Source organism: Hypanus sabinus, chromosome 1 (genome assembly GCF_030144855.1).
Source record: "Hypanus sabinus isolate sHypSab1 chromosome 1, sHypSab1.hap1, whole genome shotgun sequence".
Taxonomy (NCBI): domain Eukaryota; kingdom Metazoa; phylum Chordata; class Chondrichthyes; order Myliobatiformes; family Dasyatidae; genus Hypanus; species Hypanus sabinus.
This window is the reverse complement of record NC_082706.1, coordinates 5,913,956-6,035,851: the sequence shown is the minus strand read 5'-3', so window position 1 is coordinate 6,035,851 and position 121,896 is coordinate 5,913,956. Positions and strand designations below refer to the sequence as shown.

General features: G+C 44.8%; 2 protein-coding genes across 4 annotated transcripts; both read left to right on the top strand.

The window, feature by feature from the left end:
• The first annotated feature begins 300 nt into the window (after window positions 1–300).
• Window positions 301–59,566, top strand: LOC132390701 (metal transporter CNNM4-like). Its single transcript, XM_059963261.1, has 7 exons — window positions 301–1,756; window positions 29,240–29,383; window positions 30,467–30,604; window positions 40,199–40,368; window positions 43,744–43,840; window positions 49,079–49,245; window positions 55,547–59,566. The coding sequence occupies exons 1-7, from the start codon at window positions 316–318 to the stop codon at window positions 55,748–55,750; spliced, it is 2,361 nt and encodes a 786-aa protein (XP_059819244.1). The 5' UTR covers window positions 301–315; the 3' UTR covers window positions 55,751–59,566.
• A 6,700-nt stretch (window positions 59,567–66,266) lies between these two features.
• Window positions 66,267–102,592, top strand: LOC132390682 (metal transporter CNNM3). 3 transcript variants are annotated; one of them, XM_059963248.1, is made up of 8 exons: window positions 66,269–67,597; window positions 70,165–70,305; window positions 75,063–75,142; window positions 75,977–76,159; window positions 84,557–84,653; window positions 87,608–87,753; window positions 93,309–93,444; window positions 95,798–102,591. In XM_059963248.1, exons 1-8 carry the CDS (start codon window positions 66,304–66,306, stop codon window positions 95,860–95,862), a joined length of 2,142 nt encoding a protein of 713 aa, XP_059819231.1. In that variant the 5' UTR covers window positions 66,269–66,303; the 3' UTR covers window positions 95,863–102,591. The 3 variants fall into 3 exon arrangements, 2 of the variants coding, with proteins under 2 accessions (XP_059819231.1, XP_059819225.1); XM_059963242.1 differs by having other exon boundaries at window positions 66,270–67,597; window positions 75,063–75,215; window positions 75,990–76,159; XR_009510983.1 differs by lacking the exon at window positions 87,608–87,753 and having other exon boundaries at window positions 66,267–67,597; window positions 75,063–75,215; window positions 75,990–76,159; window positions 95,798–102,592.
• The last annotated feature ends 19,304 nt before the right edge of the window (window positions 102,593–121,896 follow it).

Genomic DNA, 121,896 nt, shown 5'->3' with positions numbered 1-121,896 from the left:
GCTGGAGCTTGGAGGCGCATATTATCAGAAAGGTCGGGCAGGGATTTGTCGCAGTCTTATTTACCGCCAGTGCCCCGCCTCACGACTGACGGCAGCTTGGACCAATAAACAGAGGAGTTGGCGGGTCTCAGGGCCTCAGTTGGTCAATACTGGAGGAGGGCGGGAACACGGGTGGGGGCGGGAACCTATCGAGTGACGGAGAAGTAAACCGATAAATGAGGAGGCATTGAGGGGGACTTGTGATGGACAATAGGTAGGACTAATAAAAAGAGGACGTGGGCGGGGCCGGCGTTGCGATTGGCCGAGCGGCGGGAGATGGGCGGGCGGCTTGCCATTGGGTGGCAGCGCGATGCTGGCGAATGTTACAACATGGCGAGGCTGAGGCGCGGCTGCTGCGGCTGCATCCTGACGGCGCTGTTACTGCAGTCGGCGGTGCCCGGGGCCGGGGCCGGCGCCGGCGCCTTTCTCATCTCGGGGCTGCGGCTGGAGGACGCGGCCGAGATGCCCGAGGCGCGGCCGTCTCTGGTGGCGGCGCTGGCCGCCTCTCAACCTGACGCGCTGCAGGTGACCGAGGACAGCACGGTGAGGCTGCGCGTCTTTGGCACCAACTTGGGTCGCGACGCGTGGAGACTGCTGGCGTTCGCCGAGGCGGAGGGCAACGCCAGCCAGGCCGGCGGCGGGCTGTGCCCGCACCACTCCAAAGACATCGAGGTGCAGCGGCAGGTGGAGGTGAGCCGCGACTCCTCGGCTGTGCTCAGACTGAAAGTCAGACCACTCCGCAAGAACGAAGAGTTCCGGTTGTTCATGCTGTGCACTTGGAACGGATCGGCGTGGATGCTCCACCCGGGCAACGACACTCGCATCGTGGTGCTGGAGCTGCGGGAGCCGCTGATGCCGCTCTGGCTGCACATCGTCCTCACCTTGTTCCTGCTGGCTCTGTCGGGAATCTTCAGCGGCCTCAACCTGGGCCTCATGGCGCTGGACCCCATGGAGCTCCGGATCGTACAGAACTGCGGCACTGACTCGGAGCGCCGCCACGCTAAGAGCATCGAGCCGGTGCGCCGCCAGGGCAACTACCTGCTGTGCTCCCTGTTGTTGGGCAACGTCCTGGTCAACAGCACCCTCACCGTGCTCCTGGACGAGCTGCTGGGCTCCGGCTGGGTCACCGTGGTGACTTCCACCATCGGCATCGTCATCCTGGGCGAGATCGTGCCTCAGGCGCTCTGCTCCAGACACGGCCTGGCCGTGGGTGCCAGAACCATCGTCCTGACCAAGCTCTTCATGCTCCTCACCTTCCCCCTGTCCTTCCCAATCAGCAAGTTCCTGGACCTTATCCTGGGCCAGGAGATCGGCAAGGTGTACAGCCGCGAGAAGATCATGGAGATGCTGAAGGTGACGGGGCCGTATAATGGGCTGGACAAGGGAGAGCTGAACATGATCCAGGGTGCTCTGGAGCTGAGGAGCAAAACGGTGGAGGATGTCATGACCCCCATCCACGACTGCTACATGGTGAACAAGGACACTATTCTGGATTTTAGTACAATGTCTGAGATCATGGAGACGGGTTACACTCGGATTCCTGTGTACGAGCAGGAAAAGTCCAATATTGTTGATATACTCTACGTGAAGGACCTGGCTTTTGTCGACCCTGATGACTGCGTCCCCCTTAAGACCATAACCAAATTCTACAACCACTCTTTGCACTTTGTCTTCTATGACACCAGATTGGATACAATGTTGGAAGAGTTCAAAAAAGGTTAGTTTCTTATCTTATTTAAGAAAATTTTGTATTTCTTTATTTTCCTGTAAATGCTTGCAAGTAAATTAATATTAATGTAAAAACACCCTGTGGCATCTTTATTAGGTACACCTGCTCATTCAGGCAAATTTCTAATCAACCAATCACTTGACAGCAACTTAATGCATAGAAGCATGCAGACATGGTCGAGAAGTTCAGTTATTGTTCAGACCAGACACCAGAATGAGGAAGAAATGTGATCTAAGTGACTTTGACTGTGGCATGATTGTTGGTGCCAGACGGGGTGGTTTGAGTATCTCAGAAAGTGCTGATCTCCTGGGCTTTTCGCACATAACAGTCTCCAGAGTTCACAGGGAATGGTACGAAAGACAAAAGAAAAATCGGGTGAACAGCAATTCTGTGGGCAAAGCCACCCTGTTGATGAGAGAGGTGTGAGGGGAATGGCCAGGCTGGTCGAAGCTGACAGGAAGGTGGCAGTAATTCAATAATCCCGTGTTACAACAGCGTGCAGAAGAGCATCTGAATGCACAAGATGTTGAAGTGCATGTGCTACAGCAGCAGAAGACCACGAACATTCTCTCAGTGACACCACCTTGTAGTAAATAAAGTGGTCTCTGGGTATAAGGTGGCGTGTATATACTTGGGTCTGTTTTGACTTTTGATGTTGCCTCTGACTGCAGATTCTTGGCTGAGCATTGTGCTACACCTTTGTACTCCTGTCCCATGATTACTCTCTTGTGGTTTGCCGTAAGTCATCGGAGTCTGCTCCGCCATTCATTCACAGCTGATTTATTATCCCCTTCCACCCCATTTTCCTGCCTCTCGCCCCCCCACCCCACCCCACCCCACCCATACCGCCATAAGCTTTCCCACCATTAGTAATCAAGAACCTATCAACTTTGGCTACCGTGGGGCTGTGAGGAGTTGGTACATTCTCCCTGTGATCGCACGAGTTTCTTCCAGATGCTCCAGTACCACAGTCCAGTGATGTACCGATTAGTAGCGTAGTTGGTCATTGGTCGCTGCCTGATGCGGCAAATTGGCGGGGAGGAACGTTTAATTGAATCGTGGTCATAATTAGGCTTGGATTAAATTGCGGAATTGTCGGGTGACGTGGCCCAGAGGGCCTGTTCCACACTGTATCTCAATAAATAAAAATCACCCAATGACTTGCCAACTGTGGCAATGAATTGCACAGATTCCAACCTTGGTTAAAGAAATTCCTCCTCATCTCTGTACTAACGATGTCCCATTCTGAGGACTGCTACCTCTGATCCTAGACTCTCCCACTGTTGGAAAAGCCTTTCCATGTCCACTCTATTCAATATTTGCTTGGTGTCAATGAGGAGCCCACCCCCTTCTAAACTCCAGCAAGTACAGGCATGAAACCACCAAATGCTGCTCGTTGTTAACACTTTATAATTCCCTGTGCCATTCTTGTGAACCCCCTGTAGAACCTCCCCAATGCCAGCATATGCTTCCTTCGATGAAGGGTCAAAAGCACTCACAGTACTCGAGTGCAGTCTGACCAATGCCGTGCATCCTTGTTCTTTTCTAGTTCAAGCTCCTTGTAAATACAGGCCCAGAGTGGGTGGGCTTCCTCGCTGGTTGGTACAAGGTCTGATGAGTGTTGGCCTGGGCTGTTCTTGGTCACCAGATAATGAAGGCATCACTGGCTGAAAGCTGAGAGCTAGGTTGCACTATGCATGCTAATAACATTCTGGTACTGATTAATGGCAGTTGCACCAGATTTCAGGGTGAGGGGTCCTGGGTTTGTATCTGGCTAGCTCCTTGCAAGAGTTCTACTTGTCCTGAGCAAGCAACTTGGCCTTGTCAATACTAAATAAATGGCAAATTGGTGGGGAGGATTTTTTAACTGAGTAGCGCTAACCAAATAAACGTGAGGTACCAGGGAGTTGGTACTGGTGGTAGGTGTGAGACTGTGTTCATTGGCACGTCTTGGACAAGAGTGAAATTGGGCTGGTTTAATCAGTAATTAATCAGTCGTGATAGAAACTGAGTTTTCTCAATTGCTGGTCAGGTAGCATCTCCGGAGAGGAATAAACAATCGATGTTTTGGGCCGAGGCCCTTCATCAGGACAGAAACGTGTCTGCTTGAAGGCCTCTGCCTGAAACGTACAATATTTGTTGCCACTTGGGGGCCAAGTCATCGAGTGTATTTAAAGCAGAGGGTGATAGGTTCATAATTAGGGCATCAAAGGTTATGTGGAGACGACAGCAGAATAGGACTCTATTCTGAATAGAGTGTAGAAGTGAATGGGACATGAGAGGGATGATAAATGGAATGGTGGAGCAGACTGTGTCAATTGGCCTAATTATACTCAGACAGACAGACATACTTTAATGATCCCGAGGGAAATTGGGTTTCGTTACAGACGCACCAACCAAGAATAGTGTAGAAATACAGCAATATAAAACCACAAATAATTAAATAATAATAAGTAAATTATTCCAAGTGGAATTATGTCCAGGACCAGCCTATTGGCTCAGGGTGTCTGACACTCCGAGGGAGGAGTTGTAAAGTTTGAAGGCCACAGGCAGGAAATACTTCCTATGACGCTCAGTGTTACATCTCGGTGGAATGAGTCTCTGGCTGAATGTACTCCTGTGCCTAACCAGTACATTATGGAGTGGATGGGAGTCATTGTCCAAGATGGCATGCAACTTGGACAGCATCCTCTTTTCAGACACCACCGTCAGAGGGTCCAGTTCCACCCCCACAACATCACTGGCCTTACAAATTAGTTTGTTGATTCTGTTGGTGTCTGCTCCTGTGTCTGTATAGTCTTGTGTCATGAACCCTTGAGTTTCCTGGGTAAGTCTGGGTGCCTTCTGTCTCTGCACCATTGTGTGATGACCCTTTCCTCTGCTCAGTTGTGCTAACACATTCAACCCGTGCTCTCCTACCATTCTCCATCGATTTGAGCAGAGGTGTTTGGATACCCTCGAATGAGATACCAAGACCCATCCGCTAGTGTTTCCTATATTTGTTGGCCTCTCTTGGTTTCAATCCAGAAACAAAGCTGTTTTTAGAAAAAGACACACATGAGGTCTTGTCTCTCTCAGCTGCACATGCCCTCTGCCATCTCCTTCAGTGGTCAAGCTTTCTGAAAACGACACGTTCCTCCAATGGTGAGTTTCGCTGGTCTTAATCGCACCGTTATTGAAAGCTGTGCATTCGGCTGGCCTGGCTGTGAGCCAGGGATGCATCCGACCCGCCAGATCTTTTTGCCTGGCCCTGGACTCTCAGCCAGTCCGAATGAGTGGGCCCTTCTCGTCTACAACAGGAAGTTTACAATTTTGCAACTTGTAAGATTCAGTGAGTAAAGCTGCTGTCTCTAATTGTAGTTTGTTAACCTGGCAGTGCACAAGAAACTGCTTGTACTTGGAGTATGGAGCAGAGGTCAGGCTGCCAGAAGAACTCAGCCGATGCTGCTAAGAATTAAAATATTTTAGAATTGAGATAGCGTGGAATTGGCCCTTCTGGCCCTTTGAGCCAGGCTGCCCAAGATCCCCGGGTTTAATCCTCACCTAATCACGGGACAATTTACAACGGCCAATCAACCTACCAACCGGTCTGTCTTAGGACAGTGGGAGGAAACCGGAGCACCTGGAGGAAATCTGCGAGGTTTCAGGGAAAGCCTACAAATGGCAGGAATTGAACCCAGGTCGCGAGTGCTATAAAGTTTTGTGCTAACCCCTATGCTACCTCGCCAATGTGAAAAGTGCTGCTCGAGCACTGAGTTCCTCCTGCAGGTGTTTGCTTCCATTTGTAAACCTGCCTGCAGTCGACAGAACTGTGGCATGTGCTGAGATTATGTACACAGAAACTTCGCAAAAATTACTGTTTTCACATTAACTGGAATTGGAAGCCTGTCAGCTGGATATTTATTTGCTATTTTTGTAGTCACATGGCAAACTTTTTCAGAAGAAAATCAATTAACATAGTACCAAGTGAGCTTGGGAGTTGAAGCATTGTTTGATTAATTAGCTTATTAAAAGCTTAAATGCACATTTGGGTGGTGGGATGGAGATGTCTCTCCCAAGGAAGTTGAGGTGCTCCGCTAGCCTGCAGGTCATCCCTGGGCAAGGCGTAGCACCTGCTTCGCCCCCTATCAGGGTCATGTGAAGTCATGGGAGCAGGTGGTGGATGGTCGTACGAGCAGCCGGTGCAGATCACAAGTCGTCAAGTCACTTTTATTGTCATTTCAACCATAACTGCTGGTACAGTACACAGTAAAAATGAGACAACGTTTTTCAGGACCATGGTTTACATGACAGTACAAAAAACTAGACTGAACTACGTAATTAAAAAAAAACACAGAGAAAGCTACATTAGTCTACAGACCTACACTGGACTGCATAAAGTGCATAAAAACAGTGCAGGCATTACAATAAATAATAAACAGGACAACAGGGCAAGGTGTCAGTCCAGGCTTCGGGTATTGAGGAGTCTGATAGCTTGGGAGAAGAAACTGTTACATAGTCTGGTCGTGAGAGCCTGAATGCTTCGGTGCCTTTTCCCAGATGGCAGGAGGGAGAAGAGACTGTATGAGGAGTGCATGGGGTCCTTCATAATGCTGTTTCCTTTGCGGATGCAGTGTGTAGTGTAAATGTCCGTGATGGCGGGAAGAGAGACCCCAATGATCTTCTCAGCTGACCTCACTATCCGCTGCGATCCGAGATGGTGCAATTTCCGAACCAGGCAGTGATGCAGCTGCTCAGGATGCTCTCAATGCAACCCCTGTCGAATGTGATGAGGATGGGGGGTGGGAGATGGACTTTCCTCAGCCTTCGCAAAAAGTAGAGACGCTGCTGGGCTTTCTTTGCTATGGAGCTGGTGTTGAGGGACCAGGTGAGATTCTCCGTCAGGTGAACACCAAGAAATTTGGTGTTCTTTACGATCTCTACCGAGGAGCCGTCGATGTTCAGCGGGGAGTGGTTGCTCCGTGCCCTCCTGAAGTCAACAAACATCTGTTTTGTTTTGTTCACATTAAGAGACAGGTTGTTGGCTCTGCACCAGTCCGTTAGCCGCTGCACCTCCTCTCTGTAAGCTGACTTGTCGTTCTTGCTGATGAGACCCACTATGGTGGTTTCATTGGTGAACTTGATGATGTGGTTCGAGCTGTGTGTTGCAGCACAGTCATGGGTCAGCAGAGTGAACAGCAGTGGACTGAGCACATGGCCCTGGGGATGCCACCACTAATGCCAGGCAGAAAATCTCTGAAGACTATTGGTAATGGCTGGGGTCACTCATCTTGTAAAGACACTGCCCAGAAGAAGGCAATGACAAACCAGTCCTGTAGAAAAAATATATATACACACACACACACACACACACACACACACACATACATATACTTTGTTAATAATTTAACTTAAAAAAGGGCTTTAAGAATAAGCCAGGATATTATAGACTGGTGTCAATAGTGGGAATGTTATTGGAAGGTATCCTAAGGGATAGGATAAAGGGTACTGTGCAGAAGTCATAGGCATGTATATATAATTGCATACAAATTTTACACAGTACTGTATTTCTCAATGTAGAGTGGAGAGTGAGTTTGTGAATCTGGCCGAAGCAAAGGATGTTGGGAATGGGTGGAGTGCCGTGGGAGAAATGTAAAATAGGTGGCAGAGTGGGAGTGGTGCGGGTACAGACACACCCAGTCCTGTGTCACCAGACAAGGTCATTTGATTCTAAACAATTGGTTTATTTATCATTACAGAATGTCTCTCTGGGTGCTTCCCGCTCCCTCCCCTCTCCCTTCCCCTTACCATTCTCAGTCCCCAGTAGAGACTCATATCAGAATCAGGTTTATCATTACACACACATCTGGTAGCAGAACAGTGCAATACATAAAAATACTACAGTACTGGGCAAAAGTCTTGGTAAGTCATAGCTAACCAATCTTAGAGTTTTTTTGAGAAGCTACCAGGAAAGTTGATGAAGGTAAGACGGTGGATGGTGTGTGCGTAGATGTTAGCAAAGCTTTGACAATATCGCTGATGGGAGATTGGCTTTGTGGGAGAAGCCGGGGGGTGGTCAAAGAGAGTTGCCAGCGATCTGGATGATTGTGTAGTTAACTGGATCAGTAAATTTGTGGATGACACCAAAATTCAGGGTGTAGTGGACAGCGAAGAGGACTATCAAAGCTTGCAGCAGGATCTGGAACAACTGGAAAAATGGGCTGAAACATGGCAGATGGAACTTAATGCAGACAAGTGTGAGTGCACTTTGGGAGGACCCACCAGGCTAGAACTTGCACAGTGAACAGTGGGGTACTGAAGAGTGTGGTAGAGCTGAAGGATCTGGGAATACAGATCCATAATTCCTTGAAAGTGGTATTAGAGGTTGTAAAAAAAAAAGCTTTTGCCACGTTTAGTAGTCATTGACGGAGGAATTCATCCAGTGTATGCTGCCGTGTGCTTTTGACTGTAAATGGACAAATTCAACGCAGATTTGGACTGCCCTTATTGTCTTCCAGCATGAAGCAGTGTCAAAAATCACTTTTTTAGTTCGGTGTCGGTCAGCCCAAATGAATAACACAAAATCATGCAGCTGACACTATTTTAAAAACTGTTTGCTTTAAGAATAGAGTCGTGTTTAACGGTCACGTAAGTGTACTCGACTGTCACTAGTTAGAAACTGTTGCATCCTCCAAGCCTTCATTTTCATTGTAACATCAAGCTGATTGTCGATACCTTCAAATTCCTCATTGTGCCTAACTTGTTGAAGTAGTGAAATTGTTACCTCTTCACTCCTGGGCTTTTCTTTCATCCCCAAGCCTGAATGCAGGTCAGTTCTGAATTGGCTTTCTGTTTATTTCTCGTGAGCTATCATGACAAAAATCACTGCTTTTTGAACACAAACGCATGCAACTGATGCTGATTTTAAAAACTGTTTGCCCTAAGCATGCTGTAGTACCCTAACAGGCACACAAGTGCACGTGACTAATGCTGGTTAGAAACTATTCGGCAAGAGTGAGCAGCTTCAAGTTCCTGGGTGTCAAGATCTCTGAGGATATAACCTGGTCCCAACATATCGATGTAGTTATAAAGAAGGCAGGACTGCGGCTTTGCTTTATTAGTTTGAAAAGATTTGGCATGTCAACAAATAAACTCAAAAACTTCAGGATAATAAACCTGATTCTGAATCTTCTGTCCCAATTAAGTAACATATTGTCCCAAATAAATGAAGGAAATAAGACCATAAGACTTAGGAGTAGAATTAAGACAGTTCAGCCCATCAGGTCTGCTCTGCCATTCTGTCATGCTGATCCTGGGACCCACTCAACCCCATAACTTGCCTTCTTGCCTTTGATGCCCTGACTGGTCGGGAAATGATCAACTTTCTCCTTAAATATACCCACAGATCCCAGCTACTTTCTCAGTTAGTGTTTATCTTTTAACAGTTGTCCCAAAAAAAAGCTGCTGTGCTGTTAACCGATGGCCCAGTTAGCTGGAATTTTAGAAATTGCAATGAGAAATGTATGTAGGTATTGTAAAAAGAGAGCAGAATAGTGGGGCTGTTTTTCGTGGGTTTGTGGACCTGTTGATTGTCTTCAGTACTCGAGCGTAAAGGAGAGCAAAATGTTTGTTACTCTGGATCTCCTGCAGCATAAAGAACACAACACAATAAAACAAACACCAATATAAAAGATGTATAGAACAGGGTGGAAAAGTAACTGTTAAAGTGATAGTATGTACATTATGATGTGAGCCTAACAGTGGTGGGGCACGTAAATCGGTGGAGATATTGATCAGTCTGATGGCTTGGGGATAGTAACTGTTAATCCTGCATGAATGCTGGAACTAAGGGTCCATAATGAGGGTGGGTGGGATCCTTCATGATTATTATACCTATAAAACATTTCACAACATGCAAATCCCATACTGGTTCCAACTGAAATGAAATTGAGAAATTTCTGTCACTGGGCTTTGCAACCGGTTCATATCAACTTTTTTGAAAAACAGTATTTGTTTATAGTCAGTGGACGTTCTATTAGGTACGGTATTGGGCCCCAGTATGGCCTTCTGCTGCTGCAACCCATCCACTTCAAGGTTCAACGTGTTGTGTGTGTAGAGGTGCTCTTCTGCACATCACTTGTAACACCTGGTCACTTGAGTTACTGTCAGCTTAAACCAATCTGACCACTCTCCTCTGACCTCTCTCATTAACAAGGTGCTATCGCCCACAGAGCTGCCTCTCAAGTCAAGTCAAGTGGCTTTTTATTGTCATTTCAGCCATAAACTGCTGGTACAGTCCGCAGTAAAAATGGAACAACATTCCTCCAGGATCACAGTTTTACATGAAACAACACAAACCTACACTAGACTACAGACCTATGCAGGACTACGTAAAGTGCCCAAAACAGTGCAGGGTAGTACAGTAATTAATAAGACAATAGGCACGGTAGAGGACAAATTTCAACATAATAAGTCATGTAGATGTCAGTCTAGACTCTGGATATTGAGGAGTCTGATAGCTTGGGGGAAGGAACTGTTGCACGGTCTGATCGTGGGAGCCCGAATGCTTCGGTACCTTTTGTCAGATGGCAGGAGGGAGAAGAGTTTGTGTGAGGGGTGTGTGGGGTCCTTCACAATGCTGTTAACTTTGTGGGTGCAGCGTGTGGTGTAAATGTGTGTAGTGGCAGGAAGAGAGACCCCGATGATCTTCTCAGCTGACCTCACTATCCGCTGCAGGGTCTTGCGCTCTGAGATGGTGCAATTCCCGAACCAGGCAGTGATGCAGCTGCTCAGGATGCTCTCAACACTCATTGGGTGTTTTGTTTGTTTTTCGCACCATTCTCTGTAAACTCTGGAGACTGTTGTGCATGAAAACCCCCAGAGTTCAGCAGTTTGAGATACTCAAACCACCCCATCTGGCACTAACAATCATTCCACAGTCAAAGTCACTTAGATCACATCTCTTTCCCTTTATGATGTTTGATCTGAACAACAACTGAACCTCTTGACTGTGCTTACAAACTTTAATGCATTGAGTTGCTGCCACATTTTGGCTGGTTAGATATTTGTATTAACCAGCATGTGGACCCAAGGAAGTGGCCACTGAGTGTGTATTGATCACATTGTTTGAGAGAAAGTTGATCCTATCTCTGATATTGAACTAGATGAATTTGGGCCTTTGGCTAGGTAAATATAACTTAGATTTGAGGAGAGAAAACTTGAGTAAGTTGTAAATAATTAAACCAAACAAACCCAGCTTCATGGATATGCTTTGCCAAGGAGTGTTAAATGTTAAGTTGGAGGATCCTTAAAAATCCTCTATGAAGTACTGGTATGATTTAAAAATTTGGACTGTTCTTGAGTGTGCAAAACTTTGAATATGATTTCAGATGAATTATGTTGTCAAACTCTGAAAAGGAGTTTATTTATAATGCAGCCCATGTCTGATTAATTGTCTGGTTGAAATTTGAACATGGTTCTTAATCCATTTTACCAATTTGGGCTTCATGCTCATGACTAAAAATATCTGCATTTGCTTATGCAAAGTTTAAAGTTATGCCCAACTTGGCAGGGCAGGCAGGATCGGTGGAAAGAGAGATAAACAGTCAGAAACGATTGGGAATGTTGTCATCTGTGGGGTTTCTTCCATAAATGTTCCTGCAATATTACTATCTTTCAAAAGCTGTTTTTTGACCAAATTATTACTCTAAATCAGCAGAGAATGGACAGCCCAGCACTTTCTTCCAAGGCAGAAGTGGAGAATACAAGGGGGCATGATTTTAGGGTGTTTGGAGGGAAGTATAGGGTGGATGTGAATTGTGGGTGGTTTTTTACACTAAGTGGTGGGTGCAGTGAAGTCCTGGTGGGGTGGTGGTGGAGGCAGATACACTGAAGGGACTCTCAGATGGGTACATGGATGAAAGAGAAATGGAAATCTGTCAGGGAAAGCATTAGATCAAGGGTTCCCAACCTGGTGTCCACTAACACCTTTGTTAATGGTAGAGGTTCATACAGGTAAAAAAATCCCTGAGTTAGGTTGACCTTGGAGAAGCTAAAGGGTCATCACGGCATTGTGGGCTGAAGGGCCTGTACTGTTTTGTTTTATGTAACAGTTCTCTTATTCTAAGAAAGATGTTTGATGCAATGGGGCATAATTTTAAGGTGATTGGAGGCAAGTATAGGGAATCTTCAGAGACAGTTTATTTTACACAGAATGGCGGGTGTATGGAATGTGTTTTTAAGGGTCAGGATTCGTCAGGGACATTTAAGATGAGCACATGGGCAAAATTGGGTGGCGGGTGGAGAGACGTCTCTATGAAAGGAGGTGAAAGGTGCTCCTTCCCTCTGCTAGCCTGCAGGTCACCCCTGGGCAAGGTGTAGCACCTGCTTAGCCCCCAATCAAGGTCACGTGAAGCCACGGAAGCAGGTGGTGGATGGTCGTACGAGCAGCCGGTGCAGATCACAAGTCCTGGTTATGTGACCACTGACACCAGGCAGACAATCTCTGAAGAGTATTGATAATGGCTGGGGTCACCCGTCTTGTAAAGACACTGCCCAGAAGAAGGCAATGGCAAACCACTTCTGTAGAAGAATGAGCCAAGAACAGTCATGGTTTTGAGACCACAACTGCCCATGTCATACGACATGGCACGTCCTGAATGAACGTGGGTGGAAGAAGAATGAAGGGCTATGTGGGTTGGATTGATCTTGGAGTATATTGAATGGTCAGCACAGAATTGTGGGCTGAAGGGCCTGTGTTCTATGTTAGCAGTTCTCTGATTCTAAGATGTTTGCTGAGACCAAAGTAATTACGAAGAGGTGGCACAGACCTGATGGGCTGAATGGCCTCCTGTTCTATAACAGTTCTCCAAGCTCCTGACGTGGAACTCTCCAAGTTGGTTCAGTGCCAGTTTCTTACTCACTGCGTCCTCGTGCTGCACCTTAGGGTGTTGCCCTGAGTTAAATGTAGTTTGTAAACGCACCTTGCTTCAGCTTCCAGCCTACTTTATCCACACAGGTTATGTGGCACAAGTACAGCTTTGTTTTCTTTCCTTTAGATTGCTTTTTCCACTCAGTTGATTTTTACCACAGTTACTGGTTTGAGTTTGGGCTATGACCTGCTGATTCTCGTGACTGTCCCCTTGATTTGATGACTTGCAGGGGGAGCTTAGCAGGTCAGGCAGCATCTACGGAACAGAATAAAACTTCTCAGGCCGAGATTCTTCATGAGTTCTGATGAAAGGTCTCAGCCCAAAACGTTGTCTGTATTCATTTCCGTAGATGCTGCTTGACCTGCTGAGTTCCTCCAGCATTTTGTGTGTGCATGTTGCTCTGGATTTCCAGCATCTGCAGAATCTCTTGTACTTGATTACTTGTAGTCATTAGGGAAAAGAGTTAAATTCTGATAATCTGTCACTTAGAACATAGAACAGTGTAACACTGCAGGCCATTCGGCCCACAGTGTTGTGCTGATTTTGATACCAATGTATGCGCATCATCAATATCTTCTATCCCCTTCCTATTGATGTGTCTGTCTTAAAAACCTCTTAACCCTGCTTCCACTGCTACCCCTGGTAAGCCTTTGCAGGCCCCTACCTTTTCCTGCTTAATTTTAATCTCTTCCCCCCCCCCCCCCCCCCCGCTGAAAAACAATCAGAATCAGGTTTGATATAACTGGCATATGTTGTGAAATTTGACTTTGTGGCAGCAGTATGGTGCAATACTTAATGGAGAAAAGCTGAATTGTAGCAACTTACACGTATCTATGCAAGGTAGTGCAAAAATGGGAATTAAAAAAAGTAATGAGGTAGTGTTCATGGGTCTAAAGTCCATTCAGATATCTCATGAGAGAGGGGAAGAAGCCATTCCTGAATCGTTGAGTCTGTGCCTTCAGGCTTCTGTACCTCCTCCTTGATGGTAGCAATGAGGAAAGGGATGCCCTGGGTGATGGCGGTCCTTAGTGATGGATGCTGCCTTTTTGAGTTGTCGCTCCTTGAAGAGTCCTGGATGCTGGGGAGGCTGGTGCTCATGATGGGGCTGACCGAGTTTACAACTCTGCAGTTTATTCCAATCCTGTGCAGTGCCAAACCTCAGCATACCAGATAGTGATGTTTGACATTCTATGTAGATGCGCCATATCAGTGTCATCTGCCCATCCATCAAGAAACATTGATTTTATTTACTTTTTTTTTGCACATTCAGTGAGAATAAACTTTATTCCACTTCTGAAATTTATGGTGGTTTGTAAAATCTGTAAGGGTGGATTTCTGTAGCCTGAGTGGTCGTAATGCAGGGGTTGAAATCGTTCTTTCTCCTGCGTTATTGGTCTTGTTTCTCTAACGACAGAATGGTCTACTTCTGCACCTATTGTCTATTGACACTCCTTCGCGATTCTCAGATTTTAGAGACACTTCCTCGTTTGAATTGCAACTGCATCCTGTGTTCGAGGTAAGTGGAGATGGAAAGCTCCGCTGGCAGAAGATGCTGGTGAAAAGCTTTGCTGCTGCCAGGAGGCTGAATAATTCATGCCACGGTCGGCATGGGCTGTCTGTGTGCTGTAAACATTCTCGGATTTCTCCTGGGTCTTTTTCCAGCCTGCAACTGAGACACAAGCAGGGATATTAACTTCTTGCCAACTCGGTTTCTTCCTTGTGTGCTGGGCTCATTCAGTCACTGTGTTATCTTCCTTGTACCATTCACTGGTTCCTGAGGTCATCTCCACATTCAAAACTATTTAATGTTGTTTCCAATTCACATGAGTAAAGAAGTAATTGTTACTCTGGATCTGATGCAGCACAAAAAAAAATCAATACCATAAAGGACTCACTATTTTAAAAATTACATTAGCTATAAATGCATAACTTACATTGATTGTATAGCCATAGGCACAGGAGTATCTGTATGTAAGCTGACTGACAGGAAAGTAATGGTGGTTGGGATGTGGAGGGGTGGGATGGTGGGTGAAGTTGTTAATCAGTCTCACCACTTAAGCAAAGTAACAGTTTTTTGAGTCTGCTGGTCCTGGTGTGGATGCTACAAAGCCCCATTCTTAAGGGCGACACGGTAGCCTAGTGGTGAGCACAAAGCTGTACAATACAGATGACCTGGGTTCAATTCCCGCTGCGACCTGTAAGTAGTCTGTACGTTTTCCCCATGACCATGTGGGTTTCCTCCGGGTGTCCCAGTTTCCTCCCACAGGAGGAAACTGTTCCTGAACCCGCTGGTGTGAGTACTGAGGCTGCTGTACCATCTTCCTGATGGCAGCAGTGAAATGGGAGCATGTCCTGAGTGGTGGGTGTCCCTGATGACGGATGCTGCTTTCCTGCGACAGGACAGTTTTCTATAGATGTCCTCAGTTGTGGGAAGGGCTTTGCACAATAGGGAATGGGCCATATCCACTACTTTTTGTAGGATTTTCTGTTCAAGGGCATTGGTATTTCCATACCAGGCTGTGATGCAGCCAGTCAATATACTCTCCACATCCTTAGAAGTTATAGGAGTTTGAAAAGGTTTGGCATGACATCTAAGGAAATAGAAAGTGCTGTTGTGTTTTCTGTGGTAGAGATCGTGGAGGCATTAGTAATGATCTTTTCAAAAATCATTGGATCTAGCATGGTACCAGAGGACTGGAAAATTGCAAATGTTACTCCACTCCTTAAGAAAGGAGGAAGGCAGCAGAAAGGAAATTATAGACCTGTTGGCCTGACCTCAGTGGTTGGGAAGATGCTGGGGTCAATTGTTAAGGATGAGGTTATATAATACTTGGTGACAAGATAGGACAAAGTCAGCATGGTTTCCTTAAGGGAAAATCTTGCCTGGCAAACCTGTTGGAATTCTTTGAGGAGATTACAGTAGGATAGATAAGGGGGACGCAGTGGATGTTTTATATCTGGACTTTCAGAAGGCCCTTGACAAGGTGCCACTCATGAGGCTGCTTACCAAGTTAAGAGCCCATGAAATTACAGGAAACTTCCAATCGTTGGTTGATTGGAAGAAGGCAGCGAGTGGGAATAAAAGGATCCTTTTCTGGTTGCCTGCCAGTGACTCGTGTTCCACAAGGGATTGGTGTTGGGACTGCTTTTTATTCTGTATATTAATGATATAAATGATGGAATAGATGGGTTTGTTGTCAAGTTTGCAGATGATACAAAAATTGGTGGAGGGGAAGAAAGTATTGATGAAACAGGTAGGATGCAGAAGGACTTAGACAGATTAAGAGAATAGGCAAGAAAGTGGCGAATGAAATACAGTGGTCATGCACTTTGGTAGAAGAAATAAATGTGCAGACTATTTTCTAAACAGGGAGAAAATCCAGGAATCTAAGATGCCAAGGGACTTGGGAGTCCTTGTGCAGAACACCCTGAAGGTTAACTTGAAACCTGATTAGAGCATTAGCTGATTGGTAGGAGGCAGCGAGTGGGAATAAAAGGACCCTTTGCTGGTTGTCTGCCAGTGATGTTCTGCAGGGGTTGGTGTTGGGACCGCTTCTTTTTTTTTGCTGTATATAAATGATTTAGATAATGGAATAGATGGCTTTGTGGCCAAGTTTGCAGATGATACGAAGATTGGTGGAGGGGCAGGTAGTGCTGAGGAAACAGATGGGATGCAGAGGACTTGGACAGATTAGGAGAATGGGTAAGGAAGTGGCAATGTTGGAATATGCATGGTCATGCACTTTGGCAGTAGAAATAAATGTGCAGACTATTTTCTAAATGGGGAGAAAATCCAAAAATCTGAGATGCAAAGGGACTTGGCAGTCATTGTACAGAACACCCTGAAGGTTAACTTGCAGGTAGAGTTGGTTGGGGGGGGGGGGCAAATGCAGCGTTAGCATTCATTTCAAGAGGTCTAGAATATAAGAACAGGAGTGTGGTGCTGAGGCTTTATCAGGCACTGGTGAAGCCTCACCTTGAGTATTGTGAGCAGTTCTGGGCCCCTCATCGAAGGAAGGATGTGCTGGCATTGAAGAGGGTTCAGACGAGGTTCACAAGGATGATTCCAGGAATGAAGGGGTTATCATACGAGGAAAGTTTGATGGTTCTGGGTCTGTACTTGCTGGAATTCAGAAGGATAAGGGCACGAGCTCAATGAAACCTTTGGAATGTTGAAAGGTCTGGACAGAGTCGATGTGGAAAGAATATTTCCCATGGTGGGGGAGTCTAGGACAAGAGGGTACAGTCTCAGTCCATTTAAAACATGCAGAGAAATTTCTTTGGCCAGCGGGAGGTGAATTTGAGGAATTTGTTACCACAGGCAGCTGTGGAGGCCAGGTCATTAAGGCAGACCTTGATCGGTTCTTGATTGGTCCTGGCCTCAAAGGTTATGGGGTTAAGGCCAGAGGTGGGGCTGAGGAGAAGAAAAAAGGATCAGCCATGATAGAATGGTGGAGCAGACTCAATGGGCCAAATGGCCTAATTCTACTCCCGTGTCTTATAGTAATTGCACTTCTGTGCTGGGCACAAGACAGATAATTTGAAATAATAACACCAAGGAATTATGCAAATAAGGAATTTGAAAGTACATAAGGTTGCCAAGTATTATTGGCCTGTACTTGGCACAGAACTTGTGGGCCAAAGGGAACGATCTTCTGTCTCGTTTGGCAGTAGCATCAAAATCCAAAGTAGCAATATCTTTACCAGTTTTCTGGATCGTTGAGGGGGGTTCCTTTATCATTTCCCTCTGCCCCACATGCTCTGATGCAGATACCACATGTATCAGAATGCTGAAGGATCTCAGAAGGTGGGGCAGCATCGATGCTGCCTGACCCGAGTTCTTCCAGTATCTTGTGTGCGCATGTCTTGTTCTCGATTTCAGCATCTGGCGAATCTTGTGTGTTTACCGCGTGTGCAGCAGTTAGCATTGGAGCGGTTTTACTTGTCACACATGCATTGAAACTTGCAGTGAAATGTGTCGTTGGCGGCAACGACCAACACAGCTCGAAGATGCGCTGTGGGGGCAGCCCCTGCGTGCCTGCAACTTGCTAATCTTAATCTGAACATCTTTGGAATCTCCGAAGAAATTGGAGCACCGGAAGGAAACCCGCGTGATCACGTGGAGAAGGTACAGACACCTTAAAGGCAGTGGCGGGATTTGAGCCGTCTGTTTATTTATTGAGATGCCATGTGCAATACTGACCCTTGGTGCGGTGCCACCCAGCAGTCCTCCGATTTTAACCCTCGCCTAATCATGGGGCAATTTACAATGATCAGTTAATGTTTGGACGGTGGGAGGAAATTGGAGCATCTGGAGAAACCCACGCAGTTTTGGGCAGAACATACTTACTTACAGAGGCAGGAAATGAACCCAGGTCACTGGTACTGGAACGTGTTGTGCTAACCACTACACTAACGTGCTGCACTGTCAGCACTCACAAATGTCATGAATTTTTGTTTTGTGGCAGCAGTACAGTGCAATACATAAAGTTACCAATGCACTATGCAAGAGTCTTGGGCACCCCGAGTGTGAGCGTGTGTGTATGCACACATGCACACACTCATCTATCTACCTACCTAAGATTTTTGCACAATACTGTATGCTATTCAATACTGTATGCTATTCAATGTAGCACTGCATAAAAATCCCGTGGTTTCTCTCCAGGCCTTGTGGCGCGTCGGGCAGCAACCTTGCAGTTTCTTTAGCGTTTGTCTGTTCTTTATGAGACGCAGTTGTTGACTCAATGTGTGTGTGTGTGTATATATATATATATGGGGGGGGGAGGGAGATATAGAGAGAGATAGGGTGCATAGTACTGTATATTGTTTAAAGTAGGAAGGGGATTAAGATACAGAAATGAGAGTATTTAGCTTTGTATTAGCTCATTATTGTGTTATTTGTTAACTCGAGAGTCATGATATACAGCACTGTGTGGAGGTGTTAAGCACCCTAGCTAAATAGACTTTTGCACAGTACTGTAGAACATTCCATCAATGGAAAAACTACACACAAAGACTGACAAATAACCAATATTGAAAAGGAGACAAACTGTTCAAATACTAAAAATAAACTTTCTGTGCCCATGCAGAGCCACAGCAATGTGGTTGACTGGTTTATTGGGAATGAGAGCTGGTTGAAGGACAGAAACAAGCATATCGCACGACCTTTAAAAGGTTATTAAGTACATATTTATGTTTTTTTCCCCTTCCCACATGCATTTGTAGCCTGTGGAGAAACAAGGCCAATTATCCACAATATCAATGCTTCAAGAGCAGTGACCTGTGAATGCAAACCACTACCTGGGCCATGGGCATGAATGTCCATGAGGTAATTAGGCTTTCATATGGCTTGTTTCTTGACTCTAGAATCTCCCTGAGCAGCTGAAGAATTTATAAATTTTTGCAATGTGTGGAATTGCTCACCCTTGTGCTACCACGTCCATCTGTGGTAGATTCTTTAGGTCCCACAATTGTCACCTCTGAACCTGCAGAATATGGTGGCCTGGCTCAGCTAGACCCTCAGGTCACTGGGTCCTGGGAGGAGTTACCCACGAGCAGGAGACGCAAGAGCTCGTGACCCCTCCTGGATACTTGAGCCTGAAGGCTGAGGCCCAGAATTCAGGGGTCCCTTCATCGGTAAGTACTGGGGTCGTCCACTGGGTGAATCGTAGGCCTGGGCCCCTGGGGTTGGAAAGTTGTCTGTGTGACGTGGGATGGAGGAGTGGGGCTTCTCTTTGCTGTGGTTTTGTTGATTATGGTCTGTGTGGTAACACTTGTGGGCTGCCTGCAGCACATCCTCTAATGTACTGGTTGTTAACACACACGGCACATTCCATGATGTTTTGATATACAAATAATAAATAAGTGATTATGAGTAGAAGGGTGCCCCTTTAGAACAGAGATGAAGAATTTCTTCCAGAGAGTGGTGAATCTGTGGAGTTCATTGCCACAGAGGGCTGTGGTGGCCAAGTCATTGGGTGTATTTATAGGGGAAGTTGATAGGTTCTTGATTAGACAGGGTGACAAAGTTTATGGGGAGAAGGCAGGAGAATGGAGTTGAGGGAAAATAAATCAGCCATGAATGGCTGAACTCTCCCCTTTCCAATGCCAACACATCCTTTCTTAGACACGAGATTCTGCAGATGATGGAAATCCAGGGAATACACAAAAAATGGTGCAGGAGCTCAGCAGGTCAGGCAGCGTCATGGAAAGGAATAAACTGTCAACATTTTGGGCTGAGACTGAAGAACGGTCTCGGCCTGAAACATCGACTGTTTATTCCTTTCCTTTGATACATTTCACTGTATGTTTCAAAGTACATGCGATAAATAAAGCTAATCTTATTTTATCAAACCCGTATCCACCACTTCCGCTGGTAGCTCATTCTGTATTCAAATCACTTTGAGTGAACAAGTTCTGTTTCAGGCCCCCATTCACCCTTAACCTGTGATCTCTAATTCTAGTCTCTCACAATTTTGGTGGGAAAAACTGCCTTATCTGTATCTCTCATAATTTTGTTAACCTTTATCAAATCTCCCCTCGTTCTTCTACGCTCTAGGAAATAAAGTCCTAATCTATTCAACCTATAACTTGGGTCCTCAAGTTCAGGCACCATCCTTGTAAAGTTTCTCTATACTCTTTTAATATTATTCATACCTTTCCTGTAGGTAGAACTGCACACAATACTTCAAATTTGGCCTCACCAACAGCTTGTACAACTTCGACATAACATGACAATCTGTAACATTCACATAGAGCCAAAATATTATCTTATTGCCGCTGCTTCCTGTTATGCTGCTGGCATTTACGGCAGCAATGTTGGTCTTCCATCTCCGGTGGTGTCAGTAGCTTGGTTTTCACTACTGTCAGTCATGCAAGTCCTGCATGGAGACTTCAGGAATACCATCACATTCAGATGCAGAAAGGTTTTTCATTGCTGTTTCCATAACAATTGTGTTTTACCTGAACCTGTTGGGCCACTCTTCGTCTAGCCCAGGGGTCAGCAACCTTTACCACTGAAAGAGCCACTTGGACCTGTTTCCCACAGAAAAGAAAACACTGGGAGCCGCAAAACCCGTTTTGACATTTAAAATGAAATAACACTGCATACAACGTTTTGTTTTGCCTTTATGCTATGTATAAACAAACTATAATGTGTTGCATTTATGAAATTGATGAACTCCTGCAGAGAAAACGAAATTACATTTCTGCATGCAACAAAAACATTTTGAACTCCGAAAAAAAGACGTTGGGTTGAAGGTTACTTTTAAGTAAAATACTCAACGTCTATTTGAGTCCTTCTTGTATTTATGAAAAACGCCAAACTTAAATTTGCCGCCAGCAGCAAACCTGAAAAATAAAAGGACTATTTCACTGAACAATGAAAACATATGAATATACAAAATAATAGGCAATTAAAATATTTATCATACTTGTTCAGGTTGACTCACACCTGACAATGCAGTCGTATTCAGTAGGGATGGATCGATGCTTAGGGGAGTGACCGGGAAGGATAATGTGTTTTTTTCCTCTCTGAACTCAGAGAAGCGTTTCCCAAACGATGTTTGCATTGCGATGATTGCAGAATGTAAATACTCCGAATTTATCATGTCGTGACCTTGTTTAAACTTTCTCAAATTGGGGAAGTGAGACAATGTGCCTTTCTGTAAATCTCTGGCAAGCAATGTCAACTTGCGCTCGAATGCCAAAACATCCTCCAACATGTGCAGGGCTGTACGTCCTTTCCCCTGAAGAGCTGTGTTCAGCGTGTTCAGGTGCGCTGTCATGTCTACCATGAAGTGTAGCTTTTCCAGCCACTCTGGCTGTTCCAGCTCAGGAAAGGTGAGCCCTTTGCTGCCCAGGAAAGTTTTCACTTCTTCCAGACACGCGACAAAGCGTTTCAGCACCTCCCCTCTGGACAGCCAGCGATAAAAACACGTTGTAGCGGTTGCTACACGCAGTCAGTAAACTGCAGTCAAAGATAGCTTCATTCGAACTAAACAGCCTTGCTTTTAAGCCTCCCTCAACCCGCCCCCCATGGGCGCGGATGCTGCAAAAGACACGTACTCACAAACCCCCGTAGGCTATCTCCCTTAGCCTGAACGCTGGCTAATTGTGAGCCGGTTTGGATGTGTCAGGAAATGGGTCGCCACAACGTCTTATTTAGATTGTACAAGATCACCATAATCTTCAAATTTAGATTTACATTTCAAAAACTAACAAACTAACATAAAATACATTTTAATTAAATACTGACCATGTAGCGGTGTGCTACACGCAGCGCTAAAATTACGACACGGAGTCGGTAACTGCAGTCGAAGGAAAAAACTTTATTCGAAATCTTCAGCCTCACTTTTAAGCCTCCCTCAACCTGCCCCCCATGGCGCAGAGGCTCCAAAGCTCTGTGCTCGCAAACCCCCATAGGCTATCTAATTGTGAGTCGGTTCGGATGTGCCAGGAAAAGGGTCGCCACAACCAATTATTTCCCAAAGCAACAGGGAGCCGCAGCACAGACGTAAAAGAGCCACATGTGGCTCCGGAGCCGCGGGTTGCCGACCCCCGGTCTAGCCTGTACTGTGTGACCTGTTTGGCATGGGTGACCCTACTAAGAGCCAAAGGATGAAGCCCTGAGTCCATAACGTAGCTCTCCTGGTCATTGAGGCACACAGGCCCTCAAGCCCTATGACAGGGTTGTGGTCCTCTTAGAGGAAAGTATTATCTAAATGCAGATATCTTTCTCCCCAAGTTACATCCGGTACTAGAGGAGTGAGAGGGGGGAAGTTTGAAGGCACTGTGCAGGGTAAGTTTTTTTTTACTCAGTGATACGTGTCTGCAGAGGGCTGCAAGGGATGATGATGGAGGAGGTATTAGACATGTCAATGTGCAGGTAATGGAGGGATGTGGATTGTGTATGGGCAGCACAGACATTGTGTGCTGTACTGCTCTGTGTTTTAAGGGATCTAGGTGTTCAGCAGGAAGGCTGAGCAAGTGGGGATGAAGGGAAAGGGCTTGTATACCTTCATTGCAAGAAGGCTGGCGTTTAGAAATGTTGCTATTGCGCCAGGTACTGGTAAGGCCATGCATGGAGTTCTGTACATAGTTTGGATCCCTTTTTTTCCATAAAGAATATCCCACCCCACACAAAATGCTGGAGGAACCCAGCAGGTCATGTCACATCTATTTTAAAAATGAAAGTACAGTTCGGGCCAAGACCCTTCATCGAGGTGTTCTTGTGCGGTTCTGATGAATGGAGTGGAGTGGACAAGGCTGACAAACTGAATTAATATTGTTCACCATTCTTCACTGTGGAAAATACTAGTCAGAGAGCATGAGTGAGTGTAGATGCAGTGATTGGATAGTGGGACACTCAATGGGCTGAATGGCCTGATCCTGCTCTCATATCTGATGGTCTGTTTGTAGCGAATATTGTGAAACATGCATCCTTTGTTCAAATCTGAAATCATTCCTCTTAAGCAAGTTATGTTATCCAACTTTCCCTCTCCGGTGTGCAGCCTAAATTTCCCTATTGGTTGTTGTCGAGCACGACACACAAAGCTTTTGTCTGATCCCAGTTGAGATCCGAAATGGAAACATCTCCTCCTCACTGGCAATCAACACCAGCACACCAAGAACGCATGTCTCACCTGCTGCTCAACCGTAGTGTCTACAGCCATAACAGTGCCAATGTCATCTATAAATCTTACTGATGACACAACTGTTGTTGGCAGATGGTGACAAGATGGATCGGCTGGGTGAGTGGTGTTGCACTCAGCATAGTAAGACCGGGAATTGATTGTGGACTTCAGGAAGGGAAGTTGAGGGGAAACACACACCAGTCATCATCGAGGCATGAGTATTTTCAGGTTCCTGGTTGTCAACATCTCTGGGGCCCAGCACTTCGATGCATTTACAAAGATGGGTATATTCCATTCGGAGTTTGAGGTGGTTTGGTATGTCTGCGGGTGTACTATGGAGAGCTTTCTAAATTGTTGCCTCACTCTGTGGTATGGAGGGGCCACTGCACAGGACTGGAAAAAGCTGAAGCAGGTCGTAAACTGAGCTGGCTCCATCATGGGCATCTTTGAAAGGTGACGCTTCAGAAAGTTGGCGTCCATCGTTAAGGAAGCAACCCATGACTCAATGTGCTCTGGTCTTAATACTGTCGTCAGAAAGGAGGTACAGGAGCCTGAAGACAAACACTCAGGGTTTTAGGAAGAGCTTCTTCCCTCTGCCATCAGATTTCTGAATGGACCATGAACACTACCTCAGTATTTTTACTCTTTTTTTGCATTACTTATTACATTTAATTTTTTTTTTGTGTATTTTCAGTGACCTCCTGTAACTGGTACCTGTTGCTAACTGGATGTTGTTTTTGTTTTTCTCACTCATTGACCCACAGGCTGACATAGTAGCACAGTAGCAGTGACTGGGCTAATTTCCTTCTGTCTGTAAGGAGTTTGTACATTCTCTCCATGACTGTGTGGGTTTCCTCTAGGTGCTCTGGTTTTCTCCCACATTCCAAAGGCTTGCAGGTTCGTCGGTTAATCCGTCATTGTAAATTGCCCTGTGAGTAGGCTGGGGTTAAATTGGGGGATTGTAGGGTGGCGTGACTCAAAGAGTTGGAAGTTACACTCCATCTCAATAAAAATTTTTGAAAAGCTCTAGAGACTTGTTTATCAGCAGCTTCTGAGATACTCAAGCCACCCTGTCTGGCACCAATGATCATTCCACGGTCAGTCAGAGTTCTTCCTCATTCCGATGTTTGGTCTGAACCTCGAACTTGTTTACATGCTTTTCAGCATTGAGTCGCTGTCACATGATCAGCTGATGAGGTAGTGGCAAAAATGAGCAGGTGTACCTAATAAAGTGGCCACCGAGTGTATGTTTCTTGTAATTTATAGTTTTTTTGAGATGCGGTGTTTTGCTGCTACAAAGCAACAGATTTCGCAACACGTCAGTGATATGAAACCAGAATCAAGTGCAGTGTCACTGGTGTATGTTGTGAAATGTGTTGTCTTTGCAGTAATGGTACCACGCAAGACATAATAATAGGGGGAAAAAGAACTGAATTAGTGCGTATGCGTGAGTGTGTATGTGAATATATATATTATATAAAAAATCTATATCTATCCCCCGGGCTACCGGTCCCGTTCCCCTCCCCTCCCCCGGTCCCCCGGGCTACCGGTCCCATTCCCCTCCCCTCCCCCGGTCCCGTTCCCCTCCCCTCCCCCGGTCCCGCGGGCTACCGGATTCCCTCCCCTCCCCCGGTCCCGCGGGCTACCGGATTCCCTCCCCTCCCCTCCCCTCCCCCGGTCCCGCGGGCTACCGGATTCCCTCCCCTCCCCTGGTCCCGTTCCCTTCCCCTCCCCTCCCCTCCCCTCCCCTCCCCTCCCCTCCCCCGGTCCCGTTCCCCTCCCCTTCCCCGGTCCCCCGGGCTACCGGGTCTGTTCCCCTCCCCTCCCCTGGGCTACTGGGTCTGTTCCCCTCCCCTTCCCCAGTCCTGCGGGCTACCGGGTCCGTTCCCCTTCCCTTCCCGGTCCCGCGGGCTACCGGGTCCCCTCCCCGGTTTGGTGAGTGTGTTCGAGGCACTACGTTTGTACACAGGCACGAACAAAGCCATCGAAGGGGAAAGCCGGCCCGAGAGGACCCTGTTTTTGTGTTGTCTATTACGACAGAGGTGGCTGGTATTTCTTGCATGCAGGCTCTGTTATTTATGGTTTAAATTTAGTGCTGAGCTCCTATTATCGAGCTGGCTTGCAGTAACAACACAAGTCACACTTGTATTTTGTGGTCAGTGATCCAAAGCTGTTTCCCTCTCGTGGTCTGTGAGGTCATCAATTTCTCCAATTAATTGCAGCCTGTTGCCCTGCAGACACACATAACCCTTGCAAGAAGTCGGCATTTTGATGTGGGTGAGGCAGCAACTTGTAATTGAGTTTTTAAAAAAGAAGTTACGTGCGAGTGAAATCATCTTGAGTTTGGAAACTTTATATATATTTTTTTAAAAATCCCTGCTGTCAGTGCAGATTATGAAACCAGGGATAGGGGTTAATTTTGGCTGTTTTCACCATTTGGTGGGAGATCAGAGGCCAGAGACAGGGATTGTTTTCTTTGGAGCCGGAGATAGTTAAAAAGAGACTTAATGTAAATAGTTATGGTAGTAATGAGTAACTTCTATCCCTTACCACCCGGTGAGGATGCTGCTGTGTGATCTGGACCGCACAGCGCAAAAGGGCAGAGGAAGCAGATTCAATGGTAACACGAGAGGGAGCAGACGCTGGAAGAACACAGCCGGTCAGGCAGCCTCTGTGGAAGGAAGCAGATAATCAACATCTGGGGTCTGGAAAATAAAGGGGGGGGGCGGAGATAGCCTGTGTGTGTATAAATTTCAAAAAAAAATGGGGTAAGGGGTGGCAAGAGCTGATATTGATATTGCTTTATTGTTGTCACATATACAAAAATTTGGGTGGCAGGGTGGAGATACATCTCTACCAAAGGCGATGCAAGGCGCTCCTTCCCTCCGCTAGCCTGCAGGTCACCCTTGGGCAAGATGTAGCACCTGATTAACCCCTGATCAGGGTCACATGAAGCCATGGGAGCAGGTGGTGGATGGTCGTATGAGCAGCCGGTGCAGATCACAAGTCCTGGTTATGTGACCTCCGACACCAGGCAGACAATCTCTGGAGAGTATTGATAATGACTGGGGTCACCCGTCTTGTAAAGGCACTGCCCAGAAGAGGCCAATGGAAAACAGCTTTTGTTTAAAAAAAATTGGTGAAAAACAATCGTCCATGAGTCCATGATCACCTAAGTCATACAACACGGCACGTGATAATGATATGCCAAGATAGAGTGAAAAGCTTCTCTTGCGTACTGTTTGTACAGATCAACTCATTCCACAGCACAGCGAGGAAGTTTGAGGTAACACAACAACTGTGCGGAATAACGTGTAAAAGCTGCAGGGGAAATGCAGTGGAGGTAAATGATAAATAACAGTGTGAAAGAGGCAGTCCTTGAGCCTGGTGGTAACTTTATCTCCTTCCTGCACTCCAACGCATCGGTATCTGAGGTACAGCCAATGCAAGTAGCAGTGGGAGGTAGCAGATGATAGGTGGATCGAGGTGAGAGGGGGATGAAAGGCCGGGGCAGAGTGGGAATGATCTAAAAATATAGAACTTTACAGCATGAAAAAGGCCCTCTGGCCCAGAACATTGTGCTGACCTTTAACCTACTCGAAGATTGATCTAACCCTTCCCTCCTACATAGCCCTTCATTTTACCGTCATCCATGCGTCTTTCTAAGAGTTTCTAAATGTCTCTAATGTATCTACTTCCATACACCTACCATTCTGTGTTTTTAAAAAAAATTGACATCCTCCCCCCATAATTTGCTCCAATCTCATTAAAATTATGCCCCCATGTATTAGCCATTTCCACCCTGAAATCAAGATGTCTCTGGCTAACAATGTGATCTATGCCTCTCATCATCATCTACACCTCTACAATGGTATCATGTCACCTCTCATCCTCCTCTCCAAAGAGAAAAGCCACAGCTCACTCAACTTACCCTCATGAAACATGCTCTGTAACCCAGGCAGCATTCTGGTACATCTCTGCTGCACCCTCTCTGAAGCTTCCACATCCTATCTGTAATGAGGCGACCAGAATTGAAAACAATATTCAGCTGGTCTTAGAGTTTTATGGAGCTGCATCATTACCTCACGGTTCTTGAACTCATTCCCCAGCATCCATCATAATGGACCCCACCACCCAGGACATGCTCTCTTCTCGCTACTGCCATCAGGAAGAAGGTACAGGGGTCACAGAACTCACACCAAGTTCAGGAACAGTTATTAACTCTCAACCAACAGGCTTTTGAACCAAGGGAATAATTTCACTCAACATCACTTGTCCCATCTTTGAAATGTTCTCACAACCAATAGACTCACTTTCAAAGACTCTTCATTTCATGTTCTCAATATTTATTGCCTGCTTATCCATCTATCCATCCATTGCTTTTGTATTCTGCATTCTAGTTAAACGCCAGTTGGGCTGTCTTTCATTGATTCTGTTATAGTTATTATTCTATAGATTCATTGAGTATGTCCACAAGAAAATGAACCTCAAGGGTGTATATGGTGACATATGTACTTTGAAGTTTTTATTGAAGGCCAACACACCACACACCTTCTTAACTACGCTATTGATTTATGTGGCAATGTTGAGAGATCTATAGACAGGATCCCTCTGTTACTCCACGCTGATAAGCCTGTATTCCCATTGGCCACAATCTGGAGGAGAGTTTCAGTGGTAGCAATTTTAAATATTTGAGGGCTGCAGAGAAGATGCAGGAGGATAAAAGGGAATGGATAGTTGTTTTAATAGTGAGACCGGCAATGTTAAACCTTTGTGGGGACAGTGCAGACTAGTATTCTATCAGTACGCTTGAGGAATTTCAAACAGACCAAACCCGACCTCTACCCGTCATGTGCGAGGAACCATAAATTTAAATTCCCTTTTCCCCCTCTCACCTTATCTCCTTGTCTGCCCATCACCTCCCTCTCCGCCCCCCCCACCTTTTTCTTTCTTCAACGGCCTTTGTCTCTCACCAATCAACATCCGAGCTGTTTACTTCATCCCTTCCCCCGCTAGGTTTCGGCTATCACCTGGTGGATCTCTCTCACCTTCCCCCGCCCCCCCCCCCCCCAACCTTTTAAATCTACTCTAGTCCCACCGGAGGGTTTCAGCCTGAAACGTCGACTCGGTGCATGCATGGGAGTAAAGAGTGGAGCTTGTTTTGTTGTTGTTGCTATGGCACTTATGTTCTGTGTTGTTTTGCCGAGCATTGTGTTGATGTCCTTGAAGCTGTGGAGGCTAGTGGCCATGATGGAGCTGGTTGAGTTTATAAACCCCCGCAGCTTTTTCCAGTCCTGTGCAGTCGTCGTCATTATGTGCCGCGTCATAATTCATGGGCTAACATGGTCTTTGACCATGATTGTTCTTGGCAATTGTTTTCTACAGAAGTGGTTTGCCATTGCCTTCTTCTGGACAGTGTCTTTATAAGATGGGTGACCCCAGCCATTATCAATACTCTTCAGAGATTGTCTGCCTGGTGTCAGTGATCACATAACCAGGACTTGTGATCTGCACCGGCTGCTCATACGACCATCCACCACCTGCTCCCGTGGCTTCACGTGACCCCGATCATGGGGCTAATCAGGTGCTACATCTTGCCCGAGGGTGACCTGCAGGCTAGCGGAGGGAAGGAGCACCTTACACCTCCTTTGGTAGAGACGTATCTGCAGCGGCCCCTCTATACTAGATACTGATACAATCATTAGAATGCTCTCCACAGTATATCTGTAGAAATTAGTAGGTTAATTAGTCACCTGGGTGTAATTGGGTGGTCGAGCTCACTGGGCTGGAAGGCCCTATTACTGTGCTACATCTCTTAAATAAATTTAACATGATGGTTGTTAGTTTAACGTAGTTTGTTAGTACATTCCTTATTCATTTCTATGTGTTTTTTTTTGCTGAAATGTGGTTATTTCTGACATTCTCAGGGAAATCACACCTGGCGATTGTACAGAAGGTGAACAGTGAAGGTGAGGGAGATCCCTTCTACGAGGTGCTGGGACTCGTCACGCTAGAGGACGTCATTGAAGAAATCATCAAATCGGAGATTCTTGATGAATCAGATTTGTACAGTGAGTTACTTTGACGCTGGGGGTATTGAGAATGTATCAATGGGAGGAAGGTAGACAGCTCTTCACACACATTCTGACATTTCCCTTGTCCTCACCTACCAACCTACCAGCCTCTGCATTCAGCACACAATTCCCAAAACTTCTGCCACTTCCAGTGGGACCCCACTACCAAGCGCATCTTTCCCTCTCCCACCCACACCCCCACCCCCACCCACACCCACTCTTTCCACTTTCCACAGGGATCACTCCCCGCACGACTCCCTTGTCCACTGGTCCCTCCCCACTGATCTTTGGGGTTCTCACATTTAACCGTCATTCATTCTTTGGAGCACTTCTGTTTTCGTGGATGTTTTGCAAAGAAAAAGCATTTCAGGATATATATTGTTTCCACTTCTCTGACATTAAATTGGACCTTTGAATCTTTACAGATGGCTGTGGAGGCCAGGTCATTGGGTATATGTAAAATAGAGTTTGGTGAATTCATGATTAATCAAGGCATCAAAGTTACAGGGAGAAGGAAGGATTGAGAGGGATAGTTAATAGCTATAATGGAGCAGACTAGATGGGCTGAGTGGTCTAATTCTGCTCTTATGTCCTATGGTCTTTGTGTGGAATAGAGTTGTGAGAGACTGAACACGAGTCTGGATCAGCAGACAATTTTCTGGAGGAACAACAGCATCTATAGGTAGGGAAGGAGCTGTCAACTATTTGGATTGAAACCCTGCATTAGGACTGGTGGGGAGGAGGAGTGGTGAGGCAGGGCCAGTAGGTGATTGGTGGAATGAGGAGGTGTGAAACAGGGCCTGTAGGTGATTGGTGGAATGAGGAGGTGTGAGACAGAGCTGGTAGGTGTTTCACTAACACGAGAAATCTGCAGATGCTGGAAATCCAAACTGGCCCACAAACAATGCTGGAGGAACTCAGCAGGTCAGGCAACATCAGTGGAAAATAGTAAACAGTTGGTTTAGGGCTGAGATCTGAAGAAGGGATTAGGGGGACCAATGATAGATGAAGGACGATGGATGTAGGATGTGGAATAGTTAGGAGCAGGTATGTTTGAAACAATTTCTGTGTCTTTTTCAGCTGACAATCGAAGTAAAAAGAAAGCTGTTCATTATGGCAAGAAAAGGGACTACTCTGCCTTCAAGCCAGATGTTAATGAGGTGCAGATTAAGGTCTCCCCTCAGCTGCTGCTCGCTGCTCATCGTTTCTTGTCCACAGGTAAGAGGTTGCTCCTTCGTGCCAAGGTTCTGCTTTTCGGTTATTGTGCAGTCAAGTGTGAATGAACCCGCCTTTCTTTTTCCTGACAAGCTCTCTCTCATTCTCGGATGACTGTTCCTGTTGTGGCTCACTGGTGCCAGTTTGGGGTCCTAAGGCCCAAAATGGCTATACCCAGCCGAGAGTGCCATCACCTTTCACCACTGTGTTCCTTCTGGTGGAAGTTCTTACACCGTGCTGTTGGAGAGGGATTTATAGGATTTAGATGAAGGGCTGATCAGCGTCCTAGTTGCTATTGTCTACAGCGTGGTGGGGAGACGTGCAGGGGCTGGTATTTCTATTTACCTATTTCCCTGGGCTGGTAGACACTGGGTCTGAGAGATGCAGATGGTGTTATCTAAGTGAGTATCTGTAGTGCATAGTGCAGGTGGCATGCACTGCGTCAGTAGTCTGCTGATAGCTTAGGATGGTATCTGAGATCTCTGATTCATCTTTCCCTTCTCCCAGTTCCTCTGCCTTTGTCTGATGATCAGAGTAGGTGTGGCGTAATAGTGTAACGCTACACAGTGCCTGGGATCAGTGTCACCTTCTTGTCAGTTTGAAATGATCTGGCCATTCTCCTCTGACCTCTCCCATTAACAAGCCTTTTTTTGCCACCATTCTCTCTAAACCATAGAGACAGTTGTGCTTGAAAATCCCAGGAGATCAGCAGTTTCTGAGATACTCAGACCACCCTGTCTGGCACCAACAATCATTCCTCTGTCAAAGTCCTACTATAGGAAACATCCTCTCCACATCCACTCTATCTGTGTCCTCTGGTCCTAGACTCCCCCACTACAGGAAACATCCTCTCCACATCCACTCTATCTGTGTCCTCTGGTCCTAGACTCCCCCACTACAGGAAACATCCTCTCCACATCCACTCTATCTGTGTCCTCTGGTCCAGACTCCCCCACTACAGGAAACATCCTCTCCACGTCCACTCTATCTGTGTCCTCTGGTCCTAGACTCCCCCACTACAGGAAACATCTTCTCCACATCCAGTCTATCTGTGTCCTCTGGTCCTAGACTCCCCCACTACAGGAAACATCCTCTCCACATCCACCCTATCTGTGTCCTCTGGTCCAGACTCCCCCACTACAGGAAACATCCTCTCCACATCCACCCTATCTGTGTCCTCTGGTCCAGACTCCCCCACTACAGGAAACATCCTCTCCACATCCACTCTATCTGTGTCCTCTGGTCCAGACTCCCCCACTACAGGAAACATCCTCTCCACATCCACTCTATCTGTGTCCTCTGGTCCAGACTCCCCCACTATAGGAAACATCCTCTCCACATCCACTCTATCAAAGCCTTTCAACTTATGGTAGGTTTCAATAAGATCCCCCCTCATTCTTCTAAGTTCCAGTGAACACAGGCCCAAATCTATCAAATGCTTCTCATAGGATAACCCTTTCTTTCTTGGAGCCACTCTTGTGATGCTCCTCTGAACTCTCTCCAATGTCAGCGCATCACTTCTTAGAGAAGGAGCCCAAAATTGCCCACAATGTAAGGCAGTGCCTCACCACTTCCTTATAAACCCTCGGCATTACATCCTTGCTTATATATTTGGACCACTGAGTGGATATCAGGGAGGTGGGAGCCAGACTCCTGCTAGGAATGACTTCATTTCCAGTGTCAGCCGTTCAGCCGCTGGCTCTGAAAAAGCTCATTGTGCTGGGTGGCGCTGTGTTGGTTAGACAGACTGGTTCAGAGAACTCAGTCAGCCGCAAGTCAAGACTTAATTACAGGGATCCAGGTAATTACACATCTCGTCTGTCTCTCGCTGTGGGAAAAAATAGCACGATCCTTGGCGAGTGACTTAGCTTGTAGCTTCCATCATTTGAAGATTTTGTTAAAAACAAGTTGGCCCTTTTTCGTATGCTGTCACGTTTCCCTTGAGCTGTATGTTTGCGGACACCAGAGTGACATTTTGAGAATAGTGCAAGTTGGTGAAATTCGCCAATGACACCAGTGTTGGCAGAATCCCATATGGTGACTAGGAGTGACGATTGGTCAACTTAACAGAATCCCAGATCGTGACAGTTGATCAACTGGTTGAGAGGTATTACGACAATAACAACCTCACACTCTATGTCGGTAAGACCAAGCAATTGATTGTGGGCTTCAGGAAGGGGAGGTCAAGAGATCACACACCAGTCCTCATCGAGAGATCAGCAGTGGGAAGAGTGAGCGGTTTCAAGTTCCTGGGTATCAATATGTCTGCTTACCTCTCCTGGATCAAACATATTGATGCAGTTGCAAAGAAGGCTGGACAGTGGTGTTATTTCATTTAGAGTCTGAGGAGATTTGATATGGTCACCAAAAATTGGCAAATTTCTACAGAAGTACCGTGGAGAGCATTGTGACTGGTTGCATCACCATCTGGATTGGAAAAAATTTGCGCAGGGTTGTAAACTCAGCCAGCTCCATCATGGGCACTAGCATCCCCAGCATTGAGGAAATCTTTAAAAGGCAATGCCTCAAAAAGGTAGCACCCATCATTAAGGACCACCCACCACACAGGACGTACCCTCTTCTCCCTCTCCCTTCGCTTTTTCCATTCCCTTTTCTGGCTCACCTCTTGCCCCTTTTCTCTTTACCTGCCTATCACCTTCCTCTGGTGCCCCTCCTCCTTCCTTCTACGGTCCACTCTCCTCTCCTATCAAATTACTCCTTCAACTCTTTACTTCTTCCACCTATTCCCTCCCAGCTTCTCACTTCATTCCCCCCTCCCACCCACCCATCTTCTCCCTCACCTATCACCCGCCCACTTGTATTCTTCCCTTACTGCCACCTTCCTGCTTCTGCCCACTTCCTTTCCAGTCCTGATGAAGTGTCTGGGACCGAAATGTTGACGACTGATTCCCCTCCATAGATGCTGCCTAACTCGCTGAGCTCCTGCAGCGTTCTGTGCATGTTACTCTGCTAGGGGCTCACAGGCGTTTCTGCTGCAGAATCCACTTCCTCTCCAAAAGCTGGAAGTTGTGTGGGGATGGAGGTTTTGCTATCACCAAGTTCCCATGCAGAGCCTGGCATGTGAATTGCTATGTGATTGCTGCTGTACTGAGTATAAACTGGGACATTATCAGCTGGTGAGCCTGACATCGGTTGTGGGTATTCCAAGGGACTGGATATGCACAATAAGTATTTGGATTGATGAGGCTAATCAACATGGTTCTGTGTGTGTGTTAGATCATATCTGACCTAGAGCTTTTCAGGGAGGTCAAAGAGTCTGTTTATTCGTCAGAGGTACTTTGAAACACACAGTGAAATCTGTAATTTTGTGTTAATTCAAATCGAGGATGTGATGTGTGCAATCCGCAAGTCTTGCCATGCTTCTGGAGCTGGCAAAGCATGCCCTCAACTTACTAACCCTAACCATATATCTTTGGAATGTGGGAGGAAACCCGCACAGTCATGGGGGGGACTGTCAGGAATCGAACCTCAACTTGTGATTACTGTCACTGAATCGATTGCTCTGACCGCCTAACCACTATGCTACCGAGTTGCAAGGTCACCAAGAAGGTTGATGAAGGAAAGGCATTGGACATTGTTTACATGGAGCACTCTGTCAAAGGTGAAAGTCGCTCGGCATTCACGATGACGTGGCTAGTTGGATTCGGTATTGGCTTAACAGTGGAAGACAGTGGTGGTAGATGGTTGCCTCTCTGGCTGGAGGCTTGTGACTAGTGGAGTGCCCAAGGAATCAGTGCTGGGTCTGTTGTTGTTCATCGTCTCTAATAATTTAGATGATGAAGTGGTAAACTGGATCTGCAGGTTGGCAGATGACATCAAGATTGTTGGTGTAGCAGACGCTTGGTAAGACTATCAAAGCTTGCAGTGGGACCTGACAATCTGGAAAAGCAGATTAAAAAATGGCAGATGGAACTTAATGCAGATAAGTGTGGGGCATTGCACTTTGGGAGAACAAACCAGGTGGAACTTGCAGTAAATGGTGTACAGGTTTCCCCCCTACCTGAAGGTAGAGCATGCCTGTGAGACCGTTCGTAAGCTGAAATGGTGTAAGGCAAAGAAGCAATTACCATAATTATTATGGGAAAATTTTTTGAGCATTCCCAGACCCAAAAAATAAACTACCAAATCATACCAAATAGCACATAAAACCTAAAATAACACTAACATATAGTAAAAGCAGGAATGATCTGATAAATACACAGCTATATAAAGTAGAAATAATGTATGTACAGTGTAGTTTCATTTGCCAGAATCGGGAAGATTGAGCCAAAACCGATTTGTAGAAAGAAATCCTTCGAAAGGTTTCACGGTTACGGTAGTCTTCCTTGGGGTAAACACAAGTTTAAAGCGGGCATCTTTTTTTGTAAAAACGAAAATCCTCGTTCAGTTAGTGAAAACAGGTACTAATGTAGATCTTTAACAAATGATTTAAAATTGAGGGGTATAGGTAGAGTAAATACATGCAGGCTTTTTTCCCCCTGAGATCGGGTGAGCCTAGAACTCGAGGTCATAGGTTAAGAATGAAAGGGGAAGTATTTAGGGGGAATCTGAGGGGGGATGTCACTCAGAGGGTGGTTAGAGTGTGGAGTGAATGCATACTCAATTGTAAATGAAGCCCCCTCACCAAGCCTGTATGGAAACTTGGCTCATTGCTGGCCTTGCTAACAGTCGCGGGAGTCTGGTGAGGAGGCGACCTTTCATAAAAAATAGGTGTCGTGTTTGCTTGAAATGACCTGGAGACACAGACAATTCTTCGAGAAGTTTAAACCTTTATTTGCAAACAAAGGCTGAGGCAATCAATGAACTTGTCACCGAAAGCCCACCGAGCTCCGGTGTACGGCATTCTTTATAGTAATTTCTTATCTCAGTTACATTTCGGTTTCATCAGCATACCCAATCAATTTTTAATTGCATATCATCTATATATTAACTAATCAATCGCTCTTGCCTAGCCCACGGTGCGCCATCATTATTTTTCACCCGTTCGCATTGGAGCCCCATTGCTGGCCAGGATTATGTTTTCCAGACAACCTCCCTCACATTACATTCCTGCTCACAGCATCCTGTCCGCCACCGTTATCTCGTACTAAACAAAGGCTGAGTGTAATACATGGGGTATATTTCAGCTAATAGTGCTGCTAGCTAAACAGGTGTTCTGTAAGTGCCACTGTATGCAGCTAAGAGAGTACAAAGTATCTAGTTAAAACAATACATAGCAAAATGTGTCTAGTAAAATAATACATATCAGTATTCAGTACCTAGAAATGATTACATAGTATAGTAAATAGCTAATACATAGTGATTATATTTCAGGTATATATAATGATTATGTCAGGTATATTTCTCAATATAGGCATCCAGGGTTGGTATGATTTGGGATTCAAGCAAACAGGAACGTTGTGATGTTCCGACTAGGTTCCATGTAAGTACTGCCCATACACAATTGTTGGTCAGCAAGAAATAACATCATACGCTGCATAAAATTATAAAAATATTTCAGCTTTATCGAACAGTTAGTAGGAATGCTGGCTTTTATGCTAATGGCATGCTGGCTTTTATAACAAGAGGAATTGAGCATAGGAGTAAAGAGGTCCTTCTGCAGCTGTACAGGGCCCTAGTGAGACCACACCTGGAGTATTGTGTGCAGTTTTGGTCTCCAAATTTGAGGAAGGACATTCTTGCTATTGAGGGAGTGCAGCGTAGGTTCACAAGGTTAATTCCCGGAATGGCGGGACTGTCATATGTTGAAAGATTGGAGCGACTGGACTTACACTGGAATTTAGAAGGATGAGAGGGGATCTGATTGAAACATATAAGATTATTAAGGGATTGGACACGCTGGAGGCAGGAAGCATGTTCCCGCTAATGGGTGAGTCCAGAACTAGAGGCCACAGTTTAAGAATAAGGGGTAGGCCATTTAGAACAGAGATGCGAAAAAACTTTTTCACCCAGAGAGTGGTGGATATGTGGAATGCTCTGCCCCAGAAGGCAGTGGAGGCCGTCTCTGGATGCATTCAAGAGAGAGTTAGATAGAGCTCTTATAGATAGCGGGGTCAAGGGATATGGGGAGAGGGCAGGAACGGGGTACTGATTGTGTACGATCAGCCATGATCACAGTGAATGGTGGTCCTGGCTAGAAGGGCTGAATGGCCTACTTCTGCACCTACTGTCTACTGTCTATTGAAAAAGTAACGGGAAACAAAAGGGCCCATTGCAGTTTAACACAGTCCAAATGTGCACATGAAGTTGGATCTCTTACTGGAGTTGTCTTTAACTCACATGCTGAACCTACAGTCTGCGTGAAAGCATGCACCGCTTCCTAGCGTCACTGAAATCCATCTCGCAGCCTGACAGGACGGCCACGGTGGTGTTACACCATTACAGTGCCAGTCGCCCGGTTCAGTTCTGCAGCTGTCTGCAAGGAGTTTGTCCCCTGTTGCTGTGACCGCCTGGGTTTCCTCCAACTCGTCCGGTTTCCTCCCACAGTCCAAAGGCGCACCCGTTAGTAGGTTAATTGGTTGGTTTGCTGGGTGGGCATGGCTGCTTGGGCCAAAACAGCCAGCTCTGTGCTGTATCTAAAAACAAATAAACCACATAATTGAGCAAACAAATAAAGAACGTGTTGGATTATAAGTTTAGCTATGATGCTGCTTATAGCTGAATAGCCACCCAGGAAGCTTTGGGGCTTGGGTGAAGATACAGACAAAGAGAACAATAACCAAATATGTTGCTGTATGAAACATTGAAGGCTGTATTGAGGAAGTATTGGTTACCTGTTGATAATTGTAGCTGAGTTGTTGATTTGGACCATTAACATAACATTTACAGGGGTACAGTGAGAAAAATTTAGTTTTTTTTTGCTATCCATACACATCATTTTATCATCAGTACATCAAGATAGCGTAACACAATAACACTGCAGAATGTAGTGTTACTGGGGGCGTGATGAAGAGAATAAGAAGGGTGTCAAAGGTTTAAGATGCAAAGTACATTTATTATCAAAGTATGTACTTTATGCAGTAAACAGCGTGGGGGCGGGGAGGGGTCTTAGGTGGTTCTGTCTTGCATTCTTTGGGGTTTCTTGTATTCTGGATGCCTGTGAAGAGTAAGAATTTCAGGTTGTATACTGTATACATTCTCTGATATTAAATTCAACCCTTGAACAATGGACAGCCACAAAACAAAGAAAACCATGGAACCCGTTCAAAGCAAATCCTCAACCCCAGAGTGCAAAAAAAAGAACAGATAGCGTAAATGGCAAAAAAAAAGCAAGAAACACGGAATACCACCAAAGTCGTCAGGAGTTCCATCCTATCACTTGCCTCAAGAGAGATGAACCCCGATACGAGTGGGTGGTTAGGCGGCGATCCTGTTCCGTCCTGGACGCACTCCAAGGCAACATACTGAAGGGTTGGACATGGGGTGCAGGGTTGTGCTGGTGAGCCTGTATACTTTGTGTACTGAGTGTTACGTACCCAGTGACCAGGCAGTACGCTGAACACACACAAAATACAGGAGGCACTCAGCAGACCAGGCAGCGTCTATGGAGAAGAGTAAGCAATGGTTTTAGCCGAGACCCTTCATCAGGCCTGGAAAAGAAGGGGAGAAGTCAGAGAAGAAGATGGGGCAGGTGATAAGTGAAACCAGGAGAGGGTGCAGTGACGAGCTGATAAGTGGATTGGTGAAAGAGATAAAGGGCTGGAGAAAGGGGAATCTGATAGGAGAGGACAGAAGGCCATGGAAGAAAACGGAGGAGGAGAAGGAGCATCAGAGGGAGGTGATTGGCAGGTAAAGAGATGCGGTGAGAGAGGGAAACGGGAATGGTGAGGGGAGGGGAGGTAACTACCGGAAAGTCAAGGAAATTGATGATCATGCCATCAGGTTGGAGGTTACTCAGATGGAATTTCAAGTGTTGCTCCTCCAGCCTGAGTTTGGCCTCATCGCCTCAGTAGAAGAGGCGATGGACTGTCATGTCGGAGTGGGAAGTAGAATTGAAATGGGCTTTTTCTGCTTTTTCTGGTGGATGGAGTGTAAGTGCGTGATGAAGCAGTCTCCGAATCTACGTTGGGTCTCACTGGAGGCCACACACTGGATACAGTAGATGACCTCAACAGGCTCTCAAGTGAAGTGACGCCTCACCTGGAAGGACTTTTTGGGGCCCTGGATGGTAGTGAGGGAGGTGTAGGGACAGGTGTGGCACTTGTTCCGCTTGCAAGGATAAGTACCGAGAGAGATGAGTGGGGAGGAGCAAATGGGCAAGGGAGTCGAGTAGGGACCAATCCCTGGGAAAAGCAGAAAGTGGGTGGGGTGGGGGGGGAGGAAGAAGTGCTTGGTGGAGGATCACACTAGAGATTGTAGAAGTTAGGGAAAATTATGTGCTGGATGCGGAAGCTAGTGAGGTAGTAGGTGAGCATGAGAGGAACCCTATCCCTGGTGGAGGGTCAGGAGGATGAATGAGGGCAGTAAGGAAAACCCCTTTCTTTGAAGGAGGAGGACATCTCATTAGATCTGGAATGAAAAGCCTCATCCTGTGAGCAGATGTGGTAGAGATGGAGGAACTGAGTGAAGATGATGGCATCTTTACAAGTGACAGGGTGGGAGGAGGTATAGTCCAGGTAGCTGTGTGAATCAGTGGGTTTATAAAGGATATCCATTGATAAATCATCTCCAGGGATGCAGAGAGTTTGGGGAAAGGGGAGGGAGGTGCCAGAAGTGGACCAGGTAAATCTGAGGGCAGGGTGGAAGTTGGGGGCACGGTTGATGAAGTGGATGAGCTCAGCATGGGTGTAGGAAGCAGCACCAATGCAGTCATCGATGTGTCGTAGGAAGATCTGGGGAGTGATGACCGGAGTCAGCTTGGAACATTCCACGTAGCTGATAAAAAGGCAGGCATATGAGTGCCCATGGCTGCACCTTTGGTTCGAAGGAAGTAGGAGGAAATCTGCTCTCAGGATGAGACTTTTCATTCCAGGTCTAATGAGACGTCCCCCTTCAGAGAAGGAGGCTTTTCTTCCTCCACTATCAATGCTACCCTCACCCATATCTCCTCCATTTCGCGCACGTCAACCTCATCCCAATCCTCCCACCACCCCTCCAGGGATAGTGTTCCTCTTGTCTTCCCCTAACATCCCACTAACCTCCGTGTCCAACATATAATTTACCATAATTTCTGCCATGTCCAACTGGATCCCATCACCAAGCACATCTTTTCCTTCCCACCCCTCTGCTTTCTGCAGGGATCACTCCCTCCTCTGCGACTCCCTTATCCTTTCATCCCTCCCAGTCCTCATCCTTGCAAATGGAACCAGTGCTACACCTCCTCACCCGCGGATAAGGAGGGCTGACTGTACTACTTCCCCTCCTCCCCCTACCTTCAGTCTTTCTTTCCCGACCTGGTGAAGGGTTTTGGCCCGAAACGTCGACTGTACTCTTTTCCCAGATGCTGCCTGGCCTGCTGAGTTCCTCCAGCATTGTGTGTGCGTTGCTTGGATTTCCGGCATCTGCAGATTTTCTCGTGTTTGTGGCAGCATGCTCAGAGGGTTTCTGGCAACTGACCTCTCCCGTTCTCCTCTGCAGAGGTCAGTCACTTCAGCACTGCACATTTCTCGGAGAAGATCCTCCTCCGTCTCCTTAAGCATCCTGACGTCATCAATGAGATTAAGTTCGACGAGGACAACAAGTATAGTCCGGACCACTATCTCTACATTCGAGGTAGACCAGTTGACTACTTCGTGCTTATTTTACAGGTAAGATTCGCTTTATACAAATTGCTCCCAATTCACGATCTGCTGTGGTTAACTTGTGTGTTCACTTGTCCTAGACAAACGATGCATTTCAGAGTTGTTTCCGTGTACATTATGTCTTGTAACTCCAAAACATTAAACTAATTCAAAGGAAAACGCGAGAGCCAAGAGATGCGAATCTTAACTCGTGTTTACTTCGAGCAAGGTATGTATGTATCACGTCATAATGTATTAAATTCAATTTTTTCATATAACCATAATGAATTATATGAACAAGAATGCTTAATCAAAACGTATTTACAAGATTACTCAAATATTGCATTACTGAATTATTAAATACACAACAAACATGTATATAGATGTACATAGATACAGGAGCAGAATTAAGTCATTTGGCCCATCAAGATTGCTCCATTCCAAAATGTCTGATCCATTTTTCCTCTCGGCCCCAGTCTCCTATCTTCTCTCATTTCTTCATACCCTGACTAATGAGAAATCTATCAACCTTTGCCATAAATATACCCAGAGGCTGGGCCTCCACACACACTTGTGGCAACGAATTCCATGGATTCACCACACTCTGGTTGAAGAAATTCCTTTAGAACAGATGACGAGGGATGTCCCTTTATTCAGAGACTGTGACCTCTGGTCCTTGACTTTTCCTTTACTGCCCTTCAGCGCATTGTGTGCAAAACTAGACAAGGAGTTGAACACCTTCCTCGACATCACCCGAGCTGGAAGCTTTTATCAGGGCTTTTAATGAGATAACTTTGTGAAACTGCAGAAGGTTGAGGAAACCCCATGTTGGGTACGGGTGCGCAATGATTCTGCATTGAATATTATTGACTATTCTCACGATCGTCGTTAAGCAATGTAATACATTGTAGCGCCTCATTTCCTAGCGTATCCGAACCGACTCACAATTAGATAGCCTACGGGGGTTTGCGAGCACAGAGCTTTGGAGCCTCTTCGCCATGGGGGGCCGGTTGACAGAGGCTTAAAAGTGAGGCTGAAGTTTTCGAATAAAGTTTTTCCTTCGACTGCAGTTACCGACTCCGTGTCGTAATGTTAGCGCTGCTTGTAGCACACCGCTACAACATGCAACATTCTATAGCTGTGGCACTGACTAGAGTGAACTCACTGCACAACGATAGTTTCATAGCGATCAACGATAAACATAGAACTTCCTTAAAAGTACATCTACCAAACGCTTGCCAATACTAGGAAAGCTTCATACTCAGATATTGTATGTTCAGGATCAAATAAAGAGAGTATGGAGATGGAGGTCTTTCTCCCATGTTTACTCCAAGTCGAAATATAAATTAACCCGTGCAGAAGTGTGTCGAACACTCAAGTACAGAAAACTTCATCTTCATATCCACTCTTTCAATAAGATCCCTGTCATACTTCTAAACTCCAGCAAGTACATTAAATGTTAACCCTTTTGTTCCCAGGATCATTCTCAATGAACCTTCTCTGGGCTCCTCTGATGCCAGCTAAAACAAGGGGCCCCAAAGTGATAATGATACTACAAGTGCAATGCCTTCTGAAGCCTCAGCTCAAGCAAACAATCGTCTTCTGGACACCAACACACACAGTGCTGGAGGAACTCAGCAGGCCAGGCAGCGTCTATGGAAATGAGTTAACAGGCGACATTTTGGGCTGAGACCCTTCCTCAGGACTGAAAAGGAAGGGGGGAGGAGTCAGACAAAAGTTGGGGGTGGAGGGGGGGAATACAAGGAGGCAGGTGATAGGTGAAGCCTGGGGAGGGGGTGAAATAAAGAGCTGGGAAGTTGACTGATCGAAGAGATAAAGGGCTGGAGAAGGGGGAATATGGCAGAGGACAAGGAAGGGAAGAGGAGAACCGGATGGAGATTCCCCCTTCAGCCCCATTGTCTCTTCCACCTATCTGATTCCCAGCTCTTTACTTCACCCCTCCTCCTCTCCCATTGTCACCCATCACCTGCCACATTGAACATTTTTCTTCTCTCTCCCTCACCTTCTTAGTCTGACTCCTTCCCCCTCCCTTTCCAGTCCTGATGAAGAGTCGCGGCCTGAAACATTGACTGTTTAATCCCCTCCATTAATGCTGCCTGACCTGCTGAGTGCCTCCAGCATTTTGTGTGTGTTACTCTGACCATAGACACTGTCTGACCTGCTGAGTTCCTCCAGCACTTTGTGTCGCTCTTAAAAACAAGCTTCTTGTTTCTTAGTCCTGCTGAACAGACTTTGTCCTGAAATATTAACTCTTCCTCTCCGCAGATGCTCCCTGCATATGCCCCACAGTTTCAATTCTTTCTTTCTTCTCTGCTTTGTTCCTTGTTTTTCATTGCTCATCTTTCAGCCCATCTCCTCTTACAGAAATTCTAGTATGAATACATGTCGTCTCACTGGTGAGACAGAGCGAACAGTGTAAGGCTGACATAATGGAACTGGGTGACTGCAGTGCTGCCTCTGGACCAGGAGACATAGGAACAGAATTAGGCCATTCAGCCCATCGATCCTGCCCTGTCATGCTTGATTTTTTTTTATCTCTCTCAGTCTCAGTCTCCTGCTTTCTACTTGTAACCTTGGATGCCCAACCTCTGTGTTAAACATTCTCAATGACTTGCGCTCCATGGCCATATGTGGCAAATGCATCTTACACATTCGCCACCCTTTGGTTAAAGAAACTCCTCCTCATCCCTGTTAAAAATGGATGTCCTTCTATCCTGAGACTGTGGCCTCTTCTCTTAGATTTCCCCATCTTCTCCATGTCCATTCTAACTAGGCCTTTCAATATACGATAGGTTTTGATGTGATATGTCTCTGAGTGCCAGCGAGTACAGAAACTTAACCCTTTCACTCCCTGGATCAACCTTGTGAACCTCCTCTGGAACCTCTCCAAGGACAATACACCCCTTGGTGCTCACAATACCCCAAACGTGGTCCTACCCCCATGCCTTATAAAGCATCGGCATTACATCCTTGCTTTTATATTCTAAATAGTCCTTGTCCCAGAAGCGTACAGGACAGCAGGGGTCACTACTGACCCGTTAGCCCAGAGCTAAGTGCTAGCTTTGAGGTCTTGATCTTCAAAGGCCTTTAGCCTCCGTTAGCTTCTTTTAAGATGTTACTTGAAGCAATCAGTTTGATTGAGATTCTGGCCAACTCCTACTCCAAGTCAAAGTTTACTTGTTTGCTCTCCTTCCATTAAAGGCATCATTTCGTGGTTGTGGTTACCACAGACTTTAATCATCCCCCCCCCCCCCCCCCATCCCCCAATGCCAGCACTTTAATTTCGGACTCATGGTGCCTAATGGCATTGGGTCAAAAGTGTACACGGTGTAGAATGAACTATGCAGTCTATGTCCCGCGTAACTCGTTGCTGCTTCACAGGGCAAAGTAGAGACGGAGGCTGGAAAGGAAGACATGAAGTTTGAGACTGGCCCTTTCTCCTACTACGGCACCATGGCTCTCGGCAGCTCGCTCGTGGGTAAGAATTTTCCCTTTTCAATGTGCTAATACTTCACCCAAAGTCGACCACCTATTGGGAATACGTATGAAGTATTAATAGTTCTGTGAGCTCATTCCATGGCTCTGAGAAAAGGCCAGTAGATGAGTAAAGTTGGTTCTCTGATGTCTCGCGAAGATGAAGAAGAATGGCCCTTAACTCGGCAGTGGAGTTATCGGGGCGCCGTCATGACGGTGTTTCCGTCGCAAGCTATTCTTGTTTTTACGAGGCCGAGTTGCGAGCTCGACGCTCAACCCGACTTGGATTCGAACTCGGGAACCTTCGCTCCGGAGTCCGGCGCTGATATTGTTGCGCCACCAAGTGGGGTCACAAAGATGAAGGATCAACTTTATTCACTGTATACATTTGCATGTGGTTGGAATTTGCTGTGGTGTTGGTCAGGGTGCAACATGCAACAAAAGAACAGTAACAGTGATACAGAATGAAGAAATGTTGAAGTTTGTTAAGTACAAATATGGAATAAAGTATTCATAAAGTGTTTCCAATGTAAACAGTATTACAAAAAGTTGCTTAAAGTGTTTACAGTGCAGTGATAAGAGGGGGTGGAGGTAGAGGGGTAACTTGGGCTGATCAGATTAACTGCCTGGGGGAAGAAGCTATTGAGACGGTGGGAAGTTTTTGTTTTAATAGCCCTGTCGCACTTTGCAGAAGGGAGCTTTCGGAAAAGGCAGTTTGCAGGGTGGGTTGTGTCCACAATGATTTTCCTGCCCACCTCTTTGTCCCGGACACACAAGGCCTGCTGTGATTGGGGACTGCAGCCAATGACCTGATGGTTCGCTGTAGTTTTTGTGCACTGAGAGGATGCTGTACCAAACCAGACAGTGATGGTTGATTTGAGGATGCGCTCTGGCCGTGTAGGATTGTGCTAAGATGTTCTGGGGAAGACGGAATTATACCAACAGCTTCAGGAAGTGTATCCTCTATTTGTTAATGAATTTTGTTAACACTCAAGCTGAGCACTGAATTGTTCAGTTGGCTCCAGTTATTTGGTGGGGTGGGGATGAATTTTGTCTCCTGCTTATTCCAGACTCCATCAGCTGTACTTTTCTCCTGAATGCCAGTGCAACGGACAAAACTGAAGATGCTGGAATTATGGGTGGGTGGGAGCAGCAAAAAATTTTCAGAGAACTCACCAGGTTGGGCCCCACCTGCGGAGGGAAAATGTTCTGGGACGACAGCCTTTCACAAGAATAAGTGAAAGTTTAAAAAACAAGCATAGTTTAAGTAGGGCGCCACAGTAGCGCGGAAAGAGCAGGGTTCAACTCCCACTGCCCTCTGTGGTGTTTGTGGCCAGGTTTCCTCCCTGGTTCCCAAGGTGCAAGGTGTGAGCGTGTTCAGCAGGCGCTGGAAGTGTAGTAACACTTGACAATCCCAGCTGGTTTGACCTTGTACAAAGGGCACCATTGCAACATACGTGCTGACAAATAAAGCCGGTCCTCTTTTCTGTCTTGCTGATTTTAGAGAATGGCGAGGGCTGGAGGGAACAAGAGATTAATTGAGATAGGATAAAAGACCGATTGGATGAGGCAGTAAGTGCAGTGCTGACTGAGGGCTGGAAGGTGTGATCTGCCTGGAGAGGATGTAGACGGTGGACATTGAATGCTTACCCTCTCTTGTTCTCAGCACTTTAATCTTGTTCTCTCTCTGTTGCTCCATCTCTGCCTCCCAGCTCCCATCTGCAGACTCCGCACGTGCAGTCTCAAAACAGCTTCCCTAATTCCTTGGTTCCAAGGTAAATCACGCATGGTCTGCACGGTTTTTATCCTCCATTCCCCTTGCCACCCTTTTTTTGTGCAAAAGGGACCTCGAGCCTCTCAGATCTACTCTAACAAGCATGTGACTCCTTTCCCTGCCTTTTGAAGCTGCCTGCTGGGTCTGGGGAGAGTGGTGTGGACTGTGGAACTTGGAATACACTTCACTCGCTCACCAGCGAGACAGGGAACCGAGTTCAAGAGCTATGAGGTAATGTAGCAACTCTACAAAGCTCTGCTCAGACCACTGTGTCCAGTTCCAGTCGCTTCATTATAGAAAGAATGTTGACACCTTGGAGAGATTCACCAGGACGCTGTCTTGATTTGAGTACGTGTCTTATGAGGATAGTTTGAGAGGCCTCGGGTTTTTCCTCTTTGGAGTGAAGGAGGATGAGAGGTGACTTGATAGAGGTGTACAAGATGATAAAGAGTGGACAACCTGTGACTTTTTCCCAGCGCGGAAATGGCTGATACCAAGGGGCATTTTTAAAATGGCTAGAGAAAAGTATAGGGGGATGTCAGAGGTCCTTTAATCCTATTTTGGAATAAATTATAAAGGGGAGTCAGAGGTAGGTTTTATACTCTTGCGTGGTGGGTGTGTGGAATACCCTGCCAGGGTAGAAGGAGATGCATTAAGGGCATTTAAGAACTGCTTAGATGCATGAAAGGGAAATGGAGGGCTGAGTGGGAGAGTGGGGCTAGATTGATTGTGGAGTAGGTTACAACACTGAGAGGCCTATACTCAGCTGTGCTGCTCTGAGATTGGGACATTTGAACTGCAGTTTGAGGCAAACGTTCAGTGGTCTATGGTGGAGGTAGATGCAGTTGTGGTTATACCTGCAGGCTATTTGGTCCAAGTCCCTCTACAGCAGGTGTTCCCAACCTGAGGTCCACAGAACCTTAGTCAAAGATGGGAGTCCCTTGCTCCAAACCTTTCCATTCCCTGCCCCTCTCCAAATGATTTTTTAAAAAAAAGTTGTTACTGTTCCTGCCTCAATCAATTCCCCTGGCAGCTTGTTCCATGCACTGACCATCCTTCGCTTTTTTAAAAAAAAAAGTTGCCCCTCATGTTCTGTTAAATCTGCCCCCACCCCTTTATCTTCAATGGTTCTATTTAACATCAGAGAATACAGTCTGAAATTCTTGTTCTTCACAGACATCCAAGAAAACAAGAGTGCCCCAAAGAATGAGTGACAGTAAACACGCTAGAACCCCAAAGCCCCCTGCACAAGCAGTGAGCCTCCCCTCCCCAAAATAAATCATCAGCAGCTTCCACCCACCAAGCAGGCAATAACAAAGTTCCCAAGAAAGACCATGATCAACCAAAAAATCCATTCACCTGACAATTTGCCATGCCATAAGACATGTTTCTCTCTCTCTGTCTCTCTCTCAATCTCACTCTCATATATAAAGGGACAGAGGTGCCCCCCCCCCCACTTTCTTAACGAGGGGAGACCAACAAACAACTCACTGATTACCGTGTAAAAGCTGTCTCACTTTTCTCCCCCACTAACAACAGCGCGCTCGTGATTTGCTGCGTACTGAGCCCCCCCCCCCCCAACAGCTGATCCGCTGTTTCTGATGTTGCGTTTTCTCCCGCATTGCTTCAAGTGGCGGCACTGGCATAGGATCGGCTCCTCCCCAGGGCCGCCGCAAAGCCCGGGACCCCAAATGTGCGCTCGTCTTCTAGGCTGCGTCCTTGGGATATCGAGAAATGGCCGGGAAGAATCGCAGTTTGAGTGTGTCGCTTCAGGTCAGGGTGTTTGACAGAATCCCCTCCCCCCTGAAAAGGAGAAAGAGACTTTAAAGGTAGAAATTAAACTGTTTCCACAGATGAGCTTGACCGAGTCGCTGTCGAGTGCCATTGTAGCTTAAACCTAGGCCCTCTAGTTCTTGATTCCCTAACCCTGGGGAACAAAAGACTGGGCCTCGTTGAATCTCAGAATAACAATCAGGCTTAATATTGCTGGCCTAGGTTGTGAGATTTGTCAACTTTATAGCAGCAGTACAAAGAAATACATGGAAATTATACTGTCCGGAAGGTTCTTTGGAAGTCAAGGAGGTGCAAATACTGTGGTTCTTGCACCACATACTCCCAGTACAGCAGGGCCAAAAACATGTCTGCTGGGAGAAAAGTTAGTAAGACTTTTTGTTTGATTCAGGTAAGTATTTAAGCACTTTTGTTATGTTGGCACAGGGATGTGTTGCGACACCTGCTGGCTGCCCCCTGCACAACCTGTGTTTTTTAATTTAATTATTAGCTGGGTGGTTTTGATTTCCGTCGTGATTCTTGTCAGTGCACCTGTCCACTCACACTGGGAGGGGGCTGGCTCTGGAGCAGTGGCTCCTGGCGGATCCAGCACCCTGGGGTGCACGTCTCCACGCAGGGAAGACGTGAGCTGGGAGCAGCCTCAGCAGGCACTGGAGTTCAGTGATTCCAACTATCCCGTCAATATACGCTTTCAGGAGCACCTTGTCCCGTTGTAGTCACGGTACAGAGCGAGCGGCACGGTAGCATGGCAGTCTGCGTAACGATATTACAGTGATCTGACTCCCGCCACTGACTGTTCTCCCCATGACTGTGTGGGTTTCCTCCGGGTGCTCCGGTTTCCTCCCACAGTCCAAAGACATAACGAGAAAGGTTAGGGTTAGTTGTGGGCGTGCTGTGTTTCTAAGATTAAAGATTGGCTGTATTTATCACATGGCAGTCAGGGTCAACCATGGATGTTGTGTGCCAGCTGTATAGATACACAAGCCAGGGCAGTACGATACGGAGAGCGAGCTGTTGCCCGTGTAACAAGCTCCCCCTCTCCACGCAGCTGATGAACCCAGGGGAACGGCAGAGATCAATGTAGATTGGTACCAGCAGCATCGCAGGAGTTGCTGGTCAGCACTGAGCTCAACGTCGAGCAGCCGTAGGAACTCCAGCTCCAGAGTTTCCCCTTCGGTTTACGCCAAGGCAGATGAGGTTTCAGATCAGAGTTCTCCTTCTCCTAGGTGAGCTGACAACCACGGCTGACGAGCCCCATCTGCCCGAAAATGTCAGGTACCTCAAAAATAGTGAAATGTGTTGCCTGTGCCATGGATTGGGCTGGAGGTAGCCCGCAGGTGCCACTATACATCCAGCACTGATGTAGCATGCCCACAGCTGACTGATCCCAACTCTTTGCAGTGTCGGAGGAAACCAGAGCCCCTGCAGGAAGCCCAGGCAGTCACAAACTCCACGCAGACCTGGGTGGGAATTCAACTCTGGTCGTGTTATGGCACTATAAACTGTCATTCCAACAGCGCTACTACGCTGGAAACGTGGTGACACTGCTTGCCCCGAGCGCACGTACACACTGTGTTGGTCGTTGAGTCAAACGATACATTTCACTGTATATTTTGGCATAGATGTGACAAATAAAGCTAATTTTAATCTGGTACATCCAATCTCTTTCCTTTTTAGAGACCCGTTCATCCTCTCGCAACAGTGAGTTGAATCGTTCTATGTCATTACATCAAGCTGAGCGCTCGGAGTCGTCGGGGTCCATTGTACCAAGCTCCATGGGTGGTTCAGTACATTATGTCCCGGACTTCTCTGTCAGGGCAATAATGGACCTGCAGTTTATGAAGGTGAGCATTTGACCCACTGCTGGAACCTACTCTTTGTGGGAGCATCCATTTGTCACACTCCCCTCTCCTTTCCCCGTCCCCCATGATTGCTTTAATGTAATCAGAAGGGCTTGGCCAGATGAGGAGAAAGGCCCAAGAAGCGCAGAAGGGATGTAACAGCACCAGTTGTATTCTGCATATATACTTTAATAATTAAAAAAATGAACTTCTGAAATTTACAGTGCCAAAGTATTCACCCCCTTGAAAAGCTTCGTGTTTCATTGTTTTACACTACTGAATCACAGTTGACTGATCAACAGAAAAAGATTCTTTTGTGTCAAAGTGAAAACAGGTCTCTACAAAGTGATCTAAATTAATTACAAATATAAAACACAAAATAATTGATTGAATAAGTATTCACCCACTTTAATATGACATGCCAAATCATCACTGGTGCAGGCAATTGGTTTTAGAGGTCACAGTTAAATCAAGATCACTTGTGTGCAGTCAAGGTGTTTCAATTGATTGTAGTGAAAATACACCTGTATCTGGAAGGTCAACAGTTGGTGAGTCAGAATCCTGAGAAAAAACTACACCATGAAGACAAAAGAACGCTCCAAACAGTTTCGTGAAAAGGTTATCAAAAAGCACAAGTCAGGAGATGGATACAAGAAAATTTCCAAGTCACTGACTATCCCTTGGGTAAGTCGGTCACCAAGAAATGGAAAGAACATGGCACAGCTGTAAATCACCCTGGAGCAGGCTGTCCTCAAAAACTGAGTGACCGTGCAAGAAGGGGACGAGTGAGGGAGGCCACCAAGAGACCCATGACAACTCCGGAGGAGTTACAAGCTTCAGTGGCTGAGATGGGAGAGACTTCACATACAACAACTGTTGCCCGGGTGCTTCACCAGTCACAGCTTCATGGGAACGTGGCAAAGAGAGAGCCACTGTTGAGAAAAAAAACAGTCACGAAATCTCGGCTACAATTTGCTGATGGGAAGTGGGAGACTTTGAAGTCAGCTAGAAGGTGATTCTGTGGTATAAAATCAAAAAGGAGCTTTATGGCCTTCAGACTAGGTACTATGTTTAGTGTAAGACAAACACTGCACATCATCAAAAACACACCATCCCTACCGTGAAGCACGGTGGTGGCTGCGTCACGCTGTGGGGATGCTTCACTGCAGCAGGCCCTGGAAGGCTTGTGAAGGTAGAGGGTAAAATGAATGCAGCAAAATACAGGGAAATCCTGGAGGAAAACCTGATGCAGTCTGCAAGAGAACTGTGACTTGGGAGAAGATTTGTTTTCCAGCAAGACAATGACCCCAAGCATAAAGCCAAAACTACACAGGAATGGCTTAAAAGCAACAAAATTCATGTCCTGGAGTGGCCGAGTCAGAGTCCGGACCTCAATCCATTTTGAGGATTTGTGGCTGGACTTGGAAAAAGGCTGTTGACGCACAATCCCCAAGCAATCTGACAGAGTTTGAGCAGTTTTGTAAAGAAGAATGGGGAAAACTGACCTATCCACACAAACTCAAGGCTGTAATTGCTGCCAAAGGTGAATCTACTAAACATTGACTTGAAGGGGTTGAATACTTATGTATTAATTATTTTGTGTTTTATATTTATAATTAATTTAGATCACTTTGTAGAGATCTATTTTCACTTTGGCATGAAAATCTTTTTCTGTTGATCAGTGTCAAAAAAGCCAAATTAAATCCACTGTGATTCAATGTTGTAAAACATGAAAACTTCCAAGGTGGGGGGGGGGGGGGGGTGAATACTTTTTATAGGTGCTGCATATTCCATCTGGGATTTCTTCTTCCACTTTAAAAGAAAATCTCCTCCTGACCTCTTCTGTTCCGTACTCTGGAGTCTTGCCTCTCATCTCCCCATGGGTCCTCTCCTCCTCCTTTCTCCTGGTCCACTCTCCTCTTCTGAGATTCATACTTCTCCAGCCCCATACCTTTCCCACCCACCTGGCTTCACCTATCACCTTCCAGCGATTCTCCTTCCCCTCACCCCCCCCCACACCTTTTTTTTCTGGCATCTTCCCCCTTCATTTCCAGACCTGAACAAGGGCCCACAACTGTTGATTAATTTCCACAGATGCTGCCTGACCTGCTGAGTTCCTCCAGCATATTGTGTGTGTGTGTTGCTCTGGATTTCCAGCATCTGCAGAATCTCTCGTGTTTATAGATGGTTGTGCATTTTGGTAGAAGGAATAAAGGCCTAGAGTATTCTCTAAATGGGGAGCAAATTCAGAAATCGGAGGTTCAGAGATTTGGGAGTCCTAGTGCGAGGTTTCCTAAAGGTTAACTTGCAGATTGAGTCGGTAGCAAGCAAGGCAGGTGCAATGTTAGCATTCATATCTAGACGCTGGAATATAGAAGTCAAGTTACAGCTTTATAAGACAATGGTCAGAATGCATTTGGAGTATTGGGAGCAATTTAGAGTCCCAGAGAAGGGTTTCAGCCTGAAAAGTCGACTGTTTATTCCCCTCCATAGATGCTGCCTGACCTGCATTCCTTCAGCATTTTGTGTGTGTTGCTCAATATTTCCAGGATCTGTCGGGATTACTAGTTTGAGGCTGAGTCTGCAGTATTGTTCATCACCAGCAGGTGGTGCTCTGTATCAGTTTCTAGATTCAACAACTCCTTCATACCATACCTGCTGGTACAGTAGTTCCCTGGTTAAGAATGCGCATCTTGGGCTACGTCCACACTACGCCAGATAAATCCGGAACTGAAGCTTTTTCCCTTCATTTTTACCCTCTGCCCACACAAAAATGGCATTTTCGTCCCCTGAAACCGGAGCTTTTCATAAACGCTTCCAGGGTGGATATTTTTGAAAACGCCGCTGGACAGATCAGTGTGGACAGGGTAACCGGAGACTCCTGAAAACGCTGTCAGACGGCAGCGCGCTATTTCATTGTTTTCTTGAACGCAACCTAACGATTTCAGAACAGAGGGCAATGAAACCGATGGCAGAAGAGTTAGAAATGTATTCACCAAATACTTTGACCCATAACTAACTGAATAAATAAATATACTGTAGTCACTTTGCCCTATTTTCTGTCCTTGCTCGTATGAAGGTGGTTTACCTATTTATGCAAGTACTTCCCTGACAATAGATGTGTAACTGCCCGATGTAACATTGTATGGAAATACAACATTTATACATTTACCAAGGTGCTTTATTAATGCAACAGAGTTAGTCAGCTTTTCAATGTTTGTCGTCAGCCGGGTCAATCTGCCCGTGAACTCCCTGTCGGTTGCCTCCGTACGCACCAGTATTTGTTTTTTTTTTACTTTTAAGTTCTCCTGCGCGAGAGCCAACAGCTGTCCATCGTTTTAAGTTTTTCTAGTCTGTAACTACACAAACACGCACTTTTACAGCGAGATTCGACACCAAACATGTCGCTTGTTTTTGGTAGATGTGTCCTGCGCATGCGCAGGAGGAGGAGATTCGCCGAAATCTCCATTTCAGTGTGGATAGGGATATTCTCAAAAATGCGTAGTGTGGATGCCTATTGTTTTTACGCGAAACTGGCGTTTTCAAAATTATCCGGTCTAGTGTGGATGTAGCCTTTGAGACACCCCTGGATACAAGCAAGCTCACATAATTCCCTGGAAGTGACGTCACAGGTAAATAGGGTCATAGAGAGAAATTTGGGCAGATCCTAAATCAGATTATTGAGTACTACTACTCAATGCTGACTCAGGCCTAGGGGGCCGTATTGAGTACAGGAGGTGGGATGTTAGGTTGAAGTTGTATAAGACAGGTGAGGCCTAATTTGGAGTATTGTGTGCGGTTCCATTCACCTGCCTACAGGAATAAGGTTGAAAGAGTACAGATAAAATTTACAAAAATGTTGCAGGGAATTGAGGACCTGTGTTATGGGGAAAGGTTGAATAGGTTTGGACTTTATTCCCTGGAGTGAAGGAGAATGAGGGGAGGTTTGATGGAAGTACACAAAATCATGGGGACTATAGATAGGATAAATGCAAGCAGGCTTTTTCCACTAAGGTTGGGTGAGTCTAGAACTGGAGGTCGGTCATAGGTTAAGGATGAAACGTGAAGTGTTTAAGAGGAACTTCGCTCAGAGGGTGGAAGGAGCTGCCAGCGGAAGTGCAGGTTCAGTTGCAACATTTAAGAGAAGTACACGGATGGAAAGGGTATGGTCTGGGTACAAGTTGATGACACTAGGCAGAATATCAAAGTTCAGTGTAAACTTATTATTGTAGTTGTACTACCTAGAGATAACTTATGAAAAACTGTACAAACACTGACAAACAACCAATGTGCAAAGGAAGACAAATTGTGCAAATTATTTACTTTAAAAAAAAATATTGATTCTGAGAGTCTGAGTTGCAGAGTCCTTGGAAGTGGATGTAGAGGCCAGTTCTGGAGTCAGTTTCGTGTTAATGTGAGTGAAGTTACCTGATGGTTGTAAGGTAATAGCATTTCAGCATGGATTAGAGGAGCCAGAGGGCCTTTACTGTGCTGTAGTGCTCAGACTCTGTGATAGTAAATTCCAATGTCTGACCCACACACATTCGTATGAGTTTATCTCTCAGTTTATGGAATCAGATTAGGCCGAGATCGTACTCAATTGGTTCTGAAGTCCTTTACGATATTTTGTGGTTTAAGACCATAAGGCCTAGGAGCAGAATGGGACACATTTGCCCCATTGTGTCTGTCTGCCACTTGACCATGGCTGATTTATTTTCCATCTCAACCCCATTCTCCTGTAACCCTTTGGCACCTTTTCAAGTGCTATTGTTACTTGCCTATCTTACTGCATGTAAATATTTATTATTTATCCCTATTTCTTAAGGTTGTTATAGCCGGAGGTGGTCATGGGGACAAGCTCCCACTACCTATTAAGTTCCCTCACTGACGTGCGCTTCAAATAGCCTCTGACAGCCAAGTCCAGCTCCTGGCCTTCCTGTGGGCCTTTGCTACCAAGCCTGGTGGAATCATTTCTACTGACAGGAGACGGGGCAAAGATAGGTTACGGGTGTCTTAAAGGTAGTCGCTTTGGGCAGATGGGGTTTGTCAGCCATAGTTGGCAGCTCCATCTTGGAGAAGGAAAACCCCTCATCTCAAACACCCCCGCTGCCTTGCGGCTACACCCACCCGTGGGGGAGGTTTCGGGAGTAAACCCCAAGGGGGAAAAGTCGGGAGCTGGAGTCCCTAGGCAGACCTACACTGAGTTCAATGCTGACTGGCAACTCCTGCAGACTGTATCAGTCTCTTTGGATTCATCAGACGTGTGGAGGCTGGGCAACAGCTTGCTCTCCATGTTGTACTGCCTGGCTTGGCTATCTGCCCAGCTGGGACTGAACATTTACAGTTGACTGACCCGAGGAAGCCTCAGCTATTTATCAGTATTATTTACTTATCTTTTTTTGTTTTTGCTGTTTGCACATTGATTGTTAGTCTTTGTTGTTTTTAATTTATTCTTTATTCTACCTTGAATGCCCACAAGAAAATGAATCTCTTGATTGTATATCGCAACGTATACTTTGATAATAAATTTGCTTTGAACTGCCAGAAAGGTTGGTGAATACAAATTCCAACATACTTGAGTGAAACTGAATGAGCACTTTGGCTAAATCTATGTGGCTATACTTAGAAATGGGAATAGTCCGACTGGGTGGAATTGGTGTCATATATGGTGACATATACAATACGTACTTTGATAGTAAATTTACTTTGAGCTGAGCGCCATGGCAACGTAGCAGTTAGCCGGCACTATTACAGCTCTGAGGTCAGGGTTCAGAGTTCAATTCCAGTGCCATCTGTAAGGAGTTTGTACGTTCTCCCCATGACCGTGTGGGTTTCCTCTCACAGCCCAAAGATGTACCGGTCGGTAGGGTAATTGGTCATTGTAGATTGTTTACTTATTTGTTGGAATACAGCACGGAACATGCCCTTCCGTCTTCCAGACGTGCTGCCTAGCAATCTCCTGGCTTATCCCTAGCCTAATCACAGAGCAATTTACAATGACCAATTAGCCTACCCCTGGAGGAAATCCATGCAGTCACGGGGAGAACGTACAAACTCCTGAGAGGCAGTGGCGGGAATTGAACCCGGGTTGCCTGTACTGTAAAGCCTCGTACTAACCATTATGCTACCGTGCCCCTGTGATTTAGACTAGTATTAAATAGCTGGGTTGTTGGGTGGTGCAGCTTGTTGGACTGGTAGGGCCTGTTCCACACTGCATCTCCAAATAATTGAAACTTTTTGAACTTTGAACCTATCTTTAATCAGCTCTCTTTTCTCTCGGTCTGCTTATCTTTTGCACGCACAGATCACCTGGCAGCAATATCAGAACGGATTGCTAGCCTCGAAGCTGGACAGCACCCCACAGTCCCCCGAGAACCCGCACACCAAGATCGAAATCACGCCATCAGCGAAGCCCCCGAGTATAGTGGATGAAACCACGTCCCTGCTGAACGAGCAGAACTCTTCGGACCTTAAAGCAAAACACACTTCAATAGAAAATAATATATGACCCCTTCCCCCCCCCCTCCTCTCAAGCTCTGGTACTTGATGCTGGGCACTGAAAACAAACAGGTGTCGGTGCGACTTCGGTGCTGTCTGAGGGCAGGGAAAAGGAGCATCCCTGAACTAAGCGGAGGCAGTAGGAAGATGCACCATAGTCCCGAGAGTATGGATCGAGGGGAGCTGCAATGGGTGGGTGGTGGGGACCATGCAGAAGAATGATGAGATAATGATCTCCCTTGCCAAAGATGTGATCCTTCAATGGTTCTTTTTCCCTCTATTTATGATAATGTCAAAGCTGCACTATTGGAGATGGACGATGAGGCTTTGTGCTGGCCATTGTCTGTGGTGATTACAATCCAGTTGCCCAGGATCCTGTGTTGCTGGCCAGGACTTGAACTGATACCTGTGGTTGAAGTCAAGGGCACTTGCGGCTAATGGACTCCCAATTGTTTGTTCCTCAGTTTGGTCGTGGTGTCACCTGAAGGATGTTTGTTTTCATTCCAGACCTCCTCTCCCTGTCACCCGCCTCACCTCCCCCCCCACCCACCCAACCATTTCACCACCTTCTCTTCCACCCCTCGAAAGCACAGTCCATCCTAATCAGAACCAGATCCTCTGTCTGTAACTGTTGTATACAGTGAAGTATTACCAGGAGAGCTTCTCCCATTTTCTCACCAGAAGCCCTACAGATAGTGGATCATTAAGATACCATGGAAAGCAGTATTCAGGGGAGCATTCCAGATCTTTGGATTTCATAACCCCGCCCCCTTACTGCTTCTGATGTCATGACCCACCCCTTTCTGCTTCTGACGTCATGGCCCACCCCTTTCTGCTTCTGATGTCATGACCCCACCCCTTTCTGCTTCTGATGTCATGACCCCACCCCTTTCTGCTTCTGATGTCATGGCCCCACCCTCTTTCTGCTTCTGATGTCATGACCCGCCCCCTTTCTGCTTCTGATGTCATGGCCCCACCCCCTTTCTGTGTATGATGTCATGGCCACACCCTCTTTATGCTTCTGATGTCATGGCCCCACCCTCTTTCTGTTTCTGATGTCATGGTCCCACCCTCTTTCTGTTTCTGATGTCATGGCCCCACCCCTTTCTCCACAACCCCCTTCCCTGTGAAATTCAGCCCTCACCGTCTCCCTGGTCACTGGAGTTGCCTGTTGTCCTGATGAGGTCATTGAGCTCGGAGGTTAGTGGTGATGATGGAGTTGGTCGTCAAATATAATGGGATTGCTTTGAAAGTTTGATGGAAAGTAGCAATTTGTCTGAGACATTAGTCCAGCTCGTGTCTTGGATTTGTTTTTTTTTTGCGCATTGTGAACCATTGACCAGATGTTGGTGTTCAGCAACAATCAAAACAAAGCTATATATTTTGTCTTTTATTTATTGGCTAGTTTTAGGGAGCACAGCCAGCCTGTGTTTTTCTCCCTGTACATGCAGGTGTATGACCTCGTTCAGGTAATTCCCTTGAGGATCAGGTCAGACCAAAGAACAAAGGTGGCTTCTGCGGGTTGGAAACCAAATGAAGTGCTTTCCTGAGAGAGCTTAACGTGGAACAGGAGACCACCTGGAACGCCCACCCTGTGTAAAGGCGTCTGAGAAGAAAAAGCCTCTCGTTTTGGACAGAACCTATCAGGAGTAGAGAACACTTAGAATTCCATTTTAAATGGAGGCGAAGAATATTCGATCAATGCTTGGTGGTCTGAAATATGAAATCTTGAGGCCACTTTTGTACTTTTTTTGTTATTACCAAAATCTCGGGTTCATTCAGGTTAATTTCTACACCATTCCTGGCCGTGTTAACAAAATTCCTGCTGGGTCTAAAACAACCCTTCCAATTGCAAATTGTGAGATGAGTTGATTGTACCAGCCTGGATTGGTACACCGTGCCACCCACACTGCCAGGAGTTGGATGGCATTTATTTACCAGGCACAGGTCGGGTATTAAATGATCACAAGTACATGGATCAGTTGTGCAATGCGAAGTTCTCAGATGAATATAAAAATTGGCATAATCTCAGGAGTGGAGACTTGCATTGTAACACTTTACCATTGATTTTTACACGTGTATGTATATTATGCTCTTCAGGTTGGCTCGTGTCTTCCAGTTTGTACTCCAAGCTGACTTTTTGATGAAAATGTTTATATTGATGGTGATGAACTTTTGGTTACAGGACATGGGCTAACACACAACCCAATGAGGTATGGCATTTTGTGGTGGGTCTGCCCTGTGAGCCATTCCCTTACACCATGGAGAGCTATGAGTGGGTGGGTTGTACAGGTATGTCATTGCACTTGCTGGTGCAAGGTTGGGGCCTCTTTGTTGCCTAGACAAGTTTGCCATTGTGACTAAAATACACTTGTGCAGTATAAAGACACTGTAATCTTTATAAATATCTGGAATAGTTTTATTTGAGACAGGAGGAAAGGGAACACTTTTTTTAAACTCAACTTGGTTTTAAGATTAGCTTTATTTGTAATATGTATATCGAAACCTACAGTGAAATGCGTTGTTTGCAAATCAGCGACCAAGACGGTCTGGGGCCAGCCTGCAAGAAGCTGCCATGTCTCCGGTACCAACATAGCATGCCCACAACTGGAGCACCCGGAGGAAATCCACAGATAGCAGCGGAATTGAACCCGGAATGCTGGCACTGTAAATCACTACACTACCATGCCAGGTTTTGGAAAAAACTTGCTTATAAATAGAATGTCTGTGAAGCACATGCCATGATGTCCTGTTTATTTAATTGAATCTCATCAATTCTCACACCACTCTGGTCCTCACCTTGTTCAATGGTCAGGTTGATACTACAAAGCTTTAAAATGTGTTCCTCCTCATCAGGAGCAGGGGGGCAAAGGATGAAAATTGTGCACTAAGAAAAGGGCAATCATTTCTCAGTAGTTTTTAGAATTCTTTTTATATATATATATATATATATATATATATAAATCTATATATTAAAATGAGTGCTTTGGATGTTTGTAATAAACAGATTTTGATAACTACATTGAGCATCAGAGGGTGCAGGAGGCAAGGAAGGAGGGGGAATGAACAGCTTTAATCTCTTGGCTCCTTTGAGAGCCACAGAAAGGTCCGTACAGATGGAAACACTAACAAACTGGAGTCAGAGGCAGGTGACGCCACATTCCCAATCTGGACTTGTTTGTGGATGGAATTCCTCTGGCTCTGTGTTCAGGAGACAATTGAGTTGGGAAATGCGGCCTGAACCCAATGGGTAGCGGCACTCTGTAATATTTATTTCGTAATGAAGTTTTAATTTGTATATTTTTGTGACGTGTCTCCTTTCATGAATTGTTTGCATTAATGTTTTCTGTCTTTCCAAGTGTTTTATAAACCAAATGCTGAACCAACTATTATGTACAATTCCTTTGCTCTGGAACAATTCCATTTTTTTGGGGGGGGGTTTGTGCTGCCTGCCATTTTGAAGAGGACTATTGATGATGAGACATATCTTCTCATGATAGAATGGCAGAGCAGATTCGATGGGCGGGATAACCTAATTATTCCCCTCTGACTGATTTATTATATACTTTGCCAATGGAAACTCAGTTTGTTTCGAGACCAGCGAGTTTTATTTTGTCTACTTCCAAAGAGATGTGTCAAAAATTTTGCTCAAATGTGTTGAGGTGAGTTTTAGTAAGCAGGGAGTGTTAATCTAGTTTCCTCATTCTCGTGGTGAGTGCATGCTATGAGAATTTGTGCGTAAAGTGCTTTCTTCTCTAAATTTGTTAAAAATTTGTTTTGGGAGTGTGTTATATATTTCTCAATTAAAATGGATTTTAATCCTTGGGATGTTGTATTGTTCTGGTCTTCATTCAAAGTACACTTACTATCCCAAAGTACAACTGAAATTAGTCTTTCCCACAGGCAGTCATGGAACAAAGAAGCTCATTCAAAGAAAGATAAACAAACTCCCCCCCCCCCCCCCCCCCCCCCCCGTGCACCAAAAAATGTGCAAATGGCAACAACAAAAATGAGGGAAAACAAAATGAAAAGGCATGTTCAGTTCAGCTCCGTGCTCGTTAGCTGCAGGCCGCCCCCCCAGTTCAAAAATCACCTAAAATCAGTAACAGAAAAACCCCCCAGAAAACATAATAAAACCGGAATTAGAGTTCAAGTTATTAATCCACATCGATGAAACCTTGCTCTGCTAGCATCGAGAGAGGGAGAAGGATCACTCAAAGGCTGGGGAGCGAGAGGCTGGTAAGTGGTGCCAAGCACCCTGTCTCCTATTGTACTCACTTTTTACCGTTCTCCCCTCAGCCACTCACCCTCATGTGGTCTCACCTATCACCTGGCAGCTTGTACTTCAACCCCCCCCATCCCCCTTATTCTGCTCTGCCCTCTTCCTTTTGGGTCCTGATGAAGGGTCTCAGCCCAAAACGTCAACTGTTTATTCCTCTCCATAGATGCTACCTGCTGAGTTGCTCCAGCATTTTTGTGTGTGTTGCTCTGGATTTCCAGCACCTGCAGAACCCTGCTTATCATTCTTCTGCCCACACATATTCAGATTTAGATGTACAATTTATTTATCGAGCGTACATCGAAACATACAGTCCATGACGGGTCTTTGGCCTTTAGGTTTCCAGTTGACCTTTGATCTTTGGTAACCCTCTAGACTATTTGATGATGGGACCCCAAATTCTAGGCTCTCAGCCCATCATTATGACCTTGTGTCCACTTTCACAGACATAGAATGGGTAAAAAGAAATCCTAGAGAAGAGGCGTGGGGTCAGTAGCTGGGGTGAAGTAATCTGTCAGATAATTGAAACCATTACAGTGATTAATATTCATCTGTTAGACCTGATGGAATGTAAGTAGGTGGTCCAACTCAGGGTGACGACGGGACTTGCGGAGAATTGTACACACCCATTGATTTTTTTTTCCTTATAACAATACATAATATGCTGGAGGGACTCAGCAGACCAGGCAGCATCTATGGAGAGGAAATCCCAAACGAGAAAATCTACAGATGCTGAAAATCAAAATAATGCACACAAAAATGCTGGAGGAACTCAGCAGGCCAGGCAGCGTACGTGGAAAGGTGTAAATACAGTAGTCGGAGTTTCGGGCTGAGACCCTTCAGCAGGACTGGGAAAAAAGATAAGATGGGGAAAGAAGTACGAAGTGGTTGCTGATATTCACTTCTTCCCCTCTCCCAGTTTCACCTACCACCTTGTACTGCTTCTCCTCCTCCCCCCATCTGCTTACTTTGATGTCTAATCCCTTTTCTCCAATCCTGATGAAGGGTTTGGCCTGAATGTTGACTGTTTACACTTTTCCACAGATGCTGCCTGGCCTGCTGAGTTTCTCCAGTAAATTGTGTGTGTTACTATATCTGACGAGAGGTATACATTTCAGGGCCAAAGCCCATCATTGGGACTGGAACGGAAGGTGGGAGGGGGGCTGAAGTGAGAAGCTGGGAGGTAATGGGTGAGTCCAGGTGGGTGGGGCGGGGTGAAGTGAGAAGCTGGGAGGTGATGGGTGAGTCCAGGTGGGTGGGGCGGGGTGAAGTGAGAAGCTGGGAGGTGATGGGTGAGTCCAGGTGGGTGGGGGGGGGGGATGAAGTGAGAAGCTGGGAGGTGATGGGTGAGTCCAGGTGGGTGGGGGGGATGAAGTGAGAAGCTGGGAGGTGATAGGTGAGTCCAGGTGGGTGGGGGGGATGAAGTGAGAAGCTGGGAGGTGATGGGTGAGTCCAGGTGGGTGGGTGGGGGGATGAAGTGAGAAGCTGGGAGGTGATAGGTGAGTCCAGGTGGGTGAGGGGGGTGAAGTGAGAAGCTTGGGAGGTGATAGGTGTCCAGGTGGGTGAGGGGGGTGAAGTGAGAAGCTGGGAGGTGATAGCTGAGTCCAGGTATGTGGTGGGGGGGGGGGTGAAGTGAGAAGCTGGGAGGTGATAGGTGAGTCTAGGTGGGTGAGGAGGGGTGAAGTGAGAAGCTGGGAGGTGATAGCTGAGTCCAGGTATGTGGGGGGGGGGATGAAGTGAGAAGCTGGGAGGTGATAGGTGAGTCTAGGTGGGTGAGGAGGGGTGAAGTGAGAAGCTGGGAGGTGATAGGTGAGTCTAGGTGGGTGAGGAGGGGTGAAGTGAGAAGCTGGGAGGTGATAGCTGAGTCCAGGTATGTGGGGGGGGGGTGAAGTGAGAAGCTGGGAGGTGATAGGTGAGTCCAGGTGGGTGGGGGGGGGATGAAGTGAGAAGCTGGGAGGTGATGGGCGAGTCCAGGTGGGTGGAGGGGGGATGAAGTGAGAAGCTGGGAGGTGATGGGTGAGTCCAGGTGGGTGGGTGGGGGGGGGATGAAGTGAGAAGCTGGGAGGTGATAGCTGTCCAGGTATGTGGGGGGGGGGGTGAAGTGAGAAGCTGGGAGGTGATAGGTGAGTCCAGGTGGGTGAGGGGGGGTGAAGTGAGAAGCTGGGAGGTGATAGGTGAGTCCAGGTGGGTGGGTGGGGGGGGGGATGAAGTGAGAAGCTGGGAGGTGATAGGTGAGTCCAGGTGGGTGGGTGGGGGGGGGGATGAAGTGAGAAGCTGGGAGGTGATAGGTGAGTCCAGGTGGGTGGGGGGGGGGGATGAAGTGAGAAGCTGGGAGGTGATGGGCGAGTCCAGGTGGGTGGAGGGGGGATGAAGTGAGAAGCTGGGAGGTGATGGGTGAGTCCAGGTGGGTGGGGGGGATGAAGTGAGAAGCTGGGAGGTGATAGGTGAGTCCAGGTGGGTGGGGGGGATGAAGTGAGAAGCTGGGAGGTGATAGGTGAGTCCAGGTGGGTGGGGGGGGATGAAGTGAGAAGCTGGGAGGTGATAGGTGAGTCCAGGTGGGTGGGGGGGGGGATGAAGTGAGAAGCTGGGAGGTGATGGGCGAGTCCAGGTGGGTGGAGGGGGGATGAAGTGAGAAGCTGGGAGGTGATGGGTGAGTCCAGGTGGGTGGGTGGGGGGGGGATGAAGTGAGAAGCTGGGAGGTGATAGCTGTCCAGGTATGTGGGGGGGGGGTGAAGTGAGAAGCTGGGAGGTGATAGGTGAGTCCAGGTGGGTGAGGGGGGGTGAAGTGAGAAGCTGGGAGGTGATAGGTGAGTCCAGGTGGGTGGGTGGGGGGGGGGGATGAAGTGAGAAGCTGGGAGGTGATAGGTGAGTCCAGGTGGGTGGGGGGGGGGATGAAGTGAGAAGCTGGGAGGTGATGGGCGAGTCCAGGTGGGTGGAGGGGGGATGAAGTGAGAAGCTGGGAGGTGATGGGTGAGTCCAGGGGGGATGAAGTGAGAAGCTGGGAGGTGATAGTTGAGTCCAGGTGGGGGGGGGGAGATGAAGTGAGAAGCTGGGAGGTGATGGGTGAGTCCAGGTGGGTGAGGGGGGTGAAGTGAGAAGCTGGGAGGTGATAGGTGTCCAGGTTGGGTGGAAGTGGTAAAGGGCCAGAGAAGAAAGAATCTGTTAGGAGGGGACAGTGGACATGGGAGAAGGGGAAGGAGGAGGGAGACCAGAGAGATATGACGGGCAGATAAGAAAGAAAGGGTAAGAGGGGAGCAAGCATGGGGAAGGGGGAGAAATGAACGGAAATCAGAGAAATCAATGTTCATGCTGTCGGACATTCCTTCTACTGTGAGATCCAAGTTGTTTCTCACTGATCCGATTGCTGCTGGTATCAGCTAGCCACCAGTTTTCTTGTAGCTATTTGTACTACCTCCATTCTGTTGTCCAAGAATTTTAAAAATCGCAAGTTCCTGCAAATGGGAACAGCATGCTTTGCTTGACTTTAATATCCGAAACACTTGAAAAGTTCTTCATTAAATAAGGCAGTGATTCTGTACACAGTGCTAAGCAAAGAGCAGGTAAACCCATTGAGTTCCAGAACATTTACAACATAAACTCCAAACTCTGTTCTTAAATTGCTCTTGCTGTTGCCAGAAGTGCTCACACCTACCAACCAGCTATTCAAATGTTGTGACCAAGCCTTTCCCAACCTTTGTTTTACCCCTTAGAGCACTTTCATACTTGCCAATGACTCGCGCTTGGACTAAGTTCTTAGTATAAATGTGGGTGATTCTGTATCTACAGGAGATGGCTCAGTAACATGAATCTAACGGTGTTCTATGAACGTTAAAGATACAGATTAAATTATGAGCTCTACTTGTCACGTGTACATGGAAATGTGCAATGAAATGTATCATTTGCGTCAAATCGAATCAGCAAGGATTGTGCTGGGGGCAGCTGGCAAGGGTTGCCCCACATCCGGTGCCAACATAGCCTGCCCACAACTTACTAACCCTAACTGTACATGTTTGGAATGTGGGAGGAAACACACACAGTCATGGGGAGCACATACAAGCTCCTTATAGACGGGGATTGAATCTGATTGAAGCCACCGGCGCGGTAAAGTGATTTCACTAACTGCTATTAAGAGCAAAATGGTAACTAGGCAAAGAATAAGTCCCTTGAAATGTGTTTGAATACATGTAGAGTCACAGGAGATGGGTAAAGTTTTAAATGGCTATTTCTCATTTGTATTTATCATGGAAACAAAGGAGTTAAGGGAAATGAATACTGAAAAATTGAAACATATCCATATTACAAAAGAGAGAGGAGTGCTGACAATCTTAAGGCAAATAAAAATCCCCAAGGCCTGATCAAGTATATTCAAGGACGAGGGTGGAAAAAATTAGAGGGTGTGCCCAAATTATGGGTGCCAGGGTGGAGTTATGCCTCCACCAAAGGACGTGTTCCCTCCACTAGCCTGCAGGTCACTCTTGGGCAAGGTGTAGCACCTACTTAGCCCCCCCCCCCCAACCCCTCAGTCGGGGTCACATGAAGCCATGGGAGCAGGTGGTGCAGATCACAAGTACTGGTTATGCGACCGCTGATGCCAGGTAGACAGACTCTGAACAGGGTATTGATAATGGCTGGGGTCATCTGTCTGATCAAGACACTGCCCAGAAAAAGCCAATGGCCAACCACTGTAGTAGAAATCATGGTCATGGACAATGATCGCCCATGTCATACGACACAGTACATAAAAATGATGATGACGCTGCGACTTTAACCACCTCCTATCAAGACTTTTGATATTTTTATAATGTTACCCCTTAGCCGCCTCTAATCAATTTAAAAAAAATCCCAATCTATTTATAACTTAAACTCTCAGGTCTGCAGCATTTTTATGAACCTTTTCTGTTCTTGTTCCAGCTTAATTCAATGTTCAAAGTAAATTTATTTTCAAAATATGTATGTATCACTGTATACAATCCTGAGATGTGTTTTCCAGTGGCATACTGCAGAATAATTACCGTTACAGAATCAATGAAAGACTGCCCAACTTGGGCCTTCAATCAAAGTGCAGAAGGCAACAAACAACAAGTGCAAAAAAATAAAGAAATAATAAAAACAAATAAGCAATAAATATTGGGAACATGATGTGAAGAGCCCTTGTAAGTTACTCCCCTGGTTGTGGCAACATTTCAGTGATGGGGCAAGTGAAATTGAGTGTTGATCAGAATCAGGTTTATTATCACCGGCACGTGTCGTGAAATTTGTTAATTTAGCAGCAGCAGCAGCAGTTCAATGCGATACATAATATAGAAGTTATCCCCCAAGAGCCTGATGGCTGAGGGATAATAACTGTTCCTGAACCTGGTGGTGTTGGACCTGGTGGTTGAGGGGTAATAACTGTTCCTGAACCTGGTGGTGTTGGACCTGGTGGTTGAGGGGTAATAACTGTTCCTGAACCCTGTGGTGTGGGACGTGATGGTTGAGGGGTAATAACTGTTCCTGAACCCTGTGGTGTGGGACCTGGTGGTTGAGGGGTAATAACTGTTCCTGAACCCTGTGGTGTGGGACCTGGTGGTTGAGGGGTAATAACTGTTCCTGAACCTGGTGGTGTGAGTCCTGTGGCTCCCGTGTGCTTCTTCCTGATGGCAGCAGCGAGAAGAGCGCATATCCTGGGGGGTGGGAGTCCCTGATGCTGTTCTCTACCACAGCGTTTCATGTCGATGTTTCTTGCTCAGTAGTTTGTGATGTGCTGGGTCGAATCCACTACCTTTTAGAGGATTTTGTAGAAAGTAGGATGTTAGGTCGATGTTGACACCTAAGACAGCTGTCCCCTTTCTGTGCAAATGAAAATGCTTCCTATGAACCGGGCTGAATAGTTGCACAATAGAAAATGTTTGGAATGCAACTTCAAAGGGTAAATGGAATGGCTTCGGGCAAATGGGAATCGTCGGGTTAATTTGTACGGAGGTTAACCTGAATGCGACTGATAAAAACGCTGTGCATTAATGCAACGTTTCCCCTTCATGGAAAGAAACAATCAGTTCAACGACCCCCCGCACAAGTTTTCCCCTTTAAGAGCGACAGCATTGTACGGTGTTTACCGCGCGCTCTCAACCGCACTTGAATCGGTGGGTCCCCATCCCTTCAATCCGATTGGCTTGTCGCGGCGAGCCCTGTTTGCAATTCGATGGTTGTGTTGTCATTGCGATGCCTGGGCGGGACGTAATCTCCGAGCAGGTTCGGTGGCATGCGGCTCGGAGTCATGTGACTCGGAGGTGGGCAGCCTCAAGATGGCGCCGGGACTGCGGAGCCTGCTGGTACTGGGCGCCCTGTGGAGCTCGGTGGCAGGCTCAAGGGAGCCCAAGGTCCACGGGGTCAGGCTGGAGAGCGGCGTCGGACACGTGTACCTGGAAGCCGGAGTTATCAAAGCGAGACCCGGGGCCCGCTTCGACTTGAGGGTCTTCGGATCGAACCTCAGGCGGGCCGTGTGGCCTTGGCTGGGCTTCAGCCGCGGCCTCACCTGCAACAACAGCAGCCTGGAGAAGAGCTGGCTGGGGCTGCCGGATGAGGAGAGGCCGGCCAACGGCTCGGTGCTGGTCAGCGTACAGACCGGCCAGACCAGCGCCGCCGGTGTGTATTACCTGTGTGCCCAGGGCTCAGGAGGTCTGTGGACGGCCCTCGGGGACTGGAAGACGCCGCTGGAGATCCAGCCGCAGGTCGGCGCGGAGGTTCTGGCTGTGTGGGGTCAGATCCTGCTTCTGGTACTCCTGCTCTTCTGCTCGGCTCTCTTTAACCTGCTTCACCTCAGCGTCCTGTGGCTGGACCCTCTGGAGTTGCACATCATCCGCCACTACGGGTCCGAGAGGGAGAAGAAAAGCGCAAAGTCCCTGGAGCCCATCAGGAAAAGAGGCAATTTGGTTCTCTCTTCCCTGGTCCTAGGCAGTGTCTTAGCCAACTCGGCCCTGGGTGTCTTATTTTACCGGGCCTTCGATGCCATCCTGCCTGCTGTATTTGTCTGTGCAGCTCTGATGTTCCTGCTTTGTGAGATCCTTCCCTATACCATCTGCTCGCGATATGGCTTTGCCATCGCCTCTAGGACCACCTGGCTGACTTGCTTTTTCATAATCATCACCTTGCCCATCTCCTTGCCTGTTGCCCTGGTGCTCGACTTGGCCCTGTGCCAGGATATCAGCACCTGCTACATCCGGGAAAAGATTCTGGACATGCTGAGGTCCAGTGACCCCTACAGGGAGTTTGTCAAGGAGGAGTTCAGTCGAGGAGCTTTGAGGACCAAGGTGGTGGAGGACATCATGACCAATCTGAAAGATTGTTTCATGTTGAGTGCAGAGGCCGTGCTGGATTTCAATACCATGTCTGAGATCATGCAGTGTGGACACACTCGAATCCCGGTGTATGAAGAGGAGAGATCCAACATTGTAGACATAGTATATGTGAAGGATCTGGCAATGGTGGATCCTGAGGACTGCACGCCTTTGAACACAATCACCAAATTCTACAACCACCCTCTGCATTTTGTGTTTAATGACACCAAGTTGGATGCGGTCCTGGATGAGTTTAAGAAAGGTGAATATTTATGATGGTAGGGGACAAATTCTTCCGCTAAGGAGGAGTTTCCCACAATGACATGAATTACAATATCTTGGTTCATTATTAAAATCCAGTATCAGTACAGAGCCAATAACTTATTAAGTGCTTAAGAGTTTCAAAATGATCTGAGATCTGTTCCATATTCAGTGTTTGGTAACTTGCATTCGAGCAGAATTAGGCCATTTGGCCCATTGTGTCTGCTACACCATTTGATTTATATCCCTCTTAACCACGTTCTCCTGAATCCTTCCCGTAACCTTTGACCTCTGCTTGAAATATACCCAATGGCTTAGCCTCCATACCTGTCTGACAATGAATTCTGCAGGTTCACCACCCTCTGGCTAAAGGGATGTGCTCGTATTCAGAGGCTGTGTCCTTTGGTCCTGGCTCCCCCACTATCTGGTCCACACATGTCCACTGCATCTAGGTCTCCCAATTTTTTGATCGGTTTCGATAAGACCCCTACCACCCCCATTCTTCTAAGCCCTGGCAAGAACCAGTGCACAGCCATCAAAGGTTCCTTGTACATTAACCCTTTCATTCCCAAGGTCATTCTCGTGAATCTCCCTGGACATGCCAGCACGTCCTTTGGGATAAGGGACCCAAAACTGCTCTCAGTACTCATGCGACCTTATAAAACCTCAGCATTACATCGTTAACGTCCCCAAGTAGTAAACCCACTTCTCATATGCATTTTAAATTGTGTATATGGACAAAGTGGTTAGTATCTAATGTTTCTGTTTAAATTGTGAAGTTGTTTTGACTTCCCCTTTCAAAAGACCTGAATCTATTTTAATCAGAGGCTTACTTGTGGTCTGCTCCAGTGTGAGAATGTTACTTCATTGAATGTTCACAGCATATTCTAGGATGGTCAGATCTCCAGTTGCTACCAAGAACTTGAATGTGGTTGACAGTGAATTTGCTTTGTGTCTTTTAAGAATTGCTGGCAATACAATGTGATGAATTCCATTTAGAAATGAACACTTGGACACTCTGACTCAGTTCAATCAAAAATAAGAGATGCTGTGAACAGCAGTGTGCAAACCAGGCATTTCAGTAAGCTTTAAAAAATTGTGTCTGGGTGGGAAAAGGAACTTAGAAAGTACCGCGAGTGAATCTGCAGATACTGAAAATAAATAAAAACACAAAATGCTGGCAGAACTCAGCAGGCCAGACCTCCTCCCATAGATGCTGTCTGGGCGCTGAGTTCTGCCAGCGTTTTGTGTTTTTATTAACTTAGAAAGTACCCTTGTCATGGTGCTGAATTCTTCGTAGGAAATTGTAAATAAAAGCATCTGTGATGTGAATCTTAAACATGAGATTCTGCATATGCTGGAAGTCCAAACCAACACTCCTAACATGCTGGTGGAACTCTGCAGATCGGGCAGCATCCATGGAAATGAATAAACAGTCAACTGTTTGTTCATCTTTGAGGTAACTCATTGATTTTTGTCTCAGTTGGATTATTGCCCCTTGCACTTTACAAGTCTCTAGAGCTTTGGTCTGAGACAGGCTATTTTTTAGAATAGTTCCAGCAATGAGGGAGCTTAACTTTGCAAAGAGGCAAGAAGAGCTACAATATGCTGAAGAACAAAGCGTATAAGGCCTTAAATGTAAAAACTAATGATCAAAATAAATAAGGAGTGGCTGAGTGTCTTAGGCCTCCGTTGATTAGAGTCAACCATGGATATTGCATCCTAGCTGTCTGGATATGCAAGCCAGGGCAGTTCAATGTGGAGAGCGAGCTGTTGCCCGTTTAGCAAGCTCCCCATCTCCACACGTCTGATGAACCCAAAGGAATGGCAAAGGCAGATACAGTCTTAAATATAATTATACAAACAAGGAGGTGAAAACTTTTGCTCTGAATTGTAATCTGGAAATCAATGCCATAGTGTTGTAGAGGCAAATTCAAGAGTAATTTTCATCAAGTTAATACTTCTGAAGTATTGGTAAATGTGTGTGAAAGAGTAGGAGTTGGAGCCAATTGGTTCGAAGAACTGGCACGCATTCAAGGCATCAAACATCTTCATTAATGTGATTTCTATGAAATTTGTGACTTAAAAAAAACTTAGTATGGAAGCAATTGAATTGTTATGGACACAGCTGCAGAAGCTGGGTTCTGGTATAACGAACAAACTTTTGGAGGGGTTTGTGGGTCAGGCAACATCACTGGAGGCAGAGGTTTTCACCTGAAATGTTGACTATCCCTTTACCTTCACAGATGCTGTCTGACCTGCCGAGTAGCTGCAGCAGTTTTATTCAGAAAACAACTAGCAGCTGTTTCCCAGTTTAAGTGAGAGGCGTTGCAATATGCTTCCATCAAAGTTTGCACTCTGGATATATATTGACAAAATACACAAGGTCAGAACCTATCACCAACTTATCAGAGACTGGAAGATCTCATTAGGAAAATTTAAGACAGCGAGAGGAAGGAAGTAAAACTTTTCTCTGTGTTGATCCCGCTCTAATTGGTTATTTTGCCGTATAGTTTTTGCCTTTGTCGTGTTTTATAACAGTTTTCTACCTCTGTTTCATGTCCTGAGGCAAATCCCACATGGCAATGGTCCAGAAAGTGAACAACGAGGGGGACGGTGATCCTTTCTATGAGGTGATGGGTTTAGTGACGCTTGGAGACGTAATCGAAGAAATCATCAAATCGGAAATCCTCGATGAGTCAGATGATAGTAAGTTGTAAAGATTAATGTTTGAAGTATTTCAGTTAATCCACCTACAGCGGGCTTACAAACATCTCTAAAAATCAAAAGTCTGCAGGTACGGAGAATGTTAAAAAATCAGAAATTGCTGGAAACTTTCTCAGGGCAGGAAGCATCTGTAGAGACAGAAACAGTTAATGTTTCAAATCCTGAATCATCTCAACTGAAATGCTAACTGTTCTCTTTCCCTAGATGCTGTCTAATCTAAACTTATTTAGTTAAGCCCATAACCCCTGCTGGGGCATAGGCCAACAGCAGCTTGCCAGGGTCCTCTGTCCTGGGCTAGTCTTTCAAGTTATCTCAGATGTAGCTCACCTTCTCCTCCCTCTCCCAGGGATGAGGGAATTGGAACTTCTTTTGGCACTTCTGTAGCACTGGGATTTTATGGGATGGGGTTGCTAGCCCCACGCCCAACCCTCCTCCTTTCACAGCCAATGGGACATTCCTTGACAAAGATTGATCTAAACATTTTTTTTATTGTGGCATCTATTTATAAGACCATAAGGTATAGAAGCAGATAGGCCATTTGGCCCATCTGGTCTGCTCTGTCATTTCATCATAGCTGATCCATTTCCCTCTCAGCCCCAACCTTCTGCCTTCTCTCCTCTCCCCATATCTTTGTGCCCTGACTAATCAAGAATCTATCAACCTTTGCTTTAATTATACCCAATGACTTGACCAACACAGCTGGCTGTGACAATGAATTAAACAGATTCATCTCACTCTGGCTAAAGAAATTCCTCCTTCATCTCCATTCTAAATGGATGTCCCTCTATACTGAGGCTGTGTCCTCTAGTCTTAGACTCCCCCACCATAGGAAACATCCACTCTATTGAGGCCTTTCACCATTTCAATGGTTTTCAATGAGATCCTCTCATTCTCCTGTGTTGTAGTGAGTACGAGCCCAGAGCCATTAAACACTCTTCATATGACAAGCCTTTCAATCCTGGAATCATTTTTGTGGACCTCCTTCAAATCTTCTCCAATGTCAGTACATCCTTTCTAACATGAGGACCCAATTGAGCCTGATGGACCTGTGCTAGTATTTGTAACTGCAAGTCATTTTCCTGCTTAAGCCATCAATAAATATTTCATTTCTTGTTCACTTTTTTAAATTTTCTTTCATATGCATTCATGTTCTGTTCCGTGTTAAGACTTCCATTTTCTAATAATTCCAGGTTAGACTTTGTTCCGAATTCCTTTTGTGTTTATTGGAAGCTGTTGTATACAACTGAACCTTGTACTCTTGACTGCATGGGAAAATGCAGCACACACAAAATGCTGGAAGAACTCAGTAGGTCAGGCGGCATCTGTGGAAAAGAGTAAGCAGTTGATGTTTCAGGTTGAGATCTGTCTTCAGGACTGGGAGAGATGCCAGAATGAAAGGGTTGAGGGGGGAGAGAAAAGGGGCTAGTCGGAAAGTGATAAGTGAAGCTAGGTACGTGGGAAAGGTCAAGGCTAGAGAAGAAAGAAACTGATAGGAGAGGGGAGCCGACTGTAGGAGTAAGGGAAGGAGGTGACCTTGGGGGGGGGGGGGGTGTGGAGTAATAGGCAGGTGAAAAGTGAAAGGTGAGGGGTGGAAGGGAAATTTTGTTCATTAGAAGGAGAAATTGATATTCATCCTATCAGATTGCAGGGTACCCAGGTGGTATAAAAGGTGTTGCTCCTCCACCCTGAAGCTGGCCTCATCTTGGCACAAGAGGAGGCCATGGGTCGACACATCAGAATGGGAATTGGAATTAAAATGCATGGCAACGGAAATGGGAATCACATACTTAATCAAAAGTGTAGCTCTCCATCTGGCCCGGGGGGCGGTGGTGGGGTGGGGGGGGGGGGTTCCCAGTCTTTTTTATGCCGCGGACCACTACCATTAAGCAAGGGTCTGTGGACTCCAGGTTGGGAACCCCTGATCTAGCACGTTCCTTAAGATGAGCTTATCATTTTTTATATTGTCAATTTTTTTTTGTACAGTATGAGGCTAATGAACCTGTGGGCACCCAGTTCACAGTACCTAGTATATTCTAGGTAAGGGATGTAGTGTTACTTGTATATTGCTGTGACTAAATAAATGCATCACTGTAATAATTAGCCAGATTTCTCAACAAATTTAGCTAAGGGTGTAGTAAAAGTGTAAAAATGATAGATTATCTTCTAAATGGAGACAAAATTCAAAATATGAGGTGCAAGGGACTTGGGAGTCCTCGTGCAGGACTCCCTAAAGGTTAATTTGCAGGTTGAGTTGGTGGTGAGGAAGGCAAATGCAATGCTGCCGTTCATTTCGAGAGGACTAGAATATAAAAGCAGGGATGTAATGTTGAGGCTTTATAAGGCACTGGTGAGGCAGTTTCGGTACCCTTATCTAAGAAAGGATATGCTGTCAGTGAAGAGGTTTTAGAGCATGTTCACGAAAATTCTAGGATTCAAAGGCCTGCCATATGAGGAGCGTTTGATGGCGCTGGGCCTTTACTCACTGGAACTCAGAAGAATGAGTTGAAACTTATCGAATATTGAATGGCCATGATAGAGTGGATGTGGAGAGGATGCTTCCTGTGGTGGAGGAGTGTAAGACCAGAGGACACAGCTTCAGAATAGAGAGACATCCATGTAGAACAGAGATGAGGGAGGAATTTCTTTAGCCAGAGAATGGTGAATCTATGGAATTTGTTGCCAAGGCGGCTGTGGAGGCCAAATCATTGGGTGTATTTAAGGCAGAGTATGATAGATTCTCGATTAGTCAGGGCGTGAAAGGATTCAGGGAGAATGCAGGAGATCGGGGTTGAGAGGGGAAATGGATCAGCCATGATGAAATATTGGAAGAGACACAATGGGCCTAATGGCCTAACTCTGCTCCTGTATCATATGGTATGATAAAACTTTTATCCTGTATTACGGTATTGTACTTTGCGAAGCGAGGCTGAGTAGGACGCTCCCAGTGAAAGGCGCCCGTAGGGGCCATAGGGGCAAATAATTTAGGTTGTGTTTGGTTAGGTTGCAGTTGTAAATGGCCACGCTTGGAGTATTGTGTTCTGGTTTTGGCACCCTGTTCTAGCAAAGATGCCATCAAACTGGAAAGAGTGCAGTTGAGATTTTGCCAGGATTTGAGATACTGAGGTACGGAGAGAAGCTGAGCAGGTGGTTAGCAATATTTTAAAGTGGGACATAGGAGAGGGAGGAGTGATCTTTTCAAGGTGTATAACATCATGAGAGGTATGGACTGAGTTTATGTGCACAGTCTGTTTGCCAGGGCTGTGAACTGAAGAGTTGGAGGAAATGCATTTAAAGTGGGGTGGAGGGGTGAAGATGTATTACAAATCTGAGGGACAACTTTTTGACCCAAAGAGTGGTCAGTATATCGAAAAAGCTGCCAGAGGAAGTGGTTAAGGCAGGTACATTAAAATAAAAGTTTTAAAGGTTCTTGAATGGGTACATGAACAGGGGTTCCCATTCTGGGGTCCCTGACCCCTTGGTTAACGGCAGGGGCCCATGGCATTAAAAAAGGGTGGAAACACTTGACTTAAAGGAATAAGGGCCAGATGTGGGCAAATGAGACCAGATTGGATGAGATTCTTGGGCGTGGAAAACCTGAGCTTCTGTACTGTATGACTCTGATTCTTAAACGCTCTTGAGAAGGCGATGGCTCGCAGTCACCTGTGTGGCAGTACTGATTCATCAAGGCTGAATGATTTTTAACTTGGGGATAATGTTCATTAATAAATCAAAATTGGGATGAGTGAGACACAGAAACGAGGTGATTTTATGTGTCTGATGTCTTTTTAGTGGAAATCACTGATTTTGTAAATACTGTGGAAATATATCTAGCTTTCTGCTCTTCAATTGTTGATGAGTGCTTGTGGCATGGGGGGTTGTCAAAGAACACAACCTACAACTGCTCTCAGTTAGAGCTGTTCGCTACTTTTCCATTCTGTCATGGTGCACAGCACTTTCTCTCATTTGGCCTCATTTCTTTGAGGGACAGAAATCAGCCTTGGCTGTTATTCCTGATGTTTTTGCTGTAAAGTGGAATAATACACTCAGTAGTCATTTTATTAGGTACGGGGATGGGACTTGGAGTGGTCGTCTGCTGCTGTAGCCTTCAAGGTTTGATGTTTTGTGTGTTCCGAGATGTTCTTCTGCATGCCACTGTTGTAACATGTGGTTATTTGAATTACTGTTACCTTCCTGTCAGCTTAAACCAGTCTGACCGTTCTCTTCTTACTGCTCCCATTAACAGGTCTGCTGCTCACTGGATATTTTTTGTTGATCGCACCATTGTAAATTTTAGAGCAGGGGTTCCCAACCTTGTTTATCTTGTGGACCAATACCATTAAGCAGGGGGTCCCTGGACCCTGGGTTGGGAACCCCTGTTCTAGAGACTTGTGTATGAAAATCCCAGGAGATCCACAGTTTCTGGGATACTCAAACCATGGTCAAAGTCACTTAGATCACATTTCTTCCTTATTCTGATGTTTGGTCTGAACAACTGAACTTCTTGCCAGTGCCAGCATGCTTTTATGCATTGAGTTGCTGCCACATGATTGGTTGATTAGATGTTTGCATTAACGAGCTAGTGTACCTAACAAAGTGGCCACTGAGTGTATCTTGCTGCCAGGGCTCCATAAAAGTATTGCTTGTGCAGATCCTCCGATAGGATTTTCAGTACAGAAAGGATGTCAAGGTTTGAAGATAATAGTAATTGATTAAATCATTTTTTCTCTTTACCTCTGCAGCAGAAATCAAAGTGAAGAAAAAGCCTCCCCCAGTTGACTTTCTTATTGAGCGCAAGAAAGAAGACTTTTCTTTTTTTAAGGTGCCTGATACCGACCTAAAGGTCAAGATTTCACCTCAGCTTTTATTAGCAACTCAGCGCTTCTTATCCAGAGGTAGGGGGCAGTTAACTCTTGGAGCTGAGGAAAGCCTCTTTGGCTTCCAAAAATCTGAAAAAAAATATGCAGTATTTATTGAATTATATGAGGGTGAAGAATGGATCGTGAGGAGCATGCAAGCTGTCACATAGTCAGGTTTTTACTCTGGGTTGGGAAGGAGTTCATGCTGTGCTAACAGTGAAAGGTCTATTCAGATGCAAAATTAAGACCAAACTGATCAATCAGTCTTCAGTACAAAGATTAATTTCCATTCCCATATCATTGCTATAAATGTAGCAACCTTAAACATTTTATTGCCAAATATTGACAAGAACAGGGGGACATGTGAGTATTGGTTAAATTATCCTGCCCTGAATTTGGAATGTAAACCTGACCCAACTTACCCCCCGTTTGGCTTTGATTGATTAGATACTTGAGCAGAATTTTAACATTTAATATTGACAGAATTGCCCAGCGATACTCAGTGCTGACGGGGTTGCCTGGTGATACTTCCGAGGCAAGATCGGTCTGACGTTGTTGTGTCGGAAGGGTGAGGTACCAATGTAAACCTGAGCCAATTTATCTGTGAGAAATAGTTAGATCCTGTTTGGCTTGGATTGGTTAGATACACTCAAATGAATACCTGAGCAGAATTTAATGAAATCTGTGATACTGACAGGAGCTTAGCGATATTTCTAGGGCAAGAGCTGCCTGGAGGTGTGTGTATGTGTGTCAGTATAAAGTCGTTAAATTAGAAATTGCTGCTATAATGACTGCAGGCTGTCTTTGCAGAGGTGGAGCTGTTCAACCCCTCAAAGGTCTCTGAGCGAGTTCTTTTTCATCTACTCAAGCATCCCAGTGTCAACCAGGAGGTGAAGTTTGATGAAAATGATAAACTGGCACCAGAGCACTACCTGTACCAACGAAATCGGCCTGTCGACTACTTCATTCTTGTGCTTCAGGTGGGTAGTAGTTCCTGCTTTCTGCTCTTGAATGCAAAGTGAAGCATCAAGATCCCTTCAAAATTGCTTCCACGTGATAACGTGAAGGCACGAGAAGCCTTGCGTGCCATACCACCAGGTTCAGGAACAGTTATCACCACTCAACCATGAGGCTTCTGAAGCAGAGTGGATAACATCACTCACCCCATCACTGTGGTCCCGTCTAATTCCACAAACTATGGACTCACTTTCAATGACTCTGCAACTCCCGTTCTCAGTATTAATAATTACAGTACTCTGCAAATGTTTTGGACTCCTTAGATTTTTTAATACAAATTATGCTCTAGGTGTTTATTTTTTTGTCTCCTGCATTAGTGTGTCAGGAGAAATGAATAACTTTTAGATTTTCAAAAGATTTAAATGTTACAGGCTGTTTTTAAAAATTACAATAAAGAAACAAGCATATTAAGTAGTAGACCACTTTTCAAATAGAAACTTGACTGTCTTGTAGGTACATAGCCCAGTGCATGATTAAACAAAGATAACAAACAGGATGATGTAATGAGTTAAATGAACCAAACTGAAAGAATCAAACTGGGTGGAGGACCAAACTAAAAGGTAGGGTGTGGCAGATGTGACATTGTAACCTTCAAATCATCAATTTTTACACCATGGCAAGAGTGAGCATAGCAACGAGGCTCAAGGTGGTCATCCTGCATCAGCAAGGTCTTTGCTAAGCAGAAATTTTGTGGCAGACGGGTTTCAAGATGTGCTGTCCAAGCTCTTGTGAAAAAGCACAAAGAAACGGGGAAGGTTGAGGATCAGAAACCCAGTGGTCACCCATCTGGGTGCAGCAGATGAGATGCATCAAACTGCTCTCTTCTGGTTTAGAAGAAGTCTAGCACTGCTGTCAACTCTGAACTTGCAGAAACCCCTGGGAGAAGGCTTGTCAGAAGTGGTCTTCATGGAAGAGTTCCTACCAAAAATACACTCCTCTGAGGAGGAAACAAAGCCAAGAGACTCACCGACACACAAATACCCAAGGACTGGGATGTCGAACAATGGGAGCAAGTGCTCTGGTGTGATGAGTCAAAAATGTAAATTTTTCACTCAGGCAGGAGGCAGTTTGTCCATAGAAGAGCCAAAGAGCGCTACAGGGATGAGTGCCTGCAGCCAGCAGTGAAGCACAATGGAATATCTTCAAATGGAGTTGGTGATCTGGTCAGAAGTAATGGAATCCTCAATGCTGAGAAGTTCAAGCAGACTCATCCACCGTGCAATGCCGTCAGGGCAGTGTCTGATCTTCATTCTGCAACAGCACAATGACCCCAAGCACACAGCTAAGGTCATAAAGAACTGTCTTCAGCAAAAAGAGGAAAAGGAATTCTGCGACAGGTGGTGTGGCCTCCACAGAGCCCTGATCCCAACGTCATCAAGGCTGTCTGGGATTAGCTGGAGAGACAGAAGCAAGCGAGACAGCCAATGTCTAAGAGAACTGTGGCAAGTTTTCCTAGATGTTGGAACAACCTACCAGTTGATTTTCTTATAAATCTGCTTGTCAGTGTACCTAAGAGAATTGATTTTAAAGGCAAAGGGTGATCACAACAATTATTGATTTAATTTAGTTTTTTGACTGTTTACTGGTTATAGTAAAGTTTTTGATTTAGAAAAAAGTCATTTAATTATTTTTGAAAACATTACCACTTTACAAATTCTTTTACGTGTGCCTAAGATTGTTTTGCACAGTACTGTGTTTACCTACTATTTTTTTGATGTTCTTTCAGTATTTACACAATTTTGCGCATAGGATGTGTATTTGTCTTTGTGTGTAGTTTTTCATTGATTTTGTTTCTTTATACTTATTATGTATGCCCAGAAGAAGATGAATCTCAGGGTATATATGTGATATATAGGTACTTTGATTAAACATTTATTTTGAACTTTGAATCTCTGATCTGGTTCTGTCCCTATTCTCTTACTAGGCTGTCATTTCAAGAGGACTAGAATATAACAGTAAGGAAGTAATGCTGAGGTTTTATAAGACATTGGTCAACAACACATGGAGTATTATGAGCAGTTTTGGGCCCCTTATCTAAGAAAGGATGTGCTGGCATTGGAGAGGGTCTAGGGAAGGTTCATGAGAATAATCTTGGGAAGGAAAGGGTTTGATGGCTCGGGCCTGTATTCACTGGAGTTTAGAAGAAAGAGAAGGGATCTCATTAAAACTTAGCAAATATTGAAAGGCCTTGATCGAGTGGATGTAGAGAGGATGTTTCCTAGAGTGAGGGAGTCTAGTATCAGAGGACACAACCTCAAAATAGATGAGATGTCCTATTAGAATGGAGATGAGGAATTTTTTTATTTTAGCCAAAAAGTGGTGAATCAGTGGCATTCATTGCTACAGATGGCTGTGGAGGCCAGATCATTGGATATATTTAAAGCAGAGTTTATAGTAAGTGTGTCAAAGTTTATAGGGAGAAGGCAGGAGAATGGGGTTGAGATGGATAATAAATCACCGATGATGGAATGGGAGACCAGACTCAATGGGCCATGTGGCCTATTTCTGCTGGTATGTCCGATGGGCTTATGGTAAATTGTATTTATAATCTAACAGGAAGGTAATAAGAAATTTTACTGTGGGTGTCTCTGTGCCAGAACCGAAAAGGTAGCCAGGGTTTTTATTCTAGATCATTCTTCAATGATTGTTAATGAGGTGCAGGTGGCTCGTCAGTTTGCACAGTATCATGTAGAAGAAGCTGACCTCCATTCCTGGTCTTTGTGTAGCTGCAGACCTTGTATTTATGCTGTGTTTGGCATGTACTTTGTAGGGGTGAGGAAAGGCAGGACATGGAATGAAAGAATTAGGCTTACTGAAGGCACAGATGCAGTATGATTCAGGTTAGAATGGTACAGTAGCATAGCGGTTACTCTAATGCCTTTTGAAGGTCAGGGTACATTTATTGGCGAAGTACATATGTCACTAAGTAGTACCCTGAGGTTCATTTTCTTATGGGCATTCACAATAACTACAAAGAAACACCTTCAAGTCAATGAAAACCTGCATACAACAAAGAAGGGCAAAGAACCAATGTGCAAAGGGCAACAAACTGCAAAAAGAGGAAAAAAAATCAAAATAATAATAAGTGTTGAGAACATGCAATGTAGAGTCGTTGAAAGTGAATCTGTAGCTTTTGGAGCAATTTCACTGTTGGGCTGAGTGAAATTGAATCACTGAGCAGGCCTCATTTCCTGCTGTTGCCTGTCAGGAGTTTGTCCCTTCTCCCCATGACCACATGGGTTTTCCCCCCGCATTGCAAAGATGTACAGGTTAGGGTTAATGAGCTGAGGGCATGCTATCATGGCGGTGATATTTACAGGCTGCCCAGCACAATACTCACTGATTTGACGCAAACAACGCATTTCACTGTATGTTTCGATGTACATGTGACATGTAAAGCTAGTCTTTTAAAATCTTTAATCTTTAGATAAGCGGGCATGATTTTTGGATGGCAATCTTACTGAACAAAGGCAGGGTTGGGCACAGCTCTTGTGTGGAAGAACAGCTTGCAAAAAATACTGAGACTTGGGGTCCCAGTAGGCGGCGCGGCACGCGGCAGCAGTGGCCTTTCAGATCTGCTGCTACTTTAATTTAGTTTTTTAATTTAATTTTAAGGCACAATTAGGCTTTAGGGCAATGGATAACAGAGTGACTATCTACCATCGCCAGATACTGCGGAGATTGCCCAAAAATGAACCTTCATGAAAATCTGCTGGTTAGATTACGCGACCTCAGCTTGCTGACAGAATCAGGCCTGCAGTCCTGGGAGTCGCCTGCTGCTGGTGGCCGGAGGTGGGGACAGCGTAAGCGGTGTGCGAGGAAGCAGAAGTGAGGCGAGCGGGCAGGAGTCTGTGCCAGGGAAAAAGTAAGCGCCAGCTGGCCAGCCCTCCTGTCCATTCTGCTCTCCAATGTCCGCTTGCTGAGGGAATCAGGCCTGCAGTCCTCGGAGTCGCCTGATACCGGTGGCTGGAGGTGGGGACAGCGTAAGTGGTGTGCGAGGAAGCAGAAGCGAGGCGAGCGGGCAGGAGTCCGTGTCAGGAGAAAAGCAAGTCCTAGGCGGCTGGCTCTCCAATGGACATTAAATTGGACTACATCTGTGGAAACGAAATACTTGGTGTGAGTACAGAAACGGATGGAATCCCAGGTGCCGCCATGCAACTGATTATTTATGTAACATCGGACTACCAACCTACTGACCTCTGCTGTGCCTATTGTCTTGTTTATTATTTATTGTAGTGCCTGCACTGTTCCGTGTACTTTATGCAGTCCTGGGTGGGTCTGTAGTCTAGTGTAGTTTTTGTGTTGGTTTATGTAGTTCAGTGTACAGGCAGTCCATGGGTTACGTACGAGTTACGTTCCGGAGTCAGTCTTTAAGTTGGATTTGTACATAAGTTGGAACAAGTACGTTGGTACGTAATATTTAGTGTCCGTTTGTCATAGTATATATTTTACCTTTCTATGCATATAAAACTCTTAAGAAATGTATGTATTCCAATAATTAAATCACTGTGTTGCTTAGTAATAATTGTAGCTTTCATCGGGGCAGGGCCTTTCACACACTCCATTATTCTCACTTTATCCATTATCCTTTAAAATTGTTCCGAACGTTGACCGATTGTAGTCTAACGCTTTTCCAATGACCAATGGCATTTCACCTCTTTCCAAATGCTTTATTATTTCCACTTTAGTTTCAATCACGATCGCTTCCCGTCAATGGAACAGAAACACTGCGGGCGGTGGGTCCTGAGCTGTGCCGGCTCCCGAGGTCCGCTGGGTCCTAAGGACCACCGCACTGAGACAGGCTAAATGGGACAAGTGGGGGCTGTGCTGGGTTTGGGTATTTGATCCTCCACAATATTCCGCGTGGGAATTTAAACTGGAGGTGGCAATGTTTTTTTTTAACTAGGTTGAGTTGTGAGCTAGACATCAACCCAGCACGGATGGTACGGGAGTGTCTGGATCGACATCAACCTGGCGCGGGAGCGGTCTGTCACTGGGTCGAACTTGGGAACCCCGGCGCTGATCTTACTGCGCCACCAGCCAACCGGAACGGAGGTGGGGGGGGTGGAGCGGGGTCAGGGTGAAAATTTTAAGCCAAATACAAAGTTAAACACTCAACAAGTGTCAATGGCAATGACTTAAAATGGCGGATGGCGTTCTCTTTCCCCGATTCATAAATACGAGTTGTCTGTAAGTCAGATGTTCGTAACTCGGGGGCTACCTGTAGTTTTTGTATTGTTCATTTAGCACCATGATCCTGAAAAATGTTGTCTCGTTTTTACTATGTACTGTACCAGCAGTTATGGTCAAAATGACAATAAAAGCCACTTGACTTTGACTTTTTGAAGAATATAAGAAGTCTAGTGTGAAAGAAATGTAAAGTATGATTGTGAATACAAGTGTGAAAATCAATGTAATAGCTTGAAGTGAATGTTAAAAGTAAGAATACCATTCCCAGTCAAAAGATGAGATGATCTTATTGAGAAAGTAAGGAGGCATGGGATCCAAGGGGATATTGCTTTGTGGATCCAGAACTGACTTGCCCACATATTCTGCATGGAGGTCGGTGACCAGTTGTGTGCCTCAGGGATCTGTTCTGGGACCCCTACTCTTTTATAAATGACCTGGGTGAGGAAGTGGAGGGATGGGTTGGTAAATTTGCTGATGGTACAAAGGTTGGGGGTGTTGTGGATAGTGTGGAGGGCTGTCAGAAGTTACAGTGGGACATCGATTGGATGCAAAACTGGGCTGAAAAGTGGCAGATGGAGTTCAACCCTGATAAGTGTGAGGTGGTTCATTTTGGTAAGTCAAATATGATGACAGAATATAGCATTAATGGTAAGACTCTTGGCAGTGTGGAGGATCAGAGGGATCTTGGGGTCTGAGTCCATAGGACACTCAAAGCTGCTGCGCAGGTTGACTCCAGTTAAGAAGGCATACAGTGCATTGGCCTTCTTCAACCGTGGGATTGAGTTTAAGAGCCGAGAAGTAATGTTGCAGCTATGTAGGGCCCTGGTCAGACCTGGCTTGGAGTACTGTGCTCAATTCTGGTCGCCTTGCTACAGAAAGAACGTGGAAACCATAGCAAGGGTGCAGAGAAGATTTCCAAGGATGTTGCCTGGATTGAGGAGCATGCCTCACGAGAGTAGGTTGAGTGAACTTGGCTTTTTCTTCTTGGAGTGACGGAGGATGCGAGGTGATCTGATAAAGGTGTACGAGATAATGAGAGGCATTGATCATGGATAGTCAGAGGTTTTTCCCCAGGGCTGAAGTGGCTAGCATGAGAGGGCACAGTTTTAAGGTGCTTGGAAGTAGATACAGAGGAGATGTCAGGAGTAATTTTTTTTAATGCAGAGAGTAGTGAGTACGTGGAATGGGCTGCCGGCGGCGGTGGTGGAGGCTGATTACGATAGGGTCTTTTAAGAGACTCCTGGATATGTACATGGAGCTTAGAAAAATAGAGGGCTATGGGTAAAGCCTAGGTAGTTCTAGGGTAAGGACATGTTTGGCACAGCTTTGTGGGCCAAAAAGCCTGTATTGTGCTGTAGGTTTCTATGGAATTGTTAATTGCTCTGTGGCTTGCAGTCTAAAATCACAAGTGGTGTCGTTCTTGTGCGTGGCCTCTTGTACAGAATGCTCTGTGCACGTAATATGCTATTACCAACTGTAAGACCTAGGATCAAAATTCGGTCCCTTGGCCTATCGCGTCTACTCTGCCATTCTATCATGGCTGATCTAACCTCAGCATTAAGTATATACAATGACTTGGCCTCCACAGCCATCTGTGGCAATGAATTCCACAGATTCCCCACAATTTGGGTAAAGAAATTCCTCCTTTTCTCTGTTCTAAATGGACGTCCTTCTCTTGTGAGGCTGTGCTGTCTGGTCGTAGACTCCCCTCTATAAGAAACATCCTCTTCATGTCCACTCTATCTAGGTCTTTCAACATTTGATAGGTTTCAATGAGGTTCCCCCTCGTTCTTCTGAACTCCACCAAGTACAGGCCCAGAACCATCAAACACTCCTTGTACGATAACCCTTTCAATCGAGGAATCGTTCTTGTGAACAACCTCTGAGCCCTACCCAATGCCCAAAACTGCTCACTTCTTTTCGCAGCAGGGTATATGCATGTCGTATTCCTCTCAGACTTAAGCAGACAGACTGCCCAGCAGAGACTTAATTTTTCTGTGGAATTGGTAATCTGTAAAATTAGCCTTTTGTCTAAAGTCTTGTTATATCTGTTGTCATTCCAGTGTGACCTGTGCAAAGATGTTTGGCACGTCCCCGTTGACATGCTGTTTGAGCTCAAAGGGTTGGAATTGTGCCATGAATGGTTGGGCATTGAAGAGTGCAGTAGGACAGAGGGATCTGGGAACACATGGCCGTACAGCCTTGAAAGTGATGTCACAGGTAGAGAGGGCCGTAAAGAGAGCCTTTGGCACATTGGTCTTCATAAATCAGAGTGTTGACTACAGGGGATGAGATGTTACGTTGAAATTGTATAAGACATTGGTGAGGCATAATTAGAAGCATTATGTACAGTACTGGTCACCTACTTACAGGGAAAATATCAATATGATTAAAAGAGTGCAGAGAAAATTTACAGGGATGTTGCTGGGACTTGAGGACCTGAATTACAGGGAAAGGTTGAATAGGTTACAACTTTATTCCCTGGATCAGAGGAGAATGAGGAGAGATCATATAGAGGTATATGAAATTATGAGGAGGTAGATGAAATAAACACAGTATTTGCAGGATTTTCCCCTGAGGTGGGGTGAGGGTAGAACCAGAGTTCATAGGCTCCGGGTAAAAGGTGAAATATTTAAAGAGAACCTGAAGGGCAATGTCTTCATTCAGAAGGTGGTGCAAGTATGGAACGAGCTGTCAGCAGAAGTGGTGGATACAGGTTTGATTGTAATACATAAAAGAGTAGACACACGATGGATAGGAGCTGTATGGAGGGCAATGGTTTGGTGCAGGTAGATAGTACTAGGCAGAATAACAGTTTGGTAAAGGCTAAATGGGCTGAAGAACCTGTTCCTGTGCAGTAGTACTCTTATTCTATTAAATAGTTTCCTAGAATGACGAGATAGACTCTTGACCTCGTAGATTACCTTGATATGCTGCTACCATATTGTTTACCTGTACTGCACTTTCTCTGTAGCTGTTACACTTTAATCTGCATTGTTATTACTTTACCATGTTCTCAGTGCGCTGTGCAGTGATTTGATCTACTTTTCACTCTATCTTGTAATGTGAGAATAGTAGGCTAATTCCAATGTAATTTAAACTTTAAACTTTGCATCATGTTGGAATTTAGCACAGTATTAAGACAATGGGTCACCCTATTTTATCTACAGGGCCGAGTGGAGGTGGAAATTGGCAAGGAGGGTCTGAAGTTTGAAAATGGAGCCTTCACATATTATGGCGTTTCTGCACTAACTGTTCCTTCGTCTGGTAAGGTTTCAAAATGTGCTTCTGTTTTAGAAAAAAAGATAGCAGATACCAATGTTCTGAGTAACTGGAGTAATTTGTAAGGAGGGATCTGAATGAGAAGCTTGTTGGAGGGTGTGTTTTCTGACTCTCTGTCTCTATCTTACTGATTTATGCCCTGCTTTGGGTATCTGTTCAATTTTCTTGTTGGGGGAAGGTGATATATTGTAGGACAGATGCATACTTCTTAAAATGTGCATGTGATCTTTATTAAAATATCTACAGAAGTTCTGTTGCAGTCATAAAATTAGATGTCCTTAATTTTTTATTTATTTGGGAATACTGTACAGTAGAGGCCCCAATGGCCTGAAGAGCCCATGCCACCCAATTACACTCATGTCAACAATGAGGACGATAACAGATAGAAGAATTAGCCCATGTGGTCCATCAACTCTGCTGCACCATAGTATGATGGCTAATAAATTTCCCTGTCAGCCCCAATATCCTGCTTCTCCCCATATCCCTCCATGCCCTGACCAATCAAGAATCTGTCAACCTCTGCCTTACATATATGTAAAGACTTGGCCCCCCACAGCCGCCTGTAGCAATGAATTCCACAGATTCACCACTCTCTGGCAAATAAATATCTCCTTATCTCTTCTAAAAGGACGCATCCCCCTCCTTATTCTGAAGCTGTCCCCTCTGGTCCTAGACTCTCCCACCATAGGAAACATCCTCTCCACTTCTACTCTATCAAGGCCTTTCACCATTCGATAGATTTCAATTTGGTCACCCCTCATTCTTCTGAATTTCAGTGAATACAGGTCCAGAGTCATCAAACGCTCTTCAGGCCGTTTAATCCTGGAATCATTTACTTACTAACCTGTACACCCTTGGAAGGTGGGAGTAAACAAGAGCACAGAGGAAGGCAATATAGTCATGTCCAGAAAACATACAAACTCCTAACAGACAGCAGTGAACAGAACGCCTTTCTTTCTTTTACCAAAGTCCATGATCATACACTGCATCCCATCTGCCACTTCTATGCCTATTCTTCCAATCTATCCAAGTTCTTCTACAAACTCCCTGCTTCCTCAAAGTTTGAGGTAACACTCCACCTATGTTTGTATCGTCTGCAGATGTGGCCACTAAGCTATGAATTCTGTCATTCAGATCATTAACATGTATCATGAGAAGTAGAGGTCCCGATACCAACCCCTGCAGAACACAACTTGTCACTGATAGCCAACCAGAATGGGCCCCCTTTATTCACAGTGTTTGCCTCCTGCCAATCAACCAGTCTTCTATCCAAGCTGATATCTTTTCTGTGATACTGTTGGCTCTTATCTTTTTAAGCAGCCTCATGTGCTATACCTTGTCAAGGGCCTTCTAAACAACATCCACTGACTCTCCTTTGTCTATCCTGCTGTTATTTCCTCAAAGGATTCCAACAGATTTGTCAGGCAAGAATTCCCCTCAAGGAAACCATGCTGAATTGGCCTACTTTAATCATGTGCCTCCAAGTACCCCAAAATCTCATCTTTAATAGTGGAATCCAACATCTTCCCAACCACTAAAGTCAGGCAGACTGACCTACAATTTTCTTTCTTTTTAAAGAGTGGAGTGACATTTGCAATTTTCCAGTCCTCCGGAACCATTCCAGAACCTAGTGATCATTGAACGACCATTTCTAATGCCTCCACAATCTCTTCAGCCACCTCTTTCAGAAGCTTGGGATTTAGTCCATCTAGTCCAGGTTATTTATCTACCTTCAGACCTTTCAGCATCCGGAGCAGCTTCTCTTTAGTGACAACAGCAACAGTCACTTCACCTCCTTACGTTCTCGAGTTTCTAACATCCTGCTCGTGGCTTCCAGAGTGAAGGCTGACACAAAGTTCCTCCATCATTTCTGTATCCCCCATCAGTACCTCTCCAGCATCGTTAGCCAACAGTCCAATATCCATTCTCTTAAAAAATTAATAAAAATGAAAGATTTATTTAATATTAATAATAAAAAAAAGACTTGCATGTAGCCCTGCGAATATTTGATGGGACTGTAGGGGGAGCTTGACTCTGTACCCAACCCATGTTGTAGCTGCCCTGTGAATATTTGATGGGACTGTGTAGGGGATTAGAATGTGAAACCTGCTCAGTGATCTTAATCATCATCTTCTGTTCCTGTGTGTTTAGAGTACATTCTTCTCACAAAATTTCATTGCATTTACTTTGCACATTATGTGGCATCTTAGCAATCACTTGCAGAAAGGAAAATGCCATCACGAGACAATTGCATTGTCCGTTAGATATCACCAAATGTAGTTCTAAATTGTCCTTGGACTAAGCAAGTTAAAACCCTTCAACCTGACTAATGTTAACATGAAGTACCAAGAGGCAGGACTATCATTAGTTGTAAAAGTGGTATAAATAAGGGGTTTAATTAAGGGCATGTGAGAAAATACTAAGAATGGTTAATTGATGCTATCTTTATAACAGTCTGATTTCTATGGGTTGTACATATAGTGGCACTATAGGAAAGCAGAGATCCCCACCACCCAGGTCGTGCTTTCTTCTTGCTGCTGCCATCAGGCAGAAGGTACAGGAGTCTCAGGACTCGCACTGCCAGGTTGAAGAACGGTTATTACCCCTCAGCCATCAGGGTTTTGAATAAAAGGGGATAATAATACTCATTTGCCCCATCATTGAAATATTCCCACAACCAATGATCTCACCTTAAGGACTATTCATCTCATTATCTCGAGTTCTTTATTTATGTTATTTATTGCTATTAATTTAAGTTTGCATTTGCACAGTTTGTTGTCTTATGCACTCTGGTTGATCTTTTGTTGATCCTATCATACTTCTGATTTGCTGAGTATTCCCACAGGAAAACGAATCTCAAGGTTGTATATGGTGACATGTATGTACTTTGATAATAAAATTTACTTTAAACTATAGTCATTTAGCTCTGGTTTCCATAGTGAACCAATCACCAGCTACTAGTGTCAAGTGGAGTCAACGAGACCCGTTCTCCAGGGACCTGTTGGAAGCTGGGGAGAATGCGAACGTATCCATGTACTGCCCCGACTACACCGTACGAGCACTTAATGACCTGCAGGTTCTAAAGGTAAGATCAGTGTAAGGGTAATGAAGAGATAAATTGAGGCAGGAAGTATTGGAATTACATAATGGTGGCAGTCATCACCTGGAAGGTGAAATGCAGAGTTAGATTTTCGATGTTTTCTTTATACATACAGTGTAAAAGTCTTAAGCACGTATGTATAGCCGGAGTGCCTCAGACAGTACTGTGGTACTTTTATGTATGCACTGTAGTGCTGTTGCAAAAACAAATTTCATTGAATATGTGAGTGATGAGAAACCTGATTCTGATATGAGTTTGTATTGTGGACTGAGGGTGGGAAGGCAGCAGGGAGAGGGGAATGTACATTACAATACATAATAAAAACTGTTAGATTCAATAAGGTATAACTGCACTGTGCAGAAGTCTCTGTGTATACATATACACACGTCCAGCAGCGGGTAACAAGCATGAAGAACTGGACATCACCAGGGCCTAACATGATCCATGCCTATTGGCTAAAGAAATTAACATGGCTGGCATCTCAAATGACTCAGCTGCTTGAAGCAGGCACCCACCCTAACTGGCTAACTCAAGGAAGGGCAGTGCTCATTATGGAGGGTCTTCACAAAAGAGCAACACCATCAAACCACTGGCCTGTAACCTCCCTGTCAACAACATGGAAGCTCCTGTCAGGCATCATAGCCACCAAGGTGAAGGAACGTGTGTAAATCCTGAGCTCTGCTCAGAGGGGGATTGGTAATGGAACCAGAGGCCCTAAGCACCAACTAGTGGTAGACAAAGCAGTCACGTGAGACTCCAGGACTCGGCAAACCAATCTAAGCTCAGCCTGGATCAACTACCCAAAAGCATACGACACAATGCCCCACGTGTGGGTCCTGGAACGCCTGTCTCTGTACAAGGTCAACAAGACGCTAAGGACCTTCATCAAGAACTCTGGGCTGTTGGAGAACAATGGTAGAAGTTAACTCAAAGCCAATAGCACAAATGGCCGTCAGATGTGGAATATACCAGAGTCATGCACAATCCCCACTGCTGTTCTGCATAGGCTGAACCCTCTCAGCCAGATCACCTCAGAGTGGATACAGGTACAGGTTTAAGAGTGGAGTGACCGTCAGCCACCTCCTGTACATGGATGAGAAGCTGTATGCCAAAAATGAAAGAGACATTGACTCACTAATTCTCCGGACAAAGGTGTACAGCAGAGACATCAGGATGTCATTTGGACTGGGGGAGTCAAGTTATCTGAAGGCCACATACCAGATGTACAGGGCAGCTACAAATACCTGGGGATCCTGCAGGCACATGGAAGCCAGGATGAGGACACAAGGAAGGCTGCAACATTCAAGTACCTCCAAAGAGAGACAGGTCCAAAAAAACCCAGCTGAATGGGAAGAACAAGAGCAGATTCGTCAACACATTCCCCCAATAGTAATCAGATACCCAGCTGCAATAGTGTGTTGGACAAGGAATAAACTGGAAGCCGCTGACATCAAGACCCAGAAACTACTAACAATACATGGAGGATTCCATCCAGTCCTGCTGGAGTAAAGGAGGATGTGACTTTGGAAGTGTCAAGGCCACATTCCTGGAAGTAGTATGAAACATACACGAGTTTGTCAGAAAGATGGTCCCTAAGAATGCCCTGCTAGGAGAATACCTCAGACAATAGGCAGGGGACATGGAAGTGGAAGTGGGTGAGGCAGGAGCAGAGGCCCTGGCAGGACAGGGATATCAGGGGTGGCTGACATAAAGTCTTACCGATGGCTGGAAATGGCAGGGCTGAGGGACAGCACAGAGGCTCTGCTCACAGCTGCACAAGAATAGCTGCTGAGCACAAGAGCGATAGAGGCAGGAGTCTGTCACGTAGACAAGACCCAGGGTGCAGACTGTGCAAGGAATCCACTGAAACCCAGCACACAGTAGCAGGGTGCAAGATGCAGACAGGGACAGCACACACTGAACGGCACAACCAAGTTGTAGGAATTGTGTACAGGAACACCTGTGGTGAGTATGGATCAGACACTCCCAAGTCTTAATGGGAAACACCTGAGAAGGTAGTGGAGAATGACAGGGCTAAGATCCTGTGATAAGCGGGTATTGGCCAACCAACTAGACATAGTAAGGAAGAATATGAGATGCTGGAGAAATACATGGGCTTGAAAGAGCAGATATATCCTGCTTCCTGCTCCCCCTCCCCTCTCCCTTCCCCTTTTCCCAACCATGATTCCGCTCTCCCTGCCCCTTCCCACTTTCAGTCCGCAATAGAGACCCATATCAGAAACAGGTTTATCATCATTCACATAGGTCATGATTTTTATTTGTTGCAGCAGCACAGTGCAAAACATAAAATTACCCTAGCTATAGATGTGTACATAAGACTTTTGTACAGTACTGTAACACTATTCAATCAATTATTCAATTCCAACATTGTTGTCCTTGCATTTTTGGGAAGGCTCTGAGGGATAAAATAGTGGAGTGAAGTCTACTATACCATTTGTGTAAATAGGGTTAAGATCATGCTGAATTACCCTGTGAATAGCACTGACGATTCCCCATCACATTTCAGCTGTGATGCTCACTTCCTGAACTGGTGTGGGTTTCTAGAGATGAGAGCACCCTCTCTCAGCTGACACACATCAGGCTTCTGCTTTAATAATTTTTGCACTGTAAGATGGTGGAATTTTGACGTTAAACTAAGGATTCTAGGGAAACGCTATTGAAGAGTTATTTTATTAATTCTCAAGTATTATTTGCCTTTAAGACGTAGATTTAATTGTTTATTAAGCCTGAAAATGTGCCATGACTTATATTTGCAAATGAAGGAATTGAGAAGAGCACAGTTTGGATTAATACCCGCAACCAGCTAGTTAATTTTTGTATATAAATTACATTTCCCTGTTCAAACTTCAGAGCAGTGTAATAACGGGCCAGACTGTTGTACTTGTGCACAAATACATAAGGTGTGATTGAGGAGTGAGTGTAAGTTTGAATCCCACAACAGGCCATACCTTTCAGTTGTAACGTTCTCCTGTATTGATGTGGGTTCAAGTCCTGGAGGTTTGAGCTCCATCTTGGCTGCCACGCTGGGGTACAGCTGAAGTAATATTCCACTTTGTGAGATGCTACTATTTTGATAAACCAAGCCTTTGACTTTGACATGGATGTAAAAATTCCCACTGTACTATGGAGAACAGGGGAATTCAAGATTCACGATAGTTCATTGTCATTCTTCTGTACATGAGTGTACAGGAGAACAAAATGATTGTTACTGTGGATACGATGCCGCATTTAAAAAAATACAAAAATAAAGAATGCAAAAAAACCCACAGGAAATGTAAAGGCTTTCCTTTACAACACAGTGTACAAGTAACTGTTTTGTACAGTACATAGACTGATTGTTTGTGTTAAAGTGTGCTGCGTGGTGAAGCTGGGTGGAAGTGTTGTTGATCAGCCTGACAGCTTGGGGGAACTAACTGTTTTTGAGTCTAGTGGTCCTGGTCGGAGTCTTTTCCCTGATGGCAGTGGGACGAACATCTGCTGCTAACCTTAAAGTTAAAAGCATCACTAGATCATCTGGTAACTTATCTCAATTCTATTTTATAGCATCTTGTGGAATGTGAATTACCTGCCTAACTTTTCCACATCAGTGGTAACATTACACAATAAGCCTTAACTTATCTGTAAAGCACATTGATTCTGAAAATAAAAATCTAGTGAAATGAGTCCAAGCCCTTTTCAGTTCCTTGTAACACTATGGAATGCCTTGCACAATGTGGTCCATGACAAGGAAATGTACAGAGAAGTCTGCTACTGGACCAGGGAAGTCTGCACGCCACCTCTGGATAGTAGAGAGGTTTGAGCACTGGGTTGAGAATGACAAATTAGGCTATTGTGTTCCTGACAACTGTTATTATTAAGTACCAACAGAATCAGTTTTAATATCTCTGACATATATTGTGAAATCTGCTGCTTTGTGGCAGCAGTACAGTGCAGTAATAAAATATTACTGTTACAATAAGAAATATAAAAATAAATAGTGCATAAAGAGCAAAATGGTAAGGTGTTTATGAGAAAGGACTGTTCAGCTGTTCCTAAAACATTGGTAGTAATGAGAAGAGGGTGTGTCCTGTATGATGAGGGTCTTTAATGATGGTTGCTGCCTTCTTGAGGCATTGCAGTTGATGGTGGGGAGGCTGGTGCCCATGATGCAGCTGGCTGAGTTTACAGCCTTTTCTAATTATGTGCAGTGGCCCCTCCATACCAGGTGTGTGATACAACTGCTCAGAACGTTCTCCATGGTACATCTGTAGAAATTTACTAGAGTCTTAGACAAACCAAATCTCCTTAAACTCCAAATGAAATATAACCACTGGTGCGCCTCCCTCTTAATTGCTTCAGTATGTTGGACCCATGGTATATCTTTAGCGATATAGACATCCAGGAACTTAAAGCTGCTCACCTTTTCCACTGCTGATCCCTCAATGAGGACTGGTGTGCATTCTCCTAAACACCTGTTTCTGAAGTCAACAATTAATTCCTTGGTCTTGTTGACGTTGATTGAGTTCAAGGTTGCTGTTATGACACCACTCAACCAACCTATCTATCTCACTCCTGTATGCCTCCTTGCGACCATCTGAGATTCTGCTGACAATAGATGTGTCATCGGTGGATCTATGGATGGTGTTTGCCCTGTGCCCAGCGATACAGTCAAGCATATCTGGGATTGGATAGGATGAGAAATTCGGCTCTACCACAGTGTCTCCAACTCTTGAACGCCCATCTGAAAAAAGACCATTTGGGCTAGATTCAAAGTTCAAAATAAATTTTATTATCAAAGTACGTGTGTCACCATGTTCAACCCTGAGATTCATTTCCCTGCGGGCATACTCAGCAAGTCTATAGAATAGTAACTACTGTAACAGGAGCAATGAAAAATCAGAGTGCAGAAGACAACAAACTGTGCAAATGCAAATATAAATAAATAGCAATAAATAATGAGAACATCAGGTAACAAGATAAAGTCCTTAAAGTGAGATCATTGGTTGTGCGAACATCTCAATGGGTGGGCAAGTGAGTAGTTATCCTCTTTTGTTTAAGATCCTGATGTTTGTGGGGTAATAACCTGGTGGTGTGAGTCCTGAGGCTCTTGTACCTTCTACCTGTAGGCAACAAGAGCCTGGTCTGGGTGGTGGGGAAGGTGGCATGTTATTTTTAACAGCAGCATGCTAAAGAGAATTTGTATTTTTGGGTGATATACTTGTCATTGAGTCACGGATAGATAATGGTTCTGCTGCTGATCTGTTGTAATGATCTGTAATAGACAATACTTTGCTAATGTTCCAATTTGCGTCACTTTCTTCTTAAGCTTAACATCCCTACAGCAGCTTACTGGAGTCCTTTACCCTGGAGCTTCTGTTAGTTTTTCTGTGGCTTTGGGTGGGGTTGCTAGCCCCATGCCCACCCTCCTCCTTTTGCAGCTGGGCTTGGGGACCATCCAAGGCGGAGATTTATGCCACAATAAATGGGAATTTCAGATATTGCTGCTTCAAGCTCTATATGTATGTGCTTTTTTTCCATAGGTTACCCGAATGCAGTATTTAAATGCACTTATGGCCTCAAAATTGCAGAGCTCTTCTCCATTACCAGACACCTTTGAACTGAAGGTGATGCCTACCAGCCAGGCGAAGTTACTCAATAAGCAGAATTTTTCCACATGTGAGTTTTGTTTTGTTTTATGAATGAATTAGCTGCATTGATGGGGATATTTTAATAATTGTATTCTGACGGTTCTGGATTAAAATGAAACAAAGTAAGGATACCTAATCAGGATTGAAACCGAAGATAGCCGCAAAGGTGTTTGGGCAGGAAGCATTCTTCCACATAGTCCCAAAGAATGGTACATTTGGAAGTCTTCTCCTAAATTCACACTCCAATGGCCTCTTCATTAGGTACAGGGTTGGATCCCAGTGTGGTCTGCTGCTGCTGTAGCCCAACCACTTCAAGGTTCGACATAATGTGCATTCAGAGATGCTCTTCTGCACACCACTGTTGTAGCATGTGGTGATTTGAGTTCCTGTTAGCTTAAACCAGTCTTGCCATTCTCCTCCAATCTCTTCATTTATGAGGAGATTTTGACCACAGAACTGCCGCTCACTGGATGTGTTTTTGCTTTTCACACCATTCTCTGTGAAGCCTAGACTGTTGTGCATGAAAATCCCAGGAAATCAGCACTTTGGACAGACAGACAGACAGACTTTATTGACCCCCAAGGGAAATTGGGTTTCGTTACAGTTGCACCAACCAAGGAGTTGAGATGCTCAAGCCACCCTGTGTGGTGCCAACAAACATTCCATCATCAAGATCACTGATCACATTTCTTCCCCATCCTGATCTAAACTATAACTGAACCTCTTGGCCATGTCTGCCTGCTTTTATGCATTGAGTTTTTGCCACATAATTGGCTGATTAGGTATTTGCATTAACAAGCTGGTGTACCTAATAAAGTGGTTTCTGCGCGTAGATACCCAATTTGAAATGCATGATTGTGATCAGAGCTGTAAATCATGTACTGGCTAAAGATGACTTTATACGGAATGCTGAAACAAAATGTGTTAGACTTCTAAATCCAGATGGAGTCCTTGTAAAAGGTGACACTAGATAAATAATCTAATGTGCTCATATTCATTATGGTCACCATCACATAAATATTTGTCTTCCATCCCTTAAATTAAAATAATGGGATTAATTATAAAGTTTGAACATGAACTAGCTTGGGGAAACAGATGTTGACTTGGATTCAGTGGAAGAAGTGTACTGCGTCACCATTTTCCATGACAACTGAAGAAATAATATAACTGTGAATCAATGGCATGAATCCATTTTTCCTAGAGTCATCTTGATAAAGTTCTACTGAACTGCTTCGACTCGGAAAGAATTATAGGAATTCATGGTTAAACCTGAATGACTGGGAGGAGTGAATGACCAGTCATCAATAGTGTGACTGTAAGGGGAAACGATCCAAGGAGTAGACTGCCCAGGCGTGGTATTGGGGGTGCAGGTGTTTTTGGTTAGAAACTGTGGAACTTGGAATGAAAGCGAGTGCAGACCGATCAAGATGCGAATAATGGCAAATGATCAGCAGTGGAATCTGAGGAGGCCTCCTTCTGAAATAAATGTGCAGTAATTTGAGCAAAATCGATGAGTGGCAGAACAAAGACTGAAATGTAATACAGCCAAGTATAAAGAGGCAAACAAAACACAGTGACCAACATAATCCAAAAACTGCTGAAGTGATGTAGGAACGTGAGCAAACTAACTTTTGCAGCTCCAAATAGAAATGAGTAAAGTTTTAAAGATGATGGTGGGCAGTTGAACTAAAGTAGAATACAAGTTATTTCTTAGTTATTGAAAACTCCAGAAACAGACTCTTCAGGACCCTGCAAGGAAGAATGGACGAAAACCCCCCAAACAAAAATTAAAAGACTCTTAAAATAAGAGTAAGCTGGCTACAGAAAGTGTTTACAAGCTGTGATACTTGCCAAAGGGGCTGTTACTAAGTTCTGACCATGCAGGGTGCCCAAACTTTTGCTTCGGGCCCTTTTCCTTTTTTGTTATTTTGAAACTGTAAAAGATGGTAATCAGGTCACCTTTTTCTCGCTTAGCAGTAACAGATTTTGACCCTGCTGTTGAGCAGTCACTACAAACTTGAACGATAGCTAAACAGCCACCTTAAAGGCTCACATTCCTGTTAAGACTATTTCCATTGTCTATTAGGAGACCCAAAAAAATAGTTGTCTTCTAAATTTTCTTCTCAAATATCTTGTAAATTTCATTTGCCTGATTGATTTTGAAGATAAGGTAATGAAAACTAAGCAAGAGAGAGACGGAATATTGTTCAACATTTCCCTTGTACAGTCCTCCTGATAGAGGCTGCTGTTCGCATCTCACATATTTACACTTTTTGGCACTGAATGGATGTCACAGATATTTGTATTGAACTCCGATGATAAAAAGTTAACTTTAATATGCTTTTTCCACCCCCCCCCCCCCACCCCCGTGTCGTCATCAGGCACTAGCAGAAGTAAATCGCAGACTAGCGAGGAAGACAGCCCTGAGAGGAACGCTGGCGTCTAGTGAAGGGAAGCCACGGAGAGTGTTTGTGTCTTCTGTGCCCAGAGCCACACCACTTCAGTAAGCTGTGAGCATACCGTGTAGGGCCGGCTGGAGCTAGTGCCACCCAGTTTGTTGGAAAGACTGCGTGCATTTGCTATTGCAATGCAGAGTTGGGGAAAGAAGAGGACTTATTTTTGTAGATATTGTGCACAGTGAAAAGACAGTGGAGTGTGTTATACTTTATAAAAAAAAACTAACGTGACTGATTCCTCAGATAGAACTGGTATCTGTGATTTTTAGACTTCAAGGTTATAATTGTTATTAATCTATTGCATATAATAGATAAAACTTTCATCTTGACTTTTGTACCCGTGGTCTACGGGTTCATGTGCTGTTACTTGAAGACTACAGAATGAAGATCTTTTCCAGCAATAACAAAATTAAATACATCACTTTTTAAAAATGTTACAATGGTTATATCATGGTGAAATCCAGATTTCAAAATGTCTCGGACTCCTTGTCATTAGCTTGCTGGCCTTTCAATTCCCGCAGTGGCTGTGCTTAAGAAGAAAGCTTCGTGGTTAGCTATTTTTGAAATCAAATCACTGCTGTAGAGTAGGGGGAGAATACAGCGGCACTGTGACATTGCTTAGGAAACTTGTGAATTGAGAGAAAAATAATAGTGTGGATGCTAGGAAGGAGTGAGTGATCTTATTATGGCCCCATAGAATATTTTTTATAAGCTTAAAGTTTAAAACAATTACCCCACCCCCAACGAGTGACTCTGACTGGATTGAATGAGGTTGCTTCACTGATTGGATGAAAGAAAGACGTAACTTAGTGAGAATAGGGCCTTTTTGCCATTTCTACAATATTTATATTGACTTCTGTTAATAGTCAGAGCCTTGGGTTACCTGCCCATCAGAAAGGGGACCTGCACATTCTACAACATTTTTCTGGGAGTGCCAACTTTGACTTTCTGCAAACTTCTATGTGGTAGCTGATGTGAAGCCAAACAGTTCAGAAGATTAGAAGGATCAGCTTGCAATTTCCTGTATTACACTGGACAACAAAGTTTTTCAAAAGTGTTGCTTCCACAATTTTTGTTTTGTTTATGATAGACCACTTGAAGCTGACCACAAATATACTTTCAGACCAATTGTATCGTGTAGGAATTTGGAAAAACACTTCTGTTGAATATTATCGGAGCTAACACTTTGCAATAGTTCAACTAAGCTAAAGATGTTTTGTTGATGGTTTTCATTTGTACTTTCTGAGGCTTCTCATTTAATGTCCAACAATAATCAGCGGGCATTGAACAGTTCCAGTTGCCCTGTTACTGTTTCTCCATGACTGCAACGTCCTGGTGAAACCCTTCACCGTGCCAAAATTTGCTGGGAAGAAGTCTAAATGAGAATGCAGAAAATGAATCTTTACTGACATGTTGCACTTCACAGTTTTGTATGCTTGAAACATGTTTGTCAAACAGCTGCACGTAGCTTGGTGCTCTAGTTGCCAACAGATTTTTAAGCAATGTCCTTGAATGTCTTCCATGCCATTTTCTCCAGTCCTACTAGAAGTTCTTTGAATTGCCAGTCATTGATGACCAGTTTGATTTGTGGACCCCCAAAAATGCCTTTCTTAATCTTGGCATCTGTTATTCTGACTTGAATTATGAATTGAAATAACAAATATAGGCGATTTCAAAAAATAGTGTGTGCTGGGGAAATTTCATGGTGATTTTGATGATCAGTGGCCCAAGACCTAAGATATACCCAAAAGTATTCAGAAAGCAAAATCTTTGTTGTCTAGTGTAATTAATCTTGGGTATAAGATAGACAGACATACTTTATTGATCCCAAGGGAAATTGGGTTTCGTTACAGCTGCACCAACCAAGAATAGTGAAGAAATATAGCAATATAAAACCATAAATAATTAAATAATGATAAGTTAATCATGCCAAGTGGAAATTAGTCCAGGACCAGCCTATTGGCTCAGGGTGTCCGACACTCCTAGGGAGGAGTTGTAAAGTTTGATGGCCACAGGTAGGAATGACTTTCTGTGATGCTCAGTGTTACATCTTGGTGGAACACTGAACACATTAATTAAAAAGTGAAGTAAGCTATGTCACCCCTTTAACTCTCCCCACCATCCAATAAGATGATTTGTCTTGCAACTTTGCTTCCTAATCCACGTACTCCACTCTGATCTTGGTAAGAGTTCCCAGTTTCCTGGTGCTGTTTGAAATGAGAACAAGAGAGTGTTGTGATACTTTGTGCATTAAGATGCATGTGATCAAGGCTTCTCTGAGAATAGTCACTTAGGCTAGATAAGGCATGACTATGTCTCTAGAACATGGGTTCCCAACCTGAGGTCCATAGACCCCTTGCCTAATGCTATTGGTCCATAGCATAAAGAAGGTTTGGGAGTCCCTTCTCTAGAAAGATCCTATGGAGCACAAAATCAGAGGAATTTGTGAATGACTTTCACCCTCTGAGATGCTGTGTTTGTAATGACACCCACAAATGTAAATATACAGTCAACTAGACACTCACACATTCCAGTATTTTTTGTTTGGTAATTTTAACTGTCTTTGGCTCATCTAATTTTAATGAAATTTGATTTGAAGTTGTAAATGGTAACTGTTGAGTACTTTTAAGTTTTAAAAATGTTTATCATGTCCTTCATTTCTATAGGCCGGTGATGTCAAACTCAAGGACCGCGGGCCATATCCGGCCCGCGAGATTATTTTAGATCTATTATTTTAATTATTAATGGCCCGGCGATATGAAGTTAATACCGATCATAAAAATAATGCTTGCTCAGCAGTCTTCTTCATAAGAAACAGAATTTGTGAAGTGAAACACTTTGTAGTTATAGCAGAGACTGAGACACATGAGAACAGGCTGAAAAAACGGAGGCAATGAAAGCTGCGTTCGCACGCGCCCGACTGATCCGGCCCACATGAAGCTGCATTTTGCCCAATCCGGCCCGTGGCCTAAAATGAGTTTGACACCCCTGCTATAGGCTATTAATGCATCGTTCTTACCTTCTGTGCAATCTCGTATCTTGGGCCATCTTGTGCAGTTAACCCTAACAAAACAGTGAACTGATTTAACAGCTTATCCGAAAGACTATCTGTGACATTGCAGTTAAGCCCATCACCCCTACTGGGACATAGGCCATCAAAGCAAGTAGCCTGGAGTCCTCTGTCCTGGGCCAGGTGTAGCCCATCTTCAAAGGCCTTCTCTGTTTACATGAAAGACTAGTAACTGGAGAGGTTTTAAAGAATGGCACTATTTTGGCATTTCTATAGTGGCAGGAGGAATTCTGCAGTAATCCTTTGAGATTTAGGAATGAGTGTGTGTGTGTGTGTGTGTGTGTGTCTGTGTGAGTGTGTGTGTGTGTGTGTGAGAGATTCACGGTTTTACGTTGTGTAGATTTATCCTGTCTTTGTCTTTCACACTCAATGCAGGAGGAAATCAACATTGCAAGTTCACGTCTGTACATTGATACTTATAGTAAAATGCGTCATTTATATTGACAACTAATGCACCCACTGATGTGCTGTGGACAGCCTGCAAGTGTTGCCACACATTCTAGCATATGCCCACAATGCTAGGCAGAACAACACAAAACGCAACATACCTTGATAAAGCGTCTCAGCCAAATCTGTTCCACTCCATAGATGTTGCCTGACTTGCTGAGTTCCTCCAGAATTTTGTGTTATTTAAGATTTCTAGAATCTGCAGATTCTCTTGTGTTTATCCAGTGTGAGATATTTATGCTGAATTCATGCAGGAAGAGTGAATGAAAGTATTACTTTTAATTGCCAAATTAAATAAAAGCTTAAAGCGTAGTGGTTAGTGTGCACTATTACAGTTAGGGGCTTTCTGGAGTTAGGGATTCAATTCCGGTGCTGTTTGTAAGAAGTTTATATGTACTCCGGTTTCATCCCGTAGTGCAAAGATGTACCTGGGTAGGTTAATTGGTCATTGTAAATTGTCCCGTGATTAAGCTAGGGTTGGATAGGTGGGTTGCTGGGCTGTATGGCTTGATGGGCTGAAAGGGCATCAAATAAAAAATAAATACCAGTTTGACTGGAAAGGCAGCACTTTAGGAATTATTGGACAGCCTGTCCACTTACCTTGTTGTTAACTTTTTGCACAATTATGTTCCTTCCCTTTTGAGAATGCTGGTAAGACCACTGTATCTTCAGAGAAAGTTGCGCATGGATGCTGGAATGAGGGCTACCTCTTAACTGAGAATGGTTACTGCTTGTGATCATTTCTTCAGCATGTCTCCTGTAAATCTTATTTTCTGCAAACTAGCTGCAGGTGATCATGAAAATCTACATGACTATACCAATTTTATTTGTAAATACTTAAAGTGTGTGGTGGTCTCTAATCTCTGTAGCCTTTTCCTGAAACTCCTGCATACAGAAAATGGTTGAAATTTTGGGCTAAATCGTGCTTTCAGTCGTGTTAATAACTGACCCATACAGCAAGAAAGTCTCAGCTTTTATGCTTCTTTTAACTGGGGCTTTGCAGCCTTTTTTATTGCCATGGACCAATTAAGCAAGGGGGTCTGTAAACCCCTGCTTTATACGAAGCAGATCAGTCTTGGGTGGAAAGTGGTTGATAAAATTAACTTGGTTCTCTGTTCTGTGGAGACTTAAGAGACATTTAGATAGATACATGAATGTAAGGAAAATGGAAGGATTAATCAGCCATTTGATTACCAATTGAATTGGTTCAGCACAACATTATAGTCCAAAGAGCCTGTCCGTGTTGTACGGTTCAATGTTCTGAGACAGAGTGGAATTCATCCTGGGTTTGCTTCTCTTGGCTGCTTGTAGAAGGACCTATTAGAAGGCATCAGAGCTTTGAAGTGAGCTGAGGATAGGATCTGACTGATAGTCTTGCCAAACATGAAAAGCCTGAAACAGTTTCAAGGAGCTCCTGGTAAGGATCAGTTTAATTGGTATTGAGAGCAACACACCCAAAATGTTGGAGGAACTCTGGCAAGTTTAAGCAACATCCACAGGGAGGAATAAATAGTCAACGTTTCTGGCCGAGAACCTTCATCAGGACTGGCGAAAGGTCTTGGCCTAAAACGTCGACTCTTTATTCCCCTCCATAGATGCTGCCTGACCTGCCAAATTCCTCCAGCATTTTGTGTGTGCTGCTCTGGATTTCCAGCATCTGCAGAATCTCTTGATTTTAGTTGATGTAATCAAATTGTGCAAATGGACACAGTGAGGTTAATTAAATTGCAGGATGAAGGACAGGATCATGGCTGTCAAATTCTGAATACAAGGAGGCACTTCCACTCAGTTTTGCCTGCTGACATTGAGAAGCACACTATTCAAGATGAATGATTTTGTTTTTAACATAATTGAAATAATTTTTAAAATAACTGTAGTTTTACCAAAGAGTTTAGAGAACATTATGTAAGTGCCACTAATTCAGCCAAAGTTAAATTTTATTTTAAACTCTTTGTATTATCCCAGTATTTCTACAAACTTCTAAAATGAGAAGTAATCATCAGGTTTCATTTATTGACTGGATTACTTTGCCCTTTTACATTTTATATGCAAACAAAATGTATTAAAACCATGTAATTTCTGGTACATTTTAAATCACATTCCAGCAAAATAATTTTAATCATTGCAATTAAAATGTTATTTGTATGTACGTTTTTTATTGTGACATTGGAGATATATATTTAAAGAGAAATGGGACTGTATTATGTTATATTGTATGGATGAGTTGAAGTCTGTTGCATTAGATTGCAGGTCAGTTTAATAAATTGGAACAAAATGCTCCTTTAAGTACTTATTAGTGACAATTGCAATATATTCTCTGGAGTGTCCAGCTTGTTTTGAACTTTTCCCTGAAGTGATTCCAGACCTCGAGTTCAGTATCACTTGGAACAAGACACTTAAAAACCCTTTCCTGTCACATTCTCTTTCCTCCTCCTCCCCCCGGTTCTCTTCAGACAGCTACACATAGGAATGTGATGTACATAAATATTATTAATTACTGCCTGTTATGTCGCTGGCATTTAGGGCAACCGTGAAGGTCCTCCATCAGGGTGGTGTTTAGGGCATCTTGTTTTTCACTACTGTCAGTCAGGCAGGGACTTGGGGACTCTGGAATACCGTTATACTCAGATGTGGAAAGATTCTTCATTCCTGTTTCCATAACAACCTTGTTTTACCAGCCAGAGTTATTAGTCCTGAGCTGAATCCCCAAACCTGGAGGACTGATGGGCCACTCTTAGTCTGGCCTCTCTATTCTTTGACCTGTTTGGCATAGGTGACCCTGTCAAGAGTCAAAGCATCAAGCCCTGACTCTAGCCAGCATAGATCTGCGGGGCATTGAGGCACACAAGCCCCCAAACCACAACAAAGCTGTGGTCCTCTTGGAGGGATGTACTTAAATGCATATACATAATTTTGTCTACACAATTATTTTTCATTTCAGTTCTGGTTGCCCTCATTATAGCATAGATGTAGAAGCTTTAGAGAGGCTGCAGAGGATATTTACCAGGATCGGAGAGCATGTTTTATGAGGGCGGTTTGAATGAGCTTTGGCTTTTCTTGTGAAGAACGTGCATCATGTGTTGGCCTATTTTACTAGGATAGGGAGTATGTCTTTTGGGGATAGACTGAGTGAAGTAGGATGAGAGGTGTTCAAGACGATAAGAAACAGAGTGGACAGCCAGAGACTTTTTTTCCAGGGTGAAAATGGGGGGGGGGGCATAATTTTAAGGTGATTGGAGAGAAGTACAAGAGGTATGTCAGGTTTTTTTTTAGAGTGGTGATTGTGTTGTCAGGGGTGATGGTAGAGGCAGAAATATTAGGGGCATTTAAGCATTTAAGTTGTTAGAAAAATGGTGAACTATCTGGGAGGGAAATGTTATATAGATCTCAGAGCAGGTTAAAAACTGGTATAACACTGGGGGCTGAAAGACCTATACTGTGCTGTTATGTTCTATAATGTGGTTGAGTACTCGCCTGAGATTGGAACAGAGCTTATTATAAAAGTAATTTGCCTCAATGGATATATATTTGTATTACCATCGCGTCTAATTATACTTGTTTTCCAGTAGCTCCGATAGGAAGCTACTGAGACGATGGAGGAGGTCCTGAACACCAGAGATGAAGGACCTTCATTGCTGTCCTAAATGCCAATGCTGTAATGGACAGTAATTTTTTTTTAAAAAATCCAGTAGCAGAAGAGGGAAGAGTGTTAAATCATAGCAACTAGAATGATTACTTTGGCTAAAGTGATGGGAAACGGTACCCTTCTTTGCATTGGTACAGACCAAGCATTGGATTCTGTAGGGACAGCTCAAATAGTAACTCTACAAACAGTGGGCTCACTTTCCTTGTTAGGTCTCTGAATTATTGTTGGGGGTGTGTGGAACTTGTCCTGCCTTTCCCACAGAGTTAAGATTTCAGTTCATTTGATATATGGAGACTTTTGGAAGCCGCTGTTACCGGTTTCACATGACCCATTTTGTATTTTTACAGCTTTCTCTGCTCCCTATACACAATACAAAAGCAAGACTGTTTATTCCTCTCCATAGATACTGTCTGAACTAAAGAATTCCTCCAGTATTTTGTGTGTGATACAAGAGCAAGTTTGTGTTCCCTTAACCCTCTTGAGGCTGATACCTTAGGGACATTGAAAAACTCTTATGCATATGGATGATAGAAAAATGAAGGGAAATGTGGAAGGGAAGAGTTAGTTTGATCATGGAGTTTTAAAAGGTCACCACAGCATTGTGGGCTGAAGGATCTGGTCAGGACATTAAAGGAATATGGGAGAAGGTGGGAGATTGGGGCTGAGAGGAAAATTGGATCAGCCATGATGAAATGGTGGAGCAGAATTGATGAGAAGTGGCCTAATACTGCTCCTATATCTTTTGTTCTTATGGTTTTTATTCAGGAACCTGATGGTTGTGGGGTAGTAACTGTTCATGAACCTGGTGGCGTGAGTCCAGAGGCTCTTGTACTTTCTACCTGATGGCAGCAGTAAGTAGACAGCGTGACCTGGGTGATTGGGATCTCTGATGATGGATGCTGCTTTTCTATGACAGTGCTTCACGTAGGTGTGCTCAATGGTTGAGAGACCTTTGCCTGTGATGTACTGGACTGAATCCACTTCGTTTTGTAGGATTTTCTGTTCGAAGATATTGGTGTTTCCATAGCAGACTGTGATGCAGCCAGTCAATATACTCTCCACCTGCAGTTTGTCAAAGTTTTAGATATCATACGAATCTCCACAGACTCCTGAGGTGCTGCTGAGCTTTCTTCACAATTGTACTTGCGTGCTAGGTCTCAGACTGGTCTGAAATAGTTTCACCGAGGAATTTTAAAAATTACTACTCTCCACCTCTGATCCTCTTGAGGACTGGCTCATGATTACTGGTTTCCCTCTCCTGAAGTCGATAAGCAGTCCTTTGGTGTCGCTGCCATTGAGTGAAAAGGTGTTGCAGCACCACTCGGCCAGATTTTCAATATGCTGATTCATCACCTTCTTTGATTAGCCTCACAGCAATGGCGTCATCGGCAAACTTGAATATGGCATTGGAGCTGTGCTTAGCCGCACTGTCATAGGCGTAAAGCGAGTAGAGTTGGGGACAAAGAACACAGCTTGTCCATGAATTGAACACCTACAAAGTGTACCTGATGGAGGGTCCCTGCCTGAAACATCGGCTGTTTATTCCCCTCCAGGGATGTTACCTGACTTGCTCATTTCGTTCATTTGCTCATTTCCAGCAACTACAGGATCTTTTCTTTTCCAAAGGTTTTATGTTTGAAGAAAAAAAAACTGCTGGTCGAGTTCAGTGGATTGATCAGCATTTGGTGTGGGGGAGGAATTGTCAATTATGGATTGCAACTCTTATTTTAATTTAGAGATACAGCATGCTAACAGGCCCTTCTCCCTCAAAAGGCACCCAATTATATCCATGTGATCAGTTAGCCTACGTCCTGATAAAGGGTCTCGGCCCTAAATGTCGACTACTTTTTTTTTCCTCATAGAAGCTGCCTGGCCTGCTGAGTTCCTCCAGCATTTTGTGTGTGTTGTTCAGATTCAGAGTCATTTGCTTACCACATACACATCAAAGCACAAAACAACCTAACGATGTTCTGGGGTCAGCTCCCAAATGCCATCACACATGCCCATGCTGTCTAGCAGAACAACAGACACTCCTCTAAACCCAGTACAGGCCATCTCTGGCCTCTCAAACATTGGGTCTTCAACTTAGAATATTACAGCACAGGCCCCTTTGGACCAAGGCATACTGCTGACCTTTTAACCTGCATCAAGATCGATCTATCCTTCCCTCTTGCATATTGTAGCTCTCCATTTTTCTATCATCCATGTGCCTGAGTTTCTTAAATGTCCCTAATGTATCTACTTCTACCACCACACTAGACAGCGTGCTCCACACACCACCACTCTGCAAAAGGAGCACAGCTCCAACATCCTCAATATACTTTCCGACAATCACCTTAAAGTTATGCCTCCTTGTATTAGCTATTTCTGCCCTGGGGAGAAATTTCTGGCTGTCCACTCTACACCTCTTATCTTGTACATCTCTATTGAGTCACTTCTCATCCTCCTCCACTCCAAAAGGGAAAACACTTCCCCAGTGAACTTGCAGCCGCAAGTTTTCAAGTTGGAGAGATCAGTGCAGAGAAAGCTTGTACAAAAAAACATCCACGATGACATGTTACTGTTATGAAATCGGGTGACTAACTTGCCCTGGAGCCAGCGATGTTTAATTGAGTGACTCGGCAGTAGTTCTCAGCTTGATGTGATCATTGTTACAAAACAAACTTCTTTTCCAACAGACAGCACGTGGAGTAGTCATGCTTCTGCTGTTACTAAACAAGTAAGTGTTGCAAACTTTGTTACATCATTTCCCAGGAAAGAAAGGAGGAACATCAGGACTTTTGGGAATCATCGCATTAAGGCGTATGAACCACGTACTAATGAAGCTATTTCTCATATGCGTATTTAGCTGATCTGAATCAGCGATGTGAAATTTTGTAAGAATAATGAGGCATTCTGTAAACAAACTTCTGTTTAATGCCATGATGTCAACATCCTTGAACAAAAATAGTTGCAAAAGCCAGTATTGTAAATAAATCTCATTGCCTTCTTAATTGCCTTGTAGGAAATTCAAAGTTCCAAATAAATTTATTATCAAACTATGTGTATGTCGCCATGTACAGCACCACTCTGATTCATTTTCTTGAGGGCATTCACAGTAGAAGCCAGCTACTGGTATAGTGGCATCCACACCTGACTTCTAGGCAAGTGGTCCTGGGTTTGAATCTGGCCAACTCCTTGCACGCTTTCCATCTGTGCTGGGTTGAACATCAAGCTGGCAGCTCTGCCTCATTAAAAAAACCAGACAGATGCTAAAGAAGTGGCAGGGTTGCTGCCCGGTGCACCTCAAGGTGTGGAGAGCAACAACAATTTCCATACAAAAGAATCAACGAAAAACTACACACAGACTGACAATGTACAAAGGAAGGCACAACACAATAATGAAAAATTATGTATTTAAATTTTTGATTTATTGAGAATCAAAAATCAAAGGGCACAGAATTGGCCCTTTGAGCCAGGCCACCCAGCAATCCCCTGATTTAACCCTAGACAGGACAATTTACAATGATCAATTAACCTACCCAATGGCATGCCTTTGAACTGTGGGAGGAAACCCATGCAGTCAGAGGAAGAACATACAGGCAGCAGTGGGAATTGAACCCTGGTCGCTGGTATGGTAAAGCACCGGGCTAGCCACCATGCTACCGTGCCTCCCAGCACTAGTTGCAGAGTCTTTGAAAGCGAGTCCATTGATTGTGGAATCAGTTCAGTGTTGAGGTGAGTGAAGATGTTTAGCTGATATTGTCATCAATATGAGACTTGGTAGGAATAATGAACCGCACTATTACCAAGAAACTTCTGTTTAATGCTAATGTTATCAACATCCTTGGACAAAAATAATTGCAAAAGGCAGTGCTGTAAATAAACCCATTGCCTTCTTGTCACGTAAGGAAGCATTCAGGAACCTTGATTGTAAACCTTCACTGTGTTTATAAGCATCTTTTTTATTTCTGTTTATGACTTGTCTGAAATTGATGAACGGAATCTTGGTCTTGCATTTAGATTGCTGTTTTTGCATTTCCCTCTGGAGTTTAATGGGTGAGGAAGAGATTCTGGAAAGCGACAAATCAAAAACTGGAATAGCGCCAATAATTGAAAGTAAGGAAAGATGAAGATTTCTTGATCCAGCAGTTGAGTTCTGACCAAATATGTGAAGACTTGCATGCATTAAATAGATTTCCACATCTTATCCAAAGATAATTCAAAGTTCAAGTTTACATGTAAATTTATTATCTGTAAATACCTACAGTATTCGGGTAGATGGAGCTCGTCAGCCTGGGAAGACAGTCCATTTAAGAGAGGGAAAACTCTGATTTCATACCTCCGCTGCCTTGCAGCCATACCCACTAATGGGAAAGGCTTCAGGAGTAAACCCTGAGGACAAATCCGGAGCTGGAGTCCCTGAGGCAGTCTGATGTTGCCTCCAACCTTGCTCTGGCAACTCCTGCGACGACACTGGTGCCAAGCTGTATCAGCCCTTCCCTTCCCTTGGACAACATTGGTGGCGTGGAGAGGGGAGACTTGTTGTATGGAAGACCGGCAGTTGCCCATGCAGTCTTGCCCAGGCCTGTGCCCTGGAGAGGACACTCCAAAGACTTTCCAGGAGCAGATCCACAGTCTCGCGAGACTAACGGATGCCACCACCAACGGTATGTCACCATTACTACTGAGATTCATTGCCTTGCAGGTGTTCGCAATAAGAACAAAGAAAGACAATCGACTCAGTTAAAATCTACACCATGCTTTACAGTACATAAGAAATAGGAGCAGGAGTAGGCCATCTGGTCCCTCGACCATGTGAAGGACCCCACGCACCCCTCACACAAACTCTTCTCTCTCCTGCCATCTGGCAAAATGGTACCAAAGCATTCGGGCTCTCACGACCAGACTGTGCAACAGTTTCTTCCCCCAAGCCATCAGACTCCTCAATACCCAGAGTTTAGACTGACATCTACATTATTTATTATTATATTGTAATTTGTCCTCTACTGTGCCTATAGTCCTGTGCAGGTCTGTAGTCTAGTGCAGTTTTTGTGCTGTCTCACATAGTCTAGTGTGGTTTTGTGTCTCATACAGTACCAGTGTCCTGGAGGAACTTTGTTTCATTTTTACTGTGTACTGTACCAGCGGTTTATGGTTGAAATGACAATAAACTTAACTTGAGCTTACTCTGCCATTCAATAAAATCATGGCTGATCTGACCATGGACTCATCTCTATGTACCTGCATTTTCCCCATAGCCCTTAGTTCCCCTACTATGCAAAATCAGTCCGACCTTGTTTTAACTATATTTACTGAGGTAGCCTCCACTGCTCCATTGGGCAGAGGATTCCACAGATTCACCACTCTCTGGGAAAAGCAGTTCCTCCTCATCTCCATCCTAAATCTACTCTCCTGAATCTTGAGGCTATGACCCCTGGTTCTTGCCTCACCTACCAATGGAAACAACTTTCCTGCTTCTATCATATCTAACCCTTTCATAATTTTGTATGTTGCTATAGGATCTTCTCTCATCCTTCTGAATTCCAGTGAGTGCAGTCCCAGGCAACTCAATCTTTCCTCGTAGTCTGACCCCCTCGTCTCTGGGGTGAACCTCAGAGCCCCAGCGACTCTGGTTCAATTCCTACCACTGTTTGCACTCTCCCCGTGACTGCATGGGTTTCCTCAGGGTGCTCCGATTTCCTCCCACAGTCCAAAGATGTAGCAGTTGATTGATATGTTAGTTTGTCATTGTAAACTGTCCCGTGATTAGGCCAGAATTAAATAGTGGGATTGCTGGACAGCACGGCTGGAGAGCTGGTAGGGCCTGTTCTGAACGTATCTCAATCAGTAAATAAAGACCAACAAGCAAAAGAAAACAAACTGAAAATATAATAATAAATAAGGAATAATAATGAGTAACACAGAGAGAGAGTGCTGGGGGAAATCGGCAGGTTAGGCAGCATCTATTGAAAGGAGTAAACAGCTGACTTTTCATTCCAAGACCCTGTATCAAGACAAAAACCGGTCCTGATGAAGTGTCTCGGCCCAAAACATTAACTGATTATTCATTTCTATAGATGCTATACGAGTTGTGGAGTCCTTGAAAGTGAGTCCGTAGGTTGTGTTAAGTGGCCTGGCGTGCTGAGCACCAGTGGTTTGTGTGTGTTGCTTGGATTTCCAGCATTTGCAGATGTTCTCTTGCTTGTGTTAGTGATCAGTTCAGTGGTGCATGATCACAGATTGGAGTTCGATTCCGCCACGGTCTGTAAGGAGTTTGTACATCCTAACCGTGACCGCATATGTATCCTCTGGTTCCCTCCCACAGTCCAAAGACGTACAGGTTAGGCTTGGTGAGTTGTGGGCATGCTATGTTGGCATCAAAGAGTGGTGTGCTGTCCCCATAACAATTCAAAGTTGAAGTACAAACAAGAGAAAATCTGCAGATGCTGGAAATCCGTCCTGCCAAAGAGTTTCATCCTGAAACGTCGACTGTACTTTTTCCATAGATGCTGCCTGGCCTGCTGAGTTCCTCCAGTATTTTGTGTCAAAGTCAAAATAAGTTTATCATCAAAGTACCTCAGTATATGTCACTGTTTACTACCTTGAGATTAATTTTCTTGCAGGTATTTACAAGAAAGTAAAGAAATATAATTTAAAAACAGTAGTAAACAAAGACTGAGAAAGGACCAATGTGCAAAAGGAGATAAATTGTGGAAGTTAAAAAATAATACTGAGAATGAGTCCTTGAAAATTAGTCCATAGGTTGTGGAAGGATTTCAGAGCTGAGGTGAGTGACATTGGCTCAGCACTGGTTCAGGAGGTTTACTGTTGAGTGGTAATAAGTGTTCCTGAACCTGGTGATGTGGGACCTAAGGCTCCTGTACTTCCTTCTTAGTGTCAGCAGTGAGAAGGGTGGATGCTGGGTGTCCTTCATGATGGATGCAGTTGTCTTGTGGTAACTGCTCAATGGTGGGAAGGCTTTGCCTGTGATGGACTGGGCTGTATCCAGCACATTCTGTAGGGTTCTCCATTTTTCATCAAATTAGTGTTTTGTTCCAGAGTGACTCAGACATGGTGTCAGAAGAGGGTTCTCTGAACCAGCTTCACCACTGACCGTCTCCCAAAACACCACTTCACTGCATTGGACAGCTCTGCCGCATCCAGTGTAACCCTTCACAGTACCAGTGACGCGGGCTCAGTTCCCGCTGCTGTCTGTAAGGACTTTATACGTTCCGACTGTGTCAGAGTGGGTTTCCTCCCACCGTCCAAAGTTCTAATTGGGGGACGCGCTGTGGTGGTAACACTTGCAGGCTGCCCCCAGCAGTGTTGGCTATTGACCCAAATCAACACATTTCACAGTATGGTTCAATGTACACGTGACAAATCAATCTAATCTCTTTAAAAATATCAGCAGGTTTAGTGATCAAGCACTACTGACTTGTTGCATCATCATGCTAATGGTGAAGGGAATGGGGGAGGTGCGGAAGGGGCCAAGATAAACCGTGAAAGATAATGTTGTTTATGTGGCATTGTTCCACATTGTGCTTTCTGTTGAAGGGTGGCTGAAGCAGTAAGAAGAATGATTAGATTTCTCAGGCTTGGTTCCATTACAAGGAAAGAGATTAGATAAAGGGCAGTTTTTTAAAAAACTGCCTGGAGGAATGGATAACCTCCTGCAAACAAGTTAACTCATTCAGGTGCTGATGCACAACTGGCGAAGATACGTATACAAATAACAAAATGCTGGAGGGACTCAGCAGGCCAGGCAGCATCTGTGGATAAGAGTTTTGAGTTGAGACCCTTCACCAGGACTATTTGTGAGTTTACAAATAAACCTCTGAAGGAAAAGCATAAACACGAGAAATTCTGCGGAAGCTGGAAATCCAAGCAACATTCACAAAATGCTGGAGGGACTCAGCAGGTCAGGCAGCATCTGTGGAAAAGAATACGATTGGTATTTCAGGCCGAGACACTCTGGCAGTCCTGTCGAAGGGTCTTGACCTGAAACGTTGACTGTACCCTTTTTCATAGATGCTGTCTGGCCTGCTGAGTTCCTCCAGCATTGTGCGAGTTGCTCTGGATTTCTAGCATCTGCAGATTTTCTCGTGTTTGAAAGCATTGACATTTCAGTCTGTTACCCTTTTTCAGGACTGGAATGGAAGGGGAAGATGCCAGAATAAAAAGGTGGAGGGAGGGAAGGAGGATGGCTGGAAGGTGATAGGTGAAGCCAGGAGGGTGGGAAAGGTCAAGGTAGCACACAAAAAAGAAATAAATATGCAAGATAGATTATATACATATACTAATTGTTTGTCCATAAAGCAACACTAGGCACAGGTGTATCTGTACACAAGGTGACTGATAAAGTAGCGGGGGTTTTGGGAGGGGTGGGTTAGTGGGTGGAGGTGTTGATCTGCCCCACTGCTTGGGGAAAGCCACTGTTTTTGATTCTGGTGGTTCTGGTGTGGTTGCTACGTAGCCTCCTCCCTGATGGGAGTGGGACCAACCGTCCATGAGCAGGGTGGATGGGATCCTTCATGATGTTACTGGCCCTTTTCCAGTACCTTTCTGTATTATATGTCCTTGATGGCAGGTAGGCCGGTGCTAATGATACATTTTGACTGCCCACTGTAGAGCTGCTTCCATACCCTGCGGTGGTGCAGCACATTAGGATGTGTATCTGTAGAATGACCTGAGTATAGATGTGCAAAGTCCAGCTCTCTTCAGCCTCCTCAGGAAGTAGAGGCATTGGTGAGCTTTCCTGACTGTGTAGGATGTGTTCTGGGACCATGAGAGACTGTGCACTATATTAATAATATCTGGTCTGATTCATCCTATAGACTCACTGCACAGCTTACACTCCCAATATTATTTATTACCTATTTATTAAAATGTTTTTGTATTTACATAGTTTGTCTTCTTTTGTACATTGGTCATTTATCATTTAGTGTAGTTTTTCGTTGATTCTATTGTGTTTCTTTCTATCCATTGTGAACACCCATAAAGATAATGAATCTCAGGCTAGTATATGGTGACGTAAATGTACTTTGAACTTTGAAATTGATGGAAGATTTACACCTGTGAATTTGAAGATGGAGTACAAAGTTAATGGCGGTGTGGAGGGACGGAGGGATCTTGGGGTCCATGTTCATTGATCCCTCAAAGTTGCTGCACAAGTTGAAAAGGTTGCTAAGACGACATACAGTGTGCTGGTCCTCATTGGTTGAGAGGGTTAAAGACCTGCGAGGTAATTTTGCAGCTTTGGTTAGACCACTCTTGGAATATTGTGTTCAGAAATGGTCACCTCTACAAAAGGTTTTCCCCATATTCCTCAAAATCCCTCCTGTCCGTGTAGTTACCCAACATTGACTCTTTATTCCTCTCCATGGACGCTGCCTGACCTGCTCAGTTCCTCCAGCATTTTGTGTGTTACTTTGCAGGATCCCTTGTGTTCATGTACTTACCCAAATGTATTTTTTTAAGATATTATTGTTGATGCCTTAACCACTTAGAGACATAGAAAAGTACAGCACAGAAACAGGTGCTTGGCCTATCTAGTCCAGTGATTCAGGAACAGCTTCTTCCCCTCTGCCATCTGATTCCTAAATGGACACTACCTCACTTTTTTAATATATTATTTCTGTTTTTGCTCCATTTTTAATCTATTCAATATAGATATACCGTTACTTATTTTTTTCCTCTTCTTCAATATTATATATTGCATTGAACTGCTGTTGCTAAGTTAACAAATTTCACAATGCATGCCTGTGATAAAAAACCTGATTCTGATTCCATGCCAAAACCACTTAAATGGCCTAGGCCCATTGACCCACACCCAGACCATAGCCCTCCACCCACCTGCCGTCCAGACTCATTCCACACTCTCCCAACCCCAAGTGAAGAAGTTTCCCTTCATGTTCCCCTTAAACTTTCACTCGTAACCCATGACCTCTAGTTGTAGTCCCACTGAACGTCAGTGGGAAAGTCCTGCTTGCATTTGTCCTGGCAACAGCCTTGTAAGTTTTCTCTTGCAATTCATTCATATAAAGTACAGTGCCTATAAAAAAGTATTCACCCTCCCCCAGAAGTTTTCATGTTTTATTGTTTTACGCCATTGCATTGGCTTTTTCGGACACTGATCAACAGAAAAAGACACTTTTGTGTCAAAGTGAAAACAGATCTCTGCAAAGTGATCCAAGTTAATTACAAGTGTAACACAAAATAATTGATTGCATAAGTATTCACCCCCTTCGAGTCGGTATTTAGTAGGTGCAACTTTGGCAGCAATTACAGCCTCGAGTCTGTGCGTCTCTATCAGCTTTGCACATAGAGGTGCTACAATTTTTCCCCATTCTTCTTTACAAAACTGCTCAATCTCTGTCAGATTGCATGGGGGTTGTGAGTGAACAGCCCTTTTCAAGTCCAGCCACAAATCCTCAAAATGTATTGAGGTCTGGACTCTGACTTGGCCACTCCAGGACATCATCTTTGTTGTTTTTAAGCCTTTCCTGTGTAGCTTTGGCTTTATGCTTGAGGTCATTGTCTTGCTGGAAAATAAATCTTCACCCAAGTCACAGTTCTCTTGCAGACTGCATCAGGTTTTCCTCCAGGATTTCCCTGTATTTTGCTGCATTCATTTTACCCTCTACCTTCATAAGCCTTCTAGGGCCTGCTGCAGTGAAGCATCCCCACAGCGTGATGCAGCCACCACTACTTTTCATGGTAGGGATGGTGTGCTTTTGATAACGTGCGGTGTTTGGCTTACACCAAACATAGCATTTAGTCTGATGGACAAAAATCAGACCATAGAACCTTCTTCCAGCTGACTTCAGAGTCTCCCACATACCTTCTGACAAACTCTAGCCAAGATTTTATCTGAATTTTTTCAACAGTGGTTTTCTCTTTCCCACTCTCCCATAAAGCTGTGACTGGTGAAGCACCCGGGCAACAGTTGTTGTTTGTGCAGTCTCTCCCATCTCAGCTACTGAAGCTTGTCACTCCTCCAGAGTTGTTATGGGTCTCTTGGTGGCCTCCCTCACTCGTCCCCTTCTTGCACGGTCACTCAGTTTTTGAGAACTGCCCGCTCTAGACTGTTTTACAGCTGTGCCATAGTCTTTCCATTTCTTGCTGACTGACTTAACTGTACTCCAAGGGATATTCAGTGACATGGAAATGTTCTTGTATCCATCTCCTGACTTATGCTTTACAACAACCTTTTTGCAGAGTTGCTTGGAGTGTTCTTTTATCTTCATGGTGTAGTTTTTGCCAGGATACTGACTCACCAGCAGTTAGACCTTCCAGATACAGGTGTATTTTTACTACAATCAACTGAAACACCTGGACTGCACACCGGTGATCTCCATTTAACTAATTATGTGACTTCTGAAACCAATTGGCTGCACCAGTGATGACTTAGTGTGTCATATTAAAAGGTGGGGGTGGGGGGTGAATACTTATGCAATCAATTATTTTGTGTGTTATATTTGTAACCAATTTTGATCACTTTGTAGAGATCTGTTTCCACTTTAATACGAGTCTTTTTCTGTTGATCAGTGTCAAAGTAAAAACCAAATTAAATGCATTGTGATTCAATGTTGTGAAACAATAAAATATTAAAACTTCCAAGGGGGACGAATATTTTTTTTTAAAACAGGCACAGTATATGCTCCATTCACTGTGAGAAGAGATCTGTTTTAATTCTTTTGCGCTAAACGCATACCCTCTAGTTTCCAGTTCCCCTGAGGAAAAAGATTCAATTTTCAGCCTTTCTGTTTCTCGTTTTACATTCTAGACAAGTGGGAGAGTCCACATTTACTTGGGATGCATATGTACTCTGCAAAATAATTCTCACTCTGTTAAGACCTTATTGTTTCTGACAAGACGTCTCAAGGCCATTCAAGAGGCAAACACAGTAGTAAGGGTGAGAACTGCTGAAGGAAGATGTTTCAATTAATGACATACCATCAGGAAGGAGATACAAGAGCCAGAAGGCTCAAACTCAGTGATTCAGGAACAGCTTCTTCCCCTCTGCCATCCGCTTTCTGAACAGACGTGAACCCTTGAACACTACCTCTACTTTTTTATTTCTACTTTTGTACTACTGTATTGGAGCATGTGAAAGGCCCTGCCCCAATGAAAGCTACAATTATTACTAAGCAACACAGTGGTTTAATTATTGGAATACATATGTTTCTTAAGTGTTTTATATGCATAGAAAGGTGAAATATTACTGAATAGACAAACATTTGACTAACTGACGCTAAATAATACCAGATGTACTTGTTCTGGCTTACGTACAAATCCGACTTAAAGACTGACTCAGAAACGGAACTGATATGTAACCCGGGGACTGCCTGTCCTTACTTAGATATATATATATACATTTGCTGTAATTCATGCTTTTAAAATTATGCATTTCATTCTTACGCTGCTGCAAGGACAACAGATTTCATAACATATGCCAGTGATATTAAACCCGATTCAGATTCCAGTAAGATTATCTTGATTATTTGTGAATTATTTTTATTATCAGGAGCAGAAGAGGCCAGTTAATGACTAGCTTTAATGAGAAAATGCCTCAAAGGTCATTAAGGACATGCACATAGAATTAAAAACACCAGGAAATAGAGGAATGGAAATGGATAGAATGTTTACTTTGATACAAAGCTCATTTGAAAATAAAGAAAATAACTTCAATCCAAAGGACATTGTATCACCTGTCAGTGAATGGCATTTAAGTGTAATGAGTGTGCTTGCTTATCACAATGACCCAGAGTTCTGACTAGCCCAAAATACTTTAAACAGTAATGAGGTTAACAACAGTTGTGTTAATGACAACTGTGTTGGCTGTTTGAGTGAGGAATATCGATCAGGGCATTTAGAGTCAAAGAGAAGAACAGCACAGAAATAGGCCATTCAATCCATCTAGTCCATGCTGAAACTATTTGAATTGCCCACTCTCAATGACCTGCACCACCACCCATGTATCTATCCAAACCCCACTTAACTGTTGAAATCAAGCTTGCATGCACCACTTGTGTTGTGCAGGGCTGCTGAAGGGTCTTGGTGTGAAACGTCGACTGTACTCAGATACTGCTTGGCCTGCTGAGTTCCTCCAGCATTTTGTGTGCTTGTTGCTTGAATTTCCAGCATCTGCATATTTTCTCTTCCTCATGTTCCCCTCAAACTTTTCACCTTTCACCCTTAATCCATGAACTCTGGTTATAGTCCCACCCAACCTTAGTGGAAAAAGCCTACTTGCATCTACCCTATCTATACCCCTCATAATTCTGTAACCACTATCAAATCTCCTATCAATTACATTCCAAGGAATAAAGCCCTAACCTCTTCGATCTTTCTTTATAACTCAGGTCCTCAAGTCCTGGCAATATCCTTGTATATTTTCTCGGTACTCTTTCATCTTTATTTACATCTTTCCTCTAGGTGTGTTGTGATGGAAATAACTGGTTCTTTGAGTCTCAACATAGCAGCCTGGACACAGTTTTAATAAGGAATTTATTTACAAGGGCTAGTCGGGTCAACACAAGCAACTACAATACACAGGAAATGGTGTGGGGACAGGGTACGGTTACACATACAAAGTACAAGGGAAAAGAACTACAACAGCTATCCCCCTTGACCTTGGATAGCTGCAGCTCCCTTACCAGGACAAACAATAGACCTTCCTAAACATAAATCAATGCACTTACCTTCAATGAGGTGGTCTGTAAGAGAGGCTGATCCAGGGACAAGTCCCACCTTTCATAGCATGGGGCTGGGCAAGATAATCCAATTAAGGTGACCAATAATTTAGGTGTGCATTGATTAGTTGGTACGGACCAAATGTTGATTGGCATATGGTGTGTCCTCTGACCAGCCAGGTGGCAGTGCATCTCTGGATACAAGGTAGCTGACCAAAGTACTCCAAATTAGGCCTCACCAACATCTTAAGCAACTTTAACATAACATCCCATCTCCTGTACACAATATGTTGATTTGTGAAAGCTTTCTTAATCTACCTGTGTCGGCACCTTCAATGAATTACAGACCTGTATTCCCAGATCCATTTGTTCTAACTCACTTCTTATTGCCCTGCCATAGACCGTTTAAAACCTTCCTTGGGTAGTCCTACTGAAGTGCAGCATTTCACACTTGCCTGCAAATATTTCTTAACATTTTACATGTATTTGTAGAATAGGTAGGCATTCTGCTTACATCAGGAAGGTGGTACAGGAGCCACAGGTCCCCCGATGACCAGGTTCAGGAACAGTTATTACCCTACAACCATCAGGTCCCACAGCACCAGGTTCAGGAACAGTTATTACCCCCAACCATCAGACTCCTGAATCAGTGTGCATAACTTCACTCACCTCAATTCTGAACACAGACTCCCATGACAAGCCAGAAATAAAAGCTTATTTGTCAGAATTCCAACTGAACATCAGTGCCTTGATTGAGCAACACCACAAGCAAATCGTTCTTCAAACACACACAAGGACCCTGTGATAAGGGTTAAATAGGGGTCCGCTTTAATTGATTACAGAACGCGGAAACCCCTTGTCAGTAACAATTACCCAGATTAAGCAGAAAGTACAAGAGCTTAATGACTCTTGTTAAGACAATAATTGGTAAATGCAGGTGCTCGAGAACCCAGAGTCCCAGCACACCGTGGCCAGCAGGGGTCATGACAGATCATTGTAGGCTCTACTGTTGCACTCCTATTGGCTAGCTTTGAAATGCAGTGAGAGGATAGTGAAAGCTAATTTAAAATACACATTCATTTATTTATCACAGGTAGAAAACACATAGTGAAAGGCATCTAACAACTAACACAATCTAAAGGTATTCCACGGAGGTTGGCTGAGTCCGGATCTAGAGGTCATGGGTTAAAGGTGAAAGGTGAAATGTGTAATGGGAGCACGATGGGAAACAGGGTGTCACAATTATGGAATAAGGTTCCAGTGGGAGTGGTAGACGAGGGTTTGATTTCAACATTTAAGAGAAGTTTGGATAAGTACATGGATTGGAAGTGCAGCTTAGTGGGTTTAGCTGGAATAATAGTTTGGCACGGACTAGATGGGCTGAAGGGCCTGTTTCTGTGCTGTTGTTCTCTGTGAGTCTATGAGCTGGGGGCAGTTTGCAAGTGTCACTGTGCATTCTGGCACCAATATTATGATAGGGTTACTAGATGAGGAGCTTTTGATGGCTCTGGGCCTGTACTTGCTGCAGTCACTGGAACTTAGAAGGATGATGGGAGAATTTCATTGAAACCTATCAAATGTTGAAGGGCCTGGATAGAGTGGATGTGGAGAAGATGCTTCCCGCGGTGGGGAGCCCAAGACCGGAGGACGCAGCCTCAGAATAGAGGAGCGTCCATTCAGAATAGATATAAGAAGAATTTCTTCAGTCAGAGGGTGGTGAATCTGTGGAGGTTGTTGCCACAGGCGGCTGTGGAGGCCAAGTCAGTGGGCAGAGGTTGATAGATTCTTGATTAGTCAGGGCATGAAGAAATACGGGGAGAAGGCAGGAGACTGGGTCTGAGAGGGAAATGGATCAGCCATGATAAATGGTGGAGCAGACTTGATGGGCCAAATGGCCTAATTCTGTTTTTGTATCTTATGGGTTAACACAAAATGCCTACAACCTCCAGCTGAACAACACGAGCACCAAGGAAACAAGAGAAGCCAAACAAGCCCCTTTTCCAGCCACCAAACCCAGGGCAGGCCACCTCCAGCCTTGGAATAATGATTGAATAACTATTGAAGAGACACTCCCTCAAATCCAAGGTAAAGCAAAGCGGAGAAATGTGCTAGAGTAAAATCAGTGAAGGTTATTCTTATCTGGAATATTGCAAATACACTCCTGTTGCTTTAGTGGGTATCAGAACCGAGGGGTGCTGAGCCCTGTTAGTATTTTAGTTACGCCACGGTTACAGACCCTTCTGGTGCAATGAACTCGTGCTGCCCAATTACGCCAGCATGACCAATTAACCTACAAATCAGCACGTCTTTGGAATGTGGGGGAAAGGTGAATTTCAGGGTTGTATACTGTGTATGTACTTTGATAAAAAATATACTTTGAACTGGAGCACATGGTCACGGGGAGGATGTTCAAACTCCTCACGGACAGCGGCAGAATTGAACCTGGGTGCCGGTGGTTACGCCAGCCCTACGCCACTGCGATGTCCTGTTCCGTTAGACGTGCTTGCGTTCAGCCGATGAAACCACTGTCAGAAAGGAATGCCACGTCCCAGAATCTGTAACACTGACAGCAGCCCCAGTCAGCACTCCAACTCCACGAGGTTTGCTGCCAGAGCTTTAGGAATATATAAACATTTTTTTTTCAGTCAGATAATGGGAAACAAACCAAAGACAACCTGTTCCCTCAAACTCGTGTCTGTTTTGAGAAATGTGGGAGAGGTTGGGCATTTGCCACTGTTCTTGCACAGATTACTGAAAGATTCAGATTTATTTATGACAAGTACATCGAAACGTGCAGTGAAATGTGTTGTTTGCGTTATCAACCATCGCACCGGTGAATGTGCTGGGGACAGCCTGCAAATGTCGCCACCCATTCCAGCAGCAATATAACATGGCCCCAGCGTTCAGCAGAACACAGCGCCAAAGCAAACCCCTCTCCTTACACCCACACCCCAGGACAGGTGTTGTGGTGCCTCTGGGCCTCTGGTATATTTGCAGACATCGTCAGTGGACTCGAATCCAGGACCCTGGATTGGGCCCCAACTCCCGATCAACCTGCAGACTTTGATCTTCAGTATTGACCCCCGGCTCAGACTCTGGGCCTTGAACTCCGGACTGACCAATGACTGGACCCTGAACTCCAGATTTGTCAACTTGGGGGTCAGTGGCCCCTCGTGCCTTCTGCACTCACGGATATTCAATTCCATGGGTGACTCGCTGACCTGTTAGTGGGGGGGGGGTGGTGAGCACTTGCTCCTGCTACGTCTGCTCCCTCGCCCTCACTGTCTCTGGCCTTCAACCTGCGTTCTGGCTTGATCTCTGACTCTTTACGTCCTTGTCCCTAAAACCTAACTGGTCCCCTAACACCCCTCTCTGTCCCCCAAGCCACCCCAAAGAGCCTAAAGAACAACTAAGCCTGAGCCGCGACCTTGATGGAGTCGGCAGCTTGCCGCCATCTTGACCAGAATATCGCTGAATGCAGCAACCTTAAAATGGAAGAAGGAAGCTTTTCCAAAATGGTAGTGGTCGCATCTCCTACTGTGGGAGGAGTAGACAGTTGTTCAGGGATGCTGGAAGTATCAATAAGATGTCTAGATCTCTCTGCCTCAACCACACACTCACCCGGGACTCTCCCCCTTTGTTCTTCTCCCAAGTCGCTTCATAACAGAAATGAGAGTTTATGATTGTTAAGAGCTTATAGAGGCAAGGTGTGTAAATGGAATGAAGATCATGTCACTCACAAATTTAAATCCAGTATAGGCTCAGGGTCTTGCAGAACCTGAACCTGCTCCTTTGAGAGCAGTTGTTGAAGGAAGTCAGACTTGGGGAAGAGTTATGCTGTTGTTCATAATTCTGCGCAAGAGGCTTCCTCCTATTCTAACTCAGTGGGCAAAGACAAATTCATCTCTTACACGAGAGTTGGTGTTCCCAACCTTTCTTATGCCATGGACCAAGGGGTCTGGGGACCCCAGGGTGGCAACCCCTGCACTCGAGGAACACACACAAAATGCTGGAGGAACTCAGCAGCGTCTGTGGAGGAGAATAAGCAGCTGATGTTTTGGGCCGAGACCCTTCATTGGGACTGGAAAGGAAGGGGGCAGAAGCAGAATAATTGGAGCAGGTGGGGTTGGGAGCACAAGCTGGAAAGTGATAGGTGAGACCAGGAGGGGGAATGAAGTGAAGAGCTGGGAGGGGATGGGTGGAAAAGGCAAGGTGCCGTACTGCAGCGTCTGAGGTTAGTGTCAGTGGCCAGAGTTCAATTCTGCCTCTGTCTGTAAAGAGTTTGTACCATTCTCTCCATAACCATGTGGGGTTCCCCAAGGTTTCCTCCCATATTCCAAAGAATGGAATTGAATTGACTTTATTTCTTACATCCTTCACATACATGAGGAGTAAAAATCTTTACGTTACATCTCCGTCTAAATGTGCAATCATAGTAATTTATAATAAATAGAGTGTGTAGTGTAGGCCTCCGTTAGTCTCGATAGACCATGGATTTGCACCTTGGAAAGTTTCCAGGGCACAAGCCTGGGCAAGGATTTTTTTTTATTGAAGATCAGTAGTTGCAAGTCTCCCCTCTCCAAGCCACCAATGTTGTCCAAGGGAAGGGCACAAATTGAACAGTCAATGTAACATAGAAATATACTCAAATTAGCATGAATTAATCAGTCTGCTGGCCTGGTGGAAGAAGCTGTCCCGGAGCCTGTTGGTCCTGGGTTTTATGCTGTGGTACTGTTTCCCGGATGGTAGCAGCTGGAACAGTTCGTGGTTGGGGTGACTCGGGTTCCCAATAATCCTTTGGGCCCTTTTTTCACAACTGTCTTTGTAAATGTCCTGAATAGTGGGAAGTTCACAACTACAGATGTGGTGGGCTGTCCGCACCACTCTCTGCAGAGTCCTGCGATTGAGGGAGGTACAGACTATGGGTTTGGGGTTATTTGGTCACATGAGTGTTCTTGGGTGGCACAGGCTCGTTGGACAGGAAGGGTCGGTGCCGTGATGTGTCTCTAATTCTGTTAGAAGGAATCTAATATGAGGGGTCAGTGAACAGTCCTGCCAGCTTGTACTCGTCCCCCATTCCCGCACCTTCTTACTCTGGCCTCTGCCCCCTTCCTTTCCAGTCCCGATGAAGGGTCTCAGCCCGAAACATCCACTGTTTGTTCCCCTCCATAGCTGCTGCCTG

Bases quoted from the DNA above. Each gene is read 5' to 3' on its own strand.
- LOC132390701 (XM_059963261.1), top strand. From the start codon at position 316: ATGGGCGGGCGGCTTGCCATTGGGTGGCAGCGCGATGCTGGCGAATGT. The intron at 1,757-29,239 runs GTTAGTTTCTTA...TGACATTCTCAG, and splicing joins GTTGGAAGAGTTCAAAAAAG to GGAAATCACACCTGGCGATT. The intron at 29,384-30,466 runs GTGAGTTACTTT...TGTCTTTTTCAG, and splicing joins TGATGAATCAGATTTGTACA to CTGACAATCGAAGTAAAAAG.
- LOC132390682 (XM_059963242.1), top strand. From the start codon at position 66,304: ATGGCGCCGGGACTGCGGAGCCTGCTGGTACTGGGCGCCCTGTGGAGC. The intron at 70,306-75,062 runs GTAAGTTGTAAA...TTACCTCTGCAG, and splicing joins CCTCGATGAGTCAGATGATA to CAGAAATCAAAGTGAAGAAA. The intron at 84,654-87,607 runs GTAAGGTTTCAA...TGGTTTCCATAG, and splicing joins ACTAACTGTTCCTTCGTCTG to TGAACCAATCACCAGCTACT.